Source organism: Dysidea avara, chromosome 10 (assembly GCF_963678975.1).
Source record: "Dysidea avara chromosome 10, odDysAvar1.4, whole genome shotgun sequence".
NCBI classification, from domain to species: domain Eukaryota; kingdom Metazoa; phylum Porifera; class Demospongiae; order Dictyoceratida; family Dysideidae; genus Dysidea; species Dysidea avara.
In genome coordinates, this window is record NC_089281.1 from 3,563,204 (window position 1) to 3,673,448 (window position 110,245).

A 110,245-nucleotide genomic window follows, 5' to 3' on the forward strand; every position below is an offset into this window, starting at 1 on the left:
CTTAGTGTGTAAATCACAATGTTAGGGCATATATGCCTCACAGGAAAATTTTGAGAACAATTTGTACAGATGTCATCAGTTTCCTATATATATATATATATATATATATAATATCCTACAAGTATTCAATTATTAGCTTGCTAACCCACTCAGTGGCAAGAATAGTCTACTTAGAGTGGATGGTTTTTCCCCTGCATAAATGCATACTTTAAGCATAGATATATCCATGCTTTAAGGGATATAATTGTGGCAAAATAAGTTATAGTTGTAACACACCCATGAGATTTGTATCTGATTTGTAAACACGACACATATTCATTGTTGAGTGGTGCAGCACTATAATGGTCTTGGTCAGCTTAATTTATTGGCGAATGAGTGTGTGGTATACAAATAGCTACAGACTCCGGAGTCAGCCCATGTAGATGTAACATAATTATGAACTGAAAAACAAATGCATGATCCATCATGATGATGAGCAAGGAAACCCTATCCTGACATTTAAAAGTCTACATTGAAACCCACCAGTCGAGGGGATGTTGATATATAAGAACATATTGGTATGTAATTACATCAGTACATAATATCAAGATTAAAATTAAATGCATGTTCTTGTGCAGTTCCTTAAAAGCCACCTGTTGAGATACTTACAGTAAGTATCTTTTAACAGATAAATAGATATGTAAAATTTGAACACTTGGAGCCAGGACACTTTTGTACACATGGCACATGTAGGGTGATTTGTATAGGTACTACTATAACATCAGTCCATAAGTAAAGGTTTATCTTTCTACCAAATCTCTGAAATGATTAAAATAATAAAATGTACAGTAAAATAAGTCAATACCCATCCTGTAATTATTGCCAAAATCGCAACTGGCAAAAAAGTTTAAAGCTTGCTAGTGTAAATAGCAAAAGCAAACACTACCAGCCAAGGATATTGTACATTCAATTGCACTTTAATGTTTACTCTTTACATTCGATTAAATACACTGTGTATAATACATCTTAATAAACATTTATAACCCACGTACAAAATCATATTGAATAGAGTTCGTTAGTTATAAATATTTTGCAGCCTACGTTACATTAATGTTGATCTGAGTTTTTTTAACATCCATACATGCAGCATAAACAGCACCAGACCAAAATCCAGGGAAAGCAGAAGAAGGAGATGATGCAGTGAAGAAGATGGTTGACGTTCTCCCTTGGTTGCTCAATTACAGTAGTCTGCTGGACCGCAGGCGCTCCCCCTACAACAATGACGTTGGTGTTTGATGTCTGGGTGGAGTATGGTTGCGGCTGAACCATTTGTGGAGGCATGGGTTGATAACCTGGCTGAGGGTAATAACCCTGCTGACCATAACCTGGAGGAGCTACATTAAAAGATGTATAGTATGGTACAAAATTTAGTATATATCAATGTACATAAAATAAAAGACATACATTGTACATTGTAAACAGTCAAATTGAATGACCATCTATATGTACAGTAACAAAGTGTTTGGGAAGATCAAAAGGAACTGTCAGTTGAGTATAGTTGCCTAGGCTACCCTCTAATGTCACTTTGGATATGGTACATTTGAATCTTGCATCTGAGGCATTACATTTTATCCAGTACACAAAAAGTTTGGAATTTCAATTTAAGTAGGGATCATAGCACATCGATAAAAGTACTGAAACAAGCTGGAGTAGTGCATGATATTAAATCATAGTAAAACAATAAGAAGCGTTACATCCCTGCTGTGCTGAAGATATGGAAATGCACAGTAGGAATATAACAATTCTTATTGTTTTATTGTGATTTAATATCGTGCACTACTCCAGCTTGTTTCAGTACTTTTTATCGATGTGCTATGGTCTCTACTCTAGTTGAAAATTCCTTTTTTTTTGTGTACTTGTTTGTAAACATTTTTTTTTGTAAAAATAAAATTATTATGACTGGTGAACCACACATACTGCATCAAAAGAAAGAAATGGTGCCGCATGCCCCAGCTATCAATTATTGTCTGAAAAGTGCAGTTTCCATTACACTTCATTGTCAGCTATGTTCAACCCATTACACAGCATTATGAATCAAGAACTGTTCGAAAAGCACCTCTGCAATCAAAGTAGCCACTATAAAAATATGGACAATTTCCGTTAAGACGAGCATCAAGAAGGGAAGCCTACCACCAAATTGACACCTTTTGCTGTCAGAAAAGATACATGGGACACAAAGAAGGATGCCAGTAAGTCCATGAAGAATGCACCGTACATACTATGGTACTGCGGTATGTCAAAAGGCACATGTCCAGCTGAAGCAATGTTGAACAATGAAAAAATCAAACTCGTAGCCTTAGCCATTATTGGGTTACACTTGCCTAAAGGCATTAGTTACTCAGTCAGTCAGTAGAAAATTTTGTTTAATAAATTTTTTTTATAAACAATTCGTAGTAACTTGTTGAAAGCATTTTGAAGGTTTGTTCTGGCTTAGTTTTATCTATACAGTACTATTGTACTGTATGATATGTTGTATTATTCAGCTCATTTCAAATCTGGCATTTGATTTTTTGTCAGTTACGACATTGGTAATGGCTAGGTTAATGAATAGGCTTTCATGTTAGACTTAGGCAACATGCACACTACCAAGGACCGGGCTGAGTGATACCTTGCATATCAGTGATTCCTAGATGAGATTACCCTTTCCTTGCTTTTTCTACCTTTTCATTGTATATGCTTAAAGTGCAACTGCACCTGTAGCTGGTACATAGTAAAAAATCAGCACCTTGCTGCTTTACAAATAGAATTCATGTTATATTGTGGGATAATTTAACCTTGTTTACAGCACTATTAGTGACAACTTTCATTTTTTTAAAGGCTACTTTTAAGTGCAGAGCTTAATAAAGAATTATAGTAAGTAATTTATGTGCATTCGGATATATATGTAATAGTTGTAACACGGGCATGAGGGCTTTGCCTGAATGTATTCCCAACTGCCCAAGGGTCGCAGGCCAAAGGGCATACATATCAGGCAAAAGCCCAAATGCTCCGTGTTACAGCTAATATGTAACACTTCCCATCCGTATCAGGCTGATAGCCTGAAGTGTAGGAAATCAATCACCCAAGCCAATATGAGTGCAACCACTGGATATATTATATATACATGCCTGAAAATTTTGATTATAGGTCAACAGCTAGTACATTCTGGTTACGATGAACGGACAAATCCAAGAGATATCATGGAGAATTTTGGTTATGTGAGTTTAATGTTTTAATCAATGTTTTTGAATGGTTTATGGAATAATTATGGAGTTTAGTAAAGGCCTACATAGGTAAGCTTGCTTGTAGAGTGGTTACTTCATGTAGAGTGGTAACTTCATGATGGAGATGTGGCCCAGAAAGGATCGGTGAATAAGCTATAGCACTAGTTCTCACCTTAGCCCAACATTTTAAACTCATAGGACAATGAGGACAATAAAGCGCTCTCCATCTGAGTGGTTTTCATGGCAAAATCCAAGTGATGCATACTAATCATGTGAGTATTAATCGATCCCCACAATTGATTTCGGCCTTAACATCTATCATAATCACTGCCCAGATGTACCCTGGGCTATATTTCGTATGTAGCCTGGATTGCTGGGCTACTTACGTAATGTAGCTTGGGAGGCTCCTTTGATCTGAGGTGTGAAAGTGATTATATATTAGAGGTGTACTGATTATTTTACTGATCTAGTGTTGGATCGGATTGGCAATAATAGTGTGAATAGGTGAAACAATATAACATGATTTTCATGCATACATAGCTTAGTGCTCCTTTATTAAAATGACAGGATTTTATACTGGAGTTGCACTGCCTTCTGGATAAGGCAGTCCACATCCCAAAATTGCATTAGCCATTCCTGAGATACGAGTTACCAAATTTCAAGGGTGTATTTTACAAAAGAAGGCTGGAGAAAAAGGACATGCATCAACAGTGCGCAGTGCTTGAAACATTGCTAGCAGTAGGCAAATTATTTTTGATAACAAACTGCACTAAAGTTTTAGTGCAATTTTTTGTGATTAATGTACAAGTTTTGTCTTGTGGTGAATGGCATCAGTTTCTAAAACGCTTTTTAGTTAAGTTTAGTAAAAAAAATCTGAGTCCAGTAGTCCATTCCAGTAGTCCAGTCCAGTAATCCAGTCCAGCAAATGGATACACCCAAATTTCAAGGCATTTTCTTTTTACAAAAATCAGTAGTCATATTCATAATCTAACCAAAGTCCTAAACTAAGGTTCATGGTTTATATATGAATAGTTTTATTCACTAACATCATTAAAATATTTTTTTATGGTGAACAATACACTACAACATTACATTATGTGTCTGTTTTTCCTGTCATACTTTCCATTCCACTAAATTCAGCTGAAACTACATTGAACTATGTTTACAGTGGCTTCCAGCAGTACTGAAACAAATGACATGTTTTACTAATTGAATATATAGTTGTGAACAAAATGACCGATTACTTGATTATTCTTTAAACAAGAATAAGCACCAAAATCTTATTTGGCAGTAAGGTAAAGCATGAGGGCTATTTCTATCTCTTTTGAATCGGTTTTTTCAGTATGAATATGTCGCTTTGTTCATAATCTCAAGCTTCTAGGTTGGTTTTATCCATCTGATACTACAGTGCTTCGATTAGTGTGTTAATGAATTGAATAATGCCATGCCAACCGAATACTAAAATATCAAAATAGTTGAGTATCCAAATAATTGCTTCAGCACTAGCTTCCAGTACATTAGCCATTTGTTTTCTGTATGTTACACAGCAGCACTGTAATTACATGCTCTAATGGCCACACATTAGTATATTTCCACTTCAATCAGTATGCTAAGACTCATATAGACCGCTTGAATATCTTTACTGCATTCAACAATTCACAAATATAACTTTCATTATTCATATGTTCATTTAGTGTTGACTCATGAACATGCAAAGCAACATACATATACTAGTAACACATGTCATGGCCACTGTATAGAAATACATTTGTGACCAGCTGAGCGAAACCCATTCTTTTTGCAAAATTCTATTTGCCATAAATGTCAAACAGGGTAAAAAATGTGTGTCCCCCCCCATTTTATGCATGTTTTAATTGCTTTGGTATGCGATGAAACAACACTAAAATCAATAAGACTTATACACCACTGGATTCACTTGTTCATGGAGAGTACAAAATCTTTTTTCGTGTTAGGGCACATGAGCTGTGGGTGGTTATTGATTTCGTAGAAACTGAGTTTACTTTCATCATTTCTTTATTGAATTGGCCATGATCTTCTTTGTGTACACGGAGGAGTATGATGGATTAGCTAAACAGAATGAACAAAGTCCCATCTTTGTAGCATGTTTCAGTCATAAGTTATGATCAATTAATTAAGCATATGTAATTTATCTGCCATATAGTTGCTATAAAAATCAATTGTTTTGCTGTTCTAACTGTTCTTAGCGCTATAACTTCAACACATAAGATTGAAATTTTAACAGGCCACTCCTTTGTTACTATAGAGAACAAAGATGAATTTGAAGAATGTGCAAAAATTACTGGTTTTTTCTCAGCCAGTCACGTTTAAAATACACTAGTATGCCAGTAGGTAGATAGATGGTGGCATACAAAAGGTACTTCCTGCGGACGGAGAGTTTGTATGGTACTACATGTTTTAGTTATGTTAGTAGCTATACATGAAGCATGAAGTGATACCTTAATAAGTTACACCAAGACTTATGTTTATCCAGCAAACTACTATCTGCTGGTGTTGAAGGCTGGCAACGCCTTGAACGCATGATGAGAATCTGACACTATTCAATAACTGCTACCTGGCCACTCATTAAGACTAAAAGCATTATGTGTGCAAGTGCAATCAACTAATCTTATTAACAATTTACCAAATACAGCTGTAGTCTGACACACAATCATGCACAAAGGCACACCTCAGTACACAAATTATAATACACACAAATTATAATACACACAAATTATAACACACACAAATTATAATACACACAAATTATAACACACACAATTTATAACACACACACACACACACACACACACACACACACACACACACACACACACACACACACACGCACTAGGCAAACAGTATATGCACATATATACTGTTCTTGGTATGACACGTTCATTTATGGGATGCTCAATTAGTATTTACATGTACTATTTTAATGAAGTTCAAAACCTTGATAGGACACTCTTTCTTTGTACAATACTAAAAATAATGATTAAGCTATAAAGGTGTAGGTACCAGGATCTCCATGTTTGCATGTGCTGTATACGCACATTATAGCGTCGCTACAGTAGAATATTATAGATGTAGGACGTACATTGGCCAGTGAATACTTGTATATACCTAGGCACTTAAAACTGGTCCTCTGAAAAAGTGTCTGAAGCTGACTGCATTACTTACAGGTCACTCGCTATTTTCCCAGAGTATTTGTTTGCACAATGTTTATTTATTATTTATTTATTTATTGTTAATCAGCAGGACCCTCCAGGGGTATAATGCTGATGTGCAATTACATGTGTACAATTTCCATTAGTTACTTAACTATATAAGTATGTACAATTACGACAAGTTACTTAATTATATACATATGTACAATTACAATAATAAACTATAAAAATATATACAATTACGATAAGTTACTTAACTATATACATAGAAGGGGCTAATTTTTGCTTAAATTCTTCAACACAGTCAGTCTCAATAATCTCATCATCTAATCTATTCCATTCTGGTACAGTTCTTGGGAGGAAGGAATATTTATATACATCAATTCTTGGTTGGTAAGGTACTAGTTTAAAGTTGTGTGAGTGTCGGGTCCGTAATACAGTAGATTTAAATGGGAGATAACAGTTCGGTATAATTAATAAATCATGTAGTACTTTATATAGTAAAACTAGTCTAGCTGATTTGCGACGTTCTTGTAGTGTAGGCCATTGCAAGTTTTCAAGGATGTTAGTGATGCTGTCTCTATTATTTCGTCTCCATGGTTGACCTGTGACAAAACGAGCAGCTCTATGTTGGACCATGTCTACTTGATTTATGTTGGTTTGGTGATATGGATCCCATATTGGGGAACAATACTCTAAAATAGGCAAGACAAATTGTTTATATGCTAGCTCACGTAGATGGCTAGGACAATGCTGAAGATTTTGTCGCAGAAAACCAACAGCTCTGTTTGCCTTATTGCAGATGTAATCTATATGTGGCTTCCATGAAAGTCTGTGATGTAACTTTACTCCAAGATACAAATGTTGTTCTGTAACTGCCAGTGAGGTGCCATTCATTACATACGAAAATAAATTTTTGCTATGGTGATTAGAAATTTGCATTATCTTACATTTGCTGATGTTAAAAGCCATTTGCCATTTATCTGCCCACTTTGACAGTATTGTCAAGTCTTGTTGGAGTGTTTGATGGTCTTTTGAACTGTGAATAACTTTGTATATTAAGCAATCATCTGCAAAGAGTTTCATTTGGCTACTATTACCCTCAGTTATATCATTTATGTACAGTAAGAACAAGGTAGGACCCAAAACTGAGCCTTGTGGTACTCCCGATGTGACTTTACAATGATTAGAAAAGGAACCATCTACGACAACTTGTTGGTAGCGATTGCTCAAGAAAGACTCTAGCCATTGTAAAATCTTGCCTCTAATGCCATAGAATTCAATTTTACTTAGCAGTCTTTTATGTGGAACTTTATCAAATGCTTTGGACAGGTCTAGTATACCAACATCTACTTGGAGTTTATTATTCAATGCTTTTGCAAAGTCATCAGTAACAGTAAGCAACTGCGATTCACAGGAATGCCTTGATCTAAAGCCGAATTGACAGGGGACTAAGATATCATGAGCTTCCAAGTGTTTCATAATTTGACTTGTGAGTATATGTTCCATTGCTTTGCAAATGATTGATGTCAGAGATACTGGTCGGTAGTTTTGTGGGACAGATCTTTTGCCAGATTTGAAAATGGGAGTGACATGTGCTAGTTTCCATTGTCTAGGGACCACACCAGCGGACAAAGATTGTTGAAAGAGATGGGTCAGCATCGGAGTAATTTCAGCAGCATGTTTCTAAACTTTAGTAGCTAGGTGACATAATAGACTAGCATGCTCATTGTGCAACAGGCGAACAATTACCAGCTAAGCCAAGCTAACCGGACTACAATCATTATTGCAATTGTGTTGCATGTATTTGGGCAAATCTGAGCACACCAGCAGGGCTGACTGCTCAGTAATAATAATAATAATAATCATAATCAAACCAGCTCTTCATACGTCATGATGCATAAGCCATTTGCACACTGCTCCTAAACTACTCTAGTATAGCTAGGCAGCAATGGGCATAATAGACTAGTATGCTTTTACTGTGTAGCAGGCAGTGGCCTATAAATGCAGTCAGCTTCAGACACTTTTTAGAGGCGCTTATAATTTCTAATTGCTGTAAACGTCATACGAGACGCCACGAGGGGAGAAAAGTGAATTGGCCATGCAAGACTACTCGTAAAGGTACCTAGTACAAGTATAGAATACTGTGAGGCGTATAAAATTCCAAGCAGAGTTGGATTTCCGTGGGTCCACGGGTCCTTGGTCCCCGGGTCCCGTACCTACCCTGATGCGGGCGGGAGGGCATTACCATTAGGCCATTATAATATTAATACACTCAGATGTACAGACCTTGACCAAATTTTCGTTCTTCCTCCCACAAATTAACATTGGTTTTTACAAGGGTTTTTAGTTGCAATCGTGTTCTAGCAACTTCATCATAGCAGGATTTCACTTGACTGCTGAAAAACAGTCGAAAATAGAATCAAACAACAGTTCTCCTGGCGATGTATCAGCGTTAGTTTTTAAACGCTATCGTGTTTCAATACAAATTATGACGGCTTGGTATCACGTGTTCTTCTGAGGATGCACAGAGTAAATAATGGTTTACCATGCGGTAGCCTAAGAAGGATGCGGGCGGTGGATGAGAAACTAATAATCACCAAATAGGGGCCTTTAAAAAAAGTAATTAAGGTAGTTTAAATGTTCAATTTACTTCAAGTAGGGCTACACCGATGCTAGTATCAGTATAGGGCTGATACTGCTGTTTTCATGAAGTATCGAAATTGGCCATTATATTGTTGCAGATACTGATTCTTAGGGGATTCTTATCACGTGCGAGAATAAATAGCGTTCGTTTGTACTTGCTTATTTTACTAGCACATGTACAGTGGACGCCTAAAAGCATCAAGTATAACACTAATAGCTAACTTACTGATCTATGCTGAAACCTACGTGTGAAAACGCTTTACTGAGAAAAAGATCGATATACTCTAATAGAACAGTCAATAACTCTAATAGAGCAATGAGGTAGAAGTGACTGTTTCAGTATTAGTGTTTTTGTAAGCACCGTTGTGATATTATCTACACTTCTCCAGAATAATACTGGAATATCCACTAGTTTGCATTTCAGTGACTTTTTTCTTTGTGAACATTGATTGGCTACTTCATTATAAACATGAACCATACTGAAAATGTGTACAAGAATACCATGAAATGCACTATATAATAAATGTGTGCACTATGAGGTAGCTACTTTAAGGTACTTGGTATCGGTACTTGTACTTGCAGATACTTCCCAGCTGAGTAATTGGTATTTGAAGAATCGGTAGAAAGTGGAATCGGTGCAGCCCTAATTTCAAGGCTCACTGGTGAGTTGTTCCAAAGCCTAATGACACTTGCATAAAATGAATACTTATAAGAGTCGACATAAGTTTGCAGCTGCCTAAATTGTATATATGAATTTAAAAATGAAGTAGGGATCCAAGTGATAAAAAGTAGTGAAACAAGAGATGAACAATGGTAGTTATAGCTCAGTGGGAAATCCCTACTTTGGCATTGGACACAAAATAATTGTTATATCATGCCAAAGTAGGGATTTCCCACTGAGCTATGCTGTAATAACTACCATTGTTCATCTCTTGTTTCACTACTTTTTATCGCTTAGATCCCTACTTCACTTTTAAATTCATCATTTTTAATATACTCGTTTGTTTAGTCTTTTGTTAAAGCATACAGCTAGCTATAAACATGTGACTGTTCTATTAGGGTGACTGCTGTATTAGAATATCTCGAGTCAGCCTGCAAAAGATGTGTGCTTGCCCAAAAGGGTGTGTTCATCATGGTTTCGATCGATTATTAGACTAGAGTATCTCAAATCAGCCTATCAACTTGAAGGTGTGTGGTCACAAATACAGCTAGCATAAAGGGGGCGTGGTCTCGATCGATAGATAGATCGATATACGTAGAATAAAGAATGGGCGTGATCTTGTGAGCTATATCGTGGAGTACCGGTACCTCCGTACAGTAGCGTACTCGAAGCACCTTAAATAATTTTGTGGTGTCTATTATGCTGCTTAAAGAAAGTGCTGATATGGAAAATTAACACCTCGATATGGTTTCGTTGGACAAAGGAGACAAGCAGCCTGATTGAAGATAAAAGAAAAGACAAGGCGTGCAGGGTGTACACTCGTCGGAACTCCAAAAGGCACATCCCACCAGTGAGTTTGTTGTTGTAGTGTAAAACGGTGACCGTGCGTTGCTTCGTTTGGGCTCTAGACTTGCGACTGTGGTCAGTCATTGAGGCAGTGATACTAAAATTGGAGTTTTTGGCGAGATTTTTAAAATTTTATATCCGGCCACCTGTAAGTGTTTTGTTGTATTTAATGCTGTTTTATGTATTATATGGACAGAGTTGGAGGTAACTAGTTACTTTTGTAACTAAGTTACGTAACGGATTACTTTTAAAGTAACTAGTAATACAACTAGTAACTTGCTTTGTAACTAGTAACTAGGAGTAATTGTCTGAAAAGTAACTAAGTTACAATAGTAACTAATTACAATAGTTACATTATAAATATAACTAATTATGCTTTAAAAGCAAGAGCACTTCTATTTTTGTGCCATGTATGCTACAGACACATTAAGTAGGCAGATTCTGTGTACTGTTCTCTATGATTCAGCTTGAGTAACAGACATAGCTATAATTAAAACTGACCTGAAATAGCTACAGAACTGTTATTTCAAGTGCACATATGTATTGCATTCCTTAATGGTGCATATCTGAGCACAATTCATTTTACAAAAGTTAAAAACAAGTAATAATTTATACTACAAAAGTAACTAGTAACTACAGTACTTAGTTACTTTTTGAAAAGTAACTGTAACTGTAACTAAGTTACATGGGACGTGTAACTAGTAACTAGTTATTTTTCTGAAGTAACTACCACAACTCTGTATATGGACTAGTACTATTCCGTAAAGGTGGTTTTTGCCGCATACAATGTCTGTAGGATGATTTTTAGTCGGAATTTTGGACGGCGCACGAAATATTTACCACAATCCCTACTTACGTTTGATTATTAATTTTATTATTTTTAATTTTAAAATCCTTTTTAATGCAGGTTAATCAATCTTGTAACAGCCTGTGGGTAACATGTACCCACAGCCAAGAGAAGACATACATACATACATATAAATCTTTTATTAGACCAATTCTTGAATATGCTGCCCCAGTTTGGTGTCCATTTCAACAAACTCAGATATATCAAATAGAGAGGATGCAGCGCAATATGGCACGATTTGTGATGAATGACTACTCCCGATACAATAGTGTTGCAAGTATGTTAAACCATTTATCCTGGCCCACACTAGCAAACAGGCAAGCTTACCTAAAACTATTGTTGTTTTACAAAATAGAGAAGACTCTTGTTGAAACCACCATAAGCTTGACACCATTGGATTCAGTCACACGAGGTCACTCCTGCCGCTATACCATCCCTTCCATCAGAACTGAAACCTTTGCACACTCCTACCTATCCTCAACTACCAAGATGTGGAATAATCTCCCTGAGTCACTGGTGATGATCAACAATTTAGATGAATTTAAAGATAAACTAGCACACTATTTGTTATAGCACTCATTTGTATGATTATCTGTGTTATATACTCTGCATGAGGTTTACACAGTAATAATAATAATAATTATTGTTATTACAATTGCATACTTAGGCCATACCTATTTGATCTTATGTTGCACGGGCCCGACCGACTGCATTTTTCTTCAAATGAAATTATTTTGAAAATCACGTGTGCGGATCACGTGTACTTAATTAAAGACAACACATCATCACCCTCGTGATATAGTCCAAAAGGGACCATTGAAGGTCGTCCAATGTTCTAAAATTGTAGAATATGATGGGAAAGCTCTTTTGGAGATATCTGATGCTACTAGAAGAGTATGAAACCTAGATTTTTAACTGTGTATGTACTATTATAGCTACATTCATTATTTGAATTTTGTATGCTTGTGTTTAAAATTTTTATCATAATTTTGTCTGCGTAACATAAAATCAAATAGGTATGGCCTTACTTATAATTGGTTGCCATGATTAGGCCACTCCAAATAAATTCTCTGTTTCACGTCCTGGACTCGAGCATTTTTGCATGCGGGCGGGTGGTCCATTTCCATTATTCATTATAAGATTGGCAGCTTTTAAAGCCATTATTTGCCTGGCACAACCATAAAAGCATACTTAAGCTTATTCCTTTTTTTTTAAGTAGCAGAAGTTTGTTCCGACTTGATAGCACTGCTGACATGTGAGCTGACGTGGTTTCAAGTGAGCCTGCCAGTATGCAACAATAACCGGAAAATAATGGAAGAATATAGAATAATGGAATATTTAGAGCTGACAGTAACTAGATGAGGGCGGTGGAAGAGAAACAGAGAAATTATTTGGAGTGGCCTTAGCTTAGCTATACCACTGCAAATAGTCACAGTTTATTAAAGTTGGTGGATATTGGTTCTCCAGAACAGCAGTAGCTAACATGGGCATAAGAAGTGATATCTGTCAGAATTAAAGTTGTGAGTAAGTGAGTCCAGAAGTAGCTAGTTAATTATGCAATGCATGATAGTATTGGTAGATAATGATAGGTCTATAACTGGCAAGTGATTATAAAGTCTTATGATTCTGTTAAAGTAAAAATGATGTTGGGTTGCAGTTGATGTTCTTGAGTGTACTAACTTTTGGTGGGTTCCAGATCTTGTGGAACTGTAAGCGTTCGAGTGTTAATCGGGTGGCTGCAGGTTCGAGGCTGCCCAGGTTCAATCATGAATTTTTTCTCCTTTCTCCACCTTTTTAAACACACCTTATGTAACATGGCTATAGGACCAGGTGTCCTACAAACCTTCAGCACTGGTACTGTGACTCATGCAACATCACCATTAGGCTATGAATAGAGCAGAATAACTATTGCAAATATTTATAGAGTAAACATTCATGTACACATATAGATAAAAATCTTTAATAGTGAAGTAGTATGATGGTGTCAGAGTCCAAATACGTAAGAGAGTCGTGTACATCAACTAGGAATTGAGGTAGGTAACTGTATCAATGAGCTGGTGTGTAATAAGCCATACTATAATGGCAACATAAAGCCATATACACAATAAACTGAATCCCAGGAGGAATTTAATACTCATAAATTTACAGAGGTAGCTAAGGTAAGTTTATGAGGTACACTGGAATGAAATCTATCAAGTAGCTAGCTAAGCAAGTGTTTAGTTATGGAGGTTTCAATACTTGTGTATGGTACTAGTAATAGGCCTGTGTCAACTATGCCAGCATAATGAAAAACATAATAGGCTTTAGTGCTATGCCAGCATAATGCTAGCATATTAGGTGGATGTTTCAAACTATGGAGCTTAATTCCATCAAATAGATCAATATAGCAGTCAGTGGAAGCTGTAAACTGAATTAGAGCACTCAAATACATTGTACATAGCTCCTCAGATCAATACTCTCTAATAGAACAGTCACATTGTAGTGAAATACTCTAATAGAGCATTCACTGATTAAGATATTTGTAAGAAATGTTGCTAATCTAGAAGCATAATGCAATCATAATAGAAATTCTGAGGAGCCATAATAGGTGAAAAATTTGGGATGACAAGCCTAACTGGTAATGTACACAGTTGTATAGCTAGCTACTTATGCACTACGTTATCTACAGCATGCTGGAGTAGGATAGCTATTTGTTTAATATTGATTTTCTCTTATGTTTCTATGTTGAATAAATTGAAAAAGATTAATTTTCATGGTAATAGTATTATGATGTAAATAACTTTATTGAAATACCCACCTGCTACTGTATACACAGTTAACATTCATCAAGAAGAGGACACTTCACTCAATTTCCCACCGGAAATAATTGCATGACTCTCATTTTTCCTTCTGTGATCACAATTTGGATTTCTTATGCACTTTTGTAATTAACTCTCCATTCCTTGATCACTTTTGTAATAATTTGGATAACGTAACACACCCGTGCATTATAATTTGCATTGATTGCTGCACAGTAATTCAGGCACATGGTATATACTAATTGTACTGGATACATTCTTCATAAGTTATGCTCTCCAGTATCTAACTGATAAAGTAGAACATATAGAAAAGTGTATTGCAATATTCTACACTGTACGGATGTCATTTAATAGCTTATAGGTACATAGAGTGATACCTTCCACAATCTGACTGTTTCCTGTGCCAATTTGACTTGTACTATATACTATAATATTGATGACAATCATCTGACACAAGGTTTGGTAACAATAATATGTGTTTTGGTATCACCTTTGGTCGTTTATAATTTTGTGAAATAAAAGTGCAAAAGTTTCATCCTAAAAATTTGCACCTATAGTATATTTAGCCTTCATACATATGTACTTTACACATATACGTAGTCTAACTTCAGTAAATATACCATCTTTATTATATAAGTACATAGGACATTGTATACCATGTATAGTAATTCTGAACAGTGCATAAACTTCTAGAAATGATTAGCTAACATCCATAGATACAGCATAAGCAACACCAAATTAGGATCCACGGAAAACAGAAGATAGAGATGATGCAGTGAAGATAATGGCTGACCTCCTTTCTTCGTTGTTCAACTATGGTAGTATGCTGCAGTGACGGAGCTTCCTGTACAACCACAGTTGTGGAATGTTGTGGTTGCAGAGGATACTGAGCTACTGGGAAATAACCTTCCTGTTGATGAGGATTCCCTGATTGATAACTCTGCTGATCAGCTACGCATATGTAAAGGAAAAATATAAGATCTGTTACATACATCCTCAGTATGAAGCTCAAATAGTTATACTGTTACTGTATGTGTAGTGCGCCATATGTAGACTAGTGCATATATGTGTAGACAACCATACAATGTCATATGCATGGACATAGCAGTATATCTATATATATGCTCCATATAGCTACATTTTCAACACTACCAGAAAGAGTATACCATGAAATGTCAATGCTTTGACCATGAAATGTCAAATGATATACCCATAGAATGCAGCTACCATGAAAATCAGTTCATGGAGGTATAGCTACCATGGATTTTTCATGGGCTGTGGATTGCCTAATTAAGTGTTATCATCAGAATTTCATGGCACTACAGAGATTTCATGGGGTGAAATGTTAGATTTTATTTCATAGGGAAAAAATCATGAGGATTTTTAATGGGGATTTCATGGCAATTTTCATGGAAATGTAACATGTTGTATCTGGTAGAGTAAAATCATTAGGAGCCTGAAGGCATGCCCCTCACAAGGAAATTTTGAAATTTTAACATTCTGAGATTCAATTTGGTGGCTGAAACGAGGACTGAAATTTGCAGTTGATAGTTCAACACTGGAAGTATTGGTAATATTGGCTGAATGTTAACAATATAGCTACTGAGTTAAACTGAAACCAGAATTGTAGTATATAGGCCTAAAATTTGTAAATGTGAAAATTCAATGCTGGAAGCATGAATGCTACTGAGCTGGCAGAGGATCTATACCCTAATAATGCATGTGCAAATAATTCACATGGTGAGATTGTCATGGATATTGCAAGTCCTTAACCCTCAAGGTTCTTCTGATGAGTCCTCATCAAGCTACTATAGTAATATTTTGAAAAAATTGGCAGTGAGAATGATTTTGGTGCTAATTTTGGCTGAAATTAAGTTGATGAAAAGTTTGATTGAATATTTAAATATTACCAAGCTACAAAACAGAATGAGCATAAGGTCCCTGCACAAGCATCACAAAATATTTAAACATGTAGATAATCCTGGAATGTGGTGTACAGCTGATTTTTCATCTTCAGAGAATAGTCACTATATAGGGTGTGGATAGAGTCAATAACTCAATTTAGAACAGGTGGTTTAGTTGTTTAAAATGACAAACAGTGTTTCATACTCATGTCCTCTTGGCTGTTTTATTAGAGTAAATGACTGTTCTATTAGAGTATCTCGATTTCTAAATGTAGAGGGTGCTCTAACCCACCTAGTTCTCCTTGTGCTATGCCTATATGGGTAACAATTTGCTAGAGAGAGATTTATTATATATTATGCATAGTCAAAAACTGCATCAAAAATGTTTGAATTATGTCCAAGGTGCCTAGAAGCTATGTTTAATGAGCAACACTATAAAAAATTCTGGGGGGTGGGGGCGGGGCACTGGTGCCCCCTGGATCCATCCCTGAAGTGACAATCACAGAAACAATTGAAAGAGTCTGAACATGTGGACATGAAAAGGAGAAATGAAATGGTTGCTATGGATTGTTGGAACAATTTTCAAGAAGATTGCAGGCTGCAACACATGTGCTTACTCCTAATCACAAGGAATAACTAACCAGCACTAATAAAATTAGAAACTGCCCTTACTGCTTCCAGGTGGAAATGAGATGTTGTATTAATATATTATACTACAAATATCATGGTATTCAAAATATATACCAAAATATTTAGGAAAGGATGCCATAGTGCGAGGCTTAATTTGCCTCGCACTATAACATCTTTTCTAACTTTGTATATCTTTTATATATGTATTTGTGACCGGATCTGTAAAAAGGATCTATATCCTTTCCAATTGCATGTACTTGGCAATCCATAATATGATTTGTGAATATGGTACCAGCCTAAAAGTTGGTAACCTTACCCTCCTTACATGGCACTATTCTTGGATGTAATTTTATGATAATGGGGTAAACACATGATGAGTTGTGACTTGTCAAACTTGGAAATTCGGAAAGGCTATAAGACTCCTTTTCGCAGATCTGTCACATATATATATAGTTTCTTCCCAATGTGAGCTTTGGAACAATTTATCCTCAGGCATTGCAAATTATTGAAGTTATACCTGTGGTTGCTAGACCTAGTTACCTACTTAATCTTATAGATATATTGCATGGTTAACTGTAGTAATATTGTAAAGCATATGTAATGGATGATTATTTTACAAGAATCAAATATACTTACCAGTTAAGCTTATCTAAAACATTGTTGAAAATAATTATGAAATTGTTTTGTCTGATTTTATATACATAGTGTCAAAGGTTCAGATTGAAATACTCTATTAGAGCTAAAAAAAAGTTATTTAAAAAAGTTAGCTACTTAGTTTACCTGTACCAAGGTAATGGCATCCATGTATATTGTATACTTCAGACTTCACATAGCTCCACCTCTTAACTCTTTAGCCTGCTCATGATTCTGTATGTGCTATATAAATGTTACCAGGTGCAATCTCAGAACATGCCCCCAGACCCCTTACATTCAATGCAACAGAAAAATTGGAAACCTGTCACCTGGAGCAGCCCTTGACTGTTGGTCTTATGTATATGTGCATTGTCTGCTTCGTATGTCATGCAACTCACAGCAAAAGGCAAGCAAAACACAAACTACAAGTAATACAATTGTCAATTATGGTTTACTTATCATGCTAATAAACTGAGAAAAGAATCCGCTGGCAGTGTTTATTTAAATGATGTTGGGTATGTTATAAGGCAGGGGCTATATAGAATGTTATAAAACAATGGTTACTTTATTTATGGTAAACGTTAGTGTAGGTTTGATGGTGGAGTCACACAGAAAGCTGCCATCATTGTATACATTTAGCTGCTAATGCATTAATTGAGCTTGTCCCAGTTCAACTGCAGTCAGACTAGATGACTTAGCATTGGCCACATTTCCTCCTGCAATACATCCTCCAATAACTACAATGGCATTGTTATTGACTGCTGCTACTGCTACTGAAGATCTAGCAGATGACAATGAGGCAACATTTTTCCATGATTTGCTAGAATAATCATACATCTTAATGTCAGCTGTTAGCATTGCACCATTCTGATTACGTCCACCAACCATCACTGGTGGAGATGAGCCAGGGACTAAGGCTGTATGCCAGTGTGTGGCAGTAGTCATTGTAATCCACTTTGTGGGTGTGTCACTGGCTTTTTGATGGTCACCTGATCTTGTAATAACATTAATTGGCATTCTGTGTGCATTTCTATAACGTCGCATATTAGCATCATAGCCAACTATAACTAAATGATTATCAGCAATGATGGGTGAGAAGGCCCACATTGGTTCAGGAAGATTAACAGAGATCTTTCTCCAATGAGAATTTTCTACCCAGTTAAGAATTTCAATATCATCTTGTGCTTCTGGAGTGTCATTCCCTTTTACTCCCCCAGCAACAATAACATGCTCTAGATGAGTGACCACTCCTGGTCTATTCCTAACTGACAGTAGGTCAGGATAATAAGATATCCAAGTTTGACTAGTTTCATTGAATGTAGATACTTTATTGGTTCTTTGCTTGGTAGCAGACAGGCGTCCTCCAATAATAGCCAATTTTCCATCAATGATGTGTGGAACACCAAAGCAGTGACCTGAGGAAGGTAACTGATCCCATTGGTTTGTGGTTATATCATAGACATATACTTCATGCTGAGTATCAGCAACAGGGCTTGTTCCACCAGCAACAAACATTTTCTTGTCATGAGTTGTGACATAGGCATCAAACATTGGAGCAGGAAGATTGGCAAGCTGAGTCCATTTTATGCGATATCGGCCACTGGCAAGTGCTGGAATTAATGGAGGTGCCTCCTATATAAGTGGATAATGATGTATACTATATGAAGGCAATTTATGTAGGTATTTCCACCTTACAATACAGTACAGTACGTACATGTGTTTTACAGTACTAACACAGTCACTCACAGTTCTCAATTTTGATGCAATAGTTAATGTTACTCTGCTAGTTCCTTGTGTTTGTTTACTTGCAGTGGAGGACTAAGGTGCAGACACAACATATAACTAACTAAGTGCAAGTACATATACTCACCATTTGTTGCTTCAAGTGTTGATTTTCAGACTTTAAAAGATCAATATCAGCTTTTAGTGTATCGTTTTCAAATTTCAACTGATCTACTTCATGCTTTAGTTGGTCATTTCGTTCATCATCCTTGGATACTTGTTGTTCTTTTTGTATATTGTTCTTTTTCATTTCTTCTTTTTGTTGGTGTAGAGTGATGACATTGTTTTGAGAGAACTCCTTCACATAAACATTCTTGCTCACTTGGATTCTCTCACAAACTGCTGTAATTGTTGGCCTCACAGCAGGCTCATCATCCAAGCACTCCTCCACCAGTGTCTTCAATACTTCACCATCTTGTTGCATCTCATCCAGGTAGTGTTGGCGACGCTCTACTTCAGATAAGATTACTTTTTCCTTCTTTGCACTGTCAAACTGAACTTGTTCACAAGGACGAGGCCACTGTTGGTTGAATGTGTGAAGAATAATTCCAGCAAATGAAAATACATCCACAGAAGGAGAGCACTCTAAACTATTGGCTAAAATTTCAGGAGGCATAAAATCAGCCATTCCTGGAACTTCAGTAATCTCTCTACCTTCAGCCTTTATCATCTTGTATACCCCAAGATCAGTAATCTTTGCTACATAATGTGCTGTCAATAGGATGTTATTGGGGGTGAGGTTGTGATGGACAATGGGAGGGTCATGATTGTGAAGGTAGCACAAACCGAGGGAAACACCATGGACAATTGAAAACTTTATACAGATAGGAATTTTATCATATCTTTTCACCAGTAAGGTCAAGCTATCCACCATCATCTCCATGACAACTGCTGGTAGTTGCAGTTGACTGCCTGCTGCTGCAGAGGGATAATAAACACCTAGAAACTGCACAATGCTTGGATGGCGCAATTCACTCCACTGGTGACACATCGTAGCAAACGATTTTACTGCTCCTCGCATTTTCACCCCTTTAACCGGAATGGCGTGAAACTCTTTGGCAGCACACATCATTTGACAATATTTGACTGTATGAACCATTCCGAAAGTCCCACGCCCTAATTCCCTGCAACCTGCTCTGGTAACTCTGTCTAGAACTAAGCTTTGAAAAGCGTCACAGGAATCCATTATTACTGAAACTGTGAAGGGCGTGGCTGTTTTAACGCACAAGTACATGTACTCGGAGTTAAGTGTACGCACGTGTACGAGCGTACTATAATCACTTCAGCACAAGATCTAGATTCGTTCGAGGTTTCATTTGAGCTCAGCTATTCTAGATATTGAACATTTTGTCCATGAAAGTTACACAACCTGTAAAATATTACATTCTCATGGAGCGGCCCCCAATGAATTTTGTTCAGTCTGGCATAGACGGTTTCTTTGCACGGGCAAAACCAATCATGGGAAAATCTCGGACTATAAACCATACATTATTAACAGTGTGTAAAAAAATGCATAATATATGTAGGGTTTCCACTTAAAATTGGAAGGTGCTTCATTTTCTTGTTTCTGGAGATTTCACACAGATTTACCTTTAAGATAAAGCAAAACAAGCGCTAGTTTGTTATTGGAATGTTTGCAGCATTCAATTTTAACATATGTAAATATCCAAAAAGTGGTCATGTGACCAAAAATCCCTTCATATAGGATTTCCACTGCAAAGTAAGATGATGCCTCAGCCTTTTGCATTATTTCTGATGATTTTCATGCATGCAGGCTGATCATGACCTTAAGATAAAACAAACAAGTGCTAAATATTAGTAAACTATCTATTACTTTCAATATCAGTGCAGTTTTAACTGCAAATACCCAAAAAGTGGTCACGTGGCCAACAATCCCATCACAGCTATACAGGATGTTAAAGCACTACAAGAAGTAGAAGTATTCATTATAAGGCAAGAAAAATATTATACTAATTGTGACTTCGGTCATCCTAAAATACAATGATTTTCTAATAAGCTGCCCAATTCAACTATTATAATATTTTTGGTCACGTGTATGTTTTTGTGTGTTAAACTTATGCTGATACCCAATGCTACAAGCAATCCAATAATAAAGTAGCACTTGTTTGCTTTATCTTAAAGATCAGTCTGTGTGAAAATCACCTGAAACCACAAAAGGAAGCACCTTCTTATTTTGAGTTGGAAACCCTAATATATGGTGCCATACCTTAAATTATAAGCTTGTCTGCAATTTAGCTTCAGTCAGTAAAACCGGCACTTGTTTGGATGATCTTAGCTATCATGCATGATCATGATCATAGATAATATACTAGGTACGTAGTATATATTATCTATGTCATGATCAGCTGAGCTAATATTTAACATTTCACAGGTTGTAGCTACAAAATTTTCATTAGAAAAAATGTTCAGTACTGTGTGAGGTTGTTTTAATAGGGTAGCTTAGCTACAATGGCTAGGAATGTTAATTATTCATGCAGCTTTTGTACAACACATATAGCCAGCTACCATCATGACCCGGCAATTACTTTATTATATCTTCTGGCCTCTATATAAGACTAAAGAAATGGTTAATGTGATCCATCTGTCCATGTTTTTTGCTGACTGACCCCTTCAGGGTTTACGGGCTAGTGAAGCAATTCATTCAAGCTATGTACTATTCTGGATATCATATTCAGTGTTGTATATAACCAGATATGTTCTGTTGTTTTACACAAACTAAAATGTCCTTAAGACTCGGAAAACACATCCAATCTGCTAGAAATCAAAACAAGATTGAATATTGTCAGGGGTGGACCTAGGGTTTTTAGAAGGAGGTTTCTAATAGTAGCAGGACTCAGATGTGGGCCAGGGGTCTGGGGGCACACCCAGACGCTGACAAAGTTTTAATTTTACAATTTAATGAAACTTACTGTTTAAAACTTCAGAGTTTCTGATCTACTGATGCTCACTAGCATTTAATATTATTTTATGATTTAATAGAACAGTACTCTATAGCTAAGTTGGGGGAGGGGCAAGAATCATATGAGGTGGTTAACATTCAGGAAGTATCTAAGAATCATTAACTACACCTTAGTGTGTAAATCACAATGTTAGGGCATATATGCCTCACAGGAAAATTTTGAGAACAATTTGTACAGATGTCATCAGTTTCCTATATATATATATAATATCCTACAAGTATTCAATTATTAGCTGCATGGCTAACCCACTCAGTGGCAAGAATAGTCTACTTAGAGTGGATGGTTTTTCCCCCGCATAAATGCATACTTTAAGCATAGATATATCCATGCTTTAAGAGATATAATTGTGGCAAAATAAGTTATAGTTGTAACACACCCATGAGATTTGCATCTGATTTGTAAACACGACACATATTCATTGTTGAGTGGTGCAGCACTATAATGGTCTTGGTCAGCTTAATTTATTGGCGAACAAGTGTGTGGTATACAAATAGCTACAGACTCAGCCCATGTAGATGTAACATAATTATGAACTGAAAAACAAATGCATAATCCATCATGATGATGAGCAAGGAAACCCTATCCTGACATTTAAAAGTCAACATTGAAACCCACCAGTCGAGGGGATGTTGATATATAAGAACATATTGGTATGTAATTACATCAGTACATAATATATATTAAAATTAAATGCATGTTCTTGTGCAGTTCCTTAAAAGCCACCTGTTGAGATACTTACAGTAAGTATCTTTTAACAGATAAATAGATATGTAAAATTTGAACACTTGGAGCCAGGACACTTTTGTACACATGGCACATGTAGGGTGATTTGTATAGGTACTACTATAACGTCAGTCCATAAGTAAAGGTTTATCTTTCTACCAAATCTCTGAAATGATTAAAATAATAAAATGTACAGTAAAATAAGTCAATACCCATCCTGTAATTATTGCCAAAATTGCAACTGGCAAAAAAGTTTAATGCTTGCTAGTGTAAATAGCAAAAGCAAACACTACCAGCCAAGGATATTGTACATTCAATTGCACTTTAATGTTTACTCTTTACATTCGATTAAATACACTGTGTATAATACATCTTAATAAACATTTATAACCCACGTACAAAATCATATTGAATAGAGTTCGTTAGTTACAAATATTTTGCAGCCTACGTTACATTAATGTTGATCTGAGTTTTTTTAACATCCATACATGCAGCATAAGCAGCACCAGACCAAAATCCAGGGAAAGCAGAAGAAGGAGATGATGCAGTGAAGAAGATGGTTGACGTTCTCCCTTGGTTGCTCAATTACAGTAGTCTGCTGGACCGCAGGCGCTCCCCCTACAACAATGACGTTGGTGTTTGATGTCTGGGTGGAGTATGGTTGCGGCTGAACCATTTGTGGAGGCATGGGTTGATAACCTGGCTGAGGGTAATAACCCTGCTGACCATAACCTGGAGGAGCTACATTAAAAGATGTATAGTATGGTACAAAATTTAGTATATATCAATGTACATAAAATAAAAGACATACATTGTACATTGTAAACAGTCAAATTGAATGACCATCTATATGTACAGTAACAAAGTGTTTGGGAAGATCAAAAGGAACTGTCAGTTGAGTATAGTTGCCTAGGCTACCCTGTAATGTCACTTTGGATATGGTACATTTGAATCTTGCATCTGAGGCATTACATTTTATCCAGTACACAAAAAGTTTGGAATTTCAACATAAGTAGGGACCATAGCACATCGATAAAAGTACTGAAACAAGCTGGAGTAGTGCATGATATTAAATCATAGTAAAACAATAAGAAGCGTTACATCCCTGCTGTGCTGAAGATATGGAAATGCACAGTAGGAATATAACAATTCTTATTGTTTTATTGTGATTTAATATCGTGCACTACTCCAGCTTGTTTCAGTACTTTTTATCGATGTGCTATGGTCTCTACTCTAGTTGAAAATTCCTTTTTTTTGTGTACTTGTTTGTAAATATTTTTTTTTGTAAAAATAAAATTATTATGACTGGTGAACCACACATACTGCATCAAAAGAAAGAAATGGCGCCGCATGCCCCAGCTATCAATTATTGTCTGAAAAGTGCAGTTTCCATTACACTTCATTGTCAGCTATGTTCAACCCATTACACAGCATTATGAATCAAGAACTGTTCGAAAAGCACCTCTGCAATCAAAGTAGCCACTATAAAAATATGGACAATTTCCGTTAAGATGAGCATCAAGAAGGGAAGCCTACCACCAAATTGACACCTTTTGCTGTCAGCAAAGATAAATGGGACACAAAGAAGGATGCCAGTAAGTCCATGAAGAATGCACCGTACATACTATGGTACTGCGGTATGCCAAAAGGCACATGTCCAGCTGAAGCAATGTTGAACAATGAAAAAATCAAACTCGTAGCCTTAGCCATTATTGGGTTACACTTGCCTAAAGGCATTAGTTACTCAGTCAGTCAGTAGAAAATTTTGTATAAATTTTTTTTATAAACAATTCATAGTAACTTGTTGAAAGCATTTTGAAGGTTTGTTCTGGCTTAGTTTTATCTATACAGTACTATTGTACTGTATGATATGTTGTATTATTCAGCTCATTTCAATTCTGGCATTTGATTTTTTGTCAGTTACGACATTGGTAATGGCTAGGTTAATGAATAGGCTTTCATGTTAGACTTAGGCAACATGCACACTACCAAGGACCGGGCTGAGTGATACCTTGCATACCAGTGATTCCTAGATGAGATTACCCTTTCCCTTGCTTTTTCTACCTTTTCATTGCCTATGCGTAAAGTGCAACTGCACCTGTAGCTGGTACATAGTAAAAAATCAGCACCTTGCTGCTTTACAAATAGAATTCATGTTATATTGTGGGATAATTTAACCTTGTTTACAGCACTATTAGTGACAACTTTCATTTTTTAAAAGGCTACTTTTAAGTGCAGAGCTTAATAAAGAATTACAGTAAGTAATTTATGTGCATTCGGATATATATGTAATAGTTGTAACACGGGCATGAGGGCTTTGCCTGAATGTATTCCCAACTGCCCAAGGGTCGCAGGCCAAAGGGCATACATATCAGGCAAAAGCCCAAATGCTCCGTGTTACAGCTAATATGTAACACTTCCCATCCGTATCAGGCTGATAGCCTGAAGTGTAGGAAATCAATCACCCAAGCCAATATGAGTGCAACCACTGGATATATTATATATACATGTCTGAAAATTTTGATTATAGGTCAACAGCTAGTACATTCTGGTTACGATGAACGGACAAATCCAAGAGATATCATGGAGAATTTTGGTTATGCGAGTTTAATGTTTTAATCAATGTTTTTGAATGGTTTATGGAATAATTATGGAGTTTAGTAAAGGCCTACATAGGTAAGCTTGCTTGTAGAGTGGTTACTTCATGCAGAGTGGTAACTTCATGATGGGGGTGTGGCCCAGAAAGGATCGGTGAATAAGCTATAGCACTAGTTCTCACCTTAGCCCAACATTTTAAACTCATAGGACAATGAGGACAATAAAGCGCTCTCCACCTGAGTGGTTTTCATGGCAACATCCAAGTGATGCATACTAATCATGTGAGTATTAATCGATCCCCACAATTGATTTCGGCCTTAACATCTATCATAATCACTGCCCAGATGTACCCTGGGCTATATTTCGTATGTAGCCTGGATTGCTGGGCTACTTACGTAATGTAGCTTGGGAGGCTCCTTTGATCTGAGGTGTGAAAGTGATTATATATTAGAGGTGTACTGATTATTTTACTGATCTAGTGTTGGATCGGATTGGCAATAATAGTGTGAATAGGTGAAACAATATAACATGATTTTCATGCATACATAGCTTAGTGCTCCTTTATTAAAATGACAGGATTTTATACTGGAGTTGCACTGCCTTCTGGATAAGGCAGTCCACATCCCAAAATTGCATTAGCCATTCCTGAGATACGAGTTACCAAATTTCAAGGGTGTATTTTACAAAAGAAGGCTGGAGAAAAAGGACATACATCAACAGTGCACAGTGCTTGAAACATTGCTAGCAGTAGGCAAATTATTTTTGATAACAAACTGCACTAAAGTTTTAGTGCAATTTTTTGTGATTAATGTACAAGTTTTGTCTCGTGGTGAATGGCGTCAGTTTCTAAAACACTTTTTAGTTAAGCTTAGTAAAAAAAATCTGAGTCCAGTAGTCCAGTCCAGCAAATGGATACACCCAAATTTCAAGGCATTTTCTTTTTACAAAAATCAGTAGTCATATTCATAATCTAACCAAAGTCCTAAACTAAGGTTCATGGTTTATATATGAATAGTTTTATTCACTAACATCATTAAAATATTTTTTTATGGTGAACAATACACTACAACATTACATTATGTGTCTGTTTTTCCTGTCATACTTTCCATTCCACTAAATTCAGCTGAAACTACATTGAACTATGTTTACAGTGGCTTCCAGCAGTACTGAAACAAATGACATGTTTTACTAATTGAATATATAGTTGTGAACAAAATGACTGATTACTTGATTATTCTTTAAACAAGAATAAGCACCAAAATCTTATTTGGCAGTAAGGTAAAGCATGAGGGCTATTTCTATCTCTTTTGAATTGGTTTTTTCAGTATGAATATGTCACCTTGTTCATAATCTCAAGCTTTTAGGTTGGTTTTGTCCATCTGATACTACAGTGCTTCGATTAGTGTGTTAATGAATTGAATAATGCCATGCCAACCGAATACTAACTTAGTAAAATATCAAAATAGTTGAGTATCCAAATAATTGCTTCAGCACTAGCTTCCAGTGCATTAGCCATTTGTTTTCTGTATGTTACACAGCAGCACTGTAATTACATGCTCTAATGGCCACACATTAGTATATTTCCACTTCAATCAGTATGCTAAGACTCATATAGACCGCTTGAATATCTTTACTGCATTCAACAATTCACAAATATAACTTTCATTATTCATATGTTCATTTAGTGTTGACTCATGAACATGCAAAGCAACATACATATGCTAGTAACACATGCCATGGCCACTATATAGAAATACATTTGTGACCAGCTGAGCGAAACACATTCTTTTTGCAAAATTCTATTTGCCATAAATGTCAAACAGGGTAAAAAATGTGTGCCCCCCCCCCCATTTTATGCATGTTTTAATTGCTTTGGTATGCGATGAAACAACACTAAAATCAGTAAGACTTATACACCACTGGATTCACTTGTTCATGGAGAGTACAAAATCTTTTTTCATGTTAGGGCACATGAGCTATGGGTGGTTATTGATTTCGTAGAAACTGAGTTTACTTTCATCATTTCTTTATTGAAATGGCCATGATCTTCTTTGTGTACACGGAGGAGTATGATGGATTAGCTAAACAGAATGAACAAAGTTCCATCTTTGTAGCATGTTTCAGTCATAAGTTATGATCAGTTATGTAAATTATCTGCCATATAGTTGCTATAAAAATCAATTGTTTTGCTGTTCCAACTGTTCTTAGCGCTATAACTTCAACACATAAGACTGATATTTTAGCAGGCCACTCCTTTGTTACTATAGACAACAAAGATGAATTTGAAGAATGTGCAAAAATTACTGGTTTTTGCTCAGCCAGTCACGTTTAAAATACACTAGTATGCCTGTAGGTAGATAGATGGTGGCATACAAAAGGTACTTCCTGCGCACGGAGAGTTTGTATGGTACTACATGTTTTAGTTATGTTAGTAGCTATACATGAAGCATGAAGTGATACCTTAATAAGTTATACCAAGACTTATGTTTATCCAGCAAACTACTATCTGCTGGTGTTGAAGGCTGGCAACGCCTTGAACGCATGATGAGAATCTGACACTATTCAATAACTGCTACCTGGCCACTCATTAAGACTAAAAGCATTATGTGTGCAAGTGCAATCAACTAATCTTATTAACAGTTTACCAAATACAGCTGTAGTCTGACACACAATCATGCACAAAGGCACACCTCAGCACACAAGTTATAACACACACACACACACACACACACACACACACACACTAGGCAAACAGTACATGCACATATATACTGTTCTTGGTATGACACGTTCATTTATGGGATACTCAATTAGTATTTACATGTACTATTTTAATGAAGTTCAAAACCTTGATAGGACACTCTTTCTTTGTACAATACTAAAAATAATGATTAAGCTATAAAGGTGTACACTGTTAAAACAGGGGAGTAACAGTAACTATGGGAGTAAAATATTTTACTCTAAAAGGGGAGTTCGGATTACTAGGAGAGTAACAGTAACCCACTAAGGGTAAAGAGAACTCCAAGTAAGTGAAAGCACCAAACTGAAGAGTTCCCATTACCAGCTAGCTAGTAACTAAGGTGAACTCAGTGAGCCAGTATAGCTATATATATATAGCTAGCTACTGAGGCCACATAGCTGAACTGAATGATGAGCCACTTATAGCTGTCTCACTATGATATTTTCTCCATTAACTAGCCAGTTCAATTCTAGCCACTCAATGTAAAAGGGATAGTAATTATTTAGGTTTCCTTTTCAATGGCAGCCATTTAGCTACTCATGTTTTATTTTACAGACTAACCAAGACATAGTGAAGGAAACAGATAGTACGAAAGCAGGAGGACGAATTGTTACTCAAGAGTCAAGAATATTTTGAAATACGTATGTATAATTATTAAATACCATTTCTATTACAAGTGCATTATTTAGAGTGAAGAGTATTACCATAGAAACGGCTTCTTTAACAACAGACCGTGTTGAGTAGTTGAAAGCGGTTTGTTCTCTGAGGAATTGTAGTGCTTAAAAGGTGATACTAAAGTGTTTACTTGTTCGTGAATAATTACTGGATGTTCACTATCTCGTTCATTCTTTCTTCAGGCACGTTTGAGCTCATATCTGAGTCGTCTCGTGTGACACGCCGGGTTTATTAAACTGGCTCCAACGGAAGTCACCACTGCTCGTGAGGGTTTAGGCGCCTTATCATGACACAGCAGAAATAGTTCAAGACTCACGGAAAGAGAATAAAATTCGGCGGACTCAGCCGTATCACTGACTAGTACGTACAATATTCAGCCCACTCACCGCTAGCTACTAGTATTCAGTGTGTAAGAAGTTGAAGACTTGAGGGAGGAGAGGAAAGCCACCTAGCTTAAACATGGCGTACATCATCATGTCCGTCTGCTTTCAGTTAACGTTAGCAACCGGACACAATGATATTTCTGGTAAGGTCAGTAGCCTGTATCATTGTCAGTGTCTTTACATAATTAAATGCAGATTCACTGGAATTAACTAGTAAGATATATCATCTGCAGTTAACAAGAATCTTTATGATACAATGTACATTGTGTGTCTTCGACTTCATCAACTTTCCAAGACCTGTAAGGAGATAATGTTTATAGTTACGTAAGCACATATTTACTTTTTTAGCACGGATGTCTCAATGTCACTGAGAACATAGAATTTAACCAACATCCAGTAAGTGTGTTAACATACAGTGACTGTGCATCAATTTGTAAACTTATATTACAGGTGCCACAAGAAATCAGTGAACAAGTAGGCAAAAACAAAATGATGAACTCCAGGTAGTAAAAATGTGCTGTTTTTCATGATAGCAACTGTGCTTATTTTAGTTTACACTACCAATGCTGCTGGTCTGGCAGAATTGTTTTTACAACTTTGTTGGCAACTGCGTGTGATGTACCTTCAGCCATACAGGTAACAAGTGTGTGATTGTTGAATATTTCTTTACTATACTGCTATTTACTACAGATGATAACATGTCATGTGACAGGCAGTAACTCCAGTGAAGTGGCAGTGAAGCATCGTTTGCTGATGATGAAATGAAGCCTTGCTACTGATCTCTTGAGTGACTTTCCAATATTGTAAAGCTGGATATTGTAAACATTTTGTTACAGTTTTGCTGTATGCCTTTAGCATCATTTGAGATTTTATACGGAGTCATTTGTAGAATTTCATGGAGTAAAGGAAACACCTTGCATGCTTATGTGAACTCTCCTAGAGTAACTAAAACTCTCTACAATAGATTTTTCAAAGGGTTCCTGTTACTCCTTTGCAGGGTGTTAGTTACTCTCCACAAAAATATAGGGGTGTTAAATCCTCCCTACACTGGGAACTCCCCTAGGGGAGTAACAGTTACTCCTTATTTTTAACAGTGTAGCTACCAGGATCTCCATGTTTGCATGTGCCGTATACGCACATTATAGTGTCGCTACAGTAGAATACTATAGATGTAGGACGTACATTGGCCAGTGAATACTTGTATATACCTAGGCACTTAAAACTAGTCTTGGTGGCCAGCAAACATTACTTTTTTTAAGTCAGAAATCTTTGACACCTTATATGGTAGACATGAAAAATAGAGCTGTGCAATACTATCGATACTACCCAGTAATGTGATACCAAGTGGCAATACATTACTCCAAGACTTGGTATCATGACTACAGTACAGCTCACGGGTGACGTCGCATGTACACGCACGACACATGTGAGGTACACTCGAGTGACCCACGTGGATACAGCAAGGCTACAGTAATGCTCCACGATAGCAAACTTTACTCGAGAGTGTCACGCAACACGAGATAACAGAACTCACCTATGGTGTTGGGAGGCGGCGTTGGCTCAGTTCCACCAGCTGTGAGGTCTCCTGTTGCAATGCCTGTGTTGTAGCTACCGAATACTTGGTCACTTAGCTACTGACTTTACCTGTCACAGACTACAGTCAGTACTGCAGCTAGCAGTAACTACCGTAGACCTAGATGGGTTGGTCGCCAAGTAATGCCACAGAACCCCAGTTATTGCATTTTTCAAATTGATAGTTTCTTTATCTAGATAGCCAAAAGAATGGTCAACCGAAGTTTTAACTCTAAAAGCCAAGAAATTTCAAAGTTACAGCACTACAAAGTGGCAGCAGCAAAAAATCTATTTGTACAGTGACAATAAACTACAGGCGCTTAATAAAACGATCATAACGTACGGATGCAGTCCTCTACCTTGCACCATCGAATTCTCCATGAACAAGCAAATCCATTGCTGGGTAACTTTTGTCTTCCAGGCCTTTCCTACGACCAGGGGGAACCAGCGAAGGTGAATGGATGAGAAAAAAAAAGCGATAGTGAACCGCTCATCCAACTCAAGGTAGACTAACGCTGATATCTTCCGTCTCCTTGGGAGTACTGACACGAAACAAAGATTTTGGAACTCCTCTTGTTTTGGGGATCACGATGCTACCAAGGTTTTTTTTGGTGTTATCACTTTCCTTCATTGTGAAACAAGTGCTTTAGAATTTACGGAATTTTTCTTTGATTTTGTAAATAATCCATCCATTGCGTTCTGCGGGCCCAGCATGCAATCTATTGTAAAATTAGCTAGCTAAGGCTTGCATGAACATATGGGACTGGTCACAAATGTTTATGTAATTTAAGTGTTATATGAAGTTACTAAACTCAGTGGCGAGTGTTCTCATGCGTGGTGAGATTCACACGTGGCTAGTGCATATCCACGCGATGTTCCACAGGTATTGTACAGTACATTACAAAAGAATGATCCCGCGAGAAGACACGAGCATTACTTGCATGTGTATACTCATGACGTTATCTGAGAGCTGTACTGTAGATCGTTGATGATATTTGTTCAATTGATCCGAGACAAACTTTTTTTCATAGGTTCCTATTAGTATGATACAAAGTTTGCATTTTCATGTACTAGCTAAATTATAAAAAGGCCAAATTTTATGTGCACGTTAGCTGTTTTGGTTATCTCATGTAGGTCATATTATGTGTAGTATTGACTCGTAAGTATATGTGACCGGATCTGCAAGAATCCCAAATGCTCACGCAAGCTTAATTCTACAGTAAAGTGATGCAATAAATGCAATGGGTGGAGTATTTATGAAATCGTAAAAAAAATCCATAATTTTTAAGCACTTGCATCATCACAATGAAGAAAAGTGACAACACCAAAAACATTGGTAGCATCGTGATTCCCAAAGCAAGAGGAGTTCCAAAATCTTTGTTTCGTATCAGTACTCCCAAGCAGACAGAAGATATGAGTGTTAGTCTGCCTTGCATCGGATGAGTGGTTGTTTTCACACATTTTTACCTTCGCCCTGGTCGTAGGAAGGATCAGGAAGACAACACTTACCCAGCAATGGATTCACCTGTTCATGGAGAACCCAATGGTGTAAGTTGCATCTTGGTAGAGGACTGTGTTCGTAAATTATGACTGTTTAATCATTCTGTATTGTCACTGTACAAATCGATTTTTCTGTTGTTGCCACTTCGTAGCACTATAACTTTGAAAGTTCTTGGCTTCAGGAGCTGAAACTTCAGTTGTTTATCCCTTTGGCTATCTAGATAAAGAAAATGTAATAAAATGGAATTTGAAAAATGCGTGAACATATGGGGTTCTTGCAGATCCGGTCACATATTGTGATACTCTAAATATGGTATCGTGATACGCAAACTTTAGGTGGTATCACACAGCTCTAATGAATAAGGGCCAGAATTTAAGGATGTTAATCTCAACGTCTTAACAATATTAGGCAACAATCAAAGGGTAGCCACTTCTATACTGTCTGTTGAAACACTTATGACCGGGATCAAGATTCAATCAAGTGATCAAGGGGCTTTTGTACAGCGAATTAAGTGATCAAGATGCCCACAAAAGTGGCGACCAATCACCTTTGAAAGCTAACTTTTAGCAACACAAGAATTTACTTGGCTTTTATGGTTGACAATCAAGATTCAAGGGTGAAATCGAGCAATCAAGATGAAATTTCAGCGATCAAAATTTAGTCACAAGTGTATCAACTGGTAATATATGGAAGTGACTACTCCTTGACAATGAATTAAGAGCCAACAGTAGCTATACAACTGATATTCTACATATATAGCCACAGACTTAGTTACCTTGACTCAGTACCCCAGCTGTTTCTGGGAGTGCATAACTCATAATTAGCCGCTATGTTGTGTTTACCAGGTTTATGGGATGGTATAAAAATAACGCGGTTTATTCAGGTAGCTAGACTATTGTTAAAAGCGAGGTTAAACGCCATCTTATCTAACTACTTGGCGTGTGTAGTAGAGCTTAGTGTACGCTAAAAATGTTAGTTCCGCGACGCCTAACTGCCGGGTAGCCGCTAGTTGAATAAAAATACTACACGGGTAGTTATTCGATCGCCTAGATTCTCGCCATAACGGTAGCTATTCGGCGGATTGAGAGTGCGCGGCATTGAGTCACTCAGCATACTCTACTAGAGCGCGAATGAGTAGGCGGCACGATGGACATCTCTGAAGTGCAAATTAACGTTTGTACCGACTACCACACGCCACCGTAGCAGTAGCCGGCCTCGTACAGGCTCTGCCTCCAGTGTTCACTGACCCCCAGTGCCTAACTGGTAAAGCAGCCAGTAAAAACAAAACCAGCCATTGATGTCAGAGTCAGATCACTAATGATTATTTAAACTTACTGCGGTATACTGACTGACCTGCGCTCATGTCGAAGGTTTCTTTCACACCGGTACAGAAGAGGTATTCAGTGTAGTTGGGTAGCTACCAAGCGGCTAGAAGTAGACTTAAGCAACTGGTGAGATGTGACAACTGTTCCCAATGTTGTTCTTAAGTTACATCCTACACTGACGCGTAAATCCTCGTGTATTGCACTATTTGATTACGTCACCAAAGCAGCACAAACGTCCGGTAATCTCTTGCTCAACCAGAACCGTGCTAATGTCAACAACTAGTTATTACTAAAATTACTTAGACTAGCAAAAACCACTATTGTGTAGCACTTTTGAAGTTGAACATCTATACTATATCCTAGGTCTCCCAACTTGGTTCCTATTCTCATAGCAAATATATTCTATGGCTTGTATATGCTGTGAATGTGATTGTTTGACCATCACATGCCACAATGTAGCTATAGCTAGGTTTATTTTCATACCTGAACTCTCCTCTCTGCATAGCTAACTGATGACAAAGATGAAGATGTAGCTATGTATAGTTTATGAGATAGTTGATCTCAGGAAGGCCTGTTCTAAGCTTTGTTGAATGCAGAGCCAGTTTGTGCCCCTCCATGACAACCTAGTTGTAAGCAAGACTAACTGGAAGCGATCCCATAAATTTTCAGAGCATTCATTGAAAGAATATGCCACTGATCATGTGATGTTACTCTAAGTGTTGTTGTTCACACCTCAGTGTTGCAAGCTATTGATCAAAAAGCTGCTATTTAGACTTTTCATTAAACCTGATAAATGTGATTCATATCTGTTTGAAGGCTCAAAGATCATTCAACAAGGAATTTCTTTATCCAATGGTGACACTATAGACTAAGGGTGACACCAAGTTCTTACTGATGTATCCTATACTGCTAAAAGAACGCGGGTAAATGAATGTGTTCTTGATTGACTAGTTTACTAAGTGCAACAGATTCTCTTTGTATTCATGGAGAATATAGGCTTTGGATATATATAGAAACTACATTGTATCTTTGCTGCATTCATCTATGTGCTGATACAGTCTCAAATCGGACAATTTCACAGTTGGAGTCAACCGCCACTCGTTATCTCAAGAAGTAGCTGAACCTCCCCCGTAGTGCAACTCGGATAATACTTTATTATCCTGGTGTTTGCTGCCCGGCTAGCATTACAACTCACATCAGGTGGCTGCCCTGTGGCTTTAACACAACAAAGAATATATATCACCACAACCAAGTACTTCATCTACTGGCCTCTAAGCTGAAAGAAATGTTTAATGACTATCCATCGATTGATCCGTGTTTATGCTGATCTTCAGGGTTTGCGATCTAATGAAGCTCCTGAAGCTACCATTCCACCAGCCCTAGTCACCACACCTTTGAGACCAGATATTGTTGTGTATAACTTAGGTACACCCTCAGTTGTTTTCACAAGCCCTTTAGATTCAGAACACAACATTCAATCTGCTAGATTTAGGAAACAAACAAGACTGAATATCTACAACTGCTTGCAGAGCTTGATTGCCTGCAGATATCCAACTACTATAAAATAATTGAAATTAGTGTACTGGGTCACTACCAACCAGGCTGACCTCTATTCAGAACACCAAGTGTTTCACTGATTTCATACAACCTTCTGCAGGGGCGGATCTAGGATTTATAAAAGGGGGGGGGGGGGGGGGGGGGGGGGCTACCTCAAGGTCTAATCTCTTGGGTAGAGGTGTGCAAAGCACACTTCCCAGCATGCAAAGCATGCTGGAACTAGGGGGGTCTGGGAGCATGCCCCCCCCCAGGAAAATTTTGAAAAATAGTTGCTAAAATACTGCAATTTGGAGACATTTCCACATAAAATTCATAATATTTTCTTCCTGTAGATATTTTATATACTGCCTTTAGATTATAGGTATGGCTCTCTGAAGCATTTTACTCATGGAAAAGCTTGGGTAGGTACAGACAACCAAGTACATGATGCACCTCTCTCACAATTGCACAACACTGAATAGGTGCATGCTAGAATAGTAATGTTGAAAATGGAAAATTTTGAAATTTGAACAATACAAGATTGTACCTGAATTAAGTATTGCCATACATATTAACTACACAAGTAGATGAATGAAGCCCTTTAAACAGACCAATGCACTTCATTGTATGTATAGGTGCAGGCAGATTTGGAAAAATTCCATAACAGAACCAACTACATGTTTCCAGTGAATGTTCTATTAGAGTAGTTAGCTGACTGCTCTATTAGAGTATCTCGATCTTGTACACCTCCAATGCTGATCCGGGTCCTTGTTGCATAAACTTTAGCATAAATCCACTGATAATATTTTGGAAAGATGTTTATAAGGTGGTTTTATGAGTATTTGTATTATTAGTGATCATATAAATATGCTAAGACAAAATTTTATTATAATACTCAGCATATTGATCAAGTAAAGCCTAAATATGAATGGGGGGGCTTCAGCCCCCAAAGCCCCCCCCCCCCCCCCGGATCCGCCCCTGTTCTGTTACCATCAAATCTACCATCAGACAGATCCTTGACAGTGCAGCTCATACAAGTATGACATGTTCTCAAAAGATTTTCATGGCCCGAAACTGCTGTGAGTAGTCAACTGACAGCCTAACATATATAATTGGTTGTTTTTTTCAATTGCAAATAATTGGCATATATTTTTTCACCTACACTCCTTGCTGTGCCCACATAGATTATCCTTTAGTGTGATCTGACTGCATGTGGTCACATGAGACCAAGGATTAATCTATTGTACTTGTTTCACCAAATTTAATAATGATGGTTCTCTCTGTGTGCATAGATTAAATAGTAATTTAATTTGCAGCAGTAATACACAGGTTATTATCCTTCTTGGAGCTACTGAATTAAGTTTGCAATTGGGAACAACATTCTTCAGCAACTTAATCACTGGTTCACATGTTTGCTTGAAATACAATCCATTGATCAATAAGGAAGACATGCAATGTAGCCATTATTTGTGAAAAAACTAACTCCATGAATTGTTTATAGAATGTAGCCATTAATTCTGTTGCTCTTGCTGGAAAATGCAGTAGTGACACTAGTAAGTGTGCTACCAAGGACAGCTAACTACCACTAGTGTTATCGTCATGTCTCTTGATTGTAACTTGTTTAAGATCGGTGTTGATTCCTGATAGCTATAGCTGGTTTCCTTTTCAATAATTTTGCTCATACACTTGTATGTATGCTATATATGGCCAAATAAACATTTAATTGTCATTGCTAGAAGCGATGACATGTAGTGTAAAAACAAGCAGTTTTCCCTCTCCATATGATTGGCAGACATTGTACTCTGCATGATACTTTTGTGTAATCACTAGGATTGAAAAGCTTAGGGAATGGCAAGGCCAACAGCAGGAATCCATGACACAGTGATGGTGTATGCTACAACACGAGGTGTGTCATCATCTTCCTAAATTTGTAGGGGTACACTATATAATATTATGGCAATCATCTTGTCACCCGATATGTGTAGTATACACACCTTGACACCTGGAAATAAAAGAAATTGGTAGAAAACATATGATATCTCCCACACCATTGATGTGCTGAAGAACGATAATGGTCAATAGGGAGGTAGCATTTACTGCTACAACTATACATCAGATTAGCCACAAATGACTGAAATGAGGCTTGTGCAACCTTCTTGTAGTCTTGGTGGTGGCTAAAACTCATCCATCCACTGGCAAGATAATTAAACATGCAGTGTTTAAAATCTACTTGAATCCCAAAAACAAGTACATGAAGTAAGGATTATTTGTTTTCTAAGTGATTCCTAAACTAGAGCTGAGCTGGGAAGTCATCCATTCCTTTCATCACTACCTCCATGAGTACCCTACACTGATGCAGTGGCACAGTGACAATTTCACAAAGCTTCAGTACTAGTTTGTATAAACTTGCAACTGAAAATTGCTGCTTCTTACTTGACTGCAAGCACTACAAATGTGAGGTGTCGTATATTATTACACTATATCTTTGCATACATATCCTTAACCAGTTCAGTGCAAGTAATCATCAGTAATTCTCAACTAATGAAGATCGTGCTTCAATTCATGTACATAATTATTATACTGTTGCATGAATCTTACTTTTGCGTAGCAAAGCTTGCACTGTTAAAGTCAGTTATGAGGCCCTGATTTGTACATTGCAAACATCTCGTGTAACAATCTTGCATAATGATGCTGTTCTACAGAATGAACTTGATTGCAATATGGTACACTGATAAAGGCACTACCAATGTTGTTTTGGCAATGAAAGAATCATTTAAATACAATAGAGCATGACTGGACCAATAACTTAGAGGGGCAGTGTGGAGCAGGCCAAAGAGTGACTTAGATAATGATAACTAAACGTGCACTGGAGTTCAAAGGATACAACAGGTATGCATGTTATTCTGAAGGTCTGAGGAGTATTTCCAGGAAATTTTAAGATTTTAAAAGCTTTGAGATCAAGATGGTAGTTTAAGCTATTTTCACTGTGTTGTTAAAGATAAAGAATTAATTGTGACTGTTCTATTAGAGTGGTTGAACTGCTCTATAATATATATCTCCACCACCTTTTCTTACAAGCATTTACCAATAAAAGAGTAACGTAATTGAAAGCTTTATAAATATAAATTTCTAGTTTTCTACTACTTACTCCCATCCTACCACCAATGAATCATATATCCTATGATGAGATACCAATCAGGATTTTAAGATGGGGAAAGGGGTTCCTATCTGAGGAGTGGTGAATTGTATATAGTCAATAGCTACCCAATTGTAGAATGTGATATTTAGTGAACTTTCATTCCTTGGTAATGTTTCAATGCTAAATCATACCATTTAGGTACTGATCATGAGGTGTATACAAAACAATGAAGACTGTAAAGTACCAATAAAACTATAAGAACTGATCATGACGAACACTTCACAATCATTACTTTTTAGAAGTTTACAGAGTGTCTTTGCCACTACAAGTTATATAGTAAGTATTACACATTGAATTATAAATTGTAATTACATTGAATGTACGCTAGCAGATCTCTCCCAAAAGTGGGCTCCATGTAACCCTCAGAATCCTGTGGATATGCCATTGTTAACATAAAGTGACAATATTGTTAATGTGTTAACATGATCCTGTGGATTTATTGTTGTTAGTGTTATTCTTTTACTTTTAGGCCACATAAACATTAGTTTCTCATCCTTGCCTCATCAGCGATTTTTTGCACTACTGTTGATTGAATGCAGCAATTAAGAATCTGTTCCTAGTTAGTAGAGCAGACTAGAAAAGTTGCATTTCAAATTATGTGATTATGAGCTAAATTCAGCTATAAGTACATATAGAAAATGAAATAAAAATCCGCATTACTATATTCAGTATTGGAGGATGATACATGAGACCTTATCATCAGACAAAAAAATAATTATAAATATATAGACTGTTATCATAACAGAAAGGTATGTGTATGTTTGTTACATCATATGATGGACACTGAATTGTTAAAAGAAATGTTCAAGTAGCTGCGTATGTTGTTTGGCCTAAATGGAAGCTGAAACACTTTCAACACAATGACAAGTACTATGTCATATGGTATTTGGTCGGCATATGTATGTGCACGACTGAATCTACTCATAATGTTTTATACAATAAAGGGTTTATACACAAAAAGTATTGTGACTTAAACCACATAAATACTTAACAGCTATTTGCTATAGTCTGCCATATGTTCAGTGGTACAGAATGACAACACGATTGCTTACTCACTTCAATTTGCCCAATATATTTATCTTTGTCAGAAAATAGGATTAGGTTAGAAACAAATATTGAAAGTTAGGTTTAAGGCAGACAAGCAGTTAGCTCTACAATAAAGATTATACATACGAATTTCAATGCTTTGTGAGACTCTATCCTAGTTTATCATACAGTATGGTAGTACTGTTTAAGTAGGGATCCTCCAAAAATGATGTGCCACCTAAAATTCCACCTTTAAAAATCATCCTAGACACATCTTACGTGAAGAAAATCACCTTTACAGAATAATATTAGTCCATTCAACATCAAATACAACATTAATAACAAGAAAACTCTTATAGGTAGCTGGATATAGAATTTTTTAAAAATCACCGAAACTCAAATTTTCATCTGCCTGCCTGCCAGCCTACCTGCCTGACCACAGTCACAAGGCTGGAAGCCAAATGAAGTGCAGCGCACAGCCACCACAATAACATACTCACTAGTGGGATGTGCCTTTTGGGGCTCTGATAAGTGTGCTTTGTCTTTCTTTTTATCTTCAATCAGGCTGGTCTTCGTCCTTACCATATTAAGGTGTTATTTTTCTCCATCAACACTTACCTTGAGCAGCATATTTAGATGACATAAACTTATCCAAGTGCTTATGCTCTCAGTAGATATTGCAATTCCATGATAGGTTCAATAGCACGCCTATTAACATAATCTTGGTCATGCACCAAGACAACAACTCTTAACAATTTATTTATACTTGATTACGATGGCACACCCTGTTGTTATTGGCCTGGTTGTATTCATAATGCTAGCATATCAAAAATATGAGATAGTAACATACCCCCTGGTAGGTGAAGGCCAGCTGACTCAAGATCCTCTAATGCAGCATTCACCCTAATATAACAGTCACACATGTATAGCTGTATGTTATTATAACCTAGTATACCAAAATGAAGTAGGGATCCAAGTGATAAAAGTAGTGAAACAAGAGATGATTGACGATATTACTGCATAGTTTGGTGGGAAAATTCCTATTTTGGGATTGAACAAAATGTTTGTTATATCATACCAATTCACAGAGCTATCCTATAATACCATCATTCATCTCTACTTTTTATCGCTCGGATCCCTACTTCATTTTTACATTAATAATTGTAATATGCTAGTATAATAATACAAGTGACTAATCTAGCAAACACCACACTGAACCATATGTTCCCTATTATATAGTACTGTTGTACTGTATGATTACATTGGTACAAATAATAAACAAACAGTTGATTGTTACAATAGTTATTGCATAATTCATGCAAAATATTCCAGGCCATTGGACTAATAAAAAAATATGCATGTATACAGCAACATAATATTAGGTTTATAGTAAGTGATATATCAAGCAGTCAGAGGAAGTGTTATGGAAAAGAATGCCAAACATATAAGCTGCAATATTCAACCCAATTGTTACAGATCTTACTTCACTATTTTGGCCGCAATGTTGCATACTAAAACATCACATGTCCATACTGTGTTTTGGGACAAGTAATAGTAACAATTCTGTAGTACTGTATAGTAGGGACACTTTGGACTCGATTTTTAGTTGCTTAATGAGCAAAAATCCCAACGGTACAGTATAGAGTGAGTAGGTCAATCAGTATACAAATACCATACAAAAATAGCCAAACTGAAAAAAAATGGTGTAGCCTTGCCCTTCAAAAGCTTGGGTGAAAAATCAAGGGTGGCAGCCAAGAAATGGCTGAAATGATGTTAATTTTAATAATGATTGTTGTGTGGATTTCACTTCACAGTAGTTAATGCATTGGAAGAATATAAGACCTGTGCTCAGAATTTTTAGCTTCATTTTCCACTTAAAATAAAATTAATTTTTTATTTTTTCAATCTATGAAAACAGTGGTCGGTCAGGCCTGTGAAACAACTAAACAAGATGACACGACCTATCCCTCCAAAAATTGCAGTCTCCAAATTGCTGCCATTAAATCATCATAGAAATATTCTACACAATGAAACATACCATCGTGAATATCTTATATCAAATCTAGCATTAAATTAAAGGAAGCCTAAGTCAAACAGACGACAGCAGCAAACACACCCATAGTGATCTGGCAGAAGAAGAGACTTTTTTGGCTGAACTTTGCATTATGGTATATAATTTATTTTATGTCACAAAATATTTTCTTCATACTATGGACTACTCAAAACCACCTGCTGGACCTCCATCAGCATTGGGAAAATTGGGATAGTAACTCAGGAATTTCTAGTATCTTGGTCATTTCATGTTAAATTATCAGAGAAAATAAAATGTTAACCCACTTTTCTTCAAAACTATCACAAAGACAGTGTATCATGTGACAAAGTCATACACCAAGTTTCATTTGATTCCTTTGATCACATTCCGTGTTATGGCTGTTTGATTTACTGTAGGCATTTTATTGCATTTGTGATTGCACAATACTTTTAATATTCAACTATAAACCTGTTTAATTGGATCAAGAGTTATTAACTCTTGATTGGATCACTGTACAATAATGTCACCTAGCTGGTTTAAACTGACCATTGTAACAGTCTCCCTTTTAGTGTTGTTTGTGTACGCAATGACATTAACATATTTAATGCAACCACTTCCTTAATAAGCTTTAAGGTAGGCCCAAAGGTGACTGGAATGAACAGATTTACTATTGCTTTTATGCTTAGCGATAAGTAAATTTGTAGTAGTATATAAGTAAACTGTATAAGTTCTTTCTTGACATCAGCTTGACTTGCTGCCCTGTTGGATCTTGAATAGAGCACATGTGAAGTAGTGAGTGCCTGAGTGATGGGGTCCATGCCAAAATAGCCAATCTGTGACAGAATAGTCAAGTTGTGACAGACTTTTAAGTTAAATCAAAACTAGCGACCAAGAAATTGCTGCACTGATTAAAAGTGATTAGATATCAGCTTTTAAACAACACTTTTACGTTTAGTTCATAACTCTGAATGCAGTGCCACTACACCCTGTGTAAATACTGTACAAACAGAATTATTTGTAAACACAAGTTTGTACTGCATCTGTTACTATCCAAACACACTATGTGCCACACAGTGACACACATACATATGGTACGCTATTGTTGGTGCTGTTGAATAAATGTCAATAGTAAAGGAAAACATTACTGGAGGCAACAGGAAAGACTTTACGTCAATATTTTCAATGTCAAACACTTTTAAATAATGACGATTGCAAATCACGCTTGTAATAAGTATGTAATGAATACTTAAAATGGTTGGATTTGTGCCTTCCATATACATCCAATTGAAATTACATTAATAACTTTGTTTCAAAGTAGCATACAAAATTAATGTGAATTTTTCTTCATCCCATGTATGCATGCTCTATGTTTTGGCTTACAGCTAATGAATCATTGAAAGTTGGTAAAATTTTGTGTGTGTGGAAGAACTTTCTTGCAAATGTCACAATTGACTGGTACATATGTTGACTTGCATGCTAACTTGCAAGGTTACTAAAATGCTCATACAAGAGGATAAAAAGTTAGGCCATTTCAGTCAAAATAGCAAATGGTACTATGAGTAGAAGCAATTGAGATCATTTATCAACAATGCAATTACAAACAGACATAACTTTGAAGGACATGTCATGATCTAGCTATTACTGTAGTGATGCACTGATTAATCAGTAAATAATTGGAAATCAGTTTATCAGCCATATTTCAGCAACATTAGTATCAGTAATTATTATCCAATTATTTAGCCGATGAATTTTACTGACCATTATGTTATCGTTTTCACAACAATAAGACAATGATAAAGTTTGAAAATGGCAATTTTACAAAATACATGTAAAATTTTGGTAAACATAAACCTCAGATCAGTTATCAATATTTGCCACTATATATGTGAATTTCAATATCAGCTAATCAGATAATTGGCAAAATCTCTTATCGGTGCATCACTGATTTACTGAGACTCTCTATACTGTAACACAGTGAAACCCCTCTATTTAGACACCTTAGGATTCTACTAAAGTGTACTTATTGGAAAGTTGTCCTGATCTCAGAGGCTTAATTACATGTTCATTTAATACAAATGGTACCATGGACAAATACCCTGATTATCAAGATGTCCACATTTCATGGTGGTTCAACTATTTAACTTATGTACATAGGTACTACCAGAGGCGGCTATACTGTTTTATTGCATTATTGCATAGATACCTTATATGATGCCCCAATAAGGCATAGCTTTCATTATTTCTTGGAAATAAACAGATGTCAAGAACCTGATTGCCAGGCAGTTAATAAACTTATATAAAGAACGCATATACATGCATTATTGTAATAGTAAGTGCTTTGTGCTATCTTACTCCTACTTGCAAGTACTAATTGTTTACACTTTTATTTGATGATCTACGCATACGCACGCATCAAATTTTTAAAGTCTAAAACTCAAATTCTATCTTTAGCACCTGTGCAATGTTATGGTCAGATTTTGTGCATTTTGTTGCACGGTATACATAATGATGCCTTCAGGGTTTATGGAACTATTTAATTATATCACTTTTTTCTGACATCAATTGTAATACTTCATATTTGTTAAATGGTCAGGTTATCAAGCAATTTTGGGTAGAACTTTAAACCCACAGAAGCTATCTTGTAAATTTGGCATGGTTGTTATGCTGCTAATTATACTTTGGTTGCTATGGCAAACTGCCCAATGCTGACAACTGGCCAGCAGGTGGAATATTGTTTTGAGTGTATAGGACAATTCAAAACTGCGTTAAAATAAACTATAGGCCATTAAAAATAGCAACTTACTGGAAATGTTGATACACTTTTGGGCTGGCTTGATTGTAGTTCATTTATAAGGTGTTTTGAGGTTAGTTTACATTGTTTTGCGAGAACGTGCTCCATGATCTCTAACATATACAGTACTATTTCAGTACTACCATGCTGAATGGTAGTTGGTGATCAGGTGCATTCATAGCAAAATTTACTCTCTGAAACTTTCTTGAAACACAGAAATACATACTGAATCTAGAGTTGATTCCGTCTATATGCATAGACCATGTCATCATGTGCATCTAGGGCATACAGTTTCAGATATTCATAACAATACTTCATCTTCTAGTATGATTCCTTTGCATTTATAGCATTTTATAAAGTTTTCCTAGCATAGATTCATATTAGATTGCATATATAATATTGTTTTTTTCCTCCTCAAAAATGGTATCTTATTATGCAGATGTGATTCTATAGAGGACCATGCATATCTTAGATCACACATGGTCTATATTGCTACATGTGAAATTTCAATTTAACAAGTGCATAAATATTTATTTGATTTTTGAATGATTTTTCAGCTATAGCTACTAGAAATTATGGGTCATACAGTATGTTCCTGAATAATGACCGAATTTGACATCATAGCAGAGACATTTTGAACTGTCACTATTTAAACAAAGCTTATAACCGGTTAAGTAATTTTTGCTGCTATATATATTTAACAAGCATTTAACAGTTAAAATTGATAATAAAAGTTCTAGATATTATATATCCCCTCCAAAAACACCCTCGCTATAAAAAAAGGCACGTCCAAGAAACTACAAGTACTTGAAAAAACAGCTCAGCTGTAGAAAAAGACTAACAGGCAACTGAAAGAGCTGATATCTGGAGCGGCCAAGAATCAATGTTACTACAACTACCAAAGTTCCATGCTTGGCTGCAAAACAGGTAAAATGAAAGTAACTGGCAACCAAAACAGCTGATATCTGAAGCGGTCAAGAATAAAATTTATGTTGATACAACCAACTACAATTATTAATGGAGTTGTAAAAAGGCGGCCAAATTACCAGCCAAATAGAGTAACAAAGAATTGATTCATGATGTAGCAGGGATGAATGTATAGAACACAGTTGAATAATGATTAACATTCAATGTTACAACTCCATTAATAATTGTAGTTGGTTGTATCAACATAAATTTTATTCTTGGCCGCTTCAGATATCAGCTGTTTTGGTTGCCAGTTACTTTCATTTTACCTGTTTTGCAGCCAAGCATGGAACTTTGGTAGTTGTAGTAACATTGATTCTTGGCCACTCCAGATATCAGCTCTTTCAGTTGCCTGTTAGTCTTTTTCTACAGCTGAGCTGTTTTTTCAAGTACTTGTAGTTTCTTGGACGTGCCTTTTTTTACAGCGAAGGTGTTTTTGGAGGGGGATATCACTAATTTTTATCAGTTATATAATTGAAAGGCTCAATCCATGGGGGTGTATGATGAATTCTGCATTGTAATGGTGTTGAGACAAAACACAAAGTGATGAACATATATCATACATTCCTAGTAGTTATTAGAACCAGGGCTGGTGGAAACTGCAATTTATTGGTCAGGCCAAGTAATGGCTACAGTCAGGGTTACTTAACACTTTATGCTATATTGTTTGATGACTGTTCTATTAGAGTATTTTATTTTGCCTGACTTCTATTAGTATGTTGATACTTTACCATGAATAAAACTTGCTATGGCCACTGCCATAGAGGCCATAGTGTCCTAAGGACAACTCAGAAACTTGGTTTGCCACTCACAACACAAGATGCTTTGCTGAGGGTCTATTAGAGATTACAAATGTGGAACACCAGATTATACTATTTTCATTTCAATATACACAGACACATGCATACATCATAGCACAAGGCACACACAAAAGGTGCAAACACTATACATACTACCCATGTCCATGCATATACACCACATATTGGTTGTACTTGATGTAAGCAAGTTATTATCACAATGCTCTCGTAGGTGAGCTGGTAGTGCTCTTACTTGGTGTTAAAAAGTTCTTGTGTTGCTGCTTATGTACTGTACTGTATCATCATTGTTATGTTAATGTGCATGATTTATCTCACAATATGATCACATCTTTTGGTATGTTGGTAGACTGTACTGGTGCGTTTCAATACAGAGGCAGAAACCTTTTCTGTTACACCTTATCAGTCATTAAGTCAAGTAACCAAGTTAAGTCATTAAGTCTAAGTCCTTGACTCGTGAAATTAGCTTAGGTAATCTTAAGACTGCAGCACATGTTGCTGTCAGACCTTCAGTGCTGGTCACTGTAAAGTGTTAATAATAACAACTGAAGGGAGGATGGGAGCATGTAGCCCAGACGTTTTGTGACAGCGGGGACCTGAGGATATGAGGACGTACACATTAGTGTGCTTTTCACATGCAGAGATTTTCTGGGGTATGTATATGCCTCGCAAGATACTGAGTTTTTTTAAAACTGAGATTTCCCTTTGAAAATTTTTAATAAGCACCGATTTCGCTAACTGCATGGATGACTTTTAGCTCAAATATTTCGGAATAGCTGTTCTTCCATACAAAAGCTACTAAGACAGTAAAAACAATTCACATTATTATACCTAAGATGGAAAACTGGAGGAGGAGACAACATCATCAGACAGACCAGTGGATTCCTCAAGGGTACGGGTAGATTAATTGTGTACTCCGACATAGTTGGCCAAAGGACACAAGGTCACGAAACTCGATCCATAAGAGTACCGACGCACATTTGCAAGTGTTCACGTGCGCTAGTGGAGGTATGAAAGGGACTTTCCAAGGAACTTCCCCAACTAGCACTAGTGGTATGACCAAATACGGAAATAGTTGATTGTGACCTACTTTGCGAAAGTGTGTAGATCTAACTGTAAGTTAATATCACTTATAAAATGTTTGTAAATATTAAAGGTGCACGTGTTTCATTCCTTTCCTTCAGTCTGACTTGGTTGAACTACATGAGTGAATTAATTAGAGTTAGCAGTTGTGTGCATATTACATGGAACCTCAGACGGTGGTTGCTACTTTATATGGTTGTTATGCACCTATCAACGTAAAGCCCCACTACCACAGGTATAGGCTGAGGTGGGGATTTGCATCCCTGAAAATTACCTACTGGGGAAGTACGGTGATACAATGTTGCCCCCACGACAAATCTCCCAGTAGCAAAACCCGGCCAGGATTAGTTGGGCTTTGCACAATCACCCATCGCGTCTGTCACAGTGTAGCTATTCCAGTTCCAAGTTACTTCAAGCGGGTTTTAGTGATGACAGATAGTAAGTCAGCATCCATGAAATTTCTTGGACAATGACAATTCCCACCACCTCTGGAAACTTAACAGTCCATTCCCCCACCAACCCCGACCTTCAACCCATACCTGTGGTAGTCAGGCATTACATTGATAGGTGCATTAAATGTGCTCCTGTTACATAATTTGTTGTTTATACTATGAGGTCTTAACTGCATGACATTATCCTGCATTTTCAAGGTTTCATTATTGTGGTCTACTGCACCATCAACACCATATTGCAGACGTCTGTGTTATGGGCAGATTGGGACCAAATGGTTATATGTATTGTGATTATAGCATCATAATTCTCCAGGTCAGTTTCTTTCTGTTTGAGTATCTTGAGTGTTACGTGTCCATATTTTTGTCTTTGTAGTGTCCACTTTGCCAACTTGCTGTTTACAGATGTGTTCTCAGTAGTGTGGGAATGTGTGATATCAGTTATTGATATAGTCGTGAGTCTTGACCGGAGGTTCCAGGAACTTTGGCTGCAGGTAAAATATAAACAAAAGTGAATATTTGTATGAATAAGGTTTTTTGGCTGCATGATGACTGGCAACAGTCTAAATAATTGGGTTTGTTTATGTTTTAGAGTCAGGCACGTGTTACTTGATGTAAGATGTTTGGTGTCCCAATAGTTTAATGGATCTTATAGTCAGACCATTTTCTTTCCCTACCTAGTTACTGGGATGAATGTGCATTTCATGATCGCATTTGAAGGTTCTGTAAATTTAGCAAATGAATGCTTGAAGATCTGTTTCTAACATTTCAGTGCAATATGCATTCATATTTTTGCAGAAATGTACTGTAGTCATTGAGATATAGTGTATACAATGTAATCTAAATTCAACTGAATTTATTTTTTTATATGTTACTATGCTTATGTACTATAGTAACCATGGTAACTAATGTTTGTTGGTAAAAATGCATTTGTCACATATCTCCTTAACAAACAAGTGTTCGAATTTTTCAGACATTTGTCCCACCACTAGTTATTTTACAGATCAATACTAGTAATAGCTCTAACCACCAGTGTCCAGATCGTGAGACTACCCTGATTATGAAGGTGTCCTGGTTTTCCAGGTACATTGATGTGTAATGAGATTTTGTAGAACCTTTGACTGCCTGCTTAATGTGCTTTATAGTGCATGCCAAACTTGTTACCTAGGTTTAGATTGACCACACAATTAACATGTTGTTTCTTGACAGGTCCAGTGAAATTCAGACATTGGTTTATTGGAGGAAGACATCCCATTAGCTATGTCAGATGACAAACGGAGGATTTGCGGCCTTAGTTGCACCCTACCCCCATCCCCTTCTTGGCAGCACTGAGGATTGGTGTCCCGTCAAGTACACGATGGCAGATCCAACATTAAGGAAAGCAAATAATCATTCTTATTTGTCAACCAACATGGAACAGTTTATTTTTAAAAGTGTGTATTGTTACATGTATCAATTTAATTAGCTTGTGTGACATGTGATATGTTAATCACTAGCTGTCTGGCTTTACTGTGCGTGAGCACCAATTCGTCAGAATATTAGAACTCAGAAAGTTAGGTCCGAATTGGGAGTGACACTGACAATGTCTACACAAATAAAAGCAATCACGTAATAGTACATGGGTGGCATTATCGTGAAAACACTCTCCCTAGGGAAGTTACGTTCTTTACGCTTTCCGCATAATACGTTTATATGGATGTTGGGTTTGTGTCCACGCCGCGTCTTTAAAAGTTATCGTATGGATTAGGCGCCAGTTTGGTAAACAAAATCCGCTGTACACCAGTACTAGAAAACTCCTGTGCCAGTATTTCTCCACAAAAGGCAGCTATATTCAATGATAATATTACGATAACACTAACACAAGCCGAGATATCAACGTAATAAAGTGAACTTGGTCTTATTTTCGCGGTTGCGACAAGATAACCACTCATTTACAATTCCGGTGCCCGTTGTACAATACATTTCTAATGGGAATGATTGCGTAATAAGGACTAAAATTGCGAAACCGTCCCTACACGTAAATAACTCACGGTAGTAGCAGCCGCGCGCGTTTTAATTGCGGCGTTCGCTTTGTAGTTTCTTGGCCGCGCGCCTCACTACCGTGAGTCTTGATATATATAAATCAGCTTGCAGAGTATAACGTTTAGTCAAACCATCATGCATTCCAAGTCATGCATGCATGTACAATATTATGTTCTTGTTGTATGTATTCTTGTTGTATGTACAAGTGTTGTAGTTATATAGCAACTTACTTAAGAGTACTGGGTGAAGCTTGAGCATTACACAATGAGGTATTTTCCCCTCACATATCAAAGCCACATTCCATGCTGTTGATAATTGTGACCGGGCCTGCGAAAATAGGGCATGTGGGCACATGATTTTTGTCTACTTTTTCAAACTTCCATCGCTCATAACTTTTTATACCATTATGCTATTGCGGTCCAATTTTCAGCTCTTGGTTAGCATTTAATTGGCATTATGATGCAAGTTACAGAATGCAGATATTCTGTACCAGTACTGAGATATGACCTGTAGAGTGACGGGGTGTAGTTTGTGCCCACATGCCCTGTTTTCGCAGGCCCGGTCACAATTTACATGTGCGCGTTTACAAGGATGGAGTATAGTATTGTATCCATAAATTATTATTAGAAGTAAAGTTCACTGTTTCTTATGCAAGTATACAGATCAATATTAGGAACCAAATCAATCAGTTAAGTAGCATTTTATTTGTAATATTCATCAAATACACAAGCCTGGTGCTGACATAAATTATTTGTAATATTCATCAAATACACAAGCCTGGTGCTGACATAAAATTGTATAGCTAGCGACCAAGCTTACACATAATGATGCTGTTAGCCTGATCCTTCTAAAATCAGAAGATAGCTATAGACCAACAGCTTTATAAGATTTTCATCTAAGTGAAAACCAATCCTTCAAGGATAATGTAATCTGTTTGGACAAAAATGAGTGGCTTGAACAAAAATGAGTGGCTTGAACAACACAATGCAAGCCTAGATCCACCCAAAACCCATACACATTGCATGGCTTAAAAATTATTTCCTTGCCCATAGAAACTAATAAGCAGGTAGCACAGAAGCATTGCAATGCACAAGATTAAAAGAATTACTCAGACATGAGAAGCACAACTGCTATAGCATAAAATTGTAATTACATTTATACAGCTGCATGAAGACTTAAACTTACACCTTCATAAATATATATGGCTCCATAAATAATTACTGTGATGATGGTCAATAGGAAGATATACTGCTTGATTAATGTACAGAAACTTGGTAGGATACCTGAAAGAACTCCTCCTATCATTAAAATGCAGAACACATGTAGATGCTTTAAAGGTAAAAAAAAGAGGATGACTTCTTTTTCATGCTACTTTTATATATAACAGTATCAGTATAGCTACAGTCATTACTTTTGGGATCGTAAGATCTAAAATCATCTTTGTCATTCGCTTATGAATCCCCCTATTTGTAATAAGGCATATGTGACCCGGTCTGCGAAAAGGGGTCTTATAGCCTTTTTGATTGCATATACTTGGTGAACCATAACTTGACTTGTGAATATGGTACAGGCCTACAATTTGGTCTCTAAACACCCCTAACATAGCAGTAGCTTTTTTGTGTAATTACAAGGTGATAGCTTTTGCAGATCAGGAGTTATGATTAGCCAAACGTGGAGAATTGGAAAGGCTATAAGACCCCTTTTCGCAGACCGGGTCACATATTTATTAAAATGTTGTGGCCATCTCTAATAATACCAGTCTGTGCTAAAGCCTTCCCAATTGCATAAACTAGTAACTTGACAACTACACTGTTAAAAATAAAGAGTAACCACCACTCTGAGAGTTCCCAGTGTAGGGAGGATTTAACACCCCATGGAGAGTAACCAACACTCTGAAGAGAATAACCATTACTCTGAAGAGTAAGTGACACCACCTTCAGAGCATGTGTTACTCCCCAGTTACTCCTTTGGAGTAATGGTTACTCTCCAGGGGTGTTAAATCCTCCCTACACTGGGAACTCCTTGAGAGTTGTGGTTACTCTTCATTTTAACAGTGTAATAGCTTGTCTTGTACATATATTATATTGAATTAAATTTGCTCTCATAGCAACCCTAGCTTGTATACCATCATCTTAAATACAGCATCAAGCTGATTGGTCAATTATATGATCATGATTGGTTAAATGTGATTAGGACGGTAGTCACAGACATAGTCACAATTCTGGCATGAATCGTGACATTCTGTGTGTGACTCTTAGCATGACAGAAGTAGCTAAATACAAATAATGTTCCTGTACTCAGTTGCTGACCGATTCCACCCTAGCTTGAGGATGAATCAGGTTAAAATGCAGATAGCTACAACATCTATGTTCACGCACTATGTTGCTTTATTCTCTTACTATCAAAAATTAGTTGTTTGCATAATACATGCATGTTTAAAGGTATATATCTGCAAAACATGGCATATACGTAAGTATTTATAAAATAATAAATAATTATTTAGACCTACTATTATATGTTGTGTTTCAGTGCTGGTCAACAGGTACAATAGTCAATAGAGTCTATAATATGCATAGATAAATTATAACGCAGAACATTAATTGCAAATTTGATTATAAAATGTATTGTGCATTGTATAGCCTTCATGAGTTGCAAAACAGATGTATATATGCACACACAGGTTAGGGGTAAACAGTTGCTTCAGTTGCTTTAGACATGCATGGTATTCCTCTTGTTATGTATAGCTATATATGGCATCAAGATTTATTATTAGTTCATAATAAAGCTATGTGCTGTAATTGTAATAATATTATTATGATGATTTATAAGGCTATATTGCAACTCATGATTATATACTGGGCCTGCAAAAATATTGGCATTCCTATTTTCACAGGCCCAGTCACAAATGATGGTATTCACTTGAACCTCACATGGACATTTAGATAAATCAGACCTTCTGTAATGTATAGCCCAGCTGGAATTAATTGTTTGGCACATCTCAGAACTGGATGAACAATAAACACTTGCTGTATGCTAAACAAGATGTGCACCAGTTTGAAGAAGAGACAATCTACACATTGGGTCATTGGTACTGTTATGCCACATAAATACCTCTAACAAGCATGATGGGTGAAACACATAATCAGTGTGCCTGCTCAAATACCATCTCTGCATGTCAGAATCTCAATCTATTGCATTACTAAATTTTCATTTAGGCTCAGACTCAGTGTACTGAGGCAGTTTCCTTGCTACATGCTGTACACTGTAGTTAACCAAAAAATTACAGTATACTCTTCCACTTAGATAACATGGATTGCAATGTCTACTTTAAGCATGGCCTTTATCCCAACCAGTACAAAACGTTGCACACACCAGTAGACATGCTGTTACTTTTTGCTGTAATGCCAAGTTCTTGCTCACCTTGTTGCTATGTAAGCTTATTTGCGGGGAGAGGCTTGTCCTTTTGCCGGTACAACCCTGAAAAAATTGATTTCATGTCACATTGATAGGTACCCACAATAAATTTTGATTATTTGTGATCATTTGAATACACTATTTTATAATGAAAGGAGGCATCACATGGCTGAGTGCTAAGATAAATGATAAATTCATTATAGCTGTGCACATAAACATACTGAAGATGTAACTAAGGGATTCTAGTGATGTTTGTTTTACTACAGTATAGGTGCATATACAGGATTTTAAGAATAAGTGGTCATATGAAGCTGTAATATATATAAATGTGAACTGTAATATACTCTATACACTATAAAGAAGTCTAAGCAGTCAAGTATACATGTACTGTATAATTGAATAATCAATAATCACCTCCCACCCATATGTGTTGTCATTGCACCTTGGCAGTCTGTAGGTATAGGAAATAAGTATTATAGTAATGAATTAATAATTATCTTGTGTCACAAAATTGTATTTATTATGTGAGATCTTGGACAAATACACCAGCATGTCCGGTCATCATTTCAGCCACTTATTAGATGCTGCAATAGATCTTTTACACGGTATTTCTGAAGACCACACCTTTTTCTACAGCTGCAAGTTGTTATTTGGCATGGATACAGTTTCCACTGTAACAGTATCACTATACTTATTATAACCACACACAAAGTTGTAGCCTAGCTTGGTTGTATGTAGCTGAATAGCTATTTAAATTATATTGTCATAGTCTTTCGTCAAGTTTATCGAATTCCATTGTAATAGCTACTACTCCAAGACCAAGTCACTACCAATTATAATATTTGCACTTGCTAGAGTGGATTCAGGGAATAGTTGTATAGCTATAATGTATACCTCGGTGTATAACCCATACATCCTGTCCCAAGTCTCTCATAGTTCCCAACATCCCCTCTTTAATATAATAGGTTCACCAGTGATATAAAGTTCTGAGCACATGCTATTGAGATTTGTCAAGTCTAAAGTAGTTATAACTTATAGCTATAATAGTTATAAAAAAATTTTTTTTTTAAATTTGCAACCAGTAGTAGTGAACATCATGATAATAACAACATACAGGAATAGCTATATACAAGGTAAGGGGGCCTAGACTCAGGGATACACAACTACCTGAAGCACAGGTAGTTGGATCCCTAGCAAGACAAAACCATAAAATACAGTACACAATTACAACATTAACTAAAAAACAGTTAAAAGTTTTGTAATGTCATAGATAGTCTTTCCGCAGCAGTGTGAAAATGAAGGACAGATGTCACAAAATTCTTTAGGATCCACACCTTGTACTCCCCCTGATAGAGCAATTATCAATATGTTGTAGATACATCAAAATTTGCTGTTTCATATTGTCAGAGGCCAATTTACGTGTAGCCGACAGAGAAACACCTATGGTTTTGCCTAGAAATTTAGTACAGTTGATGCTACAGATATTAACAGTGTTCCCAGTATTCATTGAAAACTGCGTGGAGGACACAACATGATGACCATTGAAATGAAGAGACACACATTTAACAGGTTAAAATTCAAAACAGATAGCTATCTCCTGCCTTCAACTTGATCCTAGAGATTTGAGAACTACTTGATGCAAGTCCACATTACTGGAGATAACCGTTAAGTTATTATATTCTATTACTGTGCAAGACCTCAAAATAGAGTATAAAAGCACACTATAGTTATAAATTAAGTAAGGATTTCAGCCCCCCCTCATATCAACTACTTCCTCCGCCCCTGGGAAGATTGTTCCATTGTCGAATTGTTGGAGTTGATTCTAGTGGGTCATCAGCAAAACCTTTCACTTTGTGTAATGAGAAAGAACAAGTCTTTGGTTCGGCAGCAGCAGCCCTAATGAGAGCTGAAGGTTGAGCATCACTTGGTACGATCAGTTCGGTAAGGCTTCCGGAAACGGCCAGCTGATAGCGCCATTCCATGATGCAGGTCTACTGACTGCTCCACATCACCATTACCATAATGTAAACAACATGAGCCGTCACGGTAATAAGACGTTACACTAGCTCTGTACCAACCAGTCGGCGAATCATCGGAAGAATCAGACCAAAACACATAGTTTACTGATTAAAAAACAAATTTGCAATCACACTGTTAAAATGAAGAGTAACCACAACTCTTAAGGAGTTCCTAGTGTAGGGAGGATTTAACACCCCTGGAGAGTAACCATTACTCTAAAGGAGTAACACATGTTGGGTCCGCTGATGTTCTTGATTTATATCAATGACATTACAGAAAATATTTCATCTCAGCTAAGACTTTTTGCATATGACTGTTTATTGTATTGTGCTATTAAAACAGAGCAAGAGTCTATCCTACTCCAACAGGATTTAGACACTGTCCCAAGGGCAGTCACTTGGCAGATGAGGTTCAATCTTAGTAAATGCACTGTTATGAGATGCACAAGGTCCCAGAATCCTATGATTGCAGATTATTCCCTTCATGGATCCATTTTATCTCTATCACATATTCATTTATACCTTGGAGGTATGCTAAATGACCACCTCTCATGGTCCCGCCTCACTCATGTTACAAACATTGCTAACAAGGCTACAAGGATGTTGAACTTCCTTAAACGTTATCTTAGTAAGTGTTCATCACATGTCAAGGCATCTGCTTATCTACTTATGGTTCGACCAGTAATGGAGTATGCAAGCGTTGTCTGGGACCCATACTATCAGACTCAGATATCAATCTTAGAAAAGGTTCAGAGGCGTGCAGCTAGATGGGTTCTATCTGACTATAGTTATCACAGTAGTGTTAGTGCCATGCTGGAACAGCTCATCTGGTTACCCCTAGTGAAGAGAAGGAAACAACAGAGGTTTAATTTGTTCTATCAAATAATGCATGGAGGAATTGGTTTATCTTTACCAGAATACATTCATTTCACCACCAGACACACTAGACATCATCATCCATTTCACTTGATTGTACCACCAACAAACACCACTACCTACATGACAAGCTACTTTCCAAGAACCATCCGGTAATGGAATTCACTGCCACTGCACCTAATTGAACTGAACACTCTAGCTACATTTTCAAACTTGATTGAACAGCACTTATAATTTGTGATTGTTTGGGCTTAATCAGCTTTGCTGTCTGCCCTTTTCCCCCAAATAATAATAATAATAATAACATGCTCTGAAGGTGGTGTCACTTACTGGTTATTCTCTTCAGAGTGTTGGTTACTCTCCATGGGTGTTAAATCCTCCCTACACTGCATGGGAACTTTTTAGAGTGGTGGCTACTCTTCACTTTTAACAATGCAGTACTCTTGTTAACCAGTTGAAAATTGTAACCAGTCGAAATTTGCAACCAATCCTCTTGTTAGTCTAGGATAGAATCAAACTGCTACGTGCAGTTGTACGTAGTCTACGTGATGACGTCACAGGACGGTCCATTCAGCCACTGATTTCACTATTTTCTCAGTGGGCAAAGTAACGTTGTGAAGAATTAATTTGTGTGTGGTGCTGAGTGGAAACCTGAGATCAGATCAAACTAGTACGTGCTGTCAGATCGTAACAGTCTGCTTCGATCACAGTCGAGGTCACAGTAGTCCGCCGTAGCCTGAGACACCATGGCCAACCGTGAGACGAAGACAAGAAAAAAATTAAGTACGTAAGTATGTATAAGGTTTTTTTTTGCAGAGAAGGTTTCATTTAGGTATTTTTCGAGATCATAAAATACAAGCAAGTATAGGTACGTAGCTACTAAGCTGGCTTACAAAAGAATACTGAGTTGACCGAACTGACAATCCATCCAGTGGGGGATGAAAATGGTTTTGGTTTAAGTGATCAAATTTGTGGTGACTTTATAATGTAGCATAGTGGAGACCACTAATGGGATTAATTTCTAAACACAACAATGCAAAATAGCTGCTAGGTAGCCAATCTGTAATGTTATGTAATGGTATACTGTATGGCGCTGATACACCGCTATCTTGTAGCTAATTGTCCTATCTATTGTGCATAATTACCTTATACTCCTGGTGGAGGTTCTACACAGTAATTAATACAGTACAAAAAATCTTTCTACTGTCAGCTAGCCACTGGATGCATATTATAAGATAGTCAACTTCAGCATGATGTCAATTGTAACTTGTATTAATCCATAACATAAGTACGTAGCTAACTGCAACACGTTGCTCCTTTTTCTCCACCTCGTATTATATATAGAGACCATCCAGTGCAATAATGCATAGATTCTACTTACTGATAATGGCACTTAGTTTGCTACACTGCACACCAGCTAATGTGCATCCTAACCTATTACCTGTTTTTAATTGCTATAGTGCAATGTTTCATGCAATGACACACCTATAATTTAGAGGAGCGGATCCAGATTGTCAAAGGGGGAGGTATTGTGATGGACATTGAGCATAGCTTAGTAGAGTACAAAGCTATTTAAATGCAGCATGTATTAGTAAAACATTCCTTCACTGGTGTCACTCGTAAAGTTTCTAGCTTTTAATGATGGGAGTGTTCTTACAAAAGGAGTTCTTTGGAACCCTTGGAATTCTAATGGATCCACCACTTCAATGTTTAGTAGTGCGTGATATACAATGGTTTACACTTTGTAGGAATGTAGTAATTATTTTAATTTAAATTGAGATTTATACTATTTACTATAATTAGGTAATGAATTATAATTCCATGCACATCTCAAAAGGGAATGTCCAATCAAAATTAGCTAACCCATTAACAGTCATAGCTGCCAAATAGTGGTATATCACTCAAGGAATAAAATCTAGCCTGTTTCATGGCAAGATGTGCTATTGTTAAAATGGACGCACTCATAGGGGTCCCTTTCTTGGATAGCTGGATCCTTCCTGGACTAGTGCGTGATTACTATTTATCATGGTAAGTGTTTGTTAGTAAATTAGGTGAGCTAAATTGCTCCTCGGGTTGAAAACAATTGAAGACTACTATACATTGATGAAGACAGGTGGAGACAATCCTTGACTGTTTCATCCTGGATGTGGCATGATGCACAAGAGTACATTATATGCTTACGCAACATTGGAAATAGGATAAATTATGAAGAAACCAGCTGTGCAATGGATTGAACCATAAGTAAACTATATACAGTAGTTCTATGGAGTTAAGACATCTTTGTAGACAGTTAGTTTGGATTTGATTGTTTGTTTGAGCTGGTTTTCACCAAAGTTTAGACTTTGTTGAGTAATGACTTCATCAGTTGTGATTAGTATATTATGTAAACAAATTAAAGCAACACATTCAAGTTCCTTATGTCATAGTGAGTGTTTAGATGTACAATGTAAATAGTTTTGTGCATAGCAAGGTTAATGTGGCGTGATTCGGCGATTCAGCCTGTAGTCACCAGGAATTCAGCCATCAGTGGGATGATTATTAAGTTGCTAATAACCAATTCGGTAAGTTTGCCGGTTTTGTCAGACTCAGTTGACTGATCCATTACCTAAAAACAGTACATATTTTGGTGTCAATGATACATATACAAGACCAATCACATAGTTTAGGTAATGGTATCACATTTCATGATCCACATCAGATGGACTGTATTGGGTTATTGCTTTGTTGGTAATGTGATTACTGTGATGATTTGGGTTCTTAGAAATATGAAATGAAGGTCTTTAATAGGTAGGTAGTTAAGGTAGTTACATAGACAAGCATGTGAAGCCAAAGCAAATATAAGACATCAGGACTAAAGAACAGGCCTGCGACAATGGGGCATGTGGGCACATATTCAAAATTTCATGATTTATAACTTTTATGACATCATGCTATGCCTATGCAATTATTAAATATAATACTAGTTACAGTATGCAAATATTCTATTAAGATATGACATGTGATTATGTGTGTCCACTTTGTCCTGTTTTTGCAGACCGGGTCATATACATGTAGTGACTTCTATGGCTGTGCGCACTCACATCAATCATTAATAATTTAATAAAAGAATTCTATTTTAGAGTTGTAGATTATTTTTGTATTTACTGATATTCAATGCCATTAATTTAAGACTTTGACTGCGGTTGTAGATCAGCCTACACTGAGTGCCTGTGCATCATCCTTGTAGAACATAGGCACTGATAGTGGTAGGCCACTCATTTTTTACTTAGAGCACACTAATCCGTAGTTGGAATTCCAATGCACTAGATCACAGCTATTGGAACTAAAATAAATATTCAGGTACAAAACCAGATGGTAGTTTAAGAAGCTATTATAGCAATTAATTTTCTGTTTATTTTGCATACTGTAGTTATTTTTTATTCAAGGGTGGTGTCACAAAGTGTACCCATCATTAGTTAGCTATAACCTGTCATATAGTCCCCAAACTATTGAATTAACATTATGGTTATCACTGTACTATGGTTTCTATGGTTGTGTCATACCTTAAATGGCCAGATGTTGAGGTGTACAATATTTGGTGGTTTTAAAATGTGACTAAACATAATTGTATTTATATTCATCACATCAATGTAATTTGTACACCATAATTTGTATTGCTATTATTGCAGATGTTTGTAGGAGACTGCATCATTCATCCCCTATCTCTTATTATGAGTGTTCAGGGTCAAGTTTGTTTTGTCATTTGCAATAGACTGAAGAAAAGTGTTACACTGCCTTTCAACATACTATAGAAGACAGAACTAAAACAAACTTGATTGTCCCTGATAGTTACTCTGCACAAAAATATTTCAATACTTGTACCAGTTGTCCTAATGCTGCCTTAGTCAGGGGCCTGGGAACATGCTCCCCAGTGAAAACTTCATATTTGGGATGCTAATTGGAGATAATTTTGAGCTATAATACTGTGTATGCTAGGTGCTAGCTAGGTAGTTACCTGACAAGTGTTCAGTGTTTGGGATATCTGACCAAAATTCACCTTCGTAATTCTGTTTAACTCTTCAACCTTACCACTTGAGTTTATTAGTTAAGAGATAACTGTATGGAATGTTTCCAATGTAGCTACAAAGATATGTATAATGGCAATTATTTTTAGAGGTCCTTAATACAGATGAACTGGACATGAAGCAATTATTCTGGGTGAAAAACAGTTTAGATAAGTGTTGTTCTATCAATTGTTCCCATTAAATAAATGCTAAGTATTGTATGTTCACTACTTTTAAATTTGGCTTCATCAATTTTTAAGTTTTTTTTTTTTTCAGTGGAGAAGTGGTGAGGCTCTGGTTCACTGGTCACACCTACTCTGAAAAAGATCTATACAATATACATACAGAAAAATATATGTATGAGCAGTAGATGTACTGCATGTACATGTATATCAACCCTATGTATATAAGTGTATCTCATTCTTGCCCAGTCTGTGTAATTATTTGAAGTACGTTATATTACAACAACTCAGCTAGTAGAAATAATGTGGCATTCAATAGCCAGTGATAGAGAAATATAAAAGTGGCCGCCAAGAAATGACTGTAGTGATGTCAATGTCTTACAACTTCTAATAACAATAACATTGACATCATTGCAGTCATGCATGTACCAGTGCTATGTATATTAGGTAGCATTTTAGTGAAACATTTGTCAGTTTTGTATGACCTACAATGGCTTAATCAATTATTTTATAGTTGTACTTACATACACAGTTATCGTTAAGAAAATGCTAATATATATGTAATAGTTATACCATGGCTGTGAGGACTTTTGCTAATATATATACCTGAACCCCGAGGGCCGCAGGCCCAAGGGGTAAGGGTGTATACATCAGCAAAATCCCAACACAGTTGTGATATATATCACTTATATCACTCAGGGCATACTCACCTGATAGGTGAAAGAACTACAGATCACTCACCCCATTTGTTTTATACACTAGCATCTAATGATCGATTGTGTTTCAATTATGTGGGCAAATAATTCTCAGAACATTATTCCTAAGTAATTACATTTCAACACACACCAGGAACTTTGATTGTGGGATTGATTTATATATAATATATATCTAATCAAAAACAGCCAAGCTGTAAAAAAATGTGTGGTCCCTAAAAAGGCCATGGTGAAAAAGATGTGAAATCCAAGGTGGCAGCCAAGAAATGGCTGTGATGGTAGGTTAATGGTAAAAATTTTAATAACAATTCATGTGAATTTGTGTTTCGGCACCAAATTCACCTGAATTGTCATTATTAAAATTTTTACCATTAACCTACCATCACAGCCATTTCTTGGCCACCACCTTGGATTTCACATCTTTTTTCACCATGGCCTTTTTAGGGGCCGCACATTTTTTTACAGCTTGGCTGTTTTTGATTAGATATCACTTCTTTTTGTATTTGCATACCCAAAAGCTAGCCATAGGCCGGCTTTGGGGCTTTTTAACCTATCCTTTTTCTTTACCACAGGAAGAATAAAAAGACAAAGCAGATTTTTTATACTTCAACTGTTTTTGATTTTATCAGTAATTATATACATATATTTATTACATGTCTATTATTCCCTACTGGATAACTTGTTCGCAGCCGATCTCTTTACTAAGGGACTTGAAATGTAGCTGAACTCTCTACAGGTTGATTTGTTTGTAGCTGAACTCTCTACAGGGTGATTTGTTTGCAGCTGAACTCTCTACAGGGTGATTTGTTTATAGAAGAACTCTCTAAAGGATGGTTTCTTTGTCACTGATCTCTCTACAAGGTGACTTGTTTCTAGCTGACTCTCTACAAGATGACTTCCTCTAGCTGATCTCTCAACAAGGTGACTTGTATCTAGCTGAACTATCTACAGGATGATCTGTTTGTAACTGAAATCTCTACAGGGTGACTTGATTCTAGCTGATCTCTCTATATGGTGACCTTAGTGTGACTTTTATCTAGCTGAACACTCTACAGCGTGATTTATTTACAGCTGAACTTTCTACAGGGTGATTTATTTGCAGCTGAACTCTATGCAGGGTGATTTGTTTGTATAGCTGAACTCTCTACAGGATGGTTTCTTTGTAGCTGAACTCTCTACAAGGTGACTTGCTTCTAGCTGATCTCTCTAGACGGTAACTTCTTCTAGCTGATCTCTCTACAGGGTGACTTGTATAGCTGAACTCTCTACAGGGTGATCTGTTTATAGCTGAGGGTGATTTGTTTGTAGCTGAACTCTCTACAGGATGGTTTCTTTGTAGCTGGTCTCTACAAGGTGACTTGTTTCTAGCTGATCTATCTACAAGGTGACTTCTCCTACTACAGGGTGACTTGTATATATAGCTGAACTATTTAGAGGATGATCTGTTTGTAGTTGAATTCTCTAAAGGATGACTTGTTTCTAGCTGATCTCTCTATAGGGTAACTAGTTTCTAGCTGAACTCTCTACAGAGTGGGTTCTTTGTTGCTGAACTCTCTACAAGGTGACTTCTTCTAGCTGCTGACCTCTCTATAGGGTGATCTGATGTCTCTGCAGGGTGACTTATATCTTGTTGAACTCTCTACAGGGTGATTTGTTTGTATCAAAACTATCTACAGGGTGATTTTTTATACCTGAACTTTCTACAGGGTGACTTGTTTGTAGCTGAACTCTCTTCCGGGTGATCTGATCTCTCTACAGGGGGTGATTTGTTTGTAACTGATCTCATGGGTAGATTGTTTGTAAGTGAACTCTCTACAAGGTGATTTGTTTGTAATTGATTTCTCTACAGGGTAATTTGTTTGTAGCTTAACTCTCTACAAGGTGATTTGTTGTAGCTGAACTCTCTACAGGGTGATGTGTTTCTAGCTGATCTCTCTACAGGGTGATTTTTTTTGTAGCTGATCTCTCTACAGGGTGATTTGTTTGTAGCTGATCTCTCTACAGGGTGATTTTTTTTGTAGCTGATCTCTCTACAGGGTGATTTGGTTGTAGTTGATCTCTCTACAGTGGGTAATTTGTTTGTAACTGAAATCTCTACAGGTTGATTTGTTTGTAGCTGAAGTCTCTACAAGGTGTTTTGTTTGTAGCTGATCTTTCTACAGATTGATTTGTTTGTAGCTGAACTCTCTACAGAGTGATTTGTTTGTAGCTGAACTCTCTACAGGATGGTTTCTTTGTCACTGAACTCTCTACAAGGTGACTTATTTTCTAGCTGATCTCTCTACAAGATGACTTCCTCTAGCTGATCTCTCTACAAGGTGATTTGTATCTAGCTGAACTATCTACAGGATGATCTGTTTGTAACTGAATTCTCTACAGGGTGACTTGTTTCTAGCTGATCTCTCTATAGGGTAACTTGTTTCTACCTGAACTCTCTACAGAGTGGGTTCTTTGTAGCTGAACTCTCTACAAGGTGACTTCTTCTAGCTGATCTCTCTATAGGGTGACCTGATCTCTCTGTAGGGTGACTTTTATCTAGCTGAACTCTCTACAGGGTGATTCGTTTGTAGCTGAACTCTCTACAGGGTAATTTATTTGCAGCTGAACTCTATGCAGGGTGGTTTCTTTGTAGCTGAACTCTCTAAAGGTGACTTGCTTCTAGCTCATCTCTCTAGACGGTGACTTGTATAGCTGAACTCTCTACAGGGTGATCTGTTCATAGCTGAACTCTCTAGAGGGTGATTTGTTTGTAGTTGAAATCTCGTGTTTCAAACTGATCTCACTGTAGGGTAACTTGTTTGTAGTTGAACCCTCTACAGGATGGTTTCTTTGTAGCTGAACTCTCTACAGAGTGATTTTTTTGTAGCTGAACTCTATATAGGGTGATTTGCTTGTACCTGAACTTCTACAGGGTGATTTTTTTATAGCTGAATGCTCTGCAGGGTGATTTGTTTGTAGTTGATCTCTCTACAGGGTTTCTTTGCAGCTGAGATCTCTACAGGGTGACTTCTTCTAGCTGAGCTCTCTCTTGTTTCTAGCTGATCACTCTACAGAGTAACTTGTTTGTATAGCTGAACTCTTTACAGGGTGGTTTTTTGGTTGCTGAACTCTCTACACAGTGACTTGTTTGTAGCAAAATTCTCTACAGAGTGACTTGTATGTAGCTGAATTCTCTACAGAGTGACTTACTTGTAGCTGACCATTGTATAAACTATAAAGTGACTTGTCTGTAGCTGAAATCTCTACAGGGTTACTTGTTTGCAGCTGATCTCTATAGGGTAACTTGTTTGTATAGATGAACTCTCTACAGGGTAGTTTCTTTGTAGCTGAACTCTCTCCACAGTGACTTGTTTGTAGCTAAATTCTCTAGAGAGTGTAGCCGAACTCTCTACAGGGTGCATGACTTGTTTATAGCTGAACTCTCTTCAGTGTAACTTGCAATGTTCTGATTCTTCTGAATCATTACAGCGATATATTTTTAGCTGAAGTCTCTATAGGGTGACTTGTTTCTTACTGAACTGTCTATAAAATTACAGCTGAACTCCCTACAGAATAACTTGCAATGTAATAGAATTCTATAATGAAGTAAACAAATTAGCTGAATGCTCTATTAGGGTGACTGTTCTATTAGAGTATCTCGATCTCGCATTTGCTACACGGAGTTGGCTTTCGGATCATAACTCAGTGGTTTGTAATCCGATTCTTCTGTACTGCTGCAAGGACTTTCTATGAAGATTATTCCAGCTATACACCGATTTTCAGCTCATTGCTCTAAGCGGTTTGCCTAGTAGGCGTGAAAACTAATACTTTTTTATTCATAAAAATCGATCGCGTAATTGTGACACAGGTTGGGTTTTGTATCATATCTCCATAGTCCTTATCTCGATTCCTTTCAAACCACCAAAAGGCACTCCTACGATGGTTACTCCATCTACATAGCAATTTTCAACTCATTCCATGCAGCGGTCTACCCTGTAGGCGTGACAACAAATCGATCTTGTTTTACGCGAATAATCGGTCATAAATCCTGAACCACTCCTCGAATTTCCACCAAATTTGATACTACGATTCGCCTTTGGACTCCTTTTTGTGTGCCAAATTTCAAGGCGATCGGAGTACGGTTTTTCGTTTTATAGCAATTTTTGCAAGTGTGCAAAAAGACAAAGAAGAAAAAAAAAACGAAAAAAATCGAAACTTTGGCAGCTCGTATCTCGGAAATGGCTGGAGCGATTTCCTTCAAATTTGGATGTAGACTCCCATAGCTGGCGGGTAACTCTGTAGCAAATTTGGTTCCAATCGAATAAGGGATCACCGAGATACAAAGGTGTGAAAATCGCGTTTACTTTCTTCCTGGTAATATACTCATGGTGTGGCGCGCCGGCTTCTTGGGCCGCACGACACACTACCGTGTGTCTTGATATATATATATATGTGTGTGTGTGTGTGTGTTTGTGTGTGTGTGTGTGTGTGTGTTTGTGTGTGTGTGTGTGTGTGTGTGTGTGTGTGTGTGTGTGTGTGTGTGTGTGTGTGTGTGTGTGTATGATGTGCAGTATGCATAGTAGTATGTTATCGTGATACAATGTCTTAGTTGTTATAATATTATTAATTTGACTGTGCATATACTTTGAGTTTTTCTGCCCTACTTGTGTGTTAGCCAAGTGATATTGTTGTACATCAAATCTTGTAGCTTATGATGTTGAAGAACCACCTGCGTACAAAGACTTATACCCACAGAATGTTCTTATACCTGCTTCACCTCCACCATATACTGCCTCATCAACTCACAGTGCCACTTCTGATCAAGCTATTGCATCTAGTAATGCTACAAATGTTAGAGTGATCATACAACCAGAAAACTCTAGATCTCAACAGACATCTTCACGTTATCAGGTAAAAATGTTTGGTGGAAATTGTCATAATAACCACAAGTTAAAGGAAAAATTAGAATCAGGGATTAAATGTTCGCTAGTCTATCTGGAGGTGTAGGCAACCTCCCTTGTTTCCTTACTTTTTTTCTATGACCCCTAATCGAACTTAAAATTTCTAATTTTTCCTTTAACTTGTTTGTTTACTTTTTTGTAACATTATTATGACTGGTGAACCCATGCATACCACATCAAAAGAAAGGATGGCATCAGAATTAATGTTTTTGTATGAACGCGTGTCCCAGCTATCACAAACTGCTTCGAAAGTACAGTGGCCATCATGCTTCGATTTCAGCTATGTTCAGCCCGTTACACAGCGCTACAGACGAAAAACAGTAAAAAAAGTGCCTCTGCAACAATCCAGTCACCACGAAAATATGACAATTCGTGTGCCCCCAACTATCAATTACTGCCTCGTAAGTGTAGCGGCTATTACGCTTCGCTTTCAGCTATGTTCAGCCCGTTACACAGCATTACAAACGAAGAACAATGTTAGAATCATCTCTGTAATCAGTCCAGTCACCATGGAAAATACGGAGGATTCCCTTGGAAATCTTTAGGATCGTACTGAAGGCACTTTTGGGCTTGGTTATACCTAACCAATACTGCCAAGGTGTCAGGATGGAGTTGTGAAGCTAGTTTTTGGGTGAATGTTTTGGCTAGGAAAACCCAAATCTCCATGATCCCTAATGTAGTACTGCATGGTACACTATGTCAGCCATACTACATTATAATTAAGTGTATATACAGCATTTATTGATGTGTTTTTTTTCAGAATCAGAGCCAAATACTAGCATATTCAAAGGAACATGATATTTGTGGAATATTCTTAATAGTGCTGTCTTGCATCTCCATGATTCTTACTCTGCCAATTGGTATCCATGCCTTTATTTGGTCATGTGCTGTAAGTATTAATTGTAGTGTGATGAAGCATTTTGTAGTGACTGCTCTATTAGAGTAGTATGAATAAGTTTTATTGTGGCTAGCTATATAATAGAGTGTGCTGTGAATATTAAACAACCACGTATTATACCACGTCCACCTGAGCACTTGTTTATATTTAATAACTCTTGTGACATGGGCCAGTTGCCTAAACATTTAGTAACACCGTGAAGCTCTTTAAGCGCTGAAACTGTTTATCCAAAAAGCACTTTGATACAAGTAAGAACAGGTGAGTTATGAGGCTTTAAATTATCCCATACATTTAGTATGGACGATTCAGGAGTGCAAACATGTTTACAATTGGGAGCTGAACATATGTTCATCTCTATGATAGGACTGTTTTGGTGGGGGCTCAGGTGATGCGAATTGACTATTCATGTTGAAATAATTATAGTACTATGTAGTATCATAATAATATTGATGATAAACTATTAATCGGATGGCTGCAGGTTTGAGGCTGCCCAGGTCCAGTCATGGATTTTTCTCTCCTTTCTCCACCTTTTCAAGCACACTTTCTGTAACAACTTTAGACAGGCTGTAGGACCAGGCGTCTTACAGACCTTCAGCATTTGTGCTGTAAAGCCTTAACAAGTAAATAAATAAATAAACTCAATATACAATACTTAGTATTCAAATAGTTGAGTTTTGTAAAGAAATAGCTGATTCAGAATGTATACAAAATACTTAGACAAACAAGGATATTATAGTTGTTGGTTACTTATTAGATTACAATGTTGTCAAACTTTAATGTGTACAGTATAGAGTACATGTTTGTTATACTAATCTTAAATTCTTACAGGCGTACCATACTGATGATAAGAAAGAAAAGAACCGCTATAGAAGTATTTCTATTATTGTAAACATATTTTCCTGTTTGGCAATGCTTACAATAGTTATTGCAATTCCTATAGCAGTGATACGTGCTGCAGAACAAGATTAATACATAACCCTTTCTACTGTACAGCACTTAGTGGTAAAATAGTGATGTATCTTTTTATACCATTTTGTATGTGACAAAAATCATTTTATTTAATATGTACTGTACATGCATAAATTATTTGTTGCTTCTATCAAATACATACTTGATGCAATCTCTCATGAGTCTTTCAGAAGGCATCAGAAAACCCTCGACATGCGTGGCACACTTCTTTAAAAAACTCTTCGTTTCTGATTGTTGATATAATTATGTGGAAAATACGTGCATAGTAAAAATATGAGTGCAATGAGGCATTTGTTAATCCTGTATATGCTTCAAGCTATGGTAGAATTCACTTATAGTTGCTTTGCAGTTACCTGCATGAGTTCCTGCCAAAAAATGATCAGAGACGTACTCATGTGTTTGTTAATGTTTCATGTTGTACATATGTTTGTGTGCCTGAATTGTCCATGCTAAAGTACCAGTATGAAATATTTTAAAGTCTCATAACTCACCTGTTCTTGCTTGTATCACTGAACAATTCTGGCATTTAAATGGCTTCATAGTGCTACTAAATGTTTGGGCAGCTGGTTTATGTAACAAGAATTGTTAACAGCAAGCAAGGGCTCAGGTGTGGTTATGTTTATTTACCATATGTGACCAGATTTTACAAAACCGATCCAAATCGCACATCAGGCAAAATCAAACTAACAACTCCAGTGGATAGCTACACTATCATACTAGTAGTTTTGACACTCAGTATCACTCAAACTACTCGAGGTTGCTTTCAACAGACGTCTTTTCTGGGTGGTGTGTGGAGCTGAATAGTGGTTTTAGGCCTTTTGAAGGACCTAGCTTGGCAAGAATCAGTTGTTTACTGGTGGACAGCCTGATAACGTTGGCCAGACATTTTTTCTGTGGATTTTGCTACATATCAACCACTAAAGAGCCAGCACAGCCCTGTAATCCCGACTCTGGACTCCAATCTTGGTCTGCCTCCATTTTGAGGTCTAGCCCTTGCCCACCCTGCCACCCTCCACGCCGCCCCGCTGCCCTCCACGCCACCCCGCCGCCCTCCACGCCACCCCGCCACCCTCCACCCCTTTGTGAGCACTCGTGATACTACTTCACTCGTCCAATAGGCTCCGGCCTATTATGCCCAAAATTTTACCTATTATTTTGAGCATTGCTCAAAAATTAAGCCTATTATGCTCAAAATGATACTTTTAAAATATTTTTAAATTTTATTTTAACTGCTTTTTAATGCAGGCAAGGCCTGCATTAAAGGTCTGTGGGTACCTGGTGCCCACAGCCAGAAAAAGTATACGTACAACTTACATTTATAATTGAATGTATAAAATTACAATCAAATTAAGTTAGCTGGCTAAAGTTATTACATACATTTACATTTGATATATAGTTAAACTATCCTATAATTTTAAAGCTTACATATGTATTTAATAATAAACTTACTTACATTAATATTTATTTTAAGAGAGAGCAAGAAAAAAGTTATTAATTACTGGGAGACTTGGAGTAAGTACTACAAGGGCAAACAAAGTGCAGACCGTGAAGATTGTCAGAGTCAAAATTGTTTGTAAAATGCTGCCAGAAGATCTTGAGTAACTGTGATTTAATGGTGGAAAAAGGTTGATTTAAGTCAAGTACAGGTAGACTGTTATAGGTTCTTGGTAATCTGTTAAAGTAGAGTTGTTTGTTGGATGATGTAAAATTATGTTGAAGCTTGTTGCTGGTTGAGGATCTGGTAGGATTGCGGCAAAAGTTGACATAGTTACTGATATTGAAATAATTAGATGGATGCTGGATTGATTTTACAAAGAAGAGTATGTCATAAAGACCATAGGTGTACATCAGTGGTATTAAAGTGTATCAGCTTTTCCTGACTGCTGTGTTAGAGTAAGTGACTGCTCTATTAGTGTCTCTCGATCTTATTTCTGCAACATGTGAATGACCAGCAAAGTACGGATTAATAAGTTATATTACCCCTAACAGCCCTAGAATAAACACTGCCTGAAAGAAAGCAAATATTCACTGCCAATAGTATTATTAGTGCATTACATATTTTAAAACACATAGCTAAGGGAGAACTCCCCCCCCCCTAAAATCTCAGACTCACCCCCTAAAATTGTGAGCAACTACTACACTATACTTAAATGACACACAAAACTTATCAAAAATGCTTTCAGATTCAATCTCAGCATAGTTAATACGTAAAATTTTTTCCAGGTTAAAATTGTGAATGCAACCTTTACTCAGACTTAGTATCAGATCAAGGGCGTAGGAAGGGGGGGTTCGGATGGTTCGGACGATCCCCCCTTTCAGAGGCAGAATTTAAAAAAATTTAAAATCACACCAAATCTTACAGCTCTGGAGCTCTCCGGTAGCTACTTGCCCACTGGCGCTCCTCTATACTACTCTTGAGGGTCACATCACATTAAGGCCACTCCAATTGGTAATTATGTTTCTGGTCAACCGCCCGCATCCTTTTTTGGAGAATGTTAAATTTCAGAAATACATGGGTAAAATGCCCACATCAGCTTTTTGAAAAACCTGGATTTCAGAAACAAATATTGGGCTGCAACAAGTATGCCAGGCTAAATCTAAGTTTCATAATTTGTATTTTATCAATGAAAACCTACAAGAAATAGGCATAGTGCATCTCGTAGTGCATAGTACAGATCGATATACTCTAATAGAACAGTCAGTGAATCACAAAAATACTCTAATTGAGCAGTCACTTCATTGTTGCTTTGTTGCTGAATTCCGCCCGCCCGCACCTAAAACTGATTTTCAAAGGACCAGAAACATAATTACCAATTGGAGTGGCCGAATGCTGAACTATTGGATCACGTGATCAAATGCGCACGTGATGCATTGTTGAAATGGCGCGAGTGAAATGGCGAAGGACTGTTAAATGGTCGGTTGGGACATATTACAAGGCAGCAGCTGCTAAACTTGAGTGGTCGTGTTACACATGTGTCAGGTTAGCACAAACTGTGAACTGTTGATGTATATTTACTTGATGAATGATTTATTTGTTACATGTTGTGGACACGTGATGTCTCGAATATATTGGAGTACAAGCCAAGTCTGAAGTTATTGACCATCAACAGGAGGACCGGCCTAGAATATTGTATAGCTGGAAAGAAGTATTGCCAACTAAAGGACTCGAATGTGGAGGGCTTCCGTGTGCTACGAGGTTGAAGTTGGCTGTCAGTATGCTGTCTGGAAGTGAAGATAGTTAGTTTTACAATAGGGCTATAAACAGCAGTATGTAGGTTTTAGCTAGTTAGATGCACAAACAGCACCTTTTATTGTTACTGCCTAAGGGCACATTTTGTGTATGCATTGTTTTCGACCCAACATGGTGTAGGGGAAGCACCCAGGCCTTCCCCTTGAGACATTCCACTTTAAACCGAACCCCCTTCGAAAAAATCCTGGCTATGCCCCTGCAGATCAATTAATTTTTAAAATCCTAGTATACAGCTAACAAAAATTCATGTATATAGCTAGTGACAGCCATTCAATATCTGAGAGCCCAGTATAATTATAGAAAAAATAGCATGCTTAACTCAAATTTAAATTCAATCTCAGAAAGTGTAATTTGTAAAAAATTCTACTTTCAAAATGGCATGCACAGCCAGCACAAATAACTCCAGATTTAATCTCAGAAAGCCTGATTTTTAAAAACTTTCTCGTTTTGCTATAACCATGAAAATTAATATTGAATGTCAGAATTATTTCTTGGAAGACATCCAACCATGAAGATCTTGTGATTCGCTAGTGCTTTGTGGTATCATGTACAATGATGGTCAATACTGATCATGATCTCACACAAATTGTAAAGATTCAACACTTGATATGTAGTGCATTATTAATAGAATATGTACAGTATACATGAGGTGCACATGGTTGTCCTAGCATTATGTGATCACTACTACGCTCATGCATCAAGCTCTACCAACCATAGGATCTGGCTTCACCCACTATGATCACAAAAATCAACACTCATGACACAGCCGTGTTTGGCAACTATTTCAATGGTTATATAGTTGTGAACTTGGACAACTATATAATAGACTTTCACCTGATCACCCCCCAAACTCCTGTCTCTTACAGATCATCTGATGCTTCCCCGGAACTGGGCCTTGTAAGTGGCCCTAGGGACTTTTACTTGTCCCCATTATTGTTGTTTCAGTTGTGTCCAGCACACATGCCTTTTGTGCTGGGGGTGGTAGGCGGGAATAATAAATTTAAATTATAATTGCTTGATGCTTTTGGTCACCTATTATGCTTTAAAGTATGTTGGCATAATCGGCCGGTGCCTATCGTCCAACAGCTCATAATTATTTTCTATCTTATTCGGCGGGAAACTCTACGAGCAGTTACAAGTACTGGAAGTGGTCTGAAAGGTAACAGATTGATGCATCTTCAGTGTAAATTTCATATGCGTGCTTGATATCCTTGGAGAGTTATGCTGGCTTGAATTCTTTAAAACCGTTTATCTCGAAACTTCTAATGTGCGATTTAGCCGATCGTTTTTCCAAAATCCAGTAACATACTTTTCCCTGTTTCCCATCCACCACTCACAGGTTTTTAAGCCAGAAATATTTTTTTTGTCATTCCACAGATTTACCATAGTTATTTTATCTGGACTTGTGCTGTTAAGGTGGAAAATTGCCAGCAAAAAATTGTAAGTTCTTATGAATATCATTCCTGTCCCAACAAAGTTCATGACCTGGTGAACCACCATGCCATAGTGAAGCAAATTGACCATGAAAAGAGAACTTATCTAAGTAGATAAGAAAGTGATGATAGGTATAATATTATGTATTTGAGAGAGAGAGAGGCTGACCTACAGTATATACCCTCTTGAGACACATTAATCAACAGAAAATAAAGCCACTGATTTTGTATAGATTGATCACTTATAGTATAGCGACACAATATAGTAGTGCACAAGGGGGGAGGAAGTAGTTGATATGAGGGGAGCTGTGCTGACCCAGACTTATGGAAGTGAGGTACTACATTGTCTCTGGTTTGGTAAGGTGAGACCAAAAAAAAAAAGATCACAACCATTTCACAATAGCTGCCCATCTCACCAGCTATGCATTTATTGCTGATAAACTACATAAAAATCCTTACATAGCTCGCTACACACTGCTCTAATACTGTGACTGCTTTATTAGAGTGACTGCTCTATTAGAGTATCTCGATCCTTATTGCGGTTTTCAGCCCCACTCCAAGAAGGATAATTTCGGCGTGATCAAGACACACGGTAGTGTGTCGTGCGGCCCAAGAAGCCGGCGCGTAACACCCGTGAGTATATTGACAGGAAGAAAGAAAACGCAATTTTCTCACCTCCGTAGCTCTGTGCTGCCTTGATGAAACAAGACGATTTTTGCTGTGGACACTCCCTCCACCTTCAGCACTCCACATTCCAAATTTGAGCGAAATCGCTTCAAGCGTTCCCGAGATATGCGACTTCAAAAATTGGCTTGGTTTCTTCGTTTTTTTTTTCTTCTTATTTTTCTTCCTCTTTTCGCACACTTACAAAAACTGCTATAAAACGCGAACGCCATATCCGATCGCCTTGAACTTTGGCACACAGAAGGGGGTATAAAGGCGCATCTCTGTACCAAATTTGGATGGAATACGATAAACAGGCAAAGAGTTATGAGCGATTATTCACGAAAAATAACACCAATATGTTGTCACGCCTACAGGGTAAACCGCGTATGGGAAGAAGCTGAAAATCAGTGGGTGAATAGGTTAACTATTGAACCTCAAACCTTTTGTGGTTTGAAAGAAATCGAGCTAAAAACCAGGAAGATACAACGAAAAAACCAACAGTGTGTAACAATTACGCAATCGAGATTAGCTAATAAAAACGACTGCTTGCCACGCCTACCAGGTAAACCGCTTGGGGTAATACTTTAAAAATCGCTGTACAGATGGAGTTATCATCTTAGAAAGGCTCTTCAATGGTGTAGAAGAATCAGACTTAAAGCCACGGAGTTATAACACGAAATCCAACTTGGTGTAGCAAGTGCGAGATCGATATACTCTAATAGAGCAGTCATCCTAATAGAGCAGTCACCCGAAGAGAATTCAAGAGATCAGCTAGAAACAAGTCACCCTGTAGAGAGATCAGCCACAAACAATTCACCCTGTAGAGAGATCAGAAGAAGTTACCTTGTAGGGAATTCATGCAACTATAGAAAGAGATAATTCAGCTAGAAGAAATCACCTTGTAGAATTCAGCTACAAAGAAACCACAATGTAGAGAGTTCAGCTATAAACAAATCACCCTGTAGAGAGATCAGATAGAAGAAGTTAACTTGTAGAGAGTTCAGCTACAAAGAAACCATCATTTAGAGAGTTCAGCTGCAAACAAATTACCTGTAGAGAGTTCAGCTACAAAGAAATCTCCCTGTAGAGAGATCAGCTAGGAGAAGTTTCCTTGTAGAGAGTTCAGTTACAAAGAAACCACCATGTAGAGAAATAGTTTACAAACTAGTGACCCTGTAGAGACATCAGCTAGAAGAAGTTACCTTGTAAAGAGTTCAGCTACAAAGAAACCATTCTGTAAAGAGCTCAGCTGCAAAAAAATCACCTGTACAGAATTCCACTACAAACAAGTCACCCTATATAAAGATCAGCTAGAAGAAGTTACCTCGAAGAGAGTTCAGTTACAAAGAAACCACCATGTAGAGAAATAGTTTACAAACTAGTGACCCTGTAGAGACATCAGCTAGAAGAAGTTACCTTGTAAAGAGTTCAGCTACAAAGAAACCATTCTGTAAAGAGCTCAGCTGCAAACAAATCACCTGTACAGAATTCAGCTACAAACAAATCACCCTGTAGAGAGATCAGCTAGAAGAAGTTACCTTGTTGGTAGTTCAGCTACAAACAAATCACCCTATAGAGAGATCAGCTAGAAGAAGTTACCTTGTAGAAAGTTCAGCTACAAAGAAACCATCATGTGGAGAGTTCAGCTGCAAACAAATCACCTGTAGAGAATTCAGCTACAAACAAATCTCCATGTAGAGAGATCAGCTAGGAGAAGTTTCCCTGTAGAGAGTTCAGTTACAAAGAAACCACCATGTAGAGAATTTGTTTACAAACTAGTGACCCTGTAGAGACATCAGCTAGAAGAAGTTACCTCGTAGAGTATTCAGTTACAAAGAAACCACCATGTAGAGAATTCGTTTACAAACTAGTGACCCTGTAGAGACATCAGCTAGAAGAACTTACCTTGTAAAGAGTTCAGCTACATAGAAACCATTGTGTAAAGAGCTCAGCTGCAAACAAATCACCTGTACAGAATTCAGCTACAAACTAGTGACCTTGTGGAGACATCAGCTAGAAGAAACTACCTTGTAGAGAGCTCAGCTACAAAGAAACCATTCTGTAAAGAGCTCAGCTGCAAACAAATCACCTGTACAGAAACTGAATTCAGCTACAAACAAATCACCCTGTAGAAAGATCAGCTAGAAGAAGTCACCTTGTAGAGAGTTCAGCTACAATGAAACCACCATGTAGGGAGTTCAGCTAGAAGAAGTTACCTTGTAGAGAGTTCAGCTACAAAGAAACCATCATGAAGAGAGTTCAGCTGCAAACAAATCTCCCTGTAGAGAGTTCAGTTAGAAGAAGTTACCTTGTAGAGAGTTCAGCTACAAAGAAACCATCATGTGGAGAGTTCAGCTGCAAACAAATCACCTGTAGACAGTTCAGCTACTAAGAAACCACCATGTAGGGAGTTCAGCTAGAAGAAGTTACCTTGTAGAGAGTTCAGCTACAAAGAAACCATTCTGTAAAGAGCTCAGCTGCAAACAAATCACCTGTATAGAATTCAGCTACAAACAAATCACCCTGTAGAGAGATCAGCTAGAAGAAATTACCTTGTAGAGAGTTCAGCTACAGTTAAAAGAAACCACCATGTAAAGAGTTCAGCTGCAAAGAAATCACCCTTTAGAAAATTCTGCCACAAACAAATTGCCCTGTAGAAAGATCAGTTAGAAGAAGTTATCTTGTAGAGAGTTCAGCTACAAAGAAACCACCATGTAGAGAGTTCAGCTAGAAGAAATTACCTTGTAGAGAGTTCAGCTACAAAGAAACCATCATCTAGATAGTTCAGCTGCAAACAAATCACCTGTAGAGAGTTCAGCTACAAACAAATCTCGCTGTAAAGAGATCAATTAGAAGAAGTTACCTTGTAGAGAGTTCAGCTACAAAGAAACCATTCTGTAAAGAGCTCAGCAGCAAAAAAATCACCTGTACAGAATCCAGCTACAAATAAATCACCCTGTAGAGAGAACAGCTAGAAGAAGTTACCTTGAAGAGTGTTCAGTTACAAAGAAACCACCATGGACAGTTCTGTAATAAATATATGTATTATATATATAATTTGTACATTTACTGATAAAATATTTAAAGTACATCTACTTCACCTTTTCTTCTTCCTGTAGTAAAGAAAAAATAGGTTAAAAAAGTCCCAAAGCTGGCCATAGGCCGGCTTTGGGGTATACAAATACAAAAAGAAATGAAATCTAATCCAAAACAGCCAAGCTGTAAAAAAAGTGTGCGGCCCTCAGAAAGGCTATGGTGAAAAAAGATGTGAAATCCAAGGTGGCGGCCAAGAAATGGCTGTGATGGTAGGTTAATGGTAAAAATTTTAATAATGACAATTTAGGTAAATTTTGTGAAGCGGCACAAAAATTCACCTGAATTGTCGTTATTAAAATTTTTACCATTAACCTACCATCACAGCCATTTCTTGGCCGCCACCTTGGATTTCACATCTTTTTTCACCATAGCCTTTCTGAGGGCCGCACACTTTTTTTACAGCTTGGCTGTTTTGGATTAGATATCATTATGAGGGGGATAATCCCCCCTCAGCAGACCGAGGGGGGGCTTCAGCCGCCTATGGTAGTGCACTATTTCATAAAACCATGCTATTATGCTCATAAAGTTGAGCATTATGCTTTTGAGCAGTGCTCAAAACTCACCTACTGGTATTATATATATGCTTTTGAGAATGCTCATTGTTCTCAAAATTATGCCACCACTTTTAGGTAATAATATCACCTTATTGCTGTAGCTATCAGAACATTTAAATTGATGCTTCAGCTTTATCTTCTTGTTATTTGGTTCATTGTGACTTTTCATTCTATTTGACTGCAGTTATTATATTTGTGTATGGCTGCAATAGGATTTGTTGGAACAAGAGATGAATCACTACTGACTGAAACATTTTACTTTCTTCATTTTTTTCTCTTTTTATTTATTTATTTAAACTTTATAGTAGAGAACCACTAAGGATCTGCTGTTAACTTGTACCAGCAGCCTAACAATACTTACATACATACATACACTCTTCTTAACTAGATAATCCATGGAGGGTATACGTATAGTCGGAGCTTTGATTTATTTTCGCAAAATTGATATAAGACGTGTACATGTACCTTGATCACCTTGATTTTTGGGATAAATGAAGAGTGTATAAAGGTGAATAATGATATGAAATGGTAAAAAAGTTATGAAGCTTCAAAGTTCAAACAATGGGTCAAATTTTGTGCCTGAAAAAGCTGAGGGGTATCTTTTGCAAATCTGGTCACTGTAGTTGTTGCAAGCTCTGTATGTGCATGCATGTAGTTATGGCTGACTTTGGGGCCTTGCAAAGTACAAAAAGAAGTGAAATCCACACAAAAATAGCCAAGCTGTGAAAAATGGTGCGGCCTTAAAAGCCTGGGTGAAAAAAATTGTGAAATTAAAGGTGGTGGCCAAGCAATGGATATTAATGCTTAATAATGGCATCGCATCGTTAAACTTTATTCATTACAGCCATTTCTTGGCCACCACCTTTGATTTCACAGCTTTTTTCACACAGGCTTTTAAAAGCCACACCATCTTTAAGCTTGACTGTTTTTGTGTGGTCTATATGTGACTGGATTTGCAAAAAGTTACCTTTCCACACATTTTACATGCCAGTATGTATGTGACACATGACACCTTACACTGATTAACTTGCTTTTAAATGGACCTTATCCACAATGACGTCACGAGCAACAAGATGGCCGCGTTATTTGGGGTACTAATGTACAGGCGCCTATGGAGAAATTGTTTTGATCCATCATATTTCACTCGTGAAGCAAGATACCGAGGAGTAACCAACAGGTATGGATATAAAGTAACAAAAACTTGCAAACAAGCGTTATCTCGAAAATTTTCCGGCATGCGATACAAATCATTTGTTGTCCTGTCTTGTAACCGTACCTGTTGCTTAGAGCTCGATATCTTCTTCCCTGGCTGAAATATGATCGATCAAAAGAATTTCTCCATAGGCGCCTGTACATTAGTACCCCAAATAACGCGGCCATCTTGTACTCGTGACGTCATTGTGGATAAAGCCCATTCAAAATGCAGCCAGATATTATCGTGGAAAATTTCAGGTAATTATATTGCAATGGTTAAAAAAGTTGTAAAGCTTTAAATTTCAAACAATGGATCAAATTTGTGTGTGAAAAACTGAGGGGTACCTTTTGCAAATTAAATCTGGTCACATAATTATATAGTTGTTGCAAGCCCTGTGTGTGCATACATGTGCTGTGTAGTGCGCACATTTGTGCGTGTAGCATTAAATTATAACAAGAAAAATTCTTACAACTGAGTATTGTCAATCCGCGTACAGAGTGCTGTTCACAGAGTGTAGAGGTACGTTGTTACACATTGAATTTGGCTATTATAAGCTTTCATGCACATAATACATTAACTTAATCCAACAACTGAATGTGTTACTGTATAATACTCTCAATAGCAGCTTGACGTATTATATTGATATGCGTCAAGCGATTAGCCAATAGAATTAGTATTACACTTGTTTGTCAAGGTCCCTTGACAAAAATCTATTGATTGGCTAGAATAGTGTGGTGTTTCTATTAGAAGTAAATGTCCGACTTAACAACTATTGTTACCATAGTGATAGATGCCCCAAAGTATAACACAATATGGTTGCTTAGCAACGGTTGCTATGTAACCGTTGCTAAGGCAAACTCCTTCGAGACCATAGCAACAGTTGCTAAGTGGGATTGGTCTTTTGCAGTAGTTATTTTTTGAATTTCTGTTGCTTAGTAACAGTTGCTATGGTTGTCGGATTAATTTGCAATAGGACGGATGGCTGTGCTATTCGGGATTAATAGTTCTCGCATTGTAAACAGGAAGGAAATAGTGCTTGGCTTCGCCTCGCACTATTTTACTCCTTCCTGTTTACAATGCTCACACTATTAATCCTGAATACCACAGCCATCCATCCTATTACATATACTAATAAGCTGCAGCATGCATGTGTTTGCATACTGCGCATTGAGAACTCAACAGGGTGAAGACTTTATTTAGGAATGTTTATAGATGTCTGCTGAGGTTTCCTAACTGAATGCGAACTCAATAAATTCTCGATCAATTGTAAAATGTTTCCTCCTATCCAGAAAACAATGGCATGCCGATAGCTACCAGCTGCCTGCATGCAGTGGTGTAGAAGAATTTTCCAGCAAATGATAGCTGTCACTGTCAAGATGTCAGCGTGCACTTTCCAATAGTTAACGTTCTCAGAATAACAGACATGATATGATTATGCAGCTGAATATTCATACAACAATGAATATACAAAGTAGAAGTTCAGTTCATTATATTTAGGAGATCAGAAACCAGAGAAGAGTTTTTTTATTATTCTTTTTATTCAGTTTTAAAATTTTTTTTTTGTTGCTATATAAGCATTTATTATTTTTAAATTTTTTTGGGGCTTACACTCAAGCCTAATGTTTTATATTACAAAATATTAAGGAAAAGAGAAAAATGAAAACTGCTGCTGCTGCATAATGGATGGTTCTTTTCTTCCTGGAAACCAATTGAGTTTATTCAACTCTGCCCAAGAAGCATCACAATAGTTAAACATTCTCTTTGCTCCAGTAATGGAGTCCAGAAGCATATCTTGTGCTTTGCTGTACTTCTTTTCACCCAACAATTGATATGATCTCAGCATCATATATCTTGGACCAAATACTCGACATGTCTTTATCTTCTTCTTCAACTTTTTCATTGTCTAGTGACACAACAAAATCAACTATACTACACAAATCTCGTCACAAATGTTTGAGTACCTTAGAGGCTAGTTTGCTGATAGTTTTATCATCAAGTGAGTTGTCAAGGAGTAATAAGCACTCAGCTTGTCGACACAATGCCTTGGTCATCGCAAAATTATATGAGGTAGGTGTTTTACCTAATGTGGTAAATATAATCAAACAGTGGCATATTTCTTTTTAAGTCAAATAAACTAGGAATTTAGCGTCGCCTCTCAGATTTGATGAAGCTTGGTGTGCATGTTTGTAGTACCTGTGGTGCTCATCGCTCATACAAATTTTTATCTCCATAACCTCATAGTTTCTGACACAAATATTTTGAATTGTTCATGAAAAATTGGTCTGTCGTAAGTTACAAATTGACTATAACTTTCTACATTGTTATATTATATTTTAAAACAAATTTTTCACTGACTGAACACTGTTACAGGGAATTAACACTTCTTGCAATTTTGTACGGAATGCATTACGCGTAGTGTGAATGTACACACATGCATGTTTTATAAGCAATTTATCTGGTAACACGATGGTAGTGGCTACCCATATCATGCCTTAGACCACTGTAAACATGACAAATTTCTGAATAGGGTTGCAGCATAGCTTCAAGAATAGCAACTTCAATTAATGTGATATTCCATAATTTATGGATCACTTGAAAGGTCAATCAACAATAATTCTTCAATCAGTGAAAATATTGTTTTAAAATATTAATGCAGTATAACTAAGACAGAGCAACTTTTCATGAAAATTAATATTAAAAATAACGTGGTGATAAATCAGAAACTATGTGGGTTATGGGAATAAAAATTTGTATGAGTTATGAGCACCATATATAGCTAGGTACTACAAATACACCAAACTTCATCAAAATCTGAGAGGTGGCCTACATTCTGTTGACATGAAATGACCCAATATACAACAGCATGTCAAACATTATATTCCACCACAACCATACTGCGGTTTACACACTACACTTACTATTGGCTATAGTAATGTATTTCATTGCCAGTCGCCACTGCCTTATTCTTGCATACCTACAATGATCACATATTACTAGCAACATACACTGACTGAGTTACTACTGCTCACCATGTTGCCAAACAAGTGGCCAGGTAGAAGTCCTCACCAGTTGGGAACTTTTGAATACTGTACCGCTTGGCTGCTTCTATCATGCCTTCAAAATCATCTGGCTTCATACCTGCATGTATATATATAATAGTAATAAAGTCTCAAAACCTCACACAACAAAACCCCCAATGATTGTACATCATGCATAAAGCAGATAACCATTAAATACTCAAGGGTACAATCAGATACAAATGAAACACATCAATGTGTTGAATATGATTGTGATCTCAATTATACGTACGTTAAACAGCATTACATATATATTGTGCTGATCATAACATACCAATTTCCAAGAAGACATCAAAATTGCCACAAGTGATGAGTGCTGTAATTCTGTCATGATCTTCAAGATCTTTCGGAATGTCACACATTTGATCAAGACATTCCTTGATAGCTGGAGTACTAAAAAGAGTGAAAACCATTTGACATTTTTTGCACACAAAAACCCTTTTAAAAAATTTACCACATAAATAATTATAACATGCACCTGTACAAGCATTGACATGTATTAACTCACTTCAACATTAACAGCTCTGTGGAAAGATACTCTATTGAGGTAGTCAATAGTAGAGAAGCATTGTGTTTTCCAGCAATAGACTTGGCAGTTTTTCCTGTATATAAACAAGCAATGATTGACTTGGTTCATCCAATATATGTATTACCCTTCTGGCCTGCCACCACAATTTCACCATGGCACAATTCAAACATCATGGTTGATCTAAGCAAGTGTAGAGTGGCAGTACTGTCATCCAAGTTTATCTCTGATGACCTATGACCATATATCAATCATTATACAACATCTTATGGTTAACTATTACACTTACTTCTTGTTGGCTTTCTTCACATAATGTTCACTCAAATTGTCAAGACTGTACGATTGGCAGCAGTCAATTACAGAAGCATATGCCTCCATCAGCTGTAATACGTTCTCATCATAATACATTCACACCTACAATATGGCTACCTCATAAAGGTCTCCACACTTCTCAGCAGCATTGAGCTGCTGATATGAAGACATCAATGCTAGCAAGTTTTGTTGTTGATGGTGATAGACTTTGGTCAGTTGACCCATACAGTGAGCTCTTTCACACTGAACTCCATCAAGATGTTGATATTGTTTCCTATAGAAATAATGATGGTGAACACAGAACAACAACACATTACATATGTCCTCTCAAACACATCTCTAGCACTCACTTCTTCTGGAATAATTTTGATGTTTTCGCATGCAAAAAATGTTTGACAGCTTGGTAGGCTAAGTTAAAAGCTGATCCAACTTTGGTTGATGGTATGTTAATGCCAAGATAACCAACTCCCTTTTTAAAGTGGATTATACTTTCTTCTGCCTTGCCAGCTTTAAACAATGCCTAAACAATGAAAATGGTTACATGAATGTAACTGATATCACGTAACCATACAATATTGATTAACTCACTTGGCCATAGAAGGTCTCAAACTCAGCCATACTCTCATATTGTGTGATGTTCTCATCAAACCCATTACCATTGAATTGATTGCAGTATCCTATCAAGTCAGTGTCGTCTCCATTAGCTTCCACATCAAATGTCGCATTCATTCCATAGTCAACCAAACTAGCCATTGCCACTTTAGGTACATCCCCTTTAACAACAATTCCAGTGAATGTCTTAAATCTCCCAAACTCGAGACTAACCAGTAACATCATCCTGAACATCTGATATCATTTCATCAAAAACTGATAATGGAACATCAGCTTGAACGATATATTTAGTGGTACAGGCAGTCTCTTCATCTTCTGTAGCAATCACAACATCATTGGAACATGTTGGTTCTTCCTTATAATCCATCATGGTTGATTGTTCTTGTAAATTGAAAGTTTCGTTAGAAGTAGACAAGGAGTAGTCAACACTTATCATGTGTTGAGACTCCTGTGTAAATGAATTGTCAGTGGTAGGATAGCTTAATTCATACTCCTGGAGATGGTTACTGCTGACAAGTGTCATGTCAACTTTGTTCAGGTTCTTGGTAACAGCTAAGTCTTGACCATCAGGAATAGCTCCATTCAGGTTCTTGGTAACAGCTAAGTCTTGACCATCAGGAACAGCTCCATTAGCTTCCACATCAAATGTTCCACCCACTCCAGAGTCAACCAAACTAGCCATTACCACTTCAGGTACATCCCCTTTACAACAATTATAGTGAATGTCTTAAATCTCCCAAACCCAAAACTCACCAGTAACATCATCCTGAACATCTGATTTCACTTCATCAAAAACTGATGATGGAACATCAGCTTGAACAAAATCTTCAGTGGTATGGGTAGTCTCTTCATCTTCTGCTGTAGTCACAGCATCACTGGAACATGTTGGTTCTTCCGTATAATCCATCATGGTTGATTGTTCTTGTAAATTGGAGGCTTCGTTAGACAAGGTATAGTCAACATTTATCATTTGTTGAGACTCCTGTGTATATGAATTGTCAGTGGTAGGACAGCTTAATTCATACTCCTGGAGGTGATAACTGCTGAGAAGTGTCGTGTCAACTTTGCTCAGGTTCTTGGTAACAGCTGAGCCTTGATCATCAGGAATAGCTCCATTAGTTTCCACATCAAATGTTCCACCCACACCAGACTCAACCAAACTAGCCATTGCCACTTCAGGTACATCCCCTTTAACAACAAGCAAATTTAAAATCTCCCAAACTTGAAACTCACCAGTAACACCATCCTCTTCATCTTGAACAACTGATTTCACTTTTTCAAAAACTGATGATGGAACATCAACTTGGACAATATCTTCAGTGATAGCCTCTTCATCTTCTGTAGTAATCACGGAACATGTTGGTTCTTCCTTATAATCCATCATGGTTAATTGTTCTTGTAAATTGGAAGCTTTGTTAGAAGTAGATAATGTGTAGTGAACACTTATCACGTGTTGAGACTTCTGTGTAAATGAATTGTCAGCGGTAGGACAGCTTAATTCAGACTCCTGGAGATGGTTACTACTGAGAAGTGTCATGTCAACTTTGCTCAGGTTCTTGGTAACAGCTAAGTCTTGACCATCAGGAATAGCTTCATTAGCTTCCACATCAACTGTTCCACCCACTTCAGAGTCAACCAAACTAGCCATTGCCACTTCAGGTACATCCCCTTTACAACAATTACAGTAAATGTCTTAAACCTCCCAAACTCGAAACTCACCAGTAACATCATCCTGAACATCTGATATCACTTCATCAAAAACTGATGATGGAACATCAGCTTGAACGATATCTTCAGTGGTACGGGTAGTCTCTTCATGTTCTGCTGTAGTCACAGCATCACTGGAACATGTTGGTTCTTCCGTATAATCCATCATGGTTGATTGTTCTTGTAAATTGGAAGCTTCGTTAGAAGTAGACAAGGTATAGTCAACGTTTATCATCTCCTGTGTAAATGAATTGTCAGTGGTAGGACAGCTGAATTTAGACTCTTCAAGATGGTTACTGCTGAGAAGTGTCATGTCAACTTTGCTCAGGTTCTTGGTAACAGCTGAGCCTTGATCATCAGGAATATCTTCATTAGTTTCCACATCAAATGTTTCACCCACTCCAGAGTCTACCAAACTAGCCATTGCCACTTCAGGTACATCTCCTTTGATAACAATTACAGCAAATGTAAAATTTCCCAAACTCCAAACTCACCAGTAACATCATCCTCTTCATCTTGAACAACTGATTTCACTTTTTCAAAAACTGATGATGGAACATCAACTTGGACAATATCTTCAGTTGTATGAGCAGCCTCTTCATCTTCTGTAGTAATCACGGAACATGTTGGTTCTTCCTTATAATCCATCATGGTTAATTGTTCTTGTAAATTGGAAGCTTTGTTAGAAGTAGACAAGGTATAGTCAACCCTTATCATGTCTTGAGACTCCGAAGTTTCAAAGGTAGGATAGCTTAATTCAGACTCCTGGAGATGGTTACTGCTGACAAGTGTCATGTCAACTTTGTTCAGGTTCTTGGTAACAGCTGAGCCTTGATCATCAGGAATAGCTCCATTAGCTTCCACATCAAATGTTTCACCCACTGCAGAGTCAACCAAACTAGCCATTACCACTTCAGGTACATCCCCTTTAACAACAATTACAGTGAATGTCTTAATCTCCCAAACTCCAAACTCACCAGTAACATCACCCTCTTCATCTTGAACATCTGATTTCACTTCTTCAAATGGAACATCAGCTTGTATGATACTTTCAGTGATACAGGCAGTCCCTTCATCTTCTGTTGTAGTCACATCACTGGAACATGTTGGTTCTTCCTTATAATCCATCATGGTTGATTGTTCTTGTGAACTGGAAGCTTCGTTAGAAGTAGAAAATGTGTTAACACTTATCATGTGTTGAGACTCCTGTGTAAATGAATTGTCAGTGGTAAGACAGCTTGATTCAGACTCCTGGTGGTGGTTACTCCTGAGAAGTTTCCTGCTCAGGTTCTGGGTAACAGTTGAGCCTTGATCATCAGGATAAGCTGTACATGGTATTTTATAGCTGAGTGAATCATCTTCATCGTCCTCAACATCATTTTTATTAACAAGATGGTCGGTTCTTCCACCAAAAAAGATGGCAATGACTGTTGTAAATAAAAAGACAGTGTATATTGTTAAATGATAACATTGAGTCCTATACAATTGTAATCTCTACAACAACGTACACTTTGAGATCAATCATGTCATGAAAGCAATAAACAGTATTGGTCTCCAATGTGTAAAAATATTTCACTTACCACATAGGATGCAATGAATCACAAAGCAGACTACAAACCACAGCATGGTAGTTAGTAGGTTGAAATCACCTTCTGATGATCTTTGTCCTACATTGAGTAACAAACAACGCTAAGCATCGATGCATGTATATAGTATAGGCTGTGTACATGCAGCCTGTATATTTGGTAGTGGCACGGAACAGTATGATTTTTCCTACCCATTGATGCAGGGGCAGCAAAGATGAGGGGCTGTAACCCCTGTCAAAGAGATTATGGAGGGGCTTACCTCTAAAATTTATCTCCAGCTGTCATTGACGCTGACTGTATTATACCATTAAAACTGTACAAATGCTAAGCTACCTACAACTTCCATCAAGATCGATATAGAAGTCTTCAGGAGTAGCATACGTTATGTAATAGCTGTGATGTTTTAAGGAACAGAGGATCACTATACAGCTGTAGATGTATAAAATCATGGGACATTCTATTAGCATCTCGAAAAACACCAGTGCAAATTGGCGAATGACCAAGTATGTCATATATCCGCAATGACATCACCATGTAAAAATGGCGGCAATAGTGTGGGGCAGGGTTGTATTGGGAAAGGTGGCGTTTTGCTTTGATAACGTTAATATACAGCAACAAGACGCAAGGTGAGGCATACATACATACTTACTTACAAGACAAATATGCACTGCTTTAGATCCGTATCAAAACTTAGGCATGGTTATACCTGGTGGGACTATTTTGCATTGTCACATCATGCTAACTAGCCTCTTACCTTCATTGTCCAATGTTCACATGTTGTGAAAGCCACAAACAAGGCTCATTTTAGTTACTACAAATAAAAATGTGATGAAGTCCCCACACTAACACAGCCATTTTGTCAATTATGACATCAATGTGGATAAGGTCTGTTAAGCACTTAGCAATATATAACCACATTGTCTGTGAAGTATTGTGGTTGAAGCTGCTTAACTGCTGGTGGGGCAAACTTCACATTCGTCAAAACATCTTGGCAACAAAAGTACACTTAGTTACTCGATTTTCTTCAAAATATAGTGCTGGATAGTCTTCATTTACCATACTGCATACTGACAAACATCCATCCTTCAAAGTTTATTAAATCAGTCTTCAGTCTCTAACAACCATTACTAAGGTGAAGTTACAATAATTCATATGTCCAGAGTCTCAAAGCACACTATTATTTTCACACATATTCTGATATTTCTTGTAGATCATTGTGGCTATTACATGGCGGAAGCTTAGAGGTAATGGTGCCCCATAAGTATACATGTTTTTGGATTCTTCTGAAGACTTCTATACCCTAAGAGAGCAGTCAACAAAATTTGGTGACTTTTGAAATCGCTCTCAGATTCAAAGTCTGATTCTCAAATTTTAGAGGAACATGCTCCCAGATCCCCTTGGTTGGGATGCTTTGTATGTAAGTGTTCTTCACACATCCATGAAAGGTGTCTCCTCCACCCCTGCATTGATGTGATGAATGTTATGTATAGTTTGTTGATTCCGTTTATTTTTAGCATGTGAACAGTTCCAAAAGGAAGTTTATAAACAAGTATAGCTAACAGTTGTATGTAGCTACCCTGGACAGCAGTGACCTGAGATGGCTTAAGAATATAGGCCATGCAGCTCACCATGCAAATCTGCTGACAAGTGACAGTATACTGTGGTACAGCCAACTGTGAACCGATGACCTTTAGCAATACAAAGCCTGTACCTAAGCTAGAGCAAACATCAACATTATATGCCAGGATACATGCAGTGTATTCCAATATCATAACTCACACAAATAATATAATTTCGTACTACCCAGGCTACTATTTAGCTTTACAAAGTAGATCACTGGTCATGGTACTCATACTTGTCTTTTGTTGTATGAACATTAGGAGTCGGCCCTATGGTTAAGAAAAATGCTTGTAGGATTAGCAACAGTACCCTTAGGATTGGAACAGCACTCCTAGGATTAGGAGGAACTGTATGCAACTAGGATTAGAGTATCATCTGTATGGATATGGGTTATTATTTGTAACATCATACAGTATGATAGTATAGTAGGGACCACAAAGGAGTAGGCGTGGCCCATGAAATAACATCTCCCAAAAACAAGCCTCAATTTTCCCTGATGAAGATAAGGCCGTATTGGTTAGGTAAAACTAAGTCCAAACAAGCTTTCAGATCGACCTGAAACGCTTTCAACAAGTTGCTATGGAATTTTAAAAATAATATATTTATTCTACTGCCTGACTGACTGCCTGACTGATTACTTCAGACAAGCGTAACTCGATAACGGCTATGGTTATGGGCTTGATTTTTTTCACTGTTTCACATCACTTCATTCCGAGAGGTTCCTTTTGGCATACCGCAGTATGTACAGTACATTCTTCATAAACTTACCAGTGTCCTCCTTTGTGTCCCATTCATCTTTGCTGACAGCGAAAAGTGTCAATTTGGTGATAGCACATGATGGCTTTCCTTCGTGGGGTTGTTACTTCCATGCCGCCAGTTGATACACTTGCGATTGGGATCAAGAATTTTGATCATCGAAATTTCACCTTGATCGCTTGATTACACTTATAAAAGTGCCTTGATTCTTGATAGTGTGCTGTAAAATACTAGTAAATTATTACGTTACTAAAGTTAGCTTTGAAAGGTGCTTGATCGTCACTTTTGCAGACATCTTGAACGCTTGATTCACTGTACAAAAGCCCCTTGATCGCTTGATTAAATCTTGATCCCAGCCATAAGTGTTTCAACAGACAGTACTGAAGTGACTACCCCTTGCGGAACAATAGTCCTGACAAAATATTTCCGGCTACTGGAACAATAGCAACTTCGAAATAAAAAGTGGATTTTTTTTCTGAATTTAGAGAATTTACATTTCAGCCAACCAGAACAGTGGTGACAGTAAAGGTGTCAACAACAGACACATGCGAAACAAATCTAACCTTCACCAGGCAATTGGTCCTTCGGTTTCAACTTGTTCGGCTTCGCCATCATTAGTAAGCTAAACAAGTAAAACAACAGAATAATAATTATAGAACAATCATTACTGTGCTATTTGCTTAATTATAGAACAATTATTACTGTGCTATTTGCTTAACAGTAGGAATCTTCGCAGCCGCGTGCGTATAGCCGGCTGTATTTTAGCATACTGCTATCACAAACTAGCTACATTGAGACCACAATTAACATACCTACTAAAACTGAGTTTCACTCTTTTCCTGTGAACGCAGTAAATCGCACAAAACGCACTGCAACTTGAAAGAAACAGTTCTAACGCGGAAATAAGGACGCGCGTCTTTAGAAACGCTTGTAGCACGTGATACGTTACCAAGGTAATTATTAATATAAAGACTGAGAAGAACCGAACGGAACAGTGCTGAAGCATTATGGTTTGTAATATACCTCAGAAGTGAGAAATTCAGCTAGTGTTGCAATCAGTGAAGACGTATAGTATAAACCGTGGCAAAACCCAACTTCACCTTGCAAGATGTTTGTACGATTCTGCAAAAGGTTTTGCAACTGGTATGAGTGTATTGGTGAAAGAGGTTATCTCTGATTGGAGAAGCTATTGCCTCTCTCTTGGTTCAGTACGATAAGCCTTCTAGGACGAGTATTGGATTTATAAAGGGGGTTCAGTTTATTTAACCAATGTGTATAAATCTTAGTATGGTATAACTGTGTATTCAGCATGTACTTGTCTTTAACACCACACTGTACATACCACTGTTTTGTTGAGAGTATTTCAATCTGACATGATTGAATTAGTCACCTTGAGCCAATGTTACCAGAACCATCTTTTAGGCCATCATTATTGCTTGTTTCCCATCACCCAATGGACCAAAAACTGATGCGGGTGGGAGGTAATTGTTGATTATTAATTATACACTTGATTCTTGTTATTTCAGTCTCTGACTGCTCTATTAGAGTATCTCGATCTTGAAGGCTGACTGGTTTGTACGCCTATGCACCCTGTGGAGCAAGAGTGGAGGGACTTCCAAGTTTATATGCACAGCTAATGCATTTACCTTAAAGCTTAGTTACTTTGTGCCTCCTTCCATCATAAAATAGTGCATTCACGTGATCTATAATCAGATAATTAAAATTTGGTGCGGCTGCCTAAAAATTAATGTGGGTAGTGACGGGAAACAAGGAATTTAATAATGATGGCCTTTTATAGTTGTACTGCATGCAACCAACATGAGTGCTAAATGCAAACTTTTGCAGAAGGAGGCTTAAATATGTATAACCATATTTAATGATGTAGTGTGAAGAGCATACTGTAGTGCCCATTCCTTCGCATAAACGTAAGGGTTTGGGGAACATAGCGTACACAATTTGTGCAGCTAATTATACAATGGAACCTCATTATCCAAACCCTTTGGGACCAGGGGTGGTACATAATTCTGAAAGTCTGTATCTCTAAAACTGTATAAAAAGCATTATATAGAAATAAAGAAAATATTAGCATTTTCAACTGCCCTAATAGAACAGTCACTACTCTAATAGAACAGTCATTTCTGTAGCTCGGTTAACCAAGAATTGGGATCCGCATAACTGTAATTGGAAAAAACGACTGACCAATCAAAATGAAGAGTTCATTTAATGTTTTCATTTATTCATGTGGTGCAATCAGTACAGCACATTTACATTTATCTTAAGGGTGGTTCTTTAAATCATGATGCAGTCAATAGATTCTACACCACATGTATTCCATGTTTCCTCAGACCATTATATTCACTAGGGTCAGACTAGGTGAGGGACACAGTGGTCTAATAGCTACACTTTCAGCAAACCTATCACCATTTTGTATATAGGTAATAAGTACTATTGTAAAAGTTATGTCTGCAACTACAGTACATCAGATTTGGGGAAGCTATTGGTATAATTGTGTTTTAAGCAGACAATGCAAGGGAAATGGCTAAGCTCTTCTAAGAATCAACAAGAGGTGGTTGAAATGATATTTCAGGAGTAACTTAAATTAAAGATTGAAGCACCCTGATAGAAGAGTCAACTAACCTAATAGAACATTCAAAAGGTTTCACTGGAATGTAAAAAGGACCAGTGTGAGCTGAAATTGAATTTATTTTTCTTCACCTTGTCCTCTACACTCTTATCTCACCATTGTACCAAACATCCTACCATGGTAACATTGAACCGGCAACTCTTTCTTGGTGCTTTTATTTAGCTATATAGCTAATAAACAGTTCTTTTGCTTGGCACTGTTGGCAGCACTATACATGTTTAGTTGTATACTCCAAAGCTGTTATAGCCAACTTTTTGACAAGTAATGTACTAGTTATAATGTAGGCAATTAAATAGAGCAAAAACTGTAGGTACCGATGTGCAATGTTGTGGTCATGCATGATCTTAGCTTTGGTAGTGTTTATTTTTACCAGTGGCTAAGAAATTTTGTGTATATATATATACTGCATGTGCAGGTAGCTAACTATCTACAAGTAGACTCTGTAAACAAAATACAGTGCATGCCAAATACCTTATAAAGTAAGGTGTTGAAGGGGTTCAATCTCTGTCAGCTGACATAAAGCATTACTCTGTATGGTCTTATTTTAAAGCTGAGACTATTATTAGATAGAGTATTTCTGTGACTGTTCTATTGATCTAAAGAGGTTCCACCCAGATTTTAAAGTGCATATGTGACTGGATTTGTGAAAAGGTACCTTTTCCACACATTTTATAAGCAAGCAAACAAAATGATGTAACTTTTGACTCCGTATACTAATGAGCGTGCCCTAATCTGCCAACCTGCCAACCTGCCAAATACTTAAAAATTGACATAGCCAGAGGTTCCTCCGAACCCCCCCAGTTACTGCCTGTGTACTTTTAAAAAAAATTATATACAGGGCATTTTAGCACAATATAGTCTCTTCAAACAAAGTTTTAAAGAAATAGCACCTATACTCAGGTGACAAATGCACAAACAAATGGGTGAATTGTATAATATGGTTAGTTCTGCATGCACTGTATTCATAAGAGTTCCTGTGATTGTAATTAAGTCTACGCTATTGCTAAAAATCTGAACTAAATGTTAGTGGGGGTGGAAATGTGTGCATAAAGAGTGCACAGAAAACAAATGACAAGAAGTTTGCATAATAAAGCTGCAACTTAAGTTGAGAAGAAATCCTACATGCTACTAAATGCCACAGTCACTTTTCTGTTATTTTCATAGGAATGTACATAGCTCAACTCTTCAACAAACTTTCCTCTACACCCAATGTCTCATAGATGACAAATTTTGTGGCTACAAATTTGGTACAGCCAGGTGATTTTTTGTCTGACACAAAACACTGCCATATGAGTAATAGTTGGTCAGATAATCATCTGACCCCAAAATGGATGTAGGCACACAGACAGTCAGACAGACAAATGGATTTTCATGAAAGTTATGTCATACATCATAAAAATCTGAGTTTGTGTACGAAAATCCCTTAAATTGTTCTTGGTTAATATTACATCAGCTTGTGGTTCAGGAGAATAATTGACTGTACCATGACAATATTTAGTCCTCTGCACACGCTATAGCAATAGTAACATCTTGTAGTTTATACCTTGAGAGGAGGAGTGATCTTCTTGTATTCTAATTCTAACCAATTAATAGATTTGTAAAACATGTGCTTGAGTTCCTTGATGTCGTCTTCACCATTTCCAGCTCACAACCAAGTCTTTGTTGTGGGTCTCTGCATAAGAACTATGTTGTGTATCCATGAATTAGAGTATCATGGTCAACTATGAAATAATTCAAAATACTAATGGCTTCTCCTGTTAATTGATAAAGATAATGTATTTTGCTATCTCTGAGGATTTGTACAATTCCAACAAGCTATTGGCATTAAAGGGTGACTAAAGCAGAAGACACACCTTTAATAACACTTGTAGAGCTACCATTCACACTATGCCAGGTTTGTCAGCATACTTTTAATTCAGGTTAGCTCTTGTTCACACTACAGAAGTGTACACCAAGTAATACAGGTGCACTATGAATAATAAGGTTTGGTTAGTACATAATGTTAATGGTTCTAAAAATTCTAACAATGAAACACAAAACCAGCTGAATGCTGTACGTTGCTGTGGCTGCCACATTTGAACTATAGGGATCTTCAAATATCAGAGCGAAACTGTTGTGCATGCAGTCTACTACAATAGAAGCACGGTATATCATGGCCACATTGTTGAATACTAAAGCAAATTGTTAGCCTGACAATTGGGTTGATCAGTGTGCTAGAGTAACCAATGCCATATTTTCTTGGTCAAACGCGGTACCTTCAATAGTAGCCATACTTGAGTGGTGCCACAATTGATTTTGAAAATAAGGGCTTAAACAATACTGTATTTTCAAGCAAGCATTGAGTAGTGGTTGATTTTGAATAATCACCACCCTGATTTTTGGAAATAAGGTAATAAATACCACAGAGTACCTGATCATGAAAAGACAAATCATTAACTATGTATACCACACCATGGCACATGTGACAAAAGATCTAGTGGTTACAGACCATATAATAATGGAATGTAGCTATAGGTTATTTAAAAACATGGAGGTCTTAAGTTCTTGCTAAATTAGCTTTCAGTATGAGATATCATACAGTACGATAGTACTGTATAGTAGGGACCACAAAGGAGTAGGCGTGGCCCACGAAAGAATATCACCCAAAAAAAACAGCCTCAATTTCCCCTGACAATGATGAGGCAGTATTGGTTAGGTAAAACTAAGCCCAAACAAGATTTCAGATCGACTCGAAACGCTTCCAACAAGTTGCTATGGAATTTAAAAAATAATTTAATGGAATTTTCTACTAACTGACTGAGTAAGTAAGTGACTGTCTGACTGATGCCTTCAGGGACAACTGTAACTCAATAACAGCTAAGGCTACGGGCTTGATTTTTTCACTGTTTGACGTTGCTTCATCCCGACAGGTGCCTTTTGGCATACCGCAGTGTTGTTTTACTGAATTATATAGAATCAGTATAATGTTGATGATGATATGAAGTAGATGTATACTGTGTAGACCTCCAATAGGGAGCACATAAACACAGATACACACAAAAAAGAAAATTTACAATTTTTCAGTCTATATAGCTGGACTCATAGGCGGCGGAAAGGGGGGGGGGGGGGGGGCTAGGGGGCTAAAGCCCCCCCTCGGTCTGCTGAGGGGGGGCTTAGCCCCCCCTCAGAATGATATCACACCGAAATTATCTTTCTTGGAGTGGGGCTGAAAACCGTGATAAAGATCGAGATACTCTAATAGAGCAGTCACTCTAATAAAGTAGTCAGTGTGTAGCGAGCTATGTAAGGATTTTTATGTAGTTTATCAGCTAGAAATGGTAGCTGGTGAGGTGGAAAGCTCTTGTCAGTTGGTTGTGACCTTTTTTTTTTTTTTTTTTTTTTGGTCTCACCTTACCAAACTATAGAAATAAGTCTGGGTCAGCTCAGCGGAGCCCCCCCTCATATCAACTACTTCCTCCGCCGCTGGCTGGACTGCTAGGTTGGTAGTCTACAATCCTTTTCATTAACATAATTTTGATTTTCTTATAGGGCAAGATCTTGGAGAAAACTACTAATGGCTTCAAAACTATTAATAAAATGTGTATAAATGTTAATTTAATTATATAGACACATGATCTCACATGATGTTCTTAAAATCATACTAGTGTTTTGTGGGGCTGATGAGGGGTGGATGGCACAATCCCTGGCATTACTGCCCAACCAGCTGATGGTGTAGTTATATCTAGGACATTCTGCTGAAGATCCTGCTGATCATGTTCAACACCACTGCTATAAGACCCTTTCTGCGTTTTTTTTTTAAGTTAAAAGGCACGCATTTCACCTAACTAACCCAGGTGAATGACTTCCTAGACTGGTAACATAATGCATATATTACGGATCCCTGCATGGAATTTACTTTCCGCGATTGTTATTAGGGATAAAGGCAGGAAATAATTACCTTCTAGAGTTCAATCCAATAAAGCACAACTATTCAGCACCCATTGGACAAGAGAGATTAGGTAGGTCTATTATGCTGTTGATTGAAAATTGTGGCTTTAAAAATACAGGGAATTAAAATTAGCTAGCCTTTGTCAATATCAAAACCATTATTCTGATGTTTAAGTGACCACAGTTTGGATTGGAGGTTATTCGGAGCTTGAAATGTGTTTGCCTGTATGCAATGTGGTGTTATTGCTTCAACTCATACAAATTGTATTGAAAATATATTATTTTATTAATTAAATTGCCAGCACAAATATTCTAGTTGGCTGATAACTTTTGAGATTATTAAGCAGCATCAGTCTATTCACTGCCGTGCTATATTGCTTTATATTTACATTCCCATAAATTATGTCTCTCCAATATATTTTTTCTCTATTGAATTGTAGCCTTATGATCACTGAAAGTTGGTAATATCTGGTTAAAAATATCACCCAAAACCAGCTACATAATACCATCCTGGTGCCTTGGCAGTATGGTATAACCAAGCCCAAAAGTGCCTTCAGTACAACCCCAAATGCTTCTAATAGATTGCTACATATAAAATATATATATTTATGCCGGGAATTTTCTGCTGACTGACTAACTGCCTGTCTGATGCCTTCAGACAAGCACCTCCCAAGGGTAGGTAAACCAAAGAATTTTGTGGCTAATAAAAGTGATCACAACTTTAAAAAGCAATTACTAACTTTAACTTAAAATGAATTTGTTTCATTCAACAAGACCTTTACTTAATAATGCCTCAGGGAGATAAAGACAGAAATGGTAGAATTTCTGTGCAAAAACTAATGTTAAAGGTCAAATCTGTGATGGCGCTATATCAAAAAATACATTTCATGAGGAGTGGAAAGTTTCATGGTTTTATGAATAAGTGCACAATTTGGCTAATTTTGGGGCTATGCTGCTATATTATCAAACTTGATAAGTAATACAATTTCCACTAAACCAATGAATTATGGAGCAATATCACAAATGCAGAATATTAACACTGAGTGCTGATATTCCTTTACTCTCAGCCGTGCCACCTGACCCTTCATATAGTTCTGACCCTTCATATAGTTCTTATTTCATTCTTTAATAGTCACTCCTTCAGCTCACCCCTTGCCATAGGCAGTGGAAATGAGGACTCCCTTGCCATAGGCAGTGGAAATGAGGACTGGGTCAGTATGACAACATACTTTTATTGCAAGAAAAGATCGAGATACTCTAATAGAGCATGGAACAGTCAGCTACTCTAATAGAACAGTCACCTTTGCATTTCCTAAAATTGTAAATAGCTAGCTAATTGATTAGTAGTAAAATAGTCTAAAATAGGCCCTCTGGGCTTCTAAACTATGAAATTTTTCCTGAGGGAAAGCCCCCAGACTACCAAGAATAACAACCAACATATCGATTCTGTTATATGCTTCAAATCCCATTGTGTAATTTCACAGCCAAAGTTGGCCTCCTACTCTCTGGTCTGCTCCACCATCCCTACGGGTCATTGCACAAATGCTGGTAGCATCTGTCTAAATAGTTACATTCATGTTGCTAGTTAAAATAATGAAGAAGTGTAATTCGTTACAATGTACTTACCTACCGCATGCATGCAGGGTAAAAAATTATTGAGTGCAGACATGCTGTATATTTCTGAGAATACAATAATTAGTTGAAATATCTTGTACTTGAGATGTTCCTATAATGTACAAAACAGAGCATCAACTAAAATAGCCGCAGCTCACTGATGAATATGATCAATGGTCATAGCTATAATCATACTTAAAAATAGGACCTTAATTATCAATGCACATATACATGTTGTATACATCATTTGTTGTGGGGAGAGGGCGGGGATGGAGGCATTATTTATGACAAATGTAACAAAAAAATTCACATTCTCTTTTAAAATGCTGTCAATTATATATTATTTTCACATTATATTGTTCAGTATTAGTATTACTTGTACCCCAAATATTTTCTGCACATAGTTTCATGCCTCTCCTTCCTTATGAACACAGAGTGATCATACATGGCACATAGTTGTTGTGCATATCAAACACCACTGTGTTACCAAAGCTGCCATTACCTTCCCAATGCACTTTAGTTTCACTACCCCAATATCACGTACATCATAGTGGTATAGCACTATAATTTTCTTGCTATAATATTCAGGAGCAGCTCCAGCTAGGGGAGTTTCTGAGGTTTCTGGAAACTGGTCAAGTGTATTCAAATGTATTTTGCACTGAAGGCACAACTAGATGTTCAAATCAAGATAAGAGCAGTCAATCACTTTAATAAAGCAGTCACACTATTCAAAGAAGCAGTGTAGCAAGCTATGCAGCTATAAATAAGGATTTTTATGTAGTCTATCAGTGATATTAATACATAAGCAATTATTCTCAGCAGGCAGTTGGTCTTCACTTCACCAATAGTCTAGCTGCACTATTATCACTTAGTGAAGTTAACATAAACATCTTTAGTGGGACCATGTGTCCCACAGGCCTTTGTAAGGCCTTCTGGTATACAGGCTCTGCCTTTACCAAGTACTTCAATCATAACAATCATAATGATTATTATCAATTTTTGTCAAATGACAAGTGTTACACAGAAGGCTGGGCCTGCAAATGTGCTCCCCACAAGTACATACAAAAAACAGAACAAAAGATACTAGGACAACACACTAATGCAGAAGCAATACAAGTAAACAGAAAAAGATACCAATACACTAACACAAAACACCACAAAAGAAATACAAAACAACAGTTAAAAAAGAAATCGTTTGAGGGTAGCACGGAATGAATTGATATTGGTTGTCTGTAAGATAGGTGCAGGTATGTTGTTCTATAGAAAAGGTGATTTAATGAAAAAAGAGTAATGATAAGGGTTGATGGTGGATGTTGAGATGCCCACTAGTTTTGCTCCTGATCAGAAACCAGTCACCAAAAATCCTGGAGCCACCAATAATATTGTTATATAATTACATTTTAAAATAAAATTTCTGTGTATCATCACTTTATAGTAGTTCACATTAATGTACATTAGAAAAATAAAATTATGGGAACAAGTGTACTTGCATTTAGTAACAGGTGCTGATACTGTAAGTCCTAATAAATGGTGACCTCAGGACTATTTAAAAAGCCTGTCTTTTGGATCTTCACCAACTTGACTCTGGATTATATAATATACAGGTGCAAGTTTCACTGTATTATACATATAGACATAAATACAACTGCCTGTGTACAGAGAGTGGCTAAATTCTTAGCTTGTTTGTGTTTCAAATTCCTTTTGTTTCAGTAAACTTTGCTGGCTCCTCAAAATAGTGGCATTTTGAGCAGCATGAATGGCTGGCTGCTCTAGACATTTAAAAATTGTTACTTATCCTTTTAGTATCACATGGTGTTAAATGACCATTTAAATAATGCATGCAAGTAATCATGGTTGGATGCTTGTGATACATGTGTCATTCAGCACTACTTGGCATAACAATATATTGTTACACGTATGTACATTTCAGTTTCAGATCTGTGTACAGTTTCATAAATATACAACAGCATAATAAACTATCGTATAAGTCAAGACTGTGCAGATGTGTTAAGACACACCTCACATAGGCAACTTATATTAGTATATACAGTATTTTGCAAATTATTAAGTACAATTGGAGTAGAATAGCTTAGCTATTTATGTAGCCATAGCTAGAGGAACTTGTAGTTTTCTAAATAAACATGGCCACTAATCAGACACAGCCAGTGAATGAAAATGAATGAAAATGAATGTAAGCATAAAAATTATTATGGTATTAATTCTCCATAATATATGTGACCGGATTTCATATAACAAGGCTTCCACACACACAAAATCAAACTTACGATTTTACCAGAAATGGATTGCTGGTCTAATACACTATCATATTTCACACTATACTTCCTTCAGCACTGGCAAGTCTGGTTTATGTAGCAACTTTCTTCCGACCCTGTCAAAGCCACGAGTGTGAGATTGGCACCATTAAATGGCCATGGCTTTGTGATAATGGTGTATAGTGAGCTGGGACTTCACAGAGAGCTCGCCAATAGTGTTCTCAGTCAATTTGGAGTAATTTGAGGGCCATGGAGGGCCATGGAGGGCCATGGAGAGCCCAAACTTGGCCTCTGGATTCCAATTTTGGGTATCAGAAATGTATACACCCACTCAGTGATAGCTAGTGAACAGATGAACAATTGGTACAAATTTTGTTTGCACAGCTGTAGGCACTGGGAAGTTATTACACAATGATTCCTTAAAATCGCCATATCTCCTAACAAAGCTTTGTGCGTCGAAACCTTGTTTTGTCAAATTCAGTCACATAATATGTATTATAATGTGTGTGTATGGCTATATCTGCAGCTCTACATGTATGCATGTAGTCATTATATGTCTGTAGAAGCTATAATTTAGAAGGAAATTAGTTAATTAAATAGAGTATACTTGATTGGATCTCCTTCAGAATTTTTGTGAGCTATACATTGGTATATATTCAATGGTATACGTATGTAGGTTCCTAGATTATAGCTTATCCTGAATCAGGCAGGCTTCCAGCTATAGAAGTTGGCTGTATCTCAACTGCATTATACTCTAAAGAGGAAAGAGCTATAGAACCACTGGAAAACATTTTAACTATCAGTAGTTTGATTTTGTATATACATAAATATTTTGAATGAAGTCATTGATGAAGTTTTCTCTTTCAGTGTTTGTAGAAGTTTCCTTGCGTTTGCTACAAATGCACCTATATTGTTCGAGGATGAATAAAGTATGTTTAATTCATTCTAGACATAAAAAATAACTTTATGTCAAACGCTTTGAATAATAAAATATAAAGCAGATTTCACAAAGAAATTCTAGGTACAGAGTAATCAATAGATTCTAAGGGCAATGCATTATTTTGTACTTAGCCATACACGGTGCATATAATATCTATTCTACATTACATTCCTTATACAGATCAGCCGCCAGCACATCCAGATGAAACACCTCCTACGTATCTTCCTTGCTATAATGTTCCTATAGCTACTGCATCTCAATCACATGGTGCTCCACCTCACCACATCACTCCTACCATTACACCACCGCCACCACCACCACCACCACCACCACCACCACCACCACCACCACCACCACCACCACCACCACCACCACCACCACCACCACCACCACCACCACCACCACCACCACCACCACCACCACCACCACCACCACCACCACCACCACCACCACCACCACCACCACCACCTCAGCACACAGATACTACTTTACTGGTAGGGAACAGGAATCAACCACTGGCATCTTTGACTTCACAACAAAGTGGCTTCAATAAGCAGGTTAAAATAAAGCACATGTGCACCATCAGCATAAAGTTTACACACATGCACACATTCTAGTTTAAATTTAAAATGACCATAATGACTTGGTTTTCAGACTGCAAAACTTACCATACCATGCTGTAATTATACATAATGGGTATATATATATGTAGGTCAGTACCACTAAGTTACTTCCAGGGCCGCCCAGAGAAATTAAGGGGCCCAGGCAGGGCAAAGAGTTAAAGTGGGGCCCTTCACCCAAGTTGTAAGGTGAAGACCAAAAAAAAAAAAAAAAAAAAAAGGTCACAATCTGCTGGCAATGACAATAACTACCCATCACCAACCATATCTCCTTATCTATAAGCTTGCTACACTGCTCCTCTGAAGAATACTGTGACTGCTCTATTAGAGTATTTAGATCTGACTGCTCTATTAGAGTATATCGATCTTTTAAACAGGTATTCAGGGGGCCCCTTTCAGGCTGGGGCCCGGGGCAAAATGTCCCAGTTGCCCCCCCCCCCCCCCCCTGTGGGCGGCCCTGGTTACTTCATAACATCATTCATTATACTGTAGTATGAACTTTCAGCATATAATGAAGCTACTCAACCCCACACCATTGTTACCCCATTACTAACTGGCCCAGATGATAGTAACAGTGATTATAGTGATGTTGTACCTGTATTGAACTGGAGGTCACCACAGGCAACCTGGAAGCCACAACAAAGTGTTCGTAGTAACCAGGTTAGAAATTTGCTTTGTGATATACAATCCCAAACTATAAGACAGAGTCTTTGTTTCATAGTTATAACCAGTTTTAATGGTGGGATTGAATGTTTTGCACATTGTATGTATAGTGACTTGATACTAGGTAGATACATTGTAGCTATATATACGGCATATTGGTAGTAGCGTAAAATGCATGTATTTAATTGTATCCACATTAATGTTTAATATTACAGTATGCCGTGTATACTGTAGTATTAAACATTAATGTGGATACAATTAAATACATGCATGTTACACATATAATAGTAATGACATTGGCAACACTATATTATATTGGTCATGATGTTGTACAGAAGTCTGTATGTTTACTGTATTATACTCTTTGTATTCTGCTGCAGGGATCATGGAGAATAAGCAGCCAGGTAAAATTGCATGTTCAGTAACTGTGTAACAGATGCATATGCATATATAGACTCTATTTAGGCTGTTTTGGGTGGGTAATAAATTTCATATACTCCACCTTGTTTTCTAATATACTCCACGCCTTCAAGCACAATATAACATATGCTCAAAATCGGGTTTGTCCAATCGCTATGCGTTGTTCACGTGCAGTGATTTAACGAGCGCGATTATTTAGTCACGTGAGGACGCATAGTTGCTATGGCGCTATTATTATCGTAAGAAAACCAGCCGCTTTAGCCGAGCCTACAGCAGAAACAGCCATGGATGAGGTAAGTAATCTGAGTGTAATGTGAAATAGAGTCTAAAGCAGTTATACGGGCACAATGTGGAGTCTATGAAATTTATAAACCCTCAGGCCCTTAGTAGCGCCCTCGCTTCGCTCGTGCGCTACAGCCCGGGCCTTCAGGTTTATAAATTTCATAGACTCCACATTGTGCCCGTATAACTATTATATAGACAGGGGCAGATCCAGGGGGGGGGGGGGGGGGGCTTTGGGGGCTGAAGTCCCCCCCCCCTTCACTTTTAGGCTTTACTTGATCAATATGCTGAGTATTATAATGAAATTTTGTCTTAGCATAATTATATGATCACTAATAATACAAATACTCATAAAACCACCTTATAAACATCTTTCCAAGGTATTATCAGTGGATTTATGCTAAAGTTTATGCAACAAGGACCCAGATCAGCATTGGAGGTGTACAAGATCGAGATACTCTAATAGAGCAGCCAGCTAACTACTCTAATAGAACATTCACTGGAAACATATAGTTGGTTCTGTTATGAAATTTTTCCAAATCTGCCTGCACCTATACATACAATGAAGTGTATTGGTCTGTTTAAAGGGCTTCATTCATCTACTTGTGTAGTTAATATGTATGGCAATACTAAATTCAGGTACACAATTTCCATTGAAAATGCTCTCAGATTCAATCTTGTATTGTTCAAATTTCCACTTTCAACGTCATTATTCTAACATGCACCTATTCAGTGTTGTGCAATTGTGAGAGGGTGCATCATGTACTTGGTTGTCTGTACCTACCCAAACTTTTCCATTAACAAAATGCCTCAGAGAGCCATCCATACCTATAATCTAAAGGCATTATATAAAATATCTACAGGCAGAAAATATTATGAATTTTATGTAGAAATGTCTCCAAATTGTACATAATCTTATCTATCTATCTATCTATCTACCTATATATCTATCTATCAGCTATCTATCTAAAACTGCTTCTAAAAATTGAGTACTAAAACTAGAGCTGAACCACTTAGAATCCATTTGTAAATAGTAGATGTATTCTGTTATCAATGATTCGTCTTATACTAGAGTACTTTTGATTGCTCTATTATAATACATTTGACTGCTTATTAATCTCTGCTCTTCATATAGATCTTTTTCTTGTGGTTACATGTGAAGTCTTGTTTCTCATTGTCCACTCAGTGCAACTTTCCTGTGAGCTATACCGTAACTATACTGCATGACACTGCTCTTGTCATTTTTCTGCACCTTTGTACTGCTAATTGGCTTTGATAGTTCTTATACTGCTATCATAAGTCAACAAGATAAACTCCATGAGAGATTGCTGGAATACTCTTTCCTATGCTCCTGAGTATCTATGTAGCAATGCTTAGTATTTTAATTATGTGTTTCATAGTGATACGTATACTGTAATTACACACATATGTGTACTTGTTTAGGATATTAAAATTATCGTATTTCTATTACAGGCATTCTTTGTATATGATGAAAGAAAGAAGATGGTCCTAAGGAATCTTTCAGCTGCTTTTAATTGTTGTGCTGTGGTGATGTATGCCATCATGGCGATAATTATTTTGGTAGTTGTATTAGTGCAAAGGAATTATTGTTCAACCCAACATGCATGCAAAATGCATTATATATATGCAACAGTTATACCAAGGGAATGAGTGCTTTGTCTGATATATACACATGAGCACTTGGGCCGTACTATAATGGTCGTGACTGGATGGTTTAAGACTGTGTGATCAGTGCAAAATATGTAGCATGGAAAAATGCACTACTAACTTAACTTGCTACAGCTATATAATTTATGTGAGAAATCAAAGTCTTAATGCCTTATTTTACATACGAAGGAATGCAGACCAAAGGAATCATTTCTGATTGGCTTGATGGTTTAACGCAATAGCAAAAAAAACCCTCCATTTTAAAACAATAAACAAAATAAAAAGGAACATGTCTACATCCTATTAGACTATAATGAAGTATCATACAGTATGGTAGTTATAAGGGAGGTTTGAGAAGGCACTTTCTCACAAAAGCAATATTGACCAGAAACCATGCACACACCCTCACAATACCCTTAATTCATGGTACCTTGGCAGTAGTGGTAGGTATAGTCAAGCATTTTGGAAAACCTTGCTTAGTCTTTTGACTGCAAAATTTGTAGCATCACTTTTGTCAAGACCAACACAATTTTTACAGCTCCAATCATTGACACGTGATCACTGTTGTAGTGACTTAACATTGACAATAATATGATCCTATCCATTTTAGGTAACATACGTACTAAAAATTTGACTAATCATTCAAAAATGTAACATGTCAATTGTTGTTATGAAACAGTGATCTACTGTTGCATGGATGGGTAAAGAAATTTTGATAACTGGTTGCCAGTCTAGACTTTTGTGATGGCAGGGCCTATATACATAGCATATTAACTTAAAAGTATGTACAAAAAGGCACACCAATAGCACACAAAACATGGGGGTCGAAGGGTATGCCCCGAAAATTAGACCCTCTGAGATTGACGTTTGAGAGTGATTTCAGAAAACATTATATTAAAATGTACATGCCTGACACAATGGTGAGTGCTTTATTAGGGTGAGTACTCTATTAGGGTGAGTGCTTTATTAGGGTATCTTCATCTTGCTTAACTAGTTTCTGAAAACTTCTCAGAAACCTCCCTGGAACTGGACTGTTAATTGCTATAACTTTGTTTATGCAATACATCTAAAACAGTCCAATGTTAACTTCCAAAATCTCAATTCAATCACCATGGCCAGTATTTAATGAGGCATGGAGTATAATGTATGTAGTTGAGGCATGGAGTTGCCTCACCCATGCTGATTGAATTGAGAAGCTAACATTGGACATTTTTAGGATAAACAAAGTTATAGCAAATCAACAAAATGGTGGGTGTGATTTGTTGATTGTAGCTAACTATTCTCTTAGCCTACATGCCTCTAAGGTACTTCACCAATAACTGGCAGTACAATAAACTGAAGCCTTTTTCTCCAGACAGAAGACCTGCATGTCTAAGCATATTTTCAAATGTAGTGGGTGATCTTTGAATATGGACTCTCAAAATCGCCGCATTGCGGTAATGGTTGTCACCGATCTCTTCACATAGAGACTACATTACAGCAATGAAGAACACATGTATTGGGTGGCTGCTCTGTTACAGGATACATATCATCAAGAGTTCATAATATAAAGAGGGAGGGAGAGTGTCCAACACTGGTCAAAACACACTGCATTCAAAGATTGCATCATATCCTGAATATTTCAGTATACTTCAGTATAATTCCATACAAATTCGTCACCTGGCTTCACCTACTGAAGAGCGTTGATAGGTGTTGATTTATTAAAGGGAAGCATTCTTAGTGCTTTGCTTTAATAGAATTAACACCCTTTCAGTAGTGATTTAATAAGCTTTGGTGCTGATAGTTATTGTTGTTATTGTTATTATCTACTTTACCAGTTAGGCACTGGAGGGTGTACACAGAAGGCAGAGCCTGTTCGAGGTGTTTGCTCATAGCCTAGGAGCCTAAGCGAAAATCTTCATTGTACAATCTTTGAACACAGTGTGTTTTGACCTGGTAATACAGTGTTGGATACTCTCTTTATATTATGAACTCTTGATATCATCATAACCAAGTTTTACACTGCTTAAGTACTGAACTTTCTAAACTTTTAACTGATGGTCTCAGTTTATACTGACTTGCCTGGATTGCAAGCTACAGTAGTGACCCTCCACAGGCTACAATTTCCCCCTTCTCCTTACCACCCCATATCGCCCTGACATTGTCCTTTGCAATGAGATAAGTAACTCATTTGCCCTGTTATATAGAACTAACATGTTCCTTGGACACAGCTGTATCTGCAAGGGATCACAAGCAGAGAAAAAAAACGAATACCAGGAATTGTTGTCTGAATTTTATCACCTGAAAATATCTTCAATTAAGTGCTTTAGGCCACATCTTGCTTTCCTCTTTATCGTCTTTTTAAAATGTGTCAACTTTATTCAGAATGAGCTCAAATCCAGATACAGACATATTTGTGATTTGGCAGCTGGAGTACCAGTTTTTTCTTTGGAAGAATCCTCTTAGGAAGAGATAGCCCAGAATGGTTAGGGGAATGTTAAGTGTTGACCTTTATTATGTATATAGTTAAGCTTTTATTTTTAATTGTATTTCCTTGCCACACCCATAATTAAACCCCATCTGTGGCTGTGTGTGCCCGAGGACCCACTCACCTTACTTATGGACATATATTACATTCTATTCATCACTAATAATGTTGGTTTTCTCAGGCTACGTAAGAATATACAGTCAAGTACAGATAACTAGTTTTGTTAGTGTTGTTCGAACTCATAATAAAGTGCTTAGGTGCTACTACACTGCTGCCACCAAATAACTAATGAAATGTGCAGAAATGAATGGGACTTCCGAAAGAATCCTTGCCAGCCAGAAAGTAGGCACACAAGAGGCTTCAACCCTCATATAGCTTGGAGCCTCCCTTTGATTCTGAAGTAGCTAAATGACTCTGAATACTTAGTTATATTCAAACGACTCAGTTTCCTATGGGAATCTTTTACCATCATGGGTTAGCGAGTCAATACAACTCCTCCATATTTAATACAGAAAGAATTAGCTACCCCTGAATTAGTCAAATCTACTCTACAACATTGTTCCAAGAAGTCAGTACCTGGAGTGGATGGTAACGCATACCTCCATCTCTGTCACCTTCTGTCTACTCATCACTTCATGGCAACTCTTCACAAACTTATTGAGACTGGATCAGCCCCTACCTGCTGGGATAGTGCTTGCATTAAAAATCCAGTGACCATAGTGATACATCAAACTTCCGACCAAAAGCACTTACTTCTGTGGTTAGGGAAGCTATTGCACAAGAACCTTATCCACTGCCTTTAGGCTTACTTGAAGACTAACCATATTAATTAGTGTTCAAAAGGAGTTTGTTAGTGGGCTTTCTGGAGTCTTTGAGCATATTCACACTTTGTCTGCAATTATGCAAGATGCTTTCTCTAACAAGTGTCCTCTGATGATGACATTCCTTGACTTGAAAATGCTTTTGGGTCTGTCCCCCATGCACAGACTAATTTTTAACATGTTGGAAACTGTCAAGGTGCCTTCATCCACAGTTCATTATATTACATTCAGTCTTTCTATTCAACTCTATTAGTGATTATAACAAGTAAAGTGTGGGAAACTGATCCTATACCATTATTTTTCAAGGCGAAACTTTTGACACTTTATCCCTGTGATATTTTTCTTTCGTTTAATCCCATTTAAAAGCTTGCTGAATCGCTAAACCATCCACATAGTTATCATATTAAGATACCCATTAAAAACCCAGAAGCTCTTTGTATATGAAATGGAAAGAAGCTGGAGAGGAGCCTCCTGGATAGTACAAAGCACGAATTGACCAGTACTTCCTAGTAAAACTTACAGTGATGATCATGCATGGCTTCTGAAGTTGTTGCCCTAGAATGAAACCATGCTCTAAAAGAGCAAGGAAATTTGTACCCTTAGATGGTAAACCAAAGTCAGCTGGAAGCCATCTCTAAAATTATTTTGTTGAGTCAATGGAACATTTTCTTAAAGGCTGTGCTGATGATGTGACTTTGATCTCTTGTGACTTGGATGTTCATAAGTCTGATTGACCTGATTTAGACTTATCTTTTAAACGTCTACAGTATGTTTCTTTCCTTTTTGATGGCACTAAAGTTATTCCACAAGGTCTACCTCTATCTAAAGGAATGACCAGATCCATCACAACAAAATTTTGGGAAAGATAATTGATGTCTCCTTGATTAAGTGCTTCAAAGAAGGCTGCAACAAATACATGGTATGCCATCTGTCTGACTTGCTTACTGCAATTGATTCGCTCCCATTCGTCGCAAGTAAAAGCTATGGATTTGCATAATTTCATTGCTCCGATTTCATCTGTGTGTTGATGCTGTCTCCAACTGGTCCATTTCAAAGCTGGAATCTATTGCCACTCATTTTAGAAATGGTTGGATTTGTCCCAGAGTGCTACTTGTGCTGTACTGTATAGTCTGTACTACCCTGGGGTTTGTTGCCCAAGCATTACCCATATCTCCACAGAAGCAAAACTAAGTTTACTAGCTTGTGTCAGTGCTTCCGCTGACTTACAGCTTCAGTAACTCAACCCCCAGTTGTGGTTTGGCGATGTTGCAATGCAAATAGAAGATAACACTTATTCCATCTTGTTGAATGCTCAAAAACAGTAATCAGCACTTCCATCAGCTCAATCCTTATATTTCAAAGTTAAATATCTGCTGAGAGATTATACGACAACTCAATGTAAAGATCACTTACCAGCAGACACTGACGGTTCAGTCCAAGTTTGAAGGCTCCACTGATTTATAAGATTCCCGTGAAACTTGGAATCGGCTATTGGGAGGTTTCCACCCTGGTCAACTATCTTTCCTCCTGTGTGCAGAGTCTGATACTCTGCCTACAGCTGTTAATTTATAGCAGTGGTCAATTCAATATGATGTGAAGTGCTTGCTGTGTGGTTCAAACTGTACTACAACAGCCCATGTTTTAAGCAGTTGCCCTACTGCATTAAACCAGCAATGGTATACAATCAAGTTCTTTCCATTTTGGCCTCTACACTTGCTGAGGTCTTTGCTCCATACTCCATTTGTCAAAGTGTATGCTATTACCAAATTTCTATGTTGATGATGCCCCTAAACAACCATTCCAACTGATCTACTAATAACTTCTTACCATCCAGACATTGTGATATACAATTCCCAGAGCCTCTCTATCTCCCTGCTGTGTCCTCTTTACTCTGCTCAGCATATTCAGGCTGCTGGCCAAGACAGAAATAGAATAAAGTTGAATATCTTCAGTTACTGGCTGAATTTGACTCTGACATCCCTAATTACTATGATAATTGACTGGGCCAACACCAGCTTCTATATAATCAAGAATCTGCTTATTATATTTTTTGTTCATCCTGATTTGAGCATATCAAAGTCTTCCATCAAGAAATGTCTAGACAATGCATAGCTACTTATTAGCTTCTAGAAAAAATTTTCCTGGCAAGGGCATGCAAGGAAAATAAGGAGTGGAATGCTAATTAATTTAATTTTTTCTTTCTTTTTTAGCTATGCCCACATTGGTTCCATTCATGGTCGTATGTTGCCTGAGGATTCATATGCTTACACTTTTTGTTTTGTTGTACATAGCTAGCTATTTTCATAATGGGTTTTCTCTCATTGATCATTTTATTCATTAATAATATTAACATTTTAGTTTTAGATCATGCGGCAGTAATAAAAAAACGACAATGATATCACACTGAGGCAGGATGCATGCAAGGAATCAACTTAATGTTTTGGCGTGGTGGCGCGACGATGGGTGAGGTAATCGGAAATAGTCATGACCACACCGGAAATGTGTTGTCGCGGTCGTGGGTAAGTGGTCATGAGATATCGCCGGTTAACTATTTAAGGTATAGACTCTATAGTATTCTCATCATTCCCAGACCTAGCTGTATACATCAAACTTCGAGTGAAGAAGATTTATTGATATTGAACCGCCATGCCCGATCTCGAGACAAATACGACTGGGATAAATATTGGTAAGCTTTCATCGTAAAGTATAGCCACATAGCTAGCTAACTTTTAATAGTAAAACACATTGTAGTTTCATAAACATCTGAGACTCACGTCACTACCAAGGTCCCCGACTTTGCTATGACTACAGTCAGTATAGCTATACACTGTTAAAATGAATAGTAACCACAACTCTCAAGGAGTTCCCAGTGTAGGGAGGATTTAACACCCCTGGAGAGTAACCATTACTCCAAAGGAGTAACTGGGGAGTAACACAAGCTCTGAAGGTGGTGTCACTTACTCTTCAGAGTAATGGTTATTCTCTTCAGAGTGTTGGTTACTCTCCATGGGGTGTTAAATCCTCCCTACACTGGGAACTCTCAGAGTGGTGGTTACTCTTTATTTTTAACAGTGTAGTCACACCTGAAAACGTCAGTAACGTTAGTATAATCGCCCGTTAATTAGCACTTGGATTTAAGATACTGGGCAGTCCGCTCAACTGTTTTGCCCAGGGGGTGAAAATCCCCAAAAGGTACATGCATACATTCTATTAAACTAATAATTAAATTAAGTAAGGAAGGCACTGCTAAGGCCAGGCCCGGCGGCCAAGTTGATGCACAGTTTATTAATAGTCGTAAAACTCACAAAAATTTGAGTATAAATGCAATATCTTATGATTAGTAATTACTGTTCATAAAATATAGTCAGAAAATGTGTTCAAATTCAGTTAGTGTACAATTGAAAATGTCATGAGGGTGCCGATCGTCATATTTGTTTATAGATGGCATGGTCGGATTGCAGCCTGACTTGCTAATAAGACTCACCTCATGCCAGCACCAACCACCACAAATTTTATGATTTTATAGGTAAACCAAACACTTAGTATGTTAACCATATACTACGAATCAGCTGTCTTGTCTATGTAGACTGATTTCAATACCAAAGATGAAAGCTCCAGCAAAAAATAGTTCAGTGAAAAAATGCTCCTGACTTTATTTGAGGAAACAATTCCTTGAAATTTATTGTGAAGGCGTTACAGACACAACAGTCCAGGAGATGATTGTTCTGTTTGTTGCACACACACAAGACCAAACTAGGATAGAAGAGGCACCTTTCTTTAGGGAGCTTGGGTGTAGCCAGGGGGTTACATGCAAAAGCTTAACTCAAAGCATTCAAATCAAGGGGGTCTGCATAGGGGCATGCCTCTGG

The 110,245-nt window shown here is 37.3% G+C and overlaps 5 protein-coding genes and 3 long non-coding RNA genes across 8 annotated transcripts in view; 4 read left to right on the forward strand and 4 right to left on the reverse strand.

Moving 5' to 3' along the window:
- Positions 1–17,767: 17,767 nt before the first annotated feature.
- Positions 17,768–20,369, reverse strand: LOC136269321 (probable serine/threonine-protein kinase roco4). Its single transcript, XM_066064872.1, has 3 exons — positions 19,266–20,369; positions 19,142–19,213; positions 17,768–19,027 (listed from the first exon to the last, which is right to left on the reverse strand). Exons 1-3 carry the CDS (start codon positions 20,361–20,363, stop codon positions 18,038–18,040), a joined length of 2,160 nt encoding a protein of 719 aa, XP_065920944.1. The 5' UTR covers positions 20,364–20,369; the 3' UTR covers positions 17,768–18,037.
- A 2,824-nt stretch (positions 20,370–23,193) lies between these two features.
- On the reverse strand, positions 23,194–34,008 carry LOC136269343 (uncharacterized). Its single transcript, XR_010707290.1, has 2 exons — positions 33,704–34,008; positions 23,194–23,622 (listed from the first exon to the last, which is right to left on the reverse strand). It is a non-coding gene; the product is annotated as an uncharacterized lncRNA (long non-coding RNA).
- On the forward strand, positions 28,304–30,150 carry LOC136269340 (uncharacterized). The gene is made up of 7 exons (XM_066064895.1): positions 28,304–28,860; positions 28,909–29,005; positions 29,077–29,420; positions 29,473–29,576; positions 29,626–29,780; positions 29,829–29,913; positions 29,968–30,150. Exons 3-7 carry the CDS (start codon positions 29,354–29,356, stop codon positions 30,040–30,042), a joined length of 486 nt encoding a protein of 161 aa, XP_065920967.1. The 5' UTR covers positions 28,304–28,860; positions 28,909–29,005; positions 29,077–29,353; the 3' UTR covers positions 30,043–30,150.
- Positions 34,009–38,518: 4,510 nt separating the features above from the next.
- LOC136269346 (uncharacterized) lies at positions 38,519–48,501 on the reverse strand. The gene is made up of 3 exons (XR_010707293.1): positions 46,872–48,501; positions 40,287–40,339; positions 38,519–38,983 (listed from the first exon to the last, which is right to left on the reverse strand). It is a non-coding gene; the product is annotated as an uncharacterized lncRNA (long non-coding RNA).
- LOC136269344 (uncharacterized) lies at positions 47,008–49,053 on the forward strand. The gene is made up of 4 exons (XR_010707291.1): positions 47,008–47,155; positions 47,225–47,888; positions 47,949–48,066; positions 48,782–49,053. It is a non-coding gene; the product is annotated as an uncharacterized lncRNA (long non-coding RNA).
- A 7,403-nt stretch (positions 49,054–56,456) lies between these two features.
- LOC136269337 (uncharacterized) lies at positions 56,457–67,798 on the forward strand. Its single transcript, XM_066064893.1, has 4 exons — positions 56,457–56,685; positions 65,528–65,730; positions 66,541–66,669; positions 67,507–67,798. Exons 1-4 carry the CDS (start codon positions 56,649–56,651, stop codon positions 67,645–67,647), a joined length of 510 nt encoding a protein of 169 aa, XP_065920965.1. The 5' UTR covers positions 56,457–56,648; the 3' UTR covers positions 67,648–67,798.
- An 11,559-nt stretch (positions 67,799–79,357) lies between these two features.
- Positions 79,358–82,784, reverse strand: LOC136269327 (uncharacterized). Its single transcript, XM_066064877.1, has 12 exons — positions 82,582–82,784; positions 82,345–82,529; positions 82,107–82,276; positions 81,874–82,030; positions 81,734–81,825; positions 81,572–81,678; positions 81,427–81,520; positions 81,193–81,311; positions 80,871–80,979; positions 80,760–80,815; positions 79,803–79,921; positions 79,358–79,744 (listed from the first exon to the last, which is right to left on the reverse strand). The coding sequence occupies exons 1-12, from the start codon at positions 82,736–82,738 to the stop codon at positions 79,481–79,483; spliced, it is 1,629 nt and encodes a 542-aa protein (XP_065920949.1). The 5' UTR covers positions 82,739–82,784; the 3' UTR covers positions 79,358–79,480.
- Positions 82,785–108,893: 26,109 nt separating this feature from the next.
- The window catches only part of LOC136269336 (uncharacterized), a 7,617-nt gene continuing 6,265 nt past the window's right edge, over positions 108,894–110,245 (forward strand). The window contains exon 1 of the mRNA XM_066064892.1: positions 108,894–109,062. Coding sequence (XP_065920964.1) covers positions 109,023–109,062 — 40 coding nt within the window. The 5' untranslated portion in view covers positions 108,894–109,022. The remainder of the gene's footprint in view (positions 109,063–110,245) is intronic.

Bases quoted from the DNA above. Each gene is read 5' to 3' on its own strand.
- LOC136269337 (XM_066064893.1), top strand. From the start codon at position 56,649: ATGGCCAACCGTGAGACGAAGACAAGAAAAAAATTAA. The intron at 65,731-66,540 runs GTAAAAATGTTT...GTTTTTTTTCAG, and splicing joins AGACATCTTCACGTTATCAG to AATCAGAGCCAAATACTAGC. The intron at 66,670-67,506 runs GTAAGTATTAAT...AAATTCTTACAG, and splicing joins CCTTTATTTGGTCATGTGCT to GCGTACCATACTGATGATAA.
- LOC136269321 (XM_066064872.1), bottom strand. From the start codon at position 20,363: ATGGATTCCTGTGACGCTTTTCAAAGCTTAGTTCTAGACAGAGTTACC. The intron at 19,214-19,265 runs GTGAGTATATGT...TCTGCACCTTAG, and splicing joins AACACTTGAAGCAACAAATG to TCCTCCACTGCAAGTAAACA. The intron at 19,028-19,141 runs GTGAGTGACTGT...CCACTTATATAG, and splicing joins TTGCATCAAAATTGAGAACT to GAGGCACCTCCATTAATTCC.
- LOC136269340 (XM_066064895.1), top strand. From the start codon at position 29,354: ATGGCGTACATCATCATGTCCGTCTGCTTTCAGTTAACGTTAGCAACC. The intron at 29,421-29,472 runs GTAAGGTCAGTA...AATTAAATGCAG, and splicing joins CGGACACAATGATATTTCTG to ATTCACTGGAATTAACTAGT. The intron at 29,914-29,967 runs GTAACAAGTGTG...TATTTACTACAG, and splicing joins ATGTACCTTCAGCCATACAG to ATGATAACATGTCATGTGAC.
- LOC136269327 (XM_066064877.1), bottom strand. From the start codon at position 82,738: ATGATGGATTATAAGGAAGAACCAACATGTTCCAATGATGTTGTGATT. The intron at 81,521-81,571 runs GTAATACATATA...GTTTATATACAG, and splicing joins TGTGGTGGCAGGCCAGAAGG to GAAAAACTGCCAAGTCTATT. The intron at 81,312-81,426 runs GTGAGTTAATAC...CACTCTTTTTAG, and splicing joins ACAGAGCTGTTAATGTTGAA to TACTCCAGCTATCAAGGAAT.